General features: G+C 49.2%; 1 protein-coding gene across 4 annotated transcripts; it reads right to left on the bottom strand.

The window, feature by feature from the left end:
• Positions 1-35,446: 35,446 nt before the first annotated feature.
• On the bottom strand, positions 35,447-125,692 carry LOC138468420 (zinc finger protein 84-like). 4 transcript variants are annotated; one of them, XM_069608974.1, is made up of 4 exons: positions 125,587-125,692; positions 104,495-104,602; positions 66,427-66,548; positions 35,447-40,565 (listed from the first exon to the last, which is right to left on the bottom strand). In XM_069608974.1, exon 4 carries the CDS (start codon positions 39,968-39,970, stop codon positions 38,822-38,824), a length of 1,149 nt encoding a protein of 382 aa, XP_069465075.1. In that variant the 5' UTR covers positions 39,971-40,565; positions 66,427-66,548; positions 104,495-104,602; positions 125,587-125,692; the 3' UTR covers positions 35,447-38,821. The 4 variants fall into 4 exon arrangements, with proteins under 4 accessions (XP_069465075.1, XP_069465073.1, XP_069465074.1 ...); XM_069608972.1 differs by lacking the exon at positions 66,427-66,548; XM_069608973.1 differs by lacking the exons at positions 66,427-66,548; positions 125,587-125,692 and adding an exon at positions 109,662-110,172.
• Positions 125,693-144,179: the final 18,487 nt, after the last annotated feature.

Genomic DNA, 144,179 nt, shown 5'->3' with positions numbered 1-144,179 from the left:
CAGAAGTCCTCCATCCCATTCAGAACCTGGTTTACCATCCGTTGAAACGTAGCAGGTACATTCTTCAATCCAAAAGGCATTACCTTAAACTGGTATAAGCCAACTGGGGTAGAAAATGCAGTTTTCTCCTTGGCATGGTCTGTCAGGGCTATTTGCCAATAGCCTGACGTCAAGTCAAATGTGCTGAGGAACTTGTCTGCGCCAAGTTTGTCCACCAACTCATCTGTTCTTGGCAAAGGGTGGGCATCAGTCTTGGTGACTGCATTAAGAGCTCTATAATCCATGCAGAATCTAAGTTCTTTAGATCCGGCCTTTGGTTCTAACACAACTGGGCTAGACCATGGACTAGTAGAGGGCTCTATTACCCCGAGATCAAGCATCTTGCTGACCTCACCTTTGATGTGGGTTTGTATGTTTTCTGACATACGGTATCCTCTGCTTTTGACTGGCAGACAGTCACCAGTGAGTATGTCATGCTGGCCCCAAGGGGTCAAGCCTGGTGAAAGTGAGTACAGGGAGGCAAACCGATTCTACATGGATTTGCACTCTTCTTGTTGCTCAGGTGTCAGATTGGAGGAGAGATTTACTCCTTCAATTTGTTCGTCTAAAGGTAAGCCTCTGAGGAGATCCGGAAGAGCTTCACTCTCTTCTTCTTCCTCGGATGATGCTAGAAGCAACGCTCCTACATCAGGTCGTGAGACATACGCTTTGAGGCGGTTGGTGTGGAAGACGGTCGGAGCCTCCTTGGTATTGCCCAAGTCCACCAGATAGTTAACCTCTCCGAGTTTACCCACAACTCTGAAGGGTCCCATCCATTTATCTTGCAAGGCCCTCTGCCTTGTTGGGATCATAACGAGAACAAGCTGGTCTTGAGCGAACTCAACCATGTTAGCCTTTTGATCGTGCCAGTGCTTGACCAATGCTTGTCCACCTTTCAAGTTATCGCTTGCTTCCATCATCATGTGCGACATTCTCCTCCGGAGACCAGTCACTTAGTCAGTCACTCTGACTGGCTTGGGGGAAGGAGCCCTCTCCAACCCCTCCTTAATCATGGCCAATGGACCTCTGACGGGATGACCATAGAGAAGTTCGAAGGGAGAGTAACCTACTCCCTCCTGAGGGACTTCTCTATAAGCAAAGAGAAGGCATGGCAATAGAAGGTCCCACTTACGCTTAAGGGGTTCTTCTAAAGCACCTATCATGCTCTTCATGGTTCGGTTGAACCGTTCTACCAACCCATTGGTTTGGGGGTGGTAAGCTGTTGAGAACTTGTAAGTAACTCCACAGGTTTTCCACATGGCTTTCATGTAGTGGGACATAAGGTTTGACCCCCTGTCAGAGATTACTTCCTTAGGAAACCCGACCCTAGTAAAAATACCAAGGAGGGCCTTAGCCACAGCCGGAGCTGTAACAGTCCTCATAGGAATTGCCACAGGATACCTAGTAGCATGGTCTACTACAACAAGTATAAACCTGTTGCCTGAGGAGGTTGGAGGATCAAGGGGACCAACTATGTCAATCCCTACTCTCTCAAATGGGACTCCCACAACTGGGAGAGGCAGTAACGGTGCCACATTCTTGGAGCCAACCTTACCAGAGGTCTGGCAGGTGTGGCAGCTCCTGCAGTGTTTTTCTACTTCGGCCCCCATCTTTGGCCAATAGAAGTAGAGAGAGAGCCTTTCCTTAGTCTTCTTAAAACTCAAGTGACCAGCCAAAGGAATCTTGTGGGCTAAATGCAAGAACTGTGGTCTGTTCTCTTGGGGTACTACAAGTCGTTTGTAGTCTCCAGGTGCAGACTCGGTCGGTTCACTGTAGAAGAGGCCATCTTCCCAGTGCAACCTGTATTTCCCAGGCTCTTGCCCTTCAGCCTGAGCTTCTGCCTGGTGGCGAAGACCTTCCAGAGTTGGACATTCTCTCTGTCCCTTACTGAAGTCTGCCCTGCTGGGTCCACCTTCTGCCAGTAAAGACTGCAGCTCAGGATGGTCAACAGGATCCAGATCTCCAATGAGTTCCTGGCCTTCCATTAGCTCTTCCTCAGATTCTAATTCTACCACACAGGGTTGTACCTCCCTCTCAGTCTCAGCTGGAGGTGGAGTTACGGGTGTAACTTTGGACAACCGCGGGGAAGTCCGTGTTGGCTGCACTGGAATGCTGGCTGCTGGTTTCGGGATAGAAGTCTTAGGTTTCCCTTTCGCTTCTGATTTCTTGGAGACAGCGGCCGACAATTCCAGTGGAGCAGGAGTGATTTCTGTCTTCATCATCTCCTGGAGAGTACGGCGCAGGGTCCTCTCTCTTGCGGGTCTGGTTAGCTCCTGTAACCGTTTACTAGGAGGTCTGGGAGTATGCGATACAACTCCGAGAGTTTTCAAATCGTTACCCAACAGTACGCGTCCTGGTACCTCACTCTGTATGCTGACAGGTATCTTTACAGTCATGTCGTTACGCTGAATGAGAACTGGTAATTGGGGAAGCATCAGCACAGGCCCTCCAGCTAACTTGGTGAGGCGTTTGGGTGCCTTAGCAACATCCTCAGCCTGAAAAAACGATTTATCCACCACAGTTATGCTGGCCCCAGTGTCCCTAATGGCAGGAGTCTCCTGGCCATTCACCTGGACACTGTCCTTATAATACTCTTTAGTATTATCGGGGATAGAATTATAGACATCTAAATTCTGTTGTTCCCACAACCCCAGAGATACTAAAGAAACGCTGGCTGAGACTCCAATGGGTTCGTCAGCTAGCAGTAGAAAGTTTCCACTTGCCATTTGGACTTCCTCCTCTGGAGCGAAGGCTAAGGAGACAAGCTGGACCCCTGAAGGTTTACCCTTACATCTGGGATCTCCTTTCACGTGGTCAGTCGAGCCACAAACAAATCATTTACCGAACACTTTTTGGAATGGTGGCTTGTTCTGACCTCCTTCCGGTTTGGCACCAGAAGACACACTATTCTGCTGTGGTTTTCCCGGTGGCTTACCCTTCTGGTTTTGTTTGGGGCCCTCTTTGGAATTTGAGTTATTCGAATTCTCTTTTGAGTCTTTTTTAGGCTGTTTTCCCTCATCCTTTTTCTGAGTTGCCCCAGAATCCTTATGAGTAGCCCTGTTGGCAACCCATAAATCAGCAGCCTTAGCGAGCTTCGGGGAATCCAATTCCTTCGAATCAGCCAAGTGCTGTCTGAGCTCAGGAGAACAGGCATCATAAATAGACTCCAACATAAAAAGATTCCTCATACCCTCATAAGTGTTCACTTTGTAACCATTAATCCATCCCTCTAAGTTTTTCAACCCTTCACTCACCCAGGTAGCCCAAGGGGTACCATCATGCTTTTTGAGGGTTCTAAACCTCTTAAGATACTGGGAAGGGGTCTTCCCGAATCTAGCTATCAAAGCTAGTTCCACACTTTCCTAATCCGTCTTATCCGCCTCTCCCAATTCCATTAACACATCAGTCGCAACAGGAGGGAGCCTAGAGAACAACCAGGGAAGTAAATCATTCCCAGTGATGTCCTGGAGCCCATGATTGTACTCAAACAGTTTCAACTAATCCAACACATCCAATCTCGGTTCATACATACCCACTAATTCCTTCGGCATCCGGGGTCTTTTGGGACTGGAGCTCCTAGAGGAACCAGAGGAGAGAGAAGCATTTTCCATAGACAACTTTTTAATTTCTAACTCGTGATTAAGTTCTATTTCCCTGAGTCTTAACTCAGCTTGCTTCTGCTCAGCCTGGGCATTCATCCGTCTGAACTCGAGCTCTTGGTTTCGTTCAGATTGAGCCAAGAACAGTTTGTATTCTAATTCGAGCTTCATTTTTTCAAGTTCAAAATAAGCAGGGTTACTTGTGGGACCTGGTATGGGCCCCGTAGGTACAGCTGGTAAGGCAGGTAGAGGAGCAGGGGAGACAGGTTTGTTAGCCTCTCCGTCCTCGTCAGCCTCTTCATCGCTATCATCAGAATTACGATTTAGATCAACACCCTCACTGTTATCTACATTTGCTGGAGAAATTGGTTCCTCTGAACCAGTACCCAGACTTTGGTTCGCCAGCAATCTCTCTATTAGTTCTAACTTCTTGCCTCTTACAGGAAGATTCTCTTGCCTACAGAGAGCTCGCAAACTCTCAATATTTTCACCTGACAAGGACTCTTGACTGTAAGTTTCCATCGTAGACATGTTTTTGAAAGTTGCTTTTTAGTGCTAAGTTTTGTGGTAAGCACTCTAAACTGTATACTCTATACAAATCCCACCGCTGTACACCAGTGTTAGGCGGAAACCTGTGCAGTTCCCTCAGGGACCACTGCAAAAGATTTAGGACTACAGGTGTTTGGCAGTAAACCCACTTGGTAGCAGTCTGTACCACACAGATTCACTGTTGGTAGTTGTGGCTGAGCAGTCAGACTTCTCTCAAGAAGAGTTAAGCAGTATGTGGAGTATACAAGATAGGACAATTCTTCACAGTAAGACAAGCAAACACGCAACAAGGCTTCAGTGTAAAGATATTAAGGTATTTATTTATAACGCAACATCTATCAAAAACACTCTGGCACTATCACGGCAAACAAATCAATCACAATTACTCTACGAAAAAGAAACGATCATTCCCCCTAGCAATATTTCGACAAGTCTAGGTTTTACCGGAATCACTTATTTACAGACAGAGGTGTATGCCTCAACCTAGATGGCACTCTAATATTAGTTAGGACGGGAGAGAAAAATAGGCAGGTTACGAAATCAACACAGTTCAATACTTTGCGGGAAAAATGCAAGGCAAGAAGGCAAGAAGCACAATAGATCATAAAGTTCAGAGGCCAAGCCCACTCGGAGAGAGGCAAGGCGATATGCCCCAAAAGTCTCTAGTAGAAATGCGTTCGAGCCTTTGTAGCAAATTGTTATCGGCAGATTGAACTAGTTCAGAACAATACGTGAGGAAGCTTGGAGGCGACCCAACGGAAAGGAGAGGATTAAGAAACCTCACTCGAACCGATCGAAAGGGAAGCCAGGCGGACACAGTACCTTGTTGTGGAGGGCAGCTCCGGCGGGGGCAGTTGTTCCTGGTGGTGGATGCACATCGGGTCTTTGCCAAGAGTAGAGATGTTCTCGTCGTCGAAGAAAAGTGAAGTCCGGTGCACCACCAGGGAAGAGACCAGCCGCGGAGTGCTCCGTCACAAGGCACCACCTTTTGGTCGCGGTACAGGGGTAGTGGCTATCCGGTTGCCGGGGTGCTCTGCACGGGCAAATCGACCACTGCGTCCTGAGGCAAATAAAAAGCAAAGGGGACTGGCTGTTCCCACCAGTCAGGGGAAGAGACTCTCCGGCAGGGAGATCTCCTCCGTCGTCGGGAAGTGGTGAGTCGGTTCCGCAGGGCTCCACCGGAGGTGTTGTCGTGCAGGTCGGCTCAGCGTTACCCTCGTCGGATTCTTAGGTCCTGTGGCGACTTCAGAAGATCCAGTCCCAAAAGCCCTGCTTTTATGCAGAAAACCCCCATTCATTCAACAAAGCTGTCAATCAACACATGCTAAGTGGTGAGCGGGAAGGCTCACCACTTGGGCCAATCACTCCAGAGTGCGACCGGGGTTGGCAAAGCAACTCGGTCCAGAGTGCCTAAACCCCCTCCCACACCCCTGTGGTAACCCAGACAGAATGGCACCACTTTGGAGGGTCTCTGTACAGAGGCCCGCCAAAAGTGGAACAAAGGGCTCAACCTTTGGTTTAGGAGTCACAGAGACGAACACAGACGCCATTTTAAAAACCGAGTTCTGGCAGAAAATACCATCCGATAAACTTATTTAAGATAAGTAGACCGGTGGTACGTTAGAGATTAACGAGGAAAAGTATCAATCTCCCACAATGGGACGAATCCCATAGGGTTATGTCCGGGGTTGAACATAACAAGTAGTTTCCACTGCCACCAGCCAATACTCGACGAGGGGGGACGGGACAGTGCCCCCTCGAATAACATATCCAGGAGTAATCGTAATACCCCTACTAGTACATCCACAATAAGATGGATTGTATTCGTTCTGTTAGTAAATTTAGGTCTAGTAAAGCCAATCGTGATTTTACATGCCCGGGGAGACAGTAGTCAGTCCCCGGGTATGGAGTCTATGGTGGAGGTCCGCTAGGACGCCCCAGTGTTATGGTACGTAGGGTGCGGTGTAACACACATAGAAAAACATATGAGACCCTATGGAGTAAAAGACCCCATAGCCCATAGAACACATTGACCTTCAAAGGAATTACACACATTCATGTCCAAGAGTGGGAGGAAAAGAGTCTCACTCTTGGCAGGATGGAAAAAACAAACTCCATAGAAATCCAGCAAAGCTGCTGGGGGACTCACTAGGTTAGGAAATTCAGCCTAAACAGAGAATTCTCCCTAATAACCCTCCTCGCATGCCATCTCCTGTTTATCTACAGGCTGTGTGACCCTCCTCATCTGCCATCTCCTGTATATCTACAGGCTGTGTGACCCTCCTCACATGCCATCTCCTGTATATCTGTAGGCTGTGTGGCCCTCCTCACCTGCCATCTCCTGTATATCTGCAGACTGTGTGACCCTCCTCACATGTCATCTCCTGTATATCTGCAGGCTGTGTGACCCTCCTCACATGCCATCTCCTGTATATCTGCAGACTGTGTGACCCTCCTCACATGCCATCTCCTGTATATCTGCAGGCTGTGCAGCCCTGCTCACATGCCATCTCCTGTATATCTGCAGGCTGTGTGTCCCTCCTCACATGTCATCTCCTGTATATCTGCAGGCTGTGTGACCCTCCTCACATGCCATCTCCTGTATATCTGCAGACTGTGTGACCCTCCTCACATGCCATCTCCTGTATATCTGCAGGCTGTGCAGCCCTCCTCACATGCCATCTCCTGTATATCTGCAGGCTGTGTGACCCTCCTCATCTGCCATCTCCTGTATATCTACAGGCTGTGTGACCCTCCTCACATGCCATCTCCTGTATATCTGTAGGCTGTGTGGCCCTCCTCACCTGCCATCTCCTGTATATCTGCAGACTGTGTGACCCTCCTCACATGTCATCTCCTGTATATCTGCAGGCTGTGTGACCCTCCTCACATGCCATCTCCTGTATATCTGCAGACTGTGTGACCCTCCTCACATGCCATCTCCTGTATATCTGCAGGCTGTGCAGCCCTCCTCACATGCCATCTCCTGTATATCTGCAGGCTGTTTGTCCCTCCTCACATGCCATCTCCTGTATATCTGCAGGCTGTGTTACCCTCCTCACCTGCCATCTCCTGTATATCTGCAGGCTGTGTGACCCTTCTCACATGCCATCTCCTATATGTCAGCAGGCTGTGTGTCCCTCCTCACATGCCATCTCCTGTATATCTGCAGGCTGTGTGCCCCTCCTCACATGCCATCTCCTGTATATCTGCAGGCTGTGTTACCCTCCTCACCTGCCATCTCCTGTATATCTGCAGGCTGTGTGACCCTTCTCACATGTCATCTCCTGTATATCTGCAGGCTGTGTGACCCTCCTCACATGCCATCTCCTGTATATCTGCAGACTGTGTGACCCTCCTCACATGCCATCTCCTGTATATCTATAGGCTGTGTGACCCTTCTCACATGCCATCTTCTGTATATCTGCAGGCTGTGTGCCCTTCTCACATGCCATCTCTTGTATATTTGCAGGCTGTGTGTCCCTTCTCACTTGCCATCTCCTGTATATCTACAGACTGTGTGACCCTCCTCACATGCCATCTCCTGCATATCTACATTCTGTGTGACCTGCCATCTCCTGTATATCTATAGGCTATGTGACCCTCCTTGCATGCCATCTCCTGTATATCTGCAGGCTGTGTGACCCTCCTCACATGCCATCTCCTGTATATCTACAGGCTGTGTGACCCTCCTCACATGCCATCTCCTGTATATCTACAGGCTGTGTGACCCTCCTCACATGCCATCTCCTGTATATCTACAGGCTGTCTGACCCTCCTCACATGCCATCTCCTGTATATCTGAAGGCTGTGTGCCCCTCCTCATATGCCATCTCGTGTATATCTGAAGGTTGTGTGTCCCTCCTCACATGCCATCTCCTGTATATCTGCAGGCTGTGTTACCCTCCTCAGCTGCCATCTCCTGTATATCTGCAGTCTGTGTGTCCCTCCTCACATGCCGTCTCCTGTATATCTACAGGCTGTGTTACCCTCCTTACATGCCATCTCCTGTATATCTACAGGCTGTGTGACCCTCCTCATCTGCCATCTCCTGTATATCTACAGGCTGTGTATATCTACAGTCTGTGTGACCCTCCTCACATGCCATCTCCTGTATATCTGCAGGCTGTGTGCCACTCCTCACCTGCCATCCCCTGTATATCTGCAGGCTGTGTGACCCTCCTCACATGCCATCTCCGGTATATCTGCAGGCTGTGTGCCCCTCCTCACATGCCATCTCCTGTATATCTGCAGACTGTGTATACCTCCTCACATGCCATCTTCTGTATATCTACAGGCTGTGTGACCCTCCTCACATGACATCGCCTGTATATCTACAGGCTGCGTGACCCTCCTCACCTGCCATCTCCTGTATATCTGCAGGCTGTGTATATCTACAGGCTGTGTGACCATCCTCACATGCCATCTCCTGTATATCTGCAGGCTGTGTGCCCCTCCTCACCTGCCATCTCCTGTATATCTACAGGCTGTGTGACCCTCCTCACATGCCATCTCCTGTATATCTACAGGCTGTGTGACCATCCTCACATGCCATCTCCTGTATATCTGCGGGCTGTGTGCCCCTCGTCACCTGCCATCTCCTGTATATCTGCGGGCTGTGTGACCCTCCTCACATGCCATCTCCTGTATATCTGCGGGCTGTGTGACCCTCCTCACATGCCATCTCCTGTATATCTGCAGGCTGTGTGAGCCTCCTCACATGCCATCTCCTGTCTATCTGCAGGCTGTGTGACCCTCCTCACATGCCATTTCCTATATATCTACAGGCTGTGTGACCCTCCTCACATGCCATCTCCTGTATATCTACAGGCTGTGTGACCCTCCTCACATGCCATCTCCTGTATATCTACAGGCTGTGTGACCCTCCTCACCTGCCATCTCCTGTATATCTACAGGCTGTGTGACCCTCCTCACATGCCATCTCCTGTATATCTGCAGGCTGTGTGACCCTCCTCACATGCCATCTCCTGTATATCTACAGGCTGTGTGACCCTCCTCACATGCCATCTCCTGTATATCTACAGGCTGTGTGACCCTCCTCACCTGCCATCTCCTGTGGGCTGTGTGACCCTCATCATATGCCATCTCCTGTATATCTACAGGCTGTGTGACCCTCCTCACATGCCATCTCCTGTATATCTGCAGGCTGTGTGACCCTCCTCACATGCCATCTCCTGTATATCTACAGGCTGTGTGACCCTCCTCACATGCCATCTCCTGTATATCTACAGGCTGTGTGACCCTCCTCACATGCCATCTCCTGTATATCTACAGGCTATGTGACCCTTGTTAGGCAGAAACCTGTGCAGTTCCCTCTGGGACCACTGCAAAAGATTTAGGACTACAGGTGTTTGGCAGTAAACCCACTTGGTAGCAGTCTGTACCACACAGATTCACTGTTGGTAGCTGTGGCTGAGCAGTCAGACTCCTCTCAAGAAGAGTTAAGCAGTATGTGGAGTATACAAGATAGGACAATTCTTCACAGTAAGACAAGCAAACACGCAAAAAGGCTTCAGTGTAAAGATATTAAGGTATTTATTTATAATGCAACATCTATCAAAAACACTCTGGCACTATCACGGCAAACAAATCAATCACAATTACTCTACGAAGAAGAAACGATCAATCCTCCTAGCAATATTTCGACAAGTCTAGGTTTTACCGGCACCACTTATTTACAGACAGAGGTGTATGCCTCAACCTAGATGGCACTCTAATATTAGTTAGGACGGGAGAGAAAAATGGCAGGTTACGAAATCAACACAGTTCAATACTTTGCGGGAAAAATGCAAGGCAAGAAGGCACGAACCACAATAGATCATAAGTTCAGAGGCCAAGCCCACTCGGAGAGTGGAAAGGCGATATGTCCCAAAAGTCTCTAGTAGAAATGCATTCGAGCCTTTGTAGAAAATTGTTATCGGCAGATTGAACTAGTTCAGAACAATACGTGAGGAAGCTTGGAGGCGACCCAACGGAAAGGAGAGGATTAAGACACCTCACTCGAACCGATCGAAAGGGAAGCCAGGCGGACACAGTACCTTGTTGTGGAGGGCAGCTCCGGCGGGGGCAGTTGTTCCTGGTGGTGGATGCACATCGGGTCTTTGCCAAGAGTAGAGATGTTCTCGTCGTCGAAGAAAAGTGAAGTCCGGTGCACCACCAGGGAAGAGACCAGCCGCGGAGTGCTCCGTCACAAGGCACCACCTTTTGGTCGCGGTACAGGGGTAGTGGCTATCCGGTTGCCGGGGTGCTCTGCACGGGCAATTCGACAACTGCGTCCTGAGGTGAATAAAAAGCAAAGGGGACTGGTTGTTCCCACCAGTCAGGGGAAGAGACTCTCCGGCAGGGAGATCTCCTCTGTCGTCGGGAAGTGGTGAGTCGGTTCCGCAGGGCTCCACCGGAGGTGTCGTCCTGCAGGTCGGCTCAGCGTTACCCTCGTCGGATTCTTAGGTCCTGTGGCGACTTCTGAAGATCCAGTCCCAAAAGCCCTGCTTTTATGCAGAACACCCCCATTCATTCAGTCTAGCTGTCAATCAACACATGCTAAGTGGTGAGCGAGAAGGCTCACCACTTGGGCCAATCACTCCAGAGTGCGACCGGGGTTGGAAAGGCAACTCTGTCCAGGGTGTCTAAACCCCCTCCCACACCCCTGTGGTAACCCAGACAGAATGGCACCACTTTGGAGGGTCTCTGTACAGAGGCCCACCAAAAGTGGAACAAAGGGCTCAACCTTTGGTTTAGGAGTCACAGAGACGAACACAGACGCCATTTTAAAAACCGAGGTCTGGAAGAAAATACCATCCGATAAACTTATTTAAGATAAGTAGACCGGTGGTACGTTAGAGATTAACGAGGAAAAGTATCAATCTCCCACAATGGGACGAATCCCATAGGGTTATGTCCGGGGTCGAACATAACAAGTAGTTTCCACTGCCACCAGCCAAAACTCGACGAGGGGGGACGGGACAGTGCCCCCTCGAATAACAGGTCCAGGAGTAATCGAAATACCCCTACTAGTACGTCCACAATAAGATGGTTTGTACTAGTTCTGTTAGTAAATTTAGGTCCAGTAAAGCCAATGGTGACTTTACATGCCCGGGGAGACAGTAGTCAGTCCCCGGGTATGGAGTCTATGGTGGAGGTCCACTAGGACGCCCCAGTGTTATGGTACGTAGGGTGCGGTGTAACACACATAGAAAAACATATGAGACCCTGTGGAGTAAAAGACCCCATAGCCCATAGAACACATTGACCTTCAAAGGAATTACACACATTCATGTCCAAGAGTGGGAGGAAAAGAGTCTCAATCTTGGCAGGATGGAAAACACAAACTCCATAGAAATCCAGCAAAGCTGCTGGGGGACTCACTAGGTTAGGAAATTCAGCCTAAACAGAGAATTCTCCCTAACACTCGCCCCCCCCAGACTAAGGGACAGGAGGATTTAATCCACTCCTGGATGAATCTCATACCTCTAGTCGATGACATACATCCTAGAGAGACCATCAACATTTTGGTGGTGACATCCTGACCTGTGCTCAATGGTGAAATCAAACCCTTGCAGGCAGATCGACCATCTCAATAGTTTTGGGTTTTCCCCTTTCATTTGCATTAACCATCTCAAGGGTTGGTGGTCAGTCTGAATGACAAAAGTAGAACCATACAAGTATGGCCTAAACTTCTTCAGAGCCCACACGATAGCAAAGCACTCTCTTTCGATTGTTGCCCACCTTGTTTCAGGATCCTTCAGCTTGCGGCTGATGAAGCAAACGGGGTGCTCCCTACCTTTCCCATCCAGTTGACTGAGTACGGCACCTATCCCTACATTGGAAGCATCTGTCTGCACAATGAAGTGTTGGCGGTAATCAGGAGCTCTGAGTACTGGGGCTTGGCAAAGAGCCTTTTTCAGGTTTTCAAAAGCCTGATTGCACTCCTCGTTCCATCTAACCTTCTTAGGAAATTTGGGTGAGGAGATGACATTCAGTGGAGAAGCAATGGTCCCATAGTTCTCTATGAAATTCCTGTAGTACCCAGTGAGGCCTAGGAAGGCTCTCACTTGGGTTTGAGTAGTAGGTGTTGTCCAATTTTGCACAGCTTCAATCTTACTGAGCAAAGGCCTTATTTCTCCATCTCCTACCTCATGTCCAAGATAGACTACCTTACTCTGTCCAATTTGGCATTTACTCGCCTTTATGATCAGATTGGCTCGTCCAAGAGCCTACAAAACATCTCTTAGGTGGGTTATATGTTCTTCCCAGGAATTGCTGAACACTGCGATGTCATCCAAGTATGCCATGCAGAAGTCCTCCATCCCATTCAGAACCTGGTTTACCATCCGTTGAAACGTAGCAGGTACATTCTTCAATCCAAAAGGCATTACCTTAAACTGGTATAAGCCAACTGGGGTAGAAAATGCAGTTTTCTCCTTGGCATGGTCTGTCAGGGCTATTTGCCAATAGCCTGACGTCAAGTCAAATGTGCTGAGGAACTTGTCTGCGCCAAGTTTGTCCACCAACTCATCTGTTCTTGGCAAAGGGTGGGCATCAGTCTTGGTGACTGCATTAAGAGCTCTATAATCCATGCAGAATCTAAGTTCTTTAGATCCGGCCTTTGGTTCTAACACAACTGGGCTAGACCATGGACTAGTAGAGGGCTCTATTACCCCGAGATCAAGCATCTTGCTGACCTCACCTTTGATGTGGGTTTGTATGTTTTCTGACATACGGTATCCTCTGCTTTTGACTGGCAGACAGTCACCAGTGAGTATGTCATGCTGGCCCCAAGGGGTCAAGCCTGGTGAAAGTGAGTACAGGGAGGCAAACCGATTTTACATGGATTTGCACTCTTCTTGTTGCTCAGGTGTCAGATTGGAGGAGAGATTTACTCCTTCAATTTGTTCGTCTAAAGGTAAGCCTCTGAGGAGATCCGGAAGAGCTTCACTCTCTTCTTCTTCCTCGGATGATGCTAGAAGCAACGCTCCTACATCAGGTCGTGAGACATACGCTTTGAGGCGGTTGGTGTGGAAGACGGTCAGAGCCTCCTTGGTATTGCCCAAGTCCACCAGATAGTTAACCTCTCCGAGTTTACCCACAACTCTGAAGGGTCCCATCCATTTATCTTGCAAAGCCCTCTGCCTTGTTGGGATCATAACGAGAACGAGCTGGTCTTGAGCGAACTCAACCATGTTAGCCTTTTGATCGAGCCAGTGCTTGACCAATGCTTGTCCACCTTTCAAGTTATCGCTTGCTTCCGTCATCATGTGCGACATTCTCCTCCGGAGACCAGTCACTTAGTCAGTCACTCTGACTGGCTTGGGGGAAGGAGCACTCTCCAACCCCTCCTTAATCAGGGCCAATGGACCTCTGATGGGATGACCATAGAGAAGTTCGAAGGGAGAGTAACCTACTCCCTCCTGAGGGACTTCTCTATAAGCAAAGAGAAGGCATGGCAATAGAAGGTCCCACTTACGCTTAAGGGGTTCTTCTAAAGCACCTATCATGCTCTTCATGGTTCGGTTGAACCGTTCTACCAACCCATTGGTTTGGGGGTGGTAAGCTGTTGAGAACTTGTAAGTAACTCCACAGGTTTTCCACATGGCTTTCATGTAGTGGGACATAAGGTTTGACCCCCTGTCAGAGATTACTTCCTTAGGAAACCCGACCCTAGTAAAAATACCAAGGAGGGCCTTAGCCACAGCCGGAGCTGTAACAGTCCTCATAGGAATTGCCACAGGATACCTAGTAGAATGGTCTACTACAACAAGTATAAACCTGTTGCCTGAGGAGGTTGGAGGATCAAGGGGACCAACTATGTCAATCCCTACTCTCTCAAATGGGACTCCCACAACTGGGAGAGGCAGTAACGGTGCCACATTCTTGGAGCCAACCTTACCAGAGGTCTGGCAGGTGTGGCAGCTCCTGCAGTGTTTTTCTACTTCGGCCCCCATCTTTGGCCAATAGAAGTAGAGAGAGAGCCTTTCCTTAGTCTTCTTAAAACTCAAGTGACCAGCCAAAGGAATCTTGTGGGCTAAATGCAAGAACTGTGGTCTGTTCTCTTGGGGTACTACAAGTCGTTTGTAGTCTCCAGGTGCAGACTCGGTCGGTTCACTGTAGAAGAGGCCATCTTCCCAGTGCAACCTGTATTTCCCAGGCTCTTGCCCTTCAGCCTGAGCTTCTGCCTGGTGGCGAAGACCTTCCAGAGTTGGACATTCTCTCTGTCCCTTACTGAAGTCTGCCCTGCTGGGTCCACCTTCTGCCAGTAAAGACTGCAGCTCAGGATGGTCAACAGGATCCAGATCTCCAATGAGTTCCTGGCCTTCCATTAGCTCTTCCTCAGATTCTAATTCTACCACACAGGGTTGTACCTCCCTCTCAGTCTCAGCTGGAGGTGGAGTTACGGGTGTAACTTTGGACAACCGCGGGGAAGTCCGTGTTGGCTGCACTGGAATGCTGGCTGCTGGTTTCGGGATAGAAGTCGTAGGTTTCCCTTTCGCTTCTGATTTCTTGGAGACAGCGGCCGACAATTCCAGTGGAGCAGGAGTGATTTCTGTCTTCATCATCTCCTGGAGAGTACGGCGCAGGGTCCTCTCTCTTGCGGGTCTGGTTAGCTCCTGTAACCGTTTACTAGGAGGTCTGGGAGTATGCGATACAACTCCGAGAGTTTTCAAATCGTTACCCAACAGTACGCGTCCTGGTACCTCACTCTGTATGCTGACAGGTATCTTTACAGTCATGTCGTTACGCTGGATGAGAACTGGTAATTGGGGAAGCATCAGCACAGGCCCTCCAGCTAACTTGGTGAGGCGTTTGGGTGCCTTAGCAACATCCTCAGCCTGAAAAAACGATTTATCCACCACAGTTATGCTGGCCCCAGTGTCCCTAATGGCAGGAGTCTCCTGGCCATTCACCTGGACACTGTCCTTATAATACTCTTTAGTATTATCGGGGATAGAATTATAGACATCTAAATTCTGTTGTTCCCACAACCCCAGAGATACTAAAGAAACGCTGGCTGAGACTCCAATGGGTTCGTCAGCTAGCAGTAGAAAGTTTCCACTTGCCATTTGGACTTCCTCCTCTGGAGCGAAGGCTAAGGAGACAAGCTGGACCCCTGAAGGTTTACCCTTACATCTGGGATCTCCTTTCACGTGGTCAGTCGAGCCACAAACAAATCATTTACCGAACACTTTTTGGAATGGTGGCTTGTTCTGACCTCCTTCCGGTTTGGCACCAGAAGACACACTATTCTGCTGTGGTTTTCCCGGTGGCTTACCCTTCTGGTTTTGTTTGGGGCCCTCTTTGGAATTTGAGTTATTCGAATTCTCTTTTGAGTCTTTTTTAGGCTGTTTTCCCTCATCCTTTTTCTGAGTTGCCCCAGAATCCTTATGAGTAGCCCTGTTGGCAACCCATAAATCAGCAGCCTTAGCCAGCTTCGGGGAATCCAATTCCTTCGAATCAGCCAAGTGCTGTCTGAGCTCAGGAGAACAGGCATCATAAATAGACTCCAACATAAAAAGATTCCTCATACCCTCATAAGTGTTCACTTTGTAACCATTAATCCATCCCTCTAGGTTTTTCAACCCTTCACTCACCCAGGTAGCCCAAGGGGTACCATCATGCTTTTTGAGGGTTCTAAACCTCTTAAGATACTGGGAAGGGGTCTTTCCGAATCTAGCTATCAAAGCTAGTTCCACACTTTCCTAATCCGTCTTATCCGCCTCTCCCAATTCCATTAACACATCAGTCGCAACAGGAGGGAGCCTAGAGAACAACCAGGGAAGTAAATCATTCCCAGTGATGTCCTGGAGCCCATGATTGTACTCAAACAGTTTCAACCAATCCAACACATCCAATCTCGGTTCATACATACCCACTAATTCCTTCGGCATCCGGGGTCTTTTGGGACTGGAGCTCCTAGAGGAACCAGAGGAGAGAGAAGCATTTTCCATAGACAACTTTTTAATTTCTAACTCGTGATTAAGTTCTATTTCCCTGAGTCTTAACTCAGCTTGCTTCTGCTCAGCCTGGGCATTCATCCGTCTGAACTCGAGCTCTTGGTTTCGTTCAGATTGAGCCAAGAACAGTTTGTATTCTAATTCGAGCTTCATTTTTTCAAGTTCAAAATAAGCAGGGTTACTTGTGGGACCTGGTATGGGCCCCGTAGGTACAGCTGGTAAGGCAGGTAGAGGAGCAGGGGAGACAGGTTTGTTAGCCTCTCCGTCCTCGTCAGCCTCTTCATCGCTATCACCAGAATTACGATTTAGATCAACACCCTCACTGTTATCTACCCAGACTTTGGTTCGCCAGCAATCTCTCTATTAGTTCTAACTTCTTGCCTCTTACAGGAAGATTCTCTTGCCTACAGAGAGCTCGCAAACTCTCAATATTTTCACCTGACAAGGACTCTTGACTGTAAGTTTCCATCGTAGACATGTTTTTGAAAGTTGCTTTTTAGTGCTAAGTTTTGTGGTAAGTTATCCTAAAGTGTCGAAAAGCACTCTAAACTGTATACTCTATACAAATCCCACCGCTGTACACCAGTGTTAGGCGGAAACCTGTGCAGTTCCCTCAGGGACCACTGCAAAAGATTTAGGACTACAGGTGTTTGGCAGTAAACCCACTTGGTAGCAGTCTGTACCACACAGATTCACTGTTGGTAGTTGTGGCTGAGCAGTCAGACTTCTCTCAAGAAGAGTTAAGCAGTATGTGGAGTATACAAGATAGGACAATTCTTCACAGTAAGACAAGCAAACACGCAACAAGGCTTCAGTGTAAAGATATTAAGGTATTTATTTATAACGCAACATCTATCAAAAACACTCTGGCACTATCACGGCAAACAAATCAATCACAATTACTCTACGAAAAAGAAACGATCATTCCCCCTAGCAATATTTCGACAAGTCTAGGTTTTACCGGCACCACTTATTTACAGACAGAGGTGTATGCCTCAACCTAGATGGCACTCTAATATTAGTTAGGACGGGAGAGAAAAATAGGCAGGTTACGAAATCAACACAGTTCAATACTTTGCGGGAAAAATGCAAGGCAAGAAGGCAAGAAGCACAATAGATCATAAAGTTCAGAGGCCAAGCCCACTCGGAGAGAGGCAAGGCGATATGCCCCAAAAGTCTCTAGTAGAAATGCGTTCGAGCCTTTGTAGCAAATTGTTATCGGCAGATTGAACTAGTTCAGAACAATACGTGAGGAAGCTTGGAGGCGACCCAACGGAAAGGAGAGGATTAAGAAACCTCACTCGAACCGATCGAAAGGGAAGCCAGGCGGACACAGTACCTTGTTGTGGAGGGCAGCTCCGGCGGGGGCAGTTGTTCCTGGTGGTGGATGCACATCGGGTCTTTGCCAAGAGTAGAGATGTTCTCGTCGTCGAAGAAAAGTGAAGTCCGGTGCACCACCAGGGAAGAGACCAGCCGCGGAGTGCTCCGTCACAAGGCACCACCTTTTGGTCGCGGTACAGGGGTAGTGGCTATCCGGTTGCCGGGGTGCTCTGCACGGGCAAATCGACCACTGCGTCCTGAGGCGAATAAAAAGCAAAGGGGACTGGTTGTTCCCACCAGTCAGGGGAAGAGACTCTCCGGCAGGGAGATCTCCTCAGTCGTCGGGAAGTGGTGAGTCGGTTCCGCAGGGCTCCACCGGAGGTGTTGTCGTGCAGGTCGGCTCAGCGTTACCCTCGTCGGATTCTTAGGTCCTGTGGCGACTTCTGAAGATCCAGTCCCAAAAGCCCTGCTTTTATGCAGAAAACCCCCATTCATTCAGCAAAGCTGTCAATCAACACATGCTAAGTGGTGAGCGGGAAGGCTCACCACTTGGGCCAATCACTCCAGAGTGAGACCGGGGTTGGCAAAGCAACTCGGTCCAGAGTGCCTAAACCCCCTCCCACACCCCTGTGGTAACCCAGACAGAATGGCACCACTTTGGAGGGTCTCTGTACAGAGGCCCGCCAAAAGTGGAACAAAGGGCTCAACCTTTGGTTTAGGAGTCACAGAGACGAACACAGACGCCATTTTAAAAACCGAGTTCTGGCAGAAAATACCATCCGATAAACTTATTTAAGATAAGTAGACCGGTGGTACGTTAGAGATTAACGAGGAAAAGTATCAATCTCCCACAATGGGACGAATCCCATAGGGTTATGTCCGGGGTTGAACATAACAAGTAGTTTCCACTGCCACCAGCCAATACTCGACGAGGGGGGACGGGACAGTGCCCCCTCGAATAACATATCCAGGAGTAATCGAAATACCCCTACTAGTACATCCACAATAAGATGGATTGTATTCGTTCTGTTAGTAAATTTAGGTCTAGTAAAGCCAATCGTGATTTTACATGCCCGGGGAGACAGTAGTCAGTCCCCGGGTATGGAGTCTATGGTGGAGGTCCGCTAGGACGCCCCAGTGTTATGGTACGTAGGGTGCGGTGTAACACACATAGAAAAACATATGAGACCCTATGGAGTAAAAGACCCCATAGCCCATAGAACACATTGACCTTCAAAGGAATTACACACATTCATGTCCAAGAGTGGGAGGAAAAGAGTCTCACTCTTGGCAGGATGGAAAAAACAAACTCCATAGAAATCCAGCAAAGCTGCTGGGGGACTCACTAGGTTAGGAAATTCAGCCTAAACAGAGAATTCTCCCTAATAGCCCTCCTCGCATGCCATCTCCTGTTTATCTACAGGCTGTGTGACCCTCCTCATCTGCCATCTCCTGTATATCTACAGGCTGTGTGACCCTCCTCACATGCCATCTCCTGTATATCTGTAGGCTGTGTGGCCCTCCTCACCTGCCATCTCCTGTATATCTGCAGACTGTGTGACCCTCCTCACATGTCATCTCCTGTATATCTGCAGGCTGTGTGACCCTCCTCACATGCCATCTCCTGTATATCTGCGGACTGTGTGACCCTCCTCACATGCCATCTCCTGTATATCTGCAGGCTGTGCAGCCCTGCTCACATGCCATCTCCTGTATATCTGCAGGCTGTGTGTCCCTCCTCACATGTCATCTCCTGTATATCTGCAGGCTGTGTGACCCTCCTCACATGCCATCTCCTGTATATCTGCAGACTGTGTGACCCTCCTCACATGCCATCTCCTGTATATCTGCAGGCTGTGCAGCCCTCCTCACATGCCATCTCCTGTATATCTGCAGGCTGTGTGACCCTCCTCATCTGCCATCTCCTGTATATCTACAGGCTGTGTGACCCTCCTCACATGCCATCTCCTGTATATCTGTAGGCTGTGTGGCCCTCCTCACCTGCCATCTCCTGTATATCTGCAGACTGTGTGACCCTCCTCACATGTCATCTCCTGTATATCTGCAGGTTGTGTGACCCTCCTCACATGCCATCTCCTGTATATCTGCAGACTGTGTGACCCTCCTCACATGCCATCTCCTGTATATCTGCAGGTTGTGCAGCCCTCCTCACATGCCATCTCCTGTATATCTGCAGGCTGTGTGTCCCTCCTCACATGCCATCTCCTGTATATCTGCAGGCTGTGTTACCCTCCTCACCTGCCATCTCCTGTATATCTGCAGGCTGTGTGACCCTTCTCACATGCCATCTCCTATATGTCAGCAGGCTGTGTGTCCCTCCTCACATGCCATCTCCTGTATATCTGCAGGCTGTGTGCCCCTCCTCACATGCCATCTCCTGTATATCTGCAGGCTGTGTGCCCTTCTCACATGCCATCTCCTGTATATCTTCAGACTGTGTGTCCCTCCTCACATGCCATCTCCTGTATATCCACAGACTGTGTGACCCTCCTCACATGCCATCTCCTGTATATCTACATTCTGTGTGACCCTCCTCACCTGCCATCTCCTGTATATCTATAGGCTGTGTGACCCTTCTCACATGCCATCTTCTGTATATCTGCAGGCTGTGTGCCCTTCTCACATGCCATCTCTTGTATATTTGCAGGCTGTGTGTCCCTTCTCACTTGCCATCTCCTGTATATCTACAGACTGTGTGACCCTCCTCACATGCCATCTCCTGCATATCTACATTCTGTGTGACCTGCCATCTCCTGTATATCTATAGGCTATGTGACCCTCCTTGCATGCCATCTCCTGTATATCTGCAGGCTGTGTGACCCTCCTCACATGCCATCTCCTGTATATATACAGGCTGTGTGACCCTCCTCACATGCCATCTCCTGTATATCTACAGGCTGTGTGACCCTCCTCACATGCCATCTCCTGTATATCTACAGGCTGTGTGACCCTCCTCACATGCCATCTCCTGTATATCTGAAGGCTGTGTGCCCCTCCTCATATGCCATCTCGTGTATATCTGAAGGCTGTGTGTCCCTCCTCACATGCCATCTCCTGTATATCTGCAGGCTGTGTTACCCTCCTCAGCTGCCATCTCCTGTATATCTGCAGTCTGTGTGTCCCTCCTCACATGCCATCTCCTGTATATCTACAGGCTGTGTTACCCTCCTTACATGCCATCTCCTGTATATCTACAGGCTGTGTGACCCTCCTCATCTGCCATCTCCTGTATATCTACAGGCTGTGTATATCTACAGTCTGTGTGACCCTCCTCACATGCCATCTCCTGTATATCTGCAGGCTGTGTGCCACTCCTCACCTGCCATCCCCTGTATATCTGCAGGCTGTGTGACCCTCCTCACATGCCATCTCCTGTATATCTGCAGGCTGTGTGCCCCTCCTCACATGCCATCTCCTGTATATCTGCAGACTGTGTGTACCTCCTCACATGCCATCTTCTGTATATCTACAGGCTGTGTGACCCTCCTCACATGACATCGCCTGTATATCTACAGGCTGCGTGACCCTCCTCACCTGCCATCTCCTGTATATCTGCAGGCTGTGTATATCTACAGGCTGTGTGACCATCCTCACATGCCATCTCCTGTATATCTGCAGGCTGTGTGCCCCTCCTCACCTGCCATCTCCTGTATATCTACAGGCTGTGTGACCCTCCTCACATGCCATGTCCTGTATATCTACAGGCTGTGTGACCATCCTCACATGCCATCTCCTGTATATCTGCAGGCTGTGTGCCCCTCGTCACCTGCCATCTCCTGTATATCTGCGGGCTGTGTGACCCTCCTCACATGCCATCTCCTGTATATCTGCGGGCTGTGTGACCCTCCTCACATGCCATCTCCTGTATATCTGCAGGCTGTGTGAGCCTCCTCACATGCCATCGCCTGTCTATCTGCAGGCTGTGTGACCCTCCTCACATGCCATTTCCTATATATCTACAGGCTGTGTGACCCTCCTCACATGTCATCTCCTGTATATCTGCAGGCTGTGTGACCCTCCTCACATGCCATCTCCTGTATATCTGCAGGCTGTGTGACCCTCCTCACCTGCCATCTCCTGTATATCTGCAGGCTGTGTGCCCTTCTCACATGCCGTCTCCTGTATATCTGCAGTCTGTGTGACCCTCCTCACATGCCATCTCCTGTATATCTACAGGCTGCGTGACCCTCTTCACCTGCCATCTCCTGTATATCTACAGGCTGTGTATATCTACAAGCTGTGTGACCATCCTCACATGCCATCTCCTGTATACCTACAGGCTGTGTGACCATCCTCACATCCCATCTCCTGTATATCTGCAGGCTGCGTATATCTACAGGCAGTGTGACCATCCTCACATGCCATCTCCTGTATATCTACAGGCTGTGTGCCCCTCCTCACCTGCCATCTCCTGTATATCTACAGGCTGTGTGACCATCCTCACATGCCATCTCCTGTATATCTGCAGCCTGTGTGCCCCTCCTCACATGCCATCTCCTGTATATCTGCAGGCTGTGTGTCCCTCCTCACATGCCATCTCCTGTATACCTGCAGGCTGTGTGACCCTCCTCACATGCCATCTTCTGTATATCTGCTGGTTGTGTGACCCTCCTCACATGCCATCTCCTGTCTATCTGCAGGCTGTGTGACCCTCCTCACATGCCATATCCTATATATCTACAGGCTGTGTGACCCTCCTCACATGTCATCTCCTGTATATCTGCAGGCTGTGTAACCCTCCTCACATGCCATCTCCTGTATATCTGCAGGCTGTGTGACCCTCCTCACCTGCCATCTCCTGTATATCTGCAGGCTGTGTGTCCCTCCTCGCATGCCATCTCCTGTATAACTGCAGGCTGTGTGACACTCCTCACATGCCATCTCCTGTGTATCTCCAGGCTGTGTGACCCTCCTCACATGCCGTCTCCTTTGGGCTGTGTGACCCTCCTCACATGCCATCTCCTGTATATCTACAGGCTGTGTGACCCTCCTCACATGCCATCTCCTGTATATCTACAGGCTTTGTGACCCTCCTCATCTGCCATCTCCTGTATATCTGCAGGCTGTGTGACCCTCCTCACATGCCATCTCCTGTATATCTACAGGCTGTGTGACCCTCCTCACCTGAAATCTCCTGTATATCTACAGGCTATGTGACCCTCCTCACATGCCGTCTCCTGTGGGCTGTGTCACCCTCCTCACATGCCATCTCCTGTATATCTACAGGCTGTGTGACCCTCCTCATCTGCCATCTCCTGTATATCTAAAGGCTGTGTGACCCTCCTCACATGCCATCTCCTGTATATCTGCAGACTGTGTGACCCTCCTCACATGTCATCTCCTGTATATCTGCAGTCTGTGTGACCCTCCTCTCATGCCATCTCCTGTATATCTACAGGCTGTGTGACCCTCCTCACATGCCATCTTCCATATATCTGCAGACTGTCTGACCCTCCTCACATGCCATCTCCTGTATATCTGCAGGCTGTGTGCCCATCCTCACCTGCCATCTCCTGTATATCTGCAGGCTGTGTGACCCTCCTCACATGCCATCTCCTGTATATCTGCAGGCTGTGTGCCCCTCCTCACATGCCATCTCCTGTATATCTGCAGGCTGTGTCTCCCTCCTCACATGCCATCTCCTGTATATCTGCAGGCGGTGTGACCCTCCTCACATGCCATCTCCTGTATATCTGCAGATTGTGTGACCCTCCTCACATGCCATCTCATGTATATCTGCAGGCTGTGTGACCCTCCTCACATGCCATCTCCTGTATATCTGCAGGCTGTGTGACCCTCCTCACATGCCATATCCTGTATATCTGCAGGCTGTGCGGCCCACCTCACCTGCCATCTCCTGTATATCTGCAGGCTGTGTGACCCTCCTCACATGCCATCTCCTGTATATCTGCAGGCTGTGTGACCCTCCTCACATGCCATATCCTGTATATCTGCAGGCTGTGCGGCCCACCTCACCTGCCATCTCTTGTATATCTGCAGACTGTGTGCCCTTCTCACATGCCATCTCCCATATATATCTGCAGGCTGTGTGTCCCTCCTCACATGCCATCTCCTGTATATCTGCAGGCTGTGTGTCCCTCCTCACTTGCCATCTCCCGTATATATCTGCAGGCTGTGTGAGATGGGAGATGGCATGTGAGGATGGTCACACAGCCTGTACACTCTGGCACTATCACGGCAAACAAATCAATCACAATTACTCTACGAAAAAGAAACGATCATTCCCCCTAGCAATATTTCGACAAGTCTAGGTTTTACCGGCACCACTTATTTACAGACAGAGGTGTATGCCTCAACCTAGATGGCACTCTAATATTAGTTAGGACGGGAGAGAAAAATAGGCAGGTTACGAAATCAACACAGTTCAATACTTTGCGGGAAAAATGCAAGGCAAGAAGGCAAGAAGCACAATAGATCATAAAGTTCAGAGGCCAAGCCCACTCGGAGAGAGGCAAGGCGATATGCCCCAAAAGTCTCTAGTAGAAATGCGTTCGAGCCTTTGTAGCAAATTGTTATCGGCAGATTGAACTAGTTCAGAACAATACGTGAGGAAGCTTGGAGGCGACCCAACGGAAAGGAGAGGATTAAGAAACCTCACTCGAACCGATCGAAAGGGAAGCCAGGCGGACACAGTACCTTGTTGTGGAGGGCAGCTCCGGCGGGGGCAGTTGTTCCTGGTGGTGGATGCACATCGGGTCTTTGCCAAGAGTAGAGATGTTCTCGTCGTCGAAGAAAAGTGAAGTCCGGTGCACCACCAGGGAAGAGACCAGCCGCGGAGTGCTCCGTCACAAGGCACCACCTTTTGGTCGCGGTACAGGGGTAGTGGCTATCCGGTTGCCGGGGTGCTCTGCACGGGCAAATCGACCACTGCGTCCTGAGGCGAATAAAAAGCAAAGGGGACTGGTTGTTCCCACCAGTCAGGGGAAGAGACTCTCCGGCAGGGAGATCTCCTCAGTCGTCGGGAAGTGGTGAGTCGGTTCCGCAGGGCTCCACCGGAGGTGTTGTCGTGCAGGTCGGCTCAGCGTTACCCTCGTCGGATTCTTAGGTCCTGTGGCGACTTCTGAAGATCCAGTCCCAAAAGCCCTGCTTTTATGCAGAAAACCCCCATTCATTCAGCAAAGCTGTCAATCAACACATGCTAAGTGGTGAGCGGGAAGGCTCACCACTTGGGCCAATCACTCCAGAGTGAGACCGGGGTTGGCAAAGCAACTCGGTCCAGAGTGCCTAAACCCCCTCCCACACCCCTGTGGTAACCCAGACAGAATGGCACCACTTTGGAGGGTCTCTGTACAGAGGCCCGCCAAAAGTGGAACAAAGGGCTCAACCTTTGGTTTAGGAGTCACAGAGACGAACACAGACGCCATTTTAAAAACCGAGTTCTGGCAGAAAATACCATCCGATAAACTTATTTAAGATAAGTAGACCGGTGGTACGTTAGAGATTAACGAGGAAAAGTATCAATCTCCCACAATGGGACGAATCCCATAGGGTTATGTCCGGGGTTGAACATAACAAGTAGTTTCCACTGCCACCAGCCAATACTCGACGAGGGGGGACGGGACAGTGCCCCCTCGAATAACATATCCAGGAGTAATTGAAATACCCCTACTAGTACATCCACAATAACATGGATTGTATTCGTTCTGTTAGTAAATTTAGGTCTAGTAAAGCCAATCGTGATTTTACATGCCCGGGGAGACAGTAGTCAGTCCCCGGGTATGGAGTCTATGGTGGAGGTCCGCTAGGACGCCCCAGTGTTATGGTACGTAGGGTGCGGTGTAACACACATAGAAAAACATATGAGACCCTATGGAGTAAAAGACCCCATAGCCCATAGAACACATTGACCTTCAAAGGAATTACACACATTCATGTCCAAGAGTGGGAGGAAAAGAGTCTCACTCTTGGCAGGATGGAAAAAACAAACTCCATAGAAATCCAGCAAAGCTGCTGGGGGACTCACTAGGTTAGGAAATTCAGCCTAAACAGAGAATTCTCCCTAATAACCCTCCTCGCATGCCATCTCCTGTTTATCTACAGGCTGTGTGACCCTCCTCATCTGCCATCTCCTGTATATCTACAGGCTGTGTGACCCTCCTCACATGCCATCTCCTGTATATCTGTAGGCTGTGTGGCCCTCCTCACCTGCCATCTCCTGTATATCTGCAGACTGTGTGACCCTCCTCACATGTCATCTCCTGTATATCTGCAGGCTGTGTGACCCTCCTCACATGCCATCTCCTGTATATCTGCGGACTGTGTGACCCTCCTCACATGCCATCTCCTGTATATCTGCAGGCTGTGCAGCCCTGCTCACATGCCATCTCCTGTATATCTGCAGGCTGTGTGTCCCTCCTCACATGTCATCTCCTGTATATCTGCAGGCTGTGTGACCCTCCTCACATGCCATCTCCTGTATATCTGCAGACTGTGTGACCCTCGTCACATGCCATCTCCTGTATATCTGCAGGCTGTGCAGCCCTCCTCACATGCCATCTCCTGTATATCTGCAGGCTGTGTGACCCTCCTCATCTGCCATCTCCTGTATATCTACAGGCTGTGTGACCCTCCTCACATGCCATCTCCTGTATATCTGTAGGCTGTGTGGCCCTCCTCACCTGCCATCTCCTGTATATCTGCAGACTGTGTGACCCTCCTCACATGTCATCTCCTGTATATCTGCAGGTTGTGTGACCCTCCTCACATGCCATCTCCTGTATATCTGCAGACTGTGTGACCCTCCTCACATGCCATCTCCTGTATATCTGCAGGTTGTGCAGCCCTCCTCACTTGACATCTCCTGTATATCTACAGACTGTGTGACCCTCCTCACATGCCATCTCCTGTATATCTGCAGGCTGTGTGTCCCTCCTCACATGCCATCTCCTGTAAATCTGCAGGCTGTGTTACCCTCCTCACCTGCCATCTCCTGTATATCTGCAGGCTGTGTGACCCTTCTCACATGCCATCTCCTGTATATCTGCAGGCTGTGCGACCCTCCTCACATGCCATCTCCTGTATATTAGCAGGCTGTGTGTCCCTCCTCACATGCTGTCTCCTGTATATCTACAGGCTGTGTTACCCTCCTCACATGCCATCTCCTGTATATCTACAGGTTGTGTGACCCTCCTCACCTGCCATCTCCTGTATATCTACATGCTGTGTATATCTACAGGCTGTGTGACCCTCCTCACATGCCATCTCCTGTATATCTGCAGGCTGTGTGCCCCTCCTCACCTGCCATCTCCTGCATATCTGCAGGCTGTGTGACCCTCCTCACTTGCCATCTCCTGTATATCTGCAGGCTGTGTGCCCCTCCTCACATGCAATCTCCTGTATATCTGCAGACTGTGTGTCCCTCCTCACATGCCATCTCCTGTATATCTGCAGCTCTGTGACCCTCCTCACATGCCATCTCCTGTATATCTGTCGGCTGTGTGACCCTCCTCACATGCTATCTCCTGTATATCTGCAGGATGTGTGACCCTCCTCACATGCCATCTCCTGTATATCTGCAGGCTGTGTGTCCCTCCTCGCATGCCATCTCCTGTATAACTGCAGGCTGTGTGTCCATCCACGGATTCCATCTCCTGTATATCTGCAGGCTGTGTGACACTCCTCACATGCCATATCCTGTATATCTGCAGGCTGTGTGACCCTCCTCACATGCCATCTCCTGTATATCTACAGGCTGTGTGCCCCTCCTCACATGCCATCTCCTGTATATCTACAGGCTCTGTGACCCTCCGCACATGCCATCCCCTGTATATCTGCAGGCTATGTGACCCTCCTCACTTGCCATCTCCTGTATATCTGCAGGCTGTGTGCCCCTCCTCACATGCAATCTCCTGTATATCTGCAGACTGTGTGTCCCTCCTCACATGCCATCTCCTGTATATCTGTCGGCTGTGTGACCCTCCTCACATGCCATCTCCTGTATATCTGCAGGCTGTGTGACCCTCCTCACATGCCATCTCTTGTATATCTGCAGGCTGCGAGTCCCTCCTCGCATGCCATCTCCTGTATAACTGCAGGCTGTGTGAAACTCCTCACATGCCATTTCCTGTATATCTACAGGCTGTGTGAACCTCCTCACAAGCCATCTCCTGTATATCTACAGGCTCTGTGACCCTCCGCACATGCCATCCCCTGTATATCTGCAGGCTATGTGACCCTCCTCACATGCCATCTCCTGTATATCTGCAGGCTATGTGACCCTCCTCACATGCCATCTCCTGTATATCTGCAGACTGTGTGCCCTTCTCACATGCCATATCCCGTATATGTCTTCAGGCTGTGTGCCCCTCCTCACATGCCATCTCCCATATATATCTGCAGGCTGTGTGTCCCTCCTCACATGACATCTCCTGTATATATCTGCAGGCTGTGTGACCCTCCTCACATGTCATCTCCTGTATATCTACAGGCTGTGTGACCCTCCTCACATTCCATCTCCCGTATATATCTGCAGGCTGTGTGACCCTCCTCACATTCCATCTCCCGTATATATCTGCAGGCTGTGTGACCCTCCTCACATGTCATCTCCTGTATATCTACAGGCTGTGTGACCCTCCTCACATTCCATCTCCCGTATATATCTGCAGACTGCATGCCCTTCTCACATGCCATCTCCCGTATATATCTGCAGGCTGTGTGCCCCTCCTCACATGCCATCTCCTGTATATCTGCAGGCTGTGTGTCCCTCCTCACTTGCCATCTCCCGTATATATCTGCAGGCTGTGTGACCCTTCTCACATGCCATCTCCTGTATATCTGCAGTCTGTGTGACCCTCCTCACATGCCATCTCCTGTATATCTGCAGGCTGTGTGCCCATCCTCACCTGCCATCTCCCGTATATATCTGCAGGCTGTGTGACCCTTCTCACATGCCATCTCCTGTATATCTGCAGGCTGTGTGACCCTCCTCACATGCCATCTCATGTCTATCTGCAGGCTGTGTGATCCTCCTCACATGCCATCTCCTGTATATCTGCAGGCTGTGTGACCCTCCTCACATGGCATCTCCCGTATATATCTGCAGGCTGTGTGACCCTCCTCACATGCCATCTCCTGTATATCTACAGGCTGTGTGACCCTCCTCACATGCCATCTCCTGTATATCTACAGGCTGTGTGACCCTCCTCACATGCCATCTCCTGTATATCTGCAGGCTGTGTGACCCTCCTCACATGGCATCTCCCGTCTATCTGCAGGCTGTGTGACCCTCCTCACATGCCATCTCCTGTATATCTACAGGCTGTGTGACCCTCCTCACATGCCATCTCCTGTATATCTACAGGCTGTGTGACCCTCCTCACATGCCATCTCCTGTATATCTACAGGCTGTGTGACCCTCCTCACATGCCATCTCCTGTATATCTGCAGGCTGTGTGTCCCTCCTCACATGCCATCTCCTGTATACCTGCAGGCTGTGTGACCCTCCTCACATGCCATCTTCTGTATATCTGCTGGTTGTGTGACCCTCCTCACATGCCATCTCCTGTCTATCTGCAGGCTGTGTGACCCTCCTCACATGCCATATCCTATATATCTACAGGCTGTGTGACCCTCCTCACATGTCATCTCCTGTATATCTGCAGGCTGTGTAACCCTCCTCACATGCCATCTCCTGTATATCTGCAGGCTGTGTGACCCTCCTCACCTGCCATCTCCTGTATATCTGCAGGCTGTGTGTCCCTCCTCGCATGCCATCTCCTGTATAACTGCAGGCTGTGTGACACTCCTCACATGCCATCTCCTGTGTATCTCCAGGCTGTGTGACCCTCCTCACATGCCGTCTCCTTTGGGCTGTGTGACCCTCCTCACATGCCATCTCCTGTATATCTACAGGCTGTGTGACCCTCCTCACATGCCATCTCCTGTATATCTACAGGCTTTGTGACCCTCCTCATCTGCCATCTCCTGTATATCTGCAGGCTGTGTGACCCTCCTCACATGCCATCTCCTGTATATCTACAGGCTGTGTGACCCTCCTCACCTGAAATCTCCTGTATATCTACAGGCTATGTGACCCTCCTCACATGCCGTCTCCTGTGGGCTGTGTCACCCTCCTCACATGCCATCTCCTGTATATCTACAGGCTGTGTGACCCTCCTCATCTGCCATCTCCTGTATATCTAAAGGCTGTGTGACCCTCCTCACATGCCATCTCCTGTATATCTGCAGACTGTGTGACCCTCCTCACATGTCATCTCCTGTATATCTGCAGTCTGTTTGACCCTCCTCTCATGCCATCTCCTGTATATCTACAGGCTGTGTGACCCTCCTCACATGCCATCTTCCATATATCTGCAGACTGTCTGACCCTCCTCACATGCCATCTCCTGTATATCTGCAGGCTGTGTGCCCATCCTCACCTGCCATCTCCTGTATATCTGCAGGCTGTGTGACCCTCCTCACATGCCATCTCCTGTATATCTGCAGGCTGTGTGCCCCTCCTCACATGCCATCTCCTGTATATCTGCAGGCTGTGTGACCCTCCTCACATGCCATCTCCTGTATATCTACAGGCTGTGTGCCCCTCCTCACATGCCATCTCCTGTATATCTGCAGGCTGTGTGACCCTCCTCACATGCCATCTCCTGTATATCTGCAGGCTGTGTGCCCATCCTCACATGCCATCTCCTGTATATCTGCAGGCTGTGTGACCCTCCTCATATGCCATCTCCTGTATATCTGCAGGCTGTGTGCCCCTCCTCACATGCCATCTCCTGTATATCTGCAGGCTGTGTGTCCCTCCTCATATGCCATCTCCTGTATATCTGCAGGGTGTGTGACCCTCCTCACATGCCATCTCCTGTATATCTGCAGACTGTGTGACCCTCCTCACATGCCATCTCATGTCTATCTGCAGGCTGTGTGATCCTCCTCACATGCCATCTCCTGTATATCTGCAGGCTGTGTGACCCTCCTCACATGCCATCTCCCATATATATCTGCAGGCTGTGTGTCCCTCCTCACATGCCATCTCCTGTATATCTGCAGGCTGTGTGTCCCTCCTCACTTGCCATCTCCCATATATATCTGCAGGCTGTGTGAGCCTTCTCACATGCCACCTCCTGTATATCTGCAGTCTGTGTGACCCTCCTCACATGCCATCTCCTGTATATCTACAGGCTGTGTGACCCTCCTCACATACCATCTCCCGTATATATCTGCAGGCTGTGTGACCCTTCTCACATGCCATATCCTGTATATCTGCAGTCTGTGTGACCCTCCTCACATGCCATCTCCTTTATATCTACAGGCTGTGACCCTCCTCACATGCCATCTTCCGTATATCTGCTGACTGTGTGACCCTCCTCACATGCCAACTCCTGTATATCTTCAGGCTGTTTGTCCCTCCTCACATGCCATCTCCTGTATATCTGCAGGCTGTGTTACTCTCCTCACCTGCCATCTCCTGTATATCTGCAGGCTGTGCGCCCTTCTCACATGCCATCTCCTGTATATCTGCAGGCTGTGTGTCCCTCCTCACTTGACATCTCCTGTATATCTACAGACTGTGTGACCCTCCTCACATGCCATCTCCTGTATATCTGCAGGCTGTGTGTCCCTCCTCACATGCCATCTCCTGTAAATCTGCAGGCTGTGTTACCCTCCTCACCTGCCATCTCCTGTATATCTGCAGGCTGTGTGACCCTTCTCACATGCCATCTCCTGTATATCTGCAGGCTGTGCGACCCTCCTCACATGCCATCTCCTGTATATTAGCAGGCTGTGTGTCCCTCCTCACATGCTGTCTCCTGTATATCTACAGGCTGTGTTACCCTCCTCACATGCCATCTCCTGTATATCTACAGGTTGTGTGACCCTCCTCACCTGCCATCTCCTGTATATCTACATGCTGTGTATATCTACAGGCTGTGTGACCCTCCTCACACGCCATCTCCTGTATATCTGCAGGCTGTGTGCCCCTCCTCACCTGCCATCTCCTGCATATCTGCAGGCTGTGTGACCCTCCTCACTTGCCATCTCCTGTATATCTGCAGGCTGTGTGCCCCTCCTCACATGCAATCTCCTGTATATCTGCAGACTGTGTGTCCCTCCTCACATGCCATCTCCTGTATATCTGCAGGCTCTGTGACCCTCCTCACATGCCATCTCCTGTATATCTGTCGGCTGTGTGACCCTCCTCACATGCTATCTCCTGTATATCTGCAGGATGTGTGACCCTCCTCACATGCCATCTCCTGTATATCTGCAGGCTGTGTGTCCCTCCTCGCATGCCATCTCCTGTATAACTGCAGGCTGTGTGTCCATCCACGGATTCCATCTCCTGTATATCTGCAGGCTGTGTGACACTCCTCACATGCCATATCCTGTATATCTGCAGGCTGTGTGACCCTCCTCACATGCCATCTCCTGTATATCTACAGGCTGTGTGCCCCTCCTCACATGCCATCTCCTGTATATCTACAGGCTCTGTGACCCTCCGCACATGCCATCCCCTGTATATCTGCAGGCTATGTGACCCTCCTCACTTGCCATCTCCTGTATATCTGCAGGCTGTGTGCCCCTCCTCACATGCAATCTCCTGTATATCTGCAGACTGTGTGTCCCTCCTCACATGCCATCTCCTGTATATCTGCAGGCTGTGTGACCCTCCTCACATGCCATCTCCTGTATATCTGTCGGCTGTGTGACCCTCCTCACATGCCATCTCCTGTATATCTGCAGGCTGTGTGACCCTCCTCACATGCCATCTCTTGTATATCTGCAGGCTGCGAGTCCCTCCTCGCATGCCATCTCCTGTATAACTGCAGGCTGTGTGTCCATCCACGCATCCCATCTCCTGTATATCTGCAGGCTCTGTGACCCTCCTCACATGCCATATCCTGTATATCTGCAGGCTGTGTGAAACTCCTCACATGCCATTTCCTGTATATCTACAGGCTGTGTGAACCTCCTCACAAGCCATCTCCTGTATATCTACAGGCTCTGTGACCCTCCGCACATGCCATCCCCTGTATATCTGCAGGCTATGTGACCCTCCTCACATGCCATCTCCTGTATATCTGCAGGCTATGTGACCCTCCTCACATGCCATCTCCTGTATATCTGCAGACTGTGTGCCCTTCTCACATGCCATATCCCGTATATGTCTTCAGGCTGTGTGCCCCTCCTCACATGCCATCTCCATATATATCTGCAGGCTGTGTGTCCCTCCTCACATGACATCTCCTGTATATATCTGCAGGCTGTGTGACCCTCCTCACATGTCATCTCCTGTATATCTACAGGCTGTGTGACCCTCCTCACATTCCATCTCCCGTATATATCTGCAGGCTGTGTGACCCTCCTCACATTCCATCTCCCGTATATATCTGCAGGCTGTGTGCCCATCCTCACCTGCCATCTCCCGTGCTGGCACCCGGGAGCCGTCAGAGCATCAGCTTCCTGCCATTCCCCAGGTGGGCATGAGACGTGCTGGCACCCGGGAGCCGTCAGAGCATCAGCTTCCTGCCATCCCCCAGGTGGGCAGGAGACGTGCTGGCACACGGGAGCCGTCACAGCATCAGCTTCCTGCCATTCCCCAGGTGGACATGAGACGTGCTGGCACCCGGGAGCCGTCAGAGCATCAGCTTCCTGCCATCCCCCAGGTGGGCAGGAGACGTGCTGGCACACGGGAGCCGTCACAGCATCAGCTTCCTGCCATTCCCCAGGTGGGCAGGAGACGTGCTGGCACCCGGGAGCCGTCACAGCATCAGCTTCCTGCCATTCCCCCAGGTGGGCAGGAGACGTGCTGGCACCCGGGAGCTGTCATAGCATCAGCTTCTTGCCATCCCCCAGGTGGGCAGGAGACGTGCTGGCACCCGGGAGCCGTCATACCATCAGCTTCTTGCCATCCCCCAGGTGGGCAGGAGACGTGCTGGCACCCGGGAGCCGTCACAGCATCAGCTTCCTGCCATTCCACAGGTGGGCATGAGACGTGCTGGCACCCGAGAGCCCTCACAGCATCAGCTTCCTGGCATTCCCCCAGGTGGGCAGGAGACATGCTGGCCCCCGGGAGCCGTCACAGCATCAGCTTCCTGCCATTCCCCCAGGTGGGCAGGAGACGTGCTGGCACCTGTGATCCGTCACACCATCAGCTTCCTGGCATTCCCCAGGTGGGCAGGAGATGTGCTGGCACCCGGGATCCGTCACAGCATCAGCTTCCTGGCATTCCCCAGGTGGGCAGGAGATGTGCTGGCACCTGGCAGCCGTCACAGCATCAGCTTCCTGTCATTACCCCAGGTGGGCATGAGACGTGCTGGCACCCGGGAGCCGTCACAGCATCAACTTCCTGCCATTCCCCCAGGTGAGCAGGAGACGTGCTGGCACCCGGGAGCCGTCACAGCATCAGCTTCTTGGCATTCCCCAGGTGGGCAGGAGACGTGCTGGCACCCAGGAGCCGTCACAGCATCAGCTTCCTGTCATTCCCCAGGTGGGCAGGAGACGTGCTGGCAGCCGGGAGCCGTCACAGCATCAGCTTCTTGCCATTCCCCCAGGTGGGCAGGAGACGTGCTGGCACCGGGAGCCGTCACAGCATCAGCTTCCTGCCATTCCCCCAGGTGGGCAGGAGACGTGCTGGCACCCTTGAGCCGTCACAGCATCAGCTTCCTGCCATTCCCCAGGTTGGCAGGAGACGTGCTGGCACCCAGGAGCCATCACAGTATCAGCTTCCTGTCATTCCCCCAGGTGGGCAGGAGACGTGCTGGCACCCGGAGCCGTCACAGCATCAGCTTCCTGCCATTCCCTAGGTGAGCAGGAGACGTGCTGGCACCCAGGAGCCGTCACAGCATCAGCTTCCACACCCGGCAGCCGTCACAGCATCAGCTTCCTGCCATTCCCCAGGTGGGCAGGAGACATAGTCGCACATGGGAGCCGTCTCAGTATCAGCTTCCTGCCATTCCCCAGGTGGGCAGGAGATGTACTGGCACCTGGGAGCCGTCACAGCATCAGCTTCCTGCCATTCCCCAGGTTGGCAGGAGACGTGCTGGCACCCAGGAGCCGTCACAGTATCAGCTTCCTGTCATTCCCCCAGGTGGGCAGGAGACGTGCTGGCATCCGGGAGCCGTCACAGCATCAGCTTCCTGCCATTCCCCAGGTGGGCAGGAGACGTGCTGGCACCCGGGAGCCGTCACAGCATCAGCTTCCTGCCATTCCCCAGGTGGGCAGGAGACGTGCTGGCACCTGGGAGCCGTCACAGCATCAGCTTCCGCACCAAGGCAGCCGTCACAGCATCAGCTTCCTGCCATTCTCCAGGTGGGCAGGAGACGTGCTGGCACCCGGGAGCCGACACAGCATCAGCTTCCTGTCATTCCCCCAGGTGGGCAGGAGACGTACTCGCACACGGGAGACGTCTCAGTATCAGCTTCCTGCCATTCCCCAGGTGGGCAGGAGACGTGCTGGCACCCGGGAGCCGTCACATCATCAGCTTCTTCTGCATTTCCAGAGCACCCACTGATCCTAAGTGCCTGAACCATCCCAAATCGTACTGACCATGTCGCCCCCCGGCTCTTTTATCCCCCAGTCTTTAATAGAGATTTCCTGCCACACATCCAGCTTCTGAAAACTAGACATGGAGATAATTCTGGTCCCCATGTGCCATATCAGCCCTAGCAATGCATGGCACCCACACTATCCTCTAAATATGGGTTGACTGGATGCATGCTGTATGAAACATACATTGTCTGAATTCAATAAATATGCACTTAAAATGACTCCTGAAGTGGTCACAATTGTGTAACCTTGGGGGGAATTCAGAGAAATACAAATAGTACAATAATACATTTAGGAAAGTGGACAATCACATTCATTCAACATAAAACTGGAAAGAAGGTGGTCACAAACAAATGAATCTCCTGTTCCAGGAAGCAGTGTGCAGCAAAGCAAAACCAGAACAAAGTAGAACATACAACCGGAAGCGCTACTTAGGACATATTTTAATGTCAGCACACAGGGGCAAATTGGCTGAAGTTAAATATGCATTTAATCAGCAATTAATTCAGTTTATAAACCCAGGTGGGTGAGTTTTGAATCAGATATGTCAGCTTGTCCAAAATCAATTATATTTTGAAAACGTTCTTGTTTTCTATTCCTTCTTGGATTTCAGAGAGAACAGCTAGGCAACATTTTATTTTTAACCAGAAAGGCACCATTTCATTTTCAAATAGGCATGAGGTATATTACGCTACAGCCCAGTGGATATTTCTAGTCCATTTGCTCTTCCCTCTCTATTCAAAAGAGGTGACCTTTGACATCACCTGCCCTTCACACAAACCTATGTCTTATAATATAGTGCTTGAATAGCAGGCATGCCTACTTCCCAAAAAATAAAAATAATAATACGCTCATATACACATTCTCATAAAACCTTTTCAATATAACACTTAATTATAATTAATTAAAATATAATTTCAAATGTATCTATTATACAATATATTCTAAGTAATTGGTTGGTGGCGTTATATTGATGATGTGTTTATAATTTGGAAGGGCAGTGAAAGTGACTGGTTGTCTTTTGAGGATAGTATCAACAACAATACTGTGAATTTGAGATTTACTGAATGCCACAGCGCCACAGAGATAGTATATGTGGATGTTACCGTAAAGCTTGACAGTCTAGCTATTCATATATCTCTATATGAAAAACCCACAAACACAGGCCTTCCTTTGCATGCCACAAGTTGCCATCCGCCATCTTGCAAAAAAAATGTATCCCATATGGCGAATTTATTCATTTTCGGCGGAACTGCTCAGACATTCTTGAGTTTGACCGGTGTTGCAGTACGGCCACTGCTGGCTTTCTACGACAGGGCTATGGTAAAAAGACTATAGAAATGGCCTGCCTTAAAGCACGTGCTCCTTCAAGAGAAAAGCTCTTGCATGGGCCCACAAATAAGAAACACAGTAACCATGATGACCCCCCCGCCTGATTGTCACATTTAACAACGCTTCGCATGATATTCACAGGATTATTATGAGACATTGGCGCATTCTTATGCTTGACAAAGATCTTGGTCCAGTTTTGCCTAAACATCCTATATTGACTTACAAACGAGCACCGTCATTAAAGGACAGACTGGTCTCTAGCTACTTATCCCCTGTGGAGAAAAACTCCTCTATGACTAATTGGTTACCAGGTTTACTGAAAGGTGTTACTAAGTGCCAAAAATGCAAGGCCTGTCCACATGCTACTGTATGCAAATCATTTGTACATCCCATTACAGGCCTTGAATTTGAGATCAGGCATTTTATCAATTGTGATACTCCATTTGTTGTGTATGTCTTTTCATGTCCCTGCTTGAAATGGTGTGTTGGGTCCACTACATGTAAACTAAAGCTCAGAATTCTGCAGCATCTTAGAGCCATCACAAATTTTGACCCTATGTACCCGATGGCCAAACATTTCAGTCAGGAGCATGACAGTGACTCTCATTTACTCACGTTTCTTGCTGTGGCCCATGTCCCGACTCACCAGAGAGGAGGAGACCAAACCTTGAGATTGAGACAACTGGAAACTAGGCTCATTTTAGATTTTAACACTAAACATCCGAATGGTCATAATGTGGATGAGGAGTTACACATGTTTATGGGTATCTGATATCATTGTTTCTTGTTCCACTTTCTCTCTTCTTTATTCTGGCTATCTAACACCTTTTCTCCCAGGGTTCAATATGGTACACTGCCCTGGCCTGGAAAGGCATCTGTAATTTTAATATTTGTGTTGTTTCACAATAGATCCTTTTCTTTTTGGTTCTAGGGCTGCCCTGTCTCCTTTAACATTTGGGGAACGTCATTTTAAGATTCATGCAGGACATTTATTTAAATCTGTCTTGCACTCTCCCTTCAATCCCCCTTTTTTACCCTCTCTTCATTTTGTTATCACATGGGTCCTTGCTTATTAATATAACTTGTTTTTCTTAGGCATTTGCACTTTATTACTCAGACCTAAGTACTGTAGACTGAGGGTTATGTATTAACTGAATGCACCAGCACTTTAGCTTTTGACTACATGTATTATATATAGACAGGAAGATATCGGTTTACATATGCATTTGCACTTTTTTGCTAACTATATCTCTGACTGTATACTGCTGGTATGTGAATATATCTGCACTGGACGGCATATCTTCTTTGCATCTCTAGGCTTTGGCTTCTGATGTTTAAATGCATTTGCACTTTATGCTGAAGTTACTGACTGTAGAAAGAACGCCATCTTTGATAAATGCACTTGCACTCCATGGTGTCTCTGATATAGGTCTTATTTTCATGGTTGCAGTATTGACACTGTTGCATTTTCCTTTGGCATCAATATATTATATATTGTCAAGGCAACCATACCTACGTACTTGCACCAGCACTTTATGACTCTTATTATTGGATCTAATGTTTTCCACTTTGGTTGCATTTTATCTGTTTTAATTATAGACATGTTTTTTTTAAACTGCTTTTGTTAGCATTGTTGGTATATTGCAGGACCTAATGGATATGGGGGAAATGGTAAAGGGACTACAGTCTAATATCTATGGTGACTGTTTGCCTCGTCCCCCAAACGTGACCAAGCACTCAGGGAAGCGTGAAACACGTTGTTCAGGATTCCCCTTGGCGTCCTGTTTTGTTTATTGTGTGTTTTTGCCGTGATTGTGTTTACAATAAACTTGTTTCTTCAATCTGATTCAAGTTTTTTATTTTTGGGTTTGTGAAGTGCCTCATCTCGGAGTGCGTTTTTTTCCTCTGCTGTTTTCCAGGATAGATATATATATATATATATATATATATTCAGTAAAAAATCTTTGTTAAAGGGACGTTATGGTTCAAAGTAAAACCGGAAAACCCCTGAAATTGGGCAGTTATGGTAAGATAAGCAACCATAACTCGCGCCACCACCGTGCACTGCTAACACTAACACCCAGGACATCAAATATGGATTCTCATCTGTATATGTTCTCTGGATCCAACTACACAAATGGTTAAATGGCATTTAGTGTTAGGCGGCCTCTTGGTACTAAATTGGTAGAAAAGTGATCCAGTACATCCAATGAAGGGTTATAGTTACACAACTACTGAGTTGTAGCCATTTTCAAAATGTTGGTTCTCATTAATTTGCCTAAGACCCTTATGCAAACGTTTCCATAGAATGGGCACTGTAACACAAACGGTAAAATCTCCAATTAGAGTATTCCAGAAGGGATACATTTCAACCATCAGTGATTCAACCAATTGTCATCAGCTGCTATTAGTGCGCCAATATTCAAACCAATCGCAGAGGAGCTTTCCCCACCTGCATGCCCTCTCTCACGAAAGATGAAAAACATCCTGTGAGCAGAAGGGGTTCCCACATTCACTACAATGAGATGGTACCTCACTTGCATGTTGTGTCTGGTACCGAATAAGGTTACTGTTTTCATTGAAGCTTTTTCCACATTTAGGGCACTGATAAGGTTTCTCACCTATATGTGTTGTCTGGTGGCGAAGAAGATTTCCCTTCTGAATGAATCTTTTCCCACATGCAGTGCACTGGTAAGGTTTCCCACCTGAATGTATTAACTGATGCTTACTGAGACTTCCCTTCTGACGGAACCTTTTCCCACATTCAGTGCACTGGTAAGGTTTCACATCAGAATGTATTAACTGATGGTTAACAAGATTTCCCTGCTGACAGAACCTTTTCCCACATTCTGTGCACTCATACGGTTTCTCACCTGTATGTATTCTCTGGTGGCGAATAAACTGTCCCTTTTCAACAAACCCTTTCCCACATTCAGAACACTCATGATGTTTCTCACCTGTATGAGTTCTCTCGTGGGAAGTAAGGTGTCCCTTCTGAATAAACCCTTTGCCACATTCTGTGCAATGATGACGTTTCTCACCTGTATGCGTTAACAGATGGCTAATAAGACTAAGCCTCCTACTGAACCTTTTCTCACATTCAGTGCACTGGTAAGGTTTCACATCAGAATGTATCAACCGATGGTTAACAAGACTTCCCTTCTGACGGAACCTTTTCCCACATTCTGTGCACTCATACGGTTTCTCACCTGTATGTATTCTCTGGTGCTGAATACACTGTCCCTTTTCTACAAACCCTTTCCCACATTCAGAGCACTGATAAGGTTTCTCACCTGTATGTGTTCTCTGGTGAAGAGCAAGATGTCCCTTCTGGATAAACCCTTTCCCACATTCAGTGCACTCATGAGGCCTCTCACCTGTATGTGTAAACTGATGGTTAGTGAGATTTCCCATCTGACTGAAGCTTTTCCCACATTCAGTGCACTGATACGGTTTCTCCCCTGTATGTGTTCTCTGGTGGCAAATAAGCTCTCCCAGTTTAACAAACCCTTTCCCACATTCAGAGCACTGATGAGGCTTCCCTCCAGTATGCGTTCTCTGGTGGCAGATAAGCTGATCATGCCCAGGGTTGCAATGATTGGAATTTTCACCCATGCTTTCATATGGGCCATACGTGTCTTGAGGCGTTGGCACCCTTTTCCACTTTCTGTGCACTGGTAAGGTTTTTCTCACCAGTCTTAGTTACTAGGAGGTTCCAGTCCAGTGAATGTTTTTTTTTCCAAATTCAGAGTACATATGATCTTTATCAGGTGTAGGTCATTTCTGATCATCTTACTGAAGCTTTTAAAATGCTTGGATATGATTTGCTCATTTGTATTTTACAGATGTTTCACAAAATCCTTTAAACAAACTATTCTTTCATTCAGAATGTGTACACAATAACACTCACATGAGTTCTCGCAAGGAAAATAGAAAAAAAGTGTTTTCTTCTTGTACATCAACAATGTTGCTTTCAGTAGCTCAGAATGCTAGATATGTATTATTTTTCTGTGTTGCTGAATTGATGAAAACCAAGTATCCAATATGCCTCTCCTGCCCAGTTCCTGAACACATTCAATAGACAGTTGAGCCCAGACTTGCATCCTTCTAAGGTGTTGGGGAATTGCACATTCCATCAATAAAGCTTTGCACTGCATTAGTCCACAGATTTTAGACATCGTTGTAGCATTTCTTGGGCATCAGTCACCTACTGAAATAAAATGAGATGCACATTATTAGTTTAAGCGTGTTCACAGCCATAAGCGTCACATGTAATAGGCAGGCGGGTTCTCAGTAGTAGTGATTTGCATTTGTTACTTACCCATAGTAATTAGTATGAAGTGTCATCTATTGCAAAAAGGCTCCCTAAAAGGGGGCACAGTCGTGGTATGACAGTGATAACATATAATGAAATGTGATAGAGGTGATAGGCAGCAGGAATAGTGTGATTAATTTATATATAGAACCTTTTAATATTTAAGAGCATGAGAAAAAAAGAAATCAGACAAGCTGGATGAACAAACATGTGTAAGCGGATATCTAAATCACCAAGACCATGCATATACGTTCTACCATCTCCAGAAACCACTAAACTAGTTCACACACGGTACACAGTATATTTACAAACACTAAAGGCAGGTATTTCACACTAGGCCCATAATTTGTCATCAATTGTATTCATCATTTAGCCAGTCTATTAGGTCATCAGTGATGAATTCATTACCTTTGGGTAAATGTATATTGCCCAAACACAGATATATGGCCAGAAGCACTATAGAAGTAGCAAGGACTGATTTGGATTTCCAATTTGATGCCTGGTGAGTGATTTTCCATCTGTGCTCCCACTTTACAAAGTTTTGCTTTGTGGCATTTTCTTTGGGCAATGACTGCATTGTGACCTCCTTCCCTATCCCTCCTGTCAATCGAAGCAGCTCTAGTCTCTCTCCCTCTCCCCATTTCCCTCCCTCCCCCTCTCCCTCCCTCCTCTACCTTCTTCCCTCTCCCTATCTCTTTCCCTCCTTCCCTCCATCCCTCCCTCCATCTTCCTCCTTCTCTCTCCTTCTCTCTCTCTCTCTCACACTCCCTCCCTCCCTCTCTCCCTCCCTCCCTCCCTCCCTCCTCTGCTGACCTACCTGTCTGTTGCACTGACTGGTGGCCCGGCTACCCTCAGAGTATCACAAGGTACCAGGCTCCCCCATGATCAGTCGCCCTTGCACTGCCTCCGGGACTAGCGTGCACTTAGGGGCTGTAACTGTAGCCCTACAGTCCCCTGCCTCCTTGCCTTGAAATTACCCAGAGCCATGCTGCACTTACTCAGGGAAATGCTGCCCTGTTTGCACGTCCCCTTTCCCTCACCCTGGCACTTGCCTCCGTCTCGACCCCCCTGCACTTTGCGTCATCACACTTTCGTGATCTGAATGACACAAGGCCTAGTAAGATTGTTTGCTTTGTCCTCCCTCGGTCTACCTTTCCTTGTCTTGTTGCGCCTAGAAACACCCATGTACAGGCGCGTTATAAATGACATATTGCACCATAGCAAAGAAAAAGCACCAGTGTGTTCTCACAGTGAGTAAGGCACGGGCCCTACTGGCACTGCATTACTGCATTCAAACATAGACTCGAAACCCAGATAAACTCCAACCACTTCCCTCTCCTGCAAAAGCGACAGGTTCTTAAATCTTTTGCAATCTGAAGTCTGTGCCCCATTCTTTTCAACGTAGTTACCAAATTAGAATTTAGCCCAATGTAGATGGCTCTGTACATAAGGCAGGGGAATTTAATTAAATATTTAGCCAAAGATCCTAATTTCCGCAGGAATCTTATATATTCTGTGTTACGTACTTGTTAATTACAAGTTATATCTTTTTTTTTACCAAGGGTGCTCCCACAGATCATCTTTTAATGTCAGCTCTAAATAAATTTCCAAAATCAATACATCACGTTGTTGCTTAAAGCAAATACTGGGACCCCACCCCCTTTATAGATAATAAGAGGGTCATATTAAAGGGTTCCAGGAAAGGCTTGACCTATCTTAAAATAGATTTGGACTTTTCCCCCCAGTAATAAAACTTCCCAAGGGATTATTCCTAGTTCACAACATATCACAGCCAATGGGAAAGAGAAAGGGAGCATAAGTCAAAGTTTCCACATTTTCTAGTCATAGAGCGCCATCTACAGTCACATTTTATACTCGTAGAGCGTTATCTACAGTCAGATTTTTTTGTCGTAGAGCGCCATCTACAGTCACATTTTCTAGTCGTAGAGCGCCATCTACAGTCAGATTTTCTAGTCGTAGAGCGCCATCTACAGTCACATTTTCTAGTCGTAGAGCGCCATCTACAGTTTACATTAAGCCTTATTTCTAAGCCATATATAAGACATTCAGTTGCCATGGCGGAACCATAGAGAATCTACTATATTTTAATACAATTTATTGAATTCGATTGATAAGAGGAGACCATTTATATAATAAACATAAAAAGTGTTGTTTGCTACTTCCAAACTGGTATTGTTTAAGTTCCAATATTCCTTAATGCGTGTGAAATGTATAATCTTTGATTTATATTTATTATTATTCATATTAATCGCTGCAACGTTGTTCGACAGCTTTCAAACTTTTGTTCAGGCCAATAGGTGTTTTATCTAATACTTTGATATGTTTGGCATACGCAAAACAGTGCACTCCTAGATGGCCTAACTTAGGAGGGGAGACAGTATAAGTGTCTAGAGAGTCCTGAATATCAGATATGGATAGACTACAAAGGGCAGGAGCAAGAATGCAGCCTTTTCCCAGTCCTGCAATGGCTTCATTGTCCCTGCAGCATGCCCGTCATTGTTCAGCCTGGCCTGTAAATGCATATCTACATGTAACAGCATGATTGTTTTCTGTAATCCACCAGGAATCCCCAACAGGGATAATTTTAACCACAAAGAAAGACTTTCTAGCCACCTGGCCAACTGCTGCAGTCAAATCCAGACTTTCAGGGTTTAGGGCCGAGGAGTTTTGAAACATAGCCTGCATCTGACAAAAGATATATACAAAGCCATTGAGAGATGTGTCCATACCTAGTCCACATTTTTAAGGAGAATGTCATGTCCAGCGACAAAACCTCCCTTCCGAGTCTCTCCTGTGTGCTTCTGCACCAAAACCTCTCCCCAAAACATCCACTCACTGGGAACTCACAGGGCAGTGCTCTGGGATGAAAGCAGGGGGCTCAGGATGCCTCCCCCCCAAGTCCGATGTGCAGGCTCAAGGGCGATGAGCTAGATGCAATTCTTCCATTAGTACACTCCCCCATGGATTCCTGCAACTTCAACTTCCCAGAAGATTCATGAGCCTCTCCACCATACAACAGGGAGATCCACCACTTCAATCTTTGGCATAGCCATGTTGGCGGCAAGGCCACAGGACCCTCAGGAGCCTTCGACAATTCTTGGGATTACGTCACTTCTACCCAAGGGGGAGCCCTTCCCTATGTGGCTAGGGGGGTGAGGCCGCTAACCGATAGTTCCCCTAGGAGTGGTAAAAAGAAGGAGGACCTCACAGGGAGAGCCTCCCCTTATGGGAACAAGGACGCCCGTTCCTCGATGGAACTTCCTAACCGTTCTTCCCTTAAAACTATGAGACCTTTAAAATCTGTTGAGGTTCAGGCTGACAATACTACTGTGTGCTATTGTAAGTTTTCCTCTCTTCTTCCTGTAATATTAGACGCCTGTAATAAGAGCACTCAGTCTAAACAGGATTCGTACTATGAAGATATCGAGAAGAAGAACATGTGCAGTTATGCAGAACACTCACGTGAAAGATACTGGGATGAGGTGGCCCAAAGGATGCCTGAGGAACACATGGGGAAGTCCCAATCCCACAAGATAAAAAGCAAAGAAGGACTCAGTAAGGAGAACAACAGATGTGAAGCCTGGTCAGCCCGGTGATTCGAACCAGAAGAGAAGACGGGACATTTACAGAAGCTGGGAAAACAACAGATAAATCCCCCAGGCCAGAGCAAGAGCAAGCCGAAAGGAAAGCTGGAATCCAGGGGAAGGTGGTGTGACCTCGATGAGGTGGACAGAGGGGTGTAGGCATGGTATCACAAGTATCACACGGATACAATGAGTATAATTTGTAAAACCTTTATGGAAATTGTTGGGGTTGGATAAACTCCTATTTTGCCCTATAACTAAGATGGGAGTAGTGTCGACCATCAAATAATAAATAACACTGTCCTAGTGGAGTCTGTTAAATCGAAATGGCCTATGCTAACAAAACCTAATGCCTGCCATATCTCTTGTACAAAAAAGTGTAAAATGGAGAAATGTAAGCAAAAGGAAAAATCAGTGTTCAAATGTGGTTAAACCTCACAGAGTAAGGCTGTCCCTGTAGGCAGTATGACACACTCCGTTACTAAGTATTGCTATTTTCGCAGCTGTCTTTTGCTTCAAAGTTCATTCACGGGTCTGCCTATCCTCGCGTTACATTCACATGCGTGCAGCCTCCACTTGCAACAAAATGTAGCTACTCACCGGCTGTGTGCGTCTCTTCTTAGATGGAACAAGTTACTTACCTGTAATTGTTGTTCTCCAGCATGGGTCTGGCATGGATTCACATGCTCATGAATATTCCCCGTCGTCAGGCCGGGAATCCTCGGTATAGAAAAAAATTCAGTATCAGTTTCGTTTCTGATCTGTCTTTCTTAGTAGTAACCAATCACTGGTCTCTGGGTCATACTGCCCCCAGCCAATGACTGCCCTCTACCTAAGCCCCGCCTCTGGCAGCCATCTTCAGATTTGGTAGCACGTGAAGAGGCAGTATGACCAAGTGAAGAGCCGCAGAGGGGTAGGTGGGAGGGTTCGCATGTGAATCCATGCCAGACCCATGCTGGAGAACAACAGTTACAGGTAAGTATTCATGATTCACATGCTCATGAATAAAAGAATACATAGCAGTATACACATGCACAACCACGGGAGGTGGCAACAGGCTCAACATTAAGCAATACAACAACTGAACATTAAGCAACTCTTACTTCCTCACCAGGCTCACCTTAGGCGAACAGGTTGCGCAGAACTGCTTGGCCGACCCTGGACTCCTGCCTGGAGTCCCGATCGACGCAGTACAATCTTGTGAAGGTGTGCGTCGACCTCCACGTCGCAGCCCTGCAGATGTCCAGCAGGGGCACACCAGACAGGAACGCCGTGGTAGCAGCGATCGCTCTGGTCGAATGGGCTCTCGGACGGCCGGGCAGCTGTCGGTTTGCCAACCGGTGACAGTGCATGATGCAGCCGGAGAGCCATCTGGAAATGGAAGTCTTCGAGAGAGCCTTCCCTTGATTCACAGTCCCAAAGTTCACAAACAGTTGTGACGTCTTCTGAAAACTCTTTGTGCGGTCCACCTAGAACTTCAGCACTCTAGCTACATCCAGCGAGTGCAAAGTCCTCTCAGCCGGCGACGAAGGCGACGGGAAGAAAACTGGCAACACCAAGGGCTCGTTGAGGTGGAAGTTCGACGGCACCTTGGGCATGAAGGATGGGTGCGTCCTCAGCACCACCCTCGGGTCATGAAAAGTCAAGTATGGAGGCTTGCAAGATAGGGCCTGGATCTCTCCCACTCGTCGTGCGGAGGTGATGGCCACGAGGAAAGCTGTCTTCCATGACAGGAACTTCAAAGGCGCCGAATGCATAGGCTCGAATGGGGCCCCCATGAGCTTGTTCAGCACCACATTAAGCTCCCACGCCAGCGCAGGAGCCTTCACCGGCGGGAATGATCGGAATAGTCCCTTCATGAATTCTTTCACTAGGCGATGAGACCACAAGGATGCCCGTCCCGTCGTCCTGGTATATCGGGAGATTGCAGCCGGATGTATTTTGATGGAGGCGAGAGCCAGTCCAGCTTTGGCCAGTGACAGTTGGTACGGCAGTACTTGATGGGCTGTAATCCGCAGAGGGTTACCCTTCTGTGCACGGCACCAGACAGAGAACCTCTTCCATTTATGTCCGTAGCACTTGAGAGTTGAGGACGCCCTGGCCTTTGCAAGAACCTCTCTGCAGTCGGCCGGGATGTCGTACCCTCCAAACTCTAGTGCTGCAGGAGCCAGGCCTGCAAGTTCAGCGACTCCGGGTTGTGGTGAAGAATGGCGCCTCCTTCTCTGGAGAGAAGGTCTGTGTCTGTCAGCAGCTTGACTGGTGGGGACGTTGACAAGTCCAGAAGGTCCGGTAACCAGATCTGCCTCGGCCACGCCGGTGCAACGAGGATCATCCTGCACCGGGACCTCTTGAGCTGGTTGATGAGTCGGAGCAGCAACGGCAGCCGAGGGAACGCATAAAGAAATAGGCCGTCCCAGGGGAACGCCCATGCTCCTCGGCTAGGGGAACCTGCTGGCAAACCTCCGGCACTTGGAATTCGTCGCCGTCACGAAGAGATCGATTTGGCGTTCACCCCATCATCGGAAGAGTCGATCCACTTGATCCTGGCGTAGTTCCCACTCGTGGCACGAGCGCAGCTCCCTGCTGAGTGAGTCGGCGATCGTGTTTTTTATTCTTGCCAGATGAAGAGGCACCAGAAACATCCCTTGGGCGACGGCCCAATGCCACAGATCCTGGGCTTCCTTGGATAGGGCCGGGGACCTGGTTCCGCCCTGCTTCCGGATGTAGAACATCGTGGTGGTGTTGTCGGTGAAGATCCTCATCACCTTGCCCTTGAGGGACGGAAGAAAGGACCTGAGGGCCCAGAACACCGCGCGGAGCTCCAAGATGTTGATGTGGAGAGACTTCTCCTCTGGGAGCCAAAGGCCTCTTGTGTGAAGATCTCCGGAGTGTGCTCCCCAACCTTCCAGGGAGGCGTCCGTCGTCACCGTCACCTGGTGAGCTGAGGTCTGAAAGTCTGTGCCCGCCGACAGATGGGAGCGGGTACCCCACCACCGGATCGCCTGATGGAACATCTCGTTGAGAGGAATCCTGTCCTCGAAGCTGCCCGTCGACTGGATCCAGCGGGCGTCGAGGAACTCCTCTAAGGGTCTCATCTGAAGCCTGCAAAGGCGCACCAGATAAACGCAGGAGGACATCATCCCGAGGAGGGGCTTGATAGATCTTACCCTGGCCATGTCCGTGGCCAGCAGACGCTGCACCTTGCCCAGAATTGTCCTGGTCCTTTCCCCCGACGGCGAGGCCAGCCGCGCCACTGTGTCGAGCTTGGCTCCCAGAAACAGGGCGACTTGCGACGGAACCAGGTGGGATTTTGGAAAGTTGATGGAGAATCCCAGGTCCGTGAGCAGCTGACCGGTCTTCGCAGTGTGCTCCACGGCGAGCTCCCTTGTCCTTGCCCGGATGAGCCAGTCGTCCAGGTACGGGTAGACGTGGATCCCCTGTAGGCGCAGCCGCGCCGCCACCGGTGCGAGGCACTTGGTGAACACCCTGGGTGCTGACTTCAATCCGAACGGGAGGGCCTTGAAATGGTAGTGCCGCCCTTGGACCACGAACCTGAGGAACTTTCGGTGTCTTTTTAGAATGGGGATGTGGAAGTACGCATCCTCCAAGTCCAACGACGACAGGAAATCGCCCTCCTCCAGCTGTCCCAGCACGTGAAGGAGGGTGACCATCCGGAACTTCTGTGCCTTGATGTACTTGTTCAGTCGTCGTAGGTCCAGACTGGGGCGCCATCCTCCTGTCTTCTTTTTTACGAGGAAGTACCTTGAGTAAACTCCGGAGCCCCGAAGCCTCTTTGGGACGAGCTCGATGGCACCCTTCTTGAGCATCGCCCTTACTTCCAACAGTAGTTGAGGGACGTGATTTTCCTTCCTGGCCACGAGTGGAACGCGAGGGCACTTCTTCTGAAACTCGAGGGCGTGCCCTTGGGCCAGGGCGTCCAGCATCCAACGGTCGGTGGAGATGGACTCCCACACGCTGACGAACCTCGCCAGCCGGCCTCCCACCGGGGTGCTTCGGCGGGGGGCCCGACCCCACGGTCGGTTCAATCTTGTTTGGAGGCTGCCTTGCCTCCTTGACCTCCTTGTCGACGACGACGGGCACCACCTGACTTGACGCGTCCCCTGTAGGCTTCCTGGGACGAAGATCTTGCCGCTTGGCGGTAAGTGGAGGAGCCACTGCCGGATCCCTTGGAGGCACCTTGTCTGCCTCCGGAGCTCCGAAAGGACGGCCGTCGTTGTTGGAGCACTCCCAGTGCCCGGGCAGTCTCTGTGTCTGTCTTGATGGCCTGAAGGGACTCATCAACCGCCTTCCCAAACAGGTTGTTCCCGTTGAACGGCATGTCCAAAACCTTGGTTTGTACGTCCTGGCGGAAATCCATGGCCTTGAGCCATCCTCGTCGTCTCAAGCAAACGCCGTTGCCCAACTGACGGAAACCGGTGTCGGCGATGTCCGTTGCCACCGTGATGGCGTGGTCCGAAGCAATCTCCCCCTCCTGTAGGATTTCAAGGGCCTCAGCCCTTTTGGTGTCTGGAAGGAAGTCTAACAGAGGGGTGATTTTGAACCACAACTCCCTGTCGTAGCAGGCTACGATAGCCAGGGCGTTGGCTGCCTTGATAGTCGTCGCTGCGGATGAGATGATCTGACGTCCCATCGTGTCCAACTTCCTGCCCTGGCCGTCTGGCGGGGAAGTTGATGTCGAGGCCGATGCCCCCCCAGCTTTCTTCTTTGCCGCCGCCGAGACGACCGAATCCAGGGTAGGTTGTGCCCAAAAGCACAAGGGGGCAGCGTCGGGGACCCGGTACTTCTTCTCGTACCGGTCCCTCTTTGCCGGCGCCGTGGCAGGGTTCTTGAGGAGGGCGAGCCCCTCATCCAAGATGTCATCAAGAAGCGGTACGGCGAGGACCGTCTTAATTTTAGCCTTGCGCCGTTGGTAAAGGAACCCTTCTTTCTTCTTTTCTTCTGGGCAGAGCTGAAAAAGCTCGGATGCCCTGGAAATCATGGCATGAAAGGATCCAATCTCGTCAGGCGGGGACCCCCGAGCAGGGGGCGACTGGGGACACGTCCCGTTGTCGCCTCCGCCGTCATCTGTACCTGTCATAGCCGTGTCCGTGCCTGTATCATCCCCGTGGGTAGTAGACCGGGGGGAAGGCAGAGCAGGCCGCAGAGGTGGGAGAGGTGGCGTAGGATGCGTCCTCCTCCTCTTATGCGGTGGACTCTCCGAAGGTCCTGGCTCCGGTTCCCCCGTCGGGTCTGGCTCAGGTACCTCCGTCAGGGGAAGGGGCAACCTTGTCCTTATCTCCAAGCATAAGGACTGAATCGCTGACAAAATGGCCGCCGAGGTTCCTGCGGCGCCGGAAATGACGGGCGCGAGGGCTCTTGAGGAGCCTTGTCGGCGACACCGTCGCTCTCATCGTCACCCTCATCGGGATCCCTCCCGATGGGCTGGGCCTCTTCCACGACTTCGATGAGCTCTTCTTCAGAGGTCGTGTCTGTATCCATGATGGCCACCAGCCCCTCCCCCACCTTTTCCAAAGAGGACTTCGTGTGGGTCTTCTCAATGGACCTGAAAGACGACTCCCTCCGCGGTGGCAGGGAGACTCTGGGTCCTGAGGGCGCCTCCACTGGTGTAGCCTCCACAGGCTGAGCCAGGGCCGCAGCGACATCCTCAATCGAGGTCTTAGCAGGGTGAATTAAGGCCATCGTCACCTTCTGGACACCTGGGGCCTTCACCTTGGGGGGAGGGTCCGAGCCTCGCTCCCCCTCTGCCGGAATCTTCGAGATCGACCGGGGCCTCTCCAGAAGCTTCGCCGGGTTCTCAGGCTTCCTCTTTACCGAGCCAGAGCGTTGGCTCGTGGTTGATGGCGCCGGGGAGGATGCGCCCTGCCTGGCAGCCAAGGAGCCCAACCGTTCGGCGCTCCCGGTGCCCGCGGACTCGCAGTGCTTAGCCTTTTGTTGGGCCCCTGTCGCCCAGGCACCCTCACAGGACTTAGAAAGCCGCTCAGACTTCTTTTTCTTATTCTCGCCTGACGGGCTCTTCCCTTCCAGCAGTTGGCGAGACGGAAGTGGCGATCCTTCATGGTCCGCTCCGACATGTTCCCACAAAACGCACAGTCCTTCTCCTTGTGCGTCTTGTCCTCATAGAGACAGTAGAGGCATAATGAATGCTCGTCCTCCTTGAAAACATTCTGAAGCTGGCATCCAGGGCAGGTCCTGAACAGCTTCCCAGGCGTTGAGCTTCCTTTCTCCTGGGCCATGTCCGGGGTAGGCCTCGGAACTTCTGGAATCCTCCAAAAGCGTAACTCGACGAAATCTTCACCCTTGAGGGGCGTAGAAAACTCCGAAACGGATCCCCGTTGATCGGATGTAGAAACGGTGGAGCTTGAGGCTCTATTTAACCGAAAAATGAGAAAAATGTCCTGAAAAAGCATGAAAACGCAGCAAAAGCTTGAGAGCTACAGCACGAGGACTCCCAACACTTGAACGTGCGGTAGAATCTGAGGATGGCTGCCGGAGGCGGGGCTTAGGGAGAGGGCAGTCATTGGCTGGGGGCAGTATGACCCACAGACCAGTGACTGGTTACTACTAAGAAGGACAGATCAGAAACGAAACTGATACTGATTTTTTTCTATACCGAGGATTCCCGGCCTGACGACGGGGAATATTCATGAGCATGTGAATAAATGCCAGACCCCATGCTGGAGAAGTGCGATTCCCAATTCAGAAGTCAAGGTTAGTACCAGAGGCTTGGTCTCGCCTCCCCAACTCTGCCGTTCACCCGGCAGGGTCACTGGCGTCCTTGAAACATAATGCAATATTCACTTGTGGGATGTGGCCTTCTCCGCGTGACTTTCGCGGTCTATCAGAGGCAATGACCTTCAGTAGGGAACCCTTTGGGTTTTTGGACCACTGCTCTCATCCCTTGGTCCGTAGCTCTGCTCTAGTAGATGTGCCTTTGTTCCGGAAGTTCTTCTCGTACTCGTGTTCCACCTTGCTCAGAGTGTGTCTTTAGGAGTTGCCTTTTATTCGTGTGAGGAGAGCTAACTGGTATCAGGTGTATGCACTTAGAATTAAAGGCCTGACTTTGCCTGACCCGATTAGCGGGACATGCCCAGTACGATCTGTGAAAGTTAATGTTGTTACTCTCAGTCACCCTCTTCCTCAGCCCAGTGTTTGTGTAAAAGGGGCGGGGGGGGGATTTGGGACTCCAGAGCATAGGATGGGTTGGATAAACTCAATAGGGGGGAATGCTGCATATCACCATCAGCTGCCCCACCCCCACTTCCTGAAGACCCCTCACCCAGGTGATCCTCCCGCACTTGTCCACCCTAGGAACTGGATCCAAAATCGATGGCTGTGTCCTGGCCACCTAGATGACAAGTCCCTGAGGAGTAGCGGGGGAGTCACCCTTTGGTTTCTCACAGTGGTCCCACAACTACACCAGCACCACCTACCTGGAACGCCCGCAGAGACACAGTGGGACCGCAGAGAGAGAAGAGCAAAGCCGAACAATTGTGCACTGGAAAGGTAGGAGCTTCACAGCCCGGGAAGAACCAGTGATGTGCTCTGACCAAAGTAAAGGTAACAGTAGCTAGGGAAGACCCGGTAGGGGAGTGGGATGAATGAAGCAAGCCTCTGGAGTGATCTCCCTCATCTCAGTAATCTCATTGTGAGTAAGAACTATGGAGAAAGCCTCTGGAGTGATCTCCCTCGTGTCAGTAATCTCATTGAGAGTAAGAACTGTGAAGCAAGCCTCTGGAGTGATCTTCCTCGTCTCAGTAATCTCATTGAGAGTAAGAACTGTGAAGCAAGCCTCTGGAGTGATCTCCCTCATCTCAGTAATCTCATTGAGAGTAAGAACTGTGGAGAAAGCCTCTGGAGTGATCTCCCTCATCTCAGTAATCTCATTGAGAGTAAGAACTGTGGGTGGAGAAAGCCTCTGGAGTGATCTCCCTCATCTCCGTAATCTCATTGAGAGTAAGAACTGTGAAGCAAGCCTCTGGAGTGATATCCCTCGTCTCAGTAATCTCATTGAGAGTAAGAACTGTAGAGAAAGCCTCTGGAGTGATCTCCCTCAACTCAGTAATCTCATTGAGAGTAAGAACTGTGGAGAAAGCCTCTGGAGTGATCTCCCTCATTTCAGTAATCTCATTGAGAGTAAAAACTGTGAAGCAAGCCTCTCGAGTGATCTCCCTCATCTCAGTAATCTCATTAAGAGTAAGAACTGTGAAGCAAGCCTCTGGAGTGATCTCCCACGTCTCAGTAATCTCATTGAGAGTAAGAACTGTGAAGCAAGACTCTGGAGTGATCTCCCTCCTCTCAGTAATCTCATTGAGAGTAAGAACTGTGAAGCAAGCCTCTGGAGTGATCTCCATCATCTCAGTAATCTCATTGAGAGTAAGAACTGTGAAGCAAGCCTCAGGAGTGATCTCCCTCATCTCAGTAATCTCATTGAGAGAAAGAATTGTGGAGCAAGCCTCAGGAGTGATCTCCCTTGTCTCAGTAATCTCATTGAGAGTAAGAACTGTGGAGAAAGCCTCTGGAGTGATCTCCCTCGTCTTTGCAGTTGCACCGGGGATAAGAACAGTTGGAAAGGAAGCTTTGGGAGGAATCTCTTTCTTTTCAATAACTGTTCTAATAGACAACCAAAGTGGACAGAGTCTCGGGAGTCATGTCCCTCATCTCTGCAAGAGGAACAAGACGGTTAAACCAGAGATAATTCATTTGGACTTCCACCCTGACGGCCAACACCCCATTTATTCCTTTGTTTTGTAGGGACACCCCTTTAGAATTAGGGGAAGAGAGGCATTTTCTTCTTTCTTTAAATAATAATCATACTGAAATGGCACCTCTGTCTCCTCATTCAGGCATGTCAAAGGCCTGCTCACACTCAGTGTGGGTCAAGGATCCCTTCGATATTGGGATACATGTACAGTGTCCTAGCCAGACAAAAGGGGTCAGGTTGAGGAAAACCTATTAGCACGTATTAGTGTGGGAGCAGACTGAGGTTCATGCAGTAGATGGCACATGTGCTGTTTGTAGTTAGGTTTGACACATATTGGATGCTCACATATAGCAACCCAGAAAGAGCAACACATGTATTAATAGTGCTGGTTCTAGACAGAGCAGTGTCATAGGCCCTGTGTTTAGTTGGTGTTTTCAAAGTTATGGTCCGAAGTGAGGTGAGCGGGATGAGCTGAAATAAGTGGAGGATTGAGTCAGACAGGCACAGTGGTAGAAGCGAGGTCAGCGTGTTAACATGGTAGAAGTATCGACATCTTGGAAGCTAAGGCCTGGTACACTCTGGATAGAATAAAATGCAGGCCCTGATGTGAGCTGCGGCTCTGTATAGCTTAGTTCCAATGGCAAATCCCCTTTCCTGTTCCACAGAAGAGAAGTCGAAGTCAGAGGCACCCGCAGTGAACAGATAAACATCAGGTGCAGGGCCTGAATGTGGTGGGAACGGAATGTGAGCTGTGGGGAGAGCTGGTAGGGATGTGCCCTTTGGAGGACAAATTCATAAGAGCATGGCATATGGTTTTGTGATGCAAATGGGCAAGGCTCTGATTTAGCGCATGACTGCCCCCTCCATTGAGTGGCCATCCAATATTAATTACAAGTAGATACAAACAAATCACCCAAATTCAGACTAAGAGCGGTGCCCCAGTCACGTCATTACTGGGCATCTGGGGTTCGAAGGAGATAAGGGGGAGCCGTGTCTGGAACATTCCGTGATTTGGCATAGGAGGAGAAGAGGTGATGCCAATGAATGAAGTAAAAGGTAGGGAGGCAACTTGTGTGCACCGGTACGTCAGGTATAATGAGAAGGCCTATTGTCTTATCAAAGCAGAGTTGGCCTTGCCAGTTTACCCATGTCTTGTCTAGAACACAGGGGTGCACATCAAGTGGCAGTCTCGATTCATCCATGTGTCGATTAGTGTAACCCACCAATCTTGTACCTAAAGTTGATAGCAACGACATAGGAGAAAACGTGTTTAGGGGAATGTGGCCAATTGGTCCAGGCACTATAGTGGGAAATTAGCATGTTCTATAGGTGGTAGCTAATGAGGGTGGTGGGATGACATTGTAACCCATGTATGCTAAAATGCAGTCTTTCTGCTATATAACCTGCAATTCCTTGGGATGTGCTCTGTGTCAGTTCGGCTCTACAGGACCATGTAAGACCTTTTTGGATGGAATAAACCTTGTTTTCCATTGGAAAGAGGTGCATCAATTATTTAACCTGGTGGATTATTTTTATCGTTCTATTTTTGGGTTGCTATTCTCTTTACAAATTGGTGACCCCCAACGTGATCCCAAACTCTCCATGACATCAGGGGTGTCCAGCTGTGCATCCTGGGGTGCGGCACCCATCTGCAGCGACCCTGCGCACGACTTGGAGATTTGCAGGTGCCGTGTTGCCAGAAGGCCTGTCTGATCTTTGGAAAGGGGTGGTTCTCCCAGATTGTGCAGGCTGTTGACGGGATCTAGTATTGGAGGTGCTCGGGAGAACGCATAGTTGTAAGTGCACCATTGCAAGAGAATATAATGAGTGGGGAGGGCGTATGTGTTGAGTGAGTTGATGGTTAGTGTGCGGTCTGCAGAAGACCACATGGCAATATATAGTGGTTATTGTATATGGAAGTGGTCAGATGGATCTCTTACGCCGAGAGGAAAGGTGATGTCATGGTATATTAGTGAGGAAAAAAGAAGAGCGAGAGAGAGCGGAAAACGAGATCTCCACCAACTGCAGAGAAAAGGCAGCACTGCAAGTAAAATAGAGGTGAGGCTCTAAACCATTTGTAAATAAATGTGATTTTATTGTGTAGTACCCGTTATATGGCGGGCCTGGGATATCTTCGCCCAGCAGAATGGGGTGTAAGGAGGTAAATTCCCTCATCTCAAAGAGGAGACCAAGTAAAGGTCTAAACCATTTTGTATATAATAGCGGTAGTATTGATTTGTGATTTAAGGTGTTTTGGAGTTATTGTGGTGTGGATTGGTGGTGTTTGAGTTGTGTGAAGAGAAGTGTGTTGTGGTAAGTGTGTGGTGTGTGAGGCGACGAGAATGGGGAGGGGAGCGAGGAGTACAGGCAGTGTTGGGAGGGGGTGGGGAGATCACTGTCTAAGAAGCAAAAGATTATTATAATTGCATCTCTGACGTAACTATGAGTTCCCTTAACACACAAATACATGTGTACATCGCTTCCGCTGTACCAGGAGAAAATTATGAAATATCATTGGGATGGGTCGTTGCCACGAGAGGAGGGATGTATAAGCCGTGGCCTGAACAAGGAACGAATAATAAAGGTATTCTGGGCCACATGTAGACATTAATTTGGTGCAAAATATAAGGGGAGGAAGCTGAAGAATAGAAAGGGTATTATTGAGCTTTGGTGAATAGTTGAGGATTTGGAAGATTTCCCAAGGGTTTGCGTCACCCCTGAACTTAGTGTAGTCCCCAAGTCCAGCAACATGACCCCCTGCAGCCCCGCCACCACCACAAGGGTTTTATCCTATGGAAGCAGCTGCAGGTTACACTAGTCCCGAGTATGTGCCCCAGACAATCCCGTTACAGAGGGCCCCTGCAACTTAGGAAAACATCCCACAGCTCGCAGCAGCATATACGGCGTGCACCCCATTAGTAATGTAAACAGAGAACAGGGGATCAAGAGACTTAGAAACAGCATTGCGAAGGACAGAGGCAGAGCTTGCGCGAGTAAAGGAAGAAAGGGAGGATGGGCTAAGACCACCTATAAGCACTGATGAATGGAGAGTGGGTGACATTTTATTTAGGATCAATAGAACTGTGATTAGGGGGGTACATGTTGAAAAGAAGGATGAGGGATAGGGATGAGGGATACAATGATGACAAGTATGGAGAGGGATTCCCACAGGCGGGTAGCTTAATGAGTCAATCAGATCAGACATCGATGTAGGAGCAGCAGAGGAGGGGGAATGGAGCACATTTTCAGGAGAGTATGAGATACTGCATAGAGTGATACAGAGAGTTGATAGTTTGTGGGATTGAGATTGCAGTGAGGTTGCATGTCGGTGGTGAAGGGCAAGTGAGAGGCACTGCCTAAGCACTATTACATAAAGGTCCGGGCAGAGCACAGTATGTGCACTGGTCACACATAGATATAAATAATTTGATGAAGGCACTGCCATCGCTGACGGGTGAAGCAGACAAGTTGATATTTGCACTTGAAAAACAGACCGTAGGCATTACACTAGCAGTAGGTGACATGAAAAATGAGTTTGCCGCAATATTAGGAGACCCACCGGACAATGTTTGGAAAAGAGCAGGGTATCCAGGGATACGAATGGGTGATGACAACCATGATGGGGAGCATTTTAACGATTGTCGGGTTAAAGTATGGGCTTCCTTAAGAGCAGCAAATGCCGATACATGGCGCAGGCTACGAAAGAGGACAAAGACCCGGCACAATACATATCACACATCCAAGAGATGTGGAGGGTTGAGACAGGGGAACCATGGGATAATTCTATAACGATAAAGGAAAAAGTCTTCCTAGAACTAGAACGATAAAGAAAAGACTTCCAAAGCAGGTGCAAAAATATTTGGATACAGTGGTGGGGATCGAGGTTAAGGGATGGGCAGAGATCCAGGCAATTATAGGGCATCATTGCAGGTGAAGGCAGGAGAACGAAGTACTGGACAATGCGCAGAAGGCTGAAGCAAAGTTGGCAGAGAAGAAATTAGCGTAGTTGAGCATTGACTGGTAGAAATGAGAACGGTGGACCAGAGGTTACAAGGGCTATTCAGGCAACAGTGTGTGCCAGGGATGGTATCAGGGAGGATATCAAAGAGGGAGAGGGGGATTCATTGAAGGTAGAGGAGGATTTAGAGAGATGGGGCTGAGATTTGGTGGACCAGGTCCCTGTTGGTCATGTGGGAGAATGGGCCGTTTTGCACAAGAGTTTCGGAGCAGACAAGTGGCTGTGTATGATCCTCGCGTACATCCCCGTCAGTTATTGCTTACTCAGAAGAGGAACCCATGGTAGGTGTAGCCTGGTGGGTGTAAAGATTGACAACAAATCATTTGTTTTCATGATTGACACAAGTGCAACAAAATCATGCATAAAAGAAGGGTGCTTACCGTCATCATGAAGGGTAATGGACAGGCAACAGTTCTCTGGGCCAATAAATTCAGTTCTATTTACAGAAGACTTAACCATGAAGGTAGGTAACCAAGAGGTGTTAGCACCTTTATGGTTTTCAACTGCAACTCCAGTGAATTTGTTAGGTGGGGGTCCTAGCGATAACACGAGCATTGTACAGTGATGGTGCCATGAGAGGAATACCTTTGCACCCAGATTTATTTATGTATGGAGCAACCGTGTTGTTGAGTTGGGTGCCAGCTATTAGAAACAAGCGATGGAGAAGGCTGTCAGAATGTTTGTTTAGGCCAGCAGTGCCCCAAGATCATGAGCCGGGGACCATTGTTACAATAGATTTGGCGGGGTGTGGATCGCGGATTATAAATAGTGCTCATAGGGATTGAATAAGAGGGAGATGAGTGGCGCACAGCTTGTTGTATGGACCCTGCTCAACCATTTAGTGGGATGTTGGATGGACAGCTGTTTGAGGGTGCTGACAATGATGGTCCGATGATATCAGAGGTTTGTATCCCATGTCAAATAATGATCCAGCAAAGGAATGTCCCTTGTCCCAATCTGAATTCTAAATGCATGCCTGCACACTTACAGGATGGCTTGTTACAGTTTGCAAGCACTTTAGAGATGGACAACCCCCATGATGTAGGGCATAGGAACAGTACGCGGCAAGCTGAAGCAGGGCGCAGTGTTACCTAGAATGCAACAGTATCAATTTTCAAGGGAAGCAGATGAGGGAATATATGAGACAATTGTGGTGTTGTGGCAACACAACATTGTAGCACCCTCAGGGTCCCTGTTTAACACAGTGATATACCCTGTCAAAAAAGCAAAAGGGTCAAGTTGGAGGATGATACAGGACTTGCACCATTGAATATCATCGTTGAAGCCGAGTACCCAGTTGTACCAAACCCCACCACGATTCTTTGCAATATACCAACTGAGGCCACATATTTGACTCTTATTGATTTAAAAAAATGCATTCTTCTCCATCCCATTGCAACCCGATTCTCAATATCTTACTGTGTTTACCTATCGCAGACAAATGTTCCAACACACTAGACTTCCTCAGAGGTACTGCGAGCCCCCCCCAGTATTTTTAACAGAGTATTACACATGAATTTGGGCAATATACATGTACTGAGTATGGTCATTCGGTGTGTTGATGACATCCTAGCATGCAGCACAACAGAAGAATGATGTAGAACAGATTCCATTACACTGTTGACATTGGTCGCAGACTAAGGATGCTAAGCAGATAAGGACAAAATGCAGTACTGTCAGAAAGAGGTAGTGTACTTGGGACAAATTATATCATCTGAAGGGAAAAGAGTAACACTAGAAAGAGCAGACGCAATACAGAACACATCACAGCCCACTATAGTGAATGAAATGCAGCAGTTCTTGGGTTTGTGTCATTATTGTAGAGCATGAATTTGTGACTATTCCACTTAAACAAAACTTCTACTGCAGGGACTCAACGAGGCACAAAAAAAGATGGGTCACTTAAATGGACAGGAGAAATGATAACATGTTTCCAGAACTCAAAAATGCCACAGGCAACGAACCAGTATTGGCAAACCTTGACTACAAAAAGGAATTAAATTTGTTTTCACACTCCAATGGGCAAGTAATGGCTGCTGTGTTGGCCCAACAAACATCTCTAGGACACACACTCCAGGCATATTACAGTGGTACATTAGATTCCGTAATGCAGGGGCAATTCTCATGTGAACAAGCACTGGCTGCTGCAGCCTTTGCCGTTGAAAAATCAGCAACGATCACTATGGGGTGTTCAGTAACGCTATATGTAGAGCATACAGTGTTAGCAATTCCTGAGATGTAAATCCACTTCGTCCACTGTGAGAAACCTAAAGGTATCCTCACTCCTAAACCTCCTGGATCCTCTTTTGAGGTGGCCAGGGAGAGGCCAATGCTTTTTGATCCTGACCCTGCAGGCGAAGAGGCAAGGGAGGATCACCTGGGTAGAGGGTCCTTGGGGATTGGGAGTGGAGTGCCCACAGGCGAGACATGGTATCCACCCTTTCCCTGTTAAAAACCAACCTAACCCTCCCCCTGCCTTTATAGGCTACTGTAAAACCTCTCCCCTCATTTTCCCCACATTTAACCTACTACAGTACTGGGACGGGGAAGACGTGACTAGGAGTAGTGAACATCAGTAGGTATTTCACCACTCTAGTACTGAGACGATGAAGACTAGGAAAGAGTACCATTGGGGAAGTCAGGCAGTTCCATCAAATAGGCTGCATAGAGATAAGGCAATACAATGTACTGACCCACACCTGTATGCAGGAGTATAAATGGTGGGGCTGCACACCATGTAGGGAACGGAATGGGCTGGAGAGAAATATGTAGGAGAAACTAGAATTGGGAGCCATGTGAGTCCGGAGAAGGAGAGAGACACCCAGGCCGAGTGAGGGCCAAGAGAGGGTCTAACTGTTCAGCTGAGCTCTGGTTGCCGATAAACACAGCAGGAAGCTGTGCTCTGCCTGAAGCCCACAGCTGCGGCGGCAAGTGGGCGAGCGAGGGAAGCTCTTGCTGGCAGCCACGAGAGAGGCAAAGTACGTGGATCCAGGATGATCGAACAGAGGACCGGCAAAGCAGTTAAGAGTGGTCGCGCACAACCGGTGAGTGCAATCCAGGGAACAATCAGGCCGGGGCACCCGCTAATACTGACACATATTTGAGAATGCCGAACCGAATGAAACAAGTAATCTATGAATGCTGAGCAATCTGAAAGTAGAATTTAAAGTCAAACAAGTAATGAACACTAGGGAATGAGATGTTAAGCAAATATTGAAAACTGAACTGAATGAAAAAGCTGTTGGCAAAGCCATGGGCTGATGAAAGCTAAAAGGGAAAGGGCCTATTTGAAAGCGAACAAATGAAGTAAGAGCGCAAATGTGAAAGAGCGTGACAGAAAGGTGGGGGATAAAAAAGACTACCACAAAGTGAACTTTATAAATGAATACAGTGCGGCAAGGCTAAAGATGGGCATAGCACGTTTGACCCATTATGGCAAAGCCAAGAGGCTAACCAGGAGCAGCCAATAGAGTGTGGACCTGCACATGAAGCCCAGAGGCTGATAAGGAGAAGATAACTGAATGTGAATCTGTGAACACGGGCAAATACAGAGGAACCTGTGTGGGCTGAAGAGCCTACGGTTTCTGGTTGCGCGACCTGTGAAGGGTGGACTGTGTGGTCTGACAACTACACCTGCACCAGGGAACCCTTAATTGTGAAAGCCAAAGACATTGTGAAACAAACCAAGAAGGAACACTTTAAGTGAACTGTTAATGCAATCCAGAAGGAGTTTCAAATTGACCTCGAGTTGTGTTCAACATTGGAAGATTGAAATCAAGTATATATTGATACGTTGGAGTCTTGGGTAAGGGAACCCTGAGGCTTGATGAACTGCAGTGCTATCTTGAGAATGGAGCCCCCCAAGACCATTTTCTTTAGAACTGTGTTGTCTTGAACTTGGGGAAGGGAACCCCAAGGATTTGTGGAACTGTTTGAACTTGGTAAAGGTAATCTCGAGACATTTGTGGAACTTTGTTGAACTTGGGGAAGGATAGCTGAAAAGGAAGCTAGTCGCTGGAAGAAGCTCAGAACTTTGTTATGATCACTGTTTCTTGTATTGCTGACATCCCTACACATGGTTTAGCTTTAGTTGTGAGGGCAAGGGCAGGTTTTGGACACAGACAGACTTTTAAATTGCACTTTCTGACTCAGGCTTTCCTTAGTTTTATCCAGGAAGGGAAATCCTGCCTTAGAATAGGAAAGGTTAGGCCTTCAACCATCCTGACATTTGATTTAATAAACCATTTTAGTTTGAACTTTGAATCTGTGGTCTGTGTCTTGCTTCATGATGCCTTCACAACACACAAAGTGCTTCTGCATATGAAGTGATTTTGTCAAGCCCGTTGAGGTTGTTGTCCCTTCTTCCCTGGGGGAAGACCTTTCCCATGCTGCCAGGGCCAAGCCCTCTTCTAGTCCCCCCCTTCCCCATGCCTGGATAGGGCTAATATATATTGCTGTCAGGATAGCCAAATAGACTCACATGACAACACTGAGAAATCCAATAATGCAGAGTAGTATGTCAGCAGTCACACTAACCTACATAACAATACTGAAAAACAAAATAATTCAAAGTATTATACCTGTAACTTTGAGGTTGTTACTGTGATGAAGAAGAGGGCAGGAGTACAAGGATCACTCACATGAGACAGAGTGAGCAGTATAGTTTTCCAAGCCCAGTTACTGGATCTAACGAGTACATGAATCCGACGCACGAGTTCCAAATCAGCTCAGGTGAAAGCTCAGTTTCGTATAAATGCATAGAGGAGACGCGAAGAGGGAGAGCTGTTCCACGAAGAGGAATAGCGGGAGCCACACATGGGTGGAAGGTGAAGAGAAAGCGGGTCTGGGACTAAAAAGAAGGACAGAGTATGGGACCCTGAAAGAAACAAGAGGCAGTTGTATACTTGGCAAGAGAGTGAACCAAGTGGATAGAACACAAACGTGCAAGTCTGGGACTCACCCTCATAGGTGAAACCAAAGTTCAAAGCAAATAGGGTCTGGGACCATGAAACAAGAAAAGAGACACTACAAAAGAATTAACTTGCTTGGGAGGGAAGCGGACTAAGCTGTGCAAGTCTGGGACCTGCACCCACATGAGAAATTAAGGGCAAAAAGGGTTAAGAACCCTAAGACTAAAATGTGAATCCTAAGCTTGGTACCAGGGCGTGCCAGGCTAATAGGATGCAAGAACTGTGAGGTTAAGAAACAGTTCCTTTTGGATTTACTGCTACTTAAAATAAGGAGAAACCTAGGGGAAAGGAAGATCGCCCCAACTTTGAGATCCTACGCCTGGTACAGTCCTACCTGGAAAACAACTCTGTCTTAGGTAAAATGCAGTCCGGATTCCGCAAAGGTCACGGCACTGAAACCGCTCTACTAGATCTGAAGAACCAAATTACCCTAATTTTAGATAAAGGCAAGCCGGACCTTCTGCTCCTCCTAGACCTCTCGGCGGCATTTGATTTAGTGGATCATACCATCCTCACGAACCATCTCACTCAGGCCGTACATTTCTCCAAACAAGCCACAAATTGTTTCACCTCCTTCCTCGAAAGAAGAGTGATGAACGTGTTCTCCAATATAGCTAATGCAGAGCCTACCACCATCAGGTATGGAGTCCCTCAGGGCTCATGTACGGCTCCTACCCTCTATAATCTTTTTACCAAACCTCCCTTTGATAAACTGGACGCACTTGGGATCACATACACCAACTACGCTGACGATACTCAAGTACTCCTCCCGCTCACAGGACTCTACCATCAGGACGCAGCCATCCTCCAGAATATATACGCCACCATCCAAGCATGGATGGCCACAAACGGCCTATGTCTTAACGGAGATAAGACCGAAATTCTCATCCTTGTTCAAAAATCCACTCTCACGAACCTCAACCCACTTTACACCAACTTCTGCATAGACAATTGTGTCATCCCAGTTCTACCTTCTGATAAAACACTAGGAGTCCACATTGACGCCTCACTTTCCATGGACAAACAAATCAATTCCATTGTTTCTGCCTCTGCCCTGAGCACCAAGCTCATTAATTCCATAAAACCTTTCCTAACCAAAGATAATTGCCTTTCTATTGCCAGAGCCACCATTGGAGCCAAACTAGATTATTGTAATGCGCTATTGGCTGGCACCTCCAACTCCAATCTCAATAAACTCCAAACAACACAGAAAAATGCACTAAGAGCAGCTCTCAATATACCAAAAAAAGGGACCACATCGCGCAAGCCAGAAAGGCAGCACACTGGCTACCTGTCAAAGAGCGCATTACATTCAAAATACTTACCACCGCACACAAATGTATCAACCTGTCTGCACCCTCATACCTGTCTGATACGCTAGCCAGATCTCACTCCACCAGACCAACTAGGCAATGCCACACCAACCAACTTAGGGTCCCACGCATCAAACGAGCTAGAGCAGGTGGAATAAGTTTCCCTTACATTGCCCCTAAGCTATGGAACGCACTACCTAGCACGCTCAGAGCAGAAACCTCTCTCACTGCCTTCCGAAAAAAACTGAAAACCACCTTGTTTAACTAATTCCCCTTCCTTCATGTCGTTTATTCTCTCTTCCTCCTCTCCTCTCTTCTCTTCCTCTCCTGTAGCTACTACTCTTCTCTTGCAACTAAGTAATGACTTCAATGTATGTACGACAAGTCATTTTCATATCTGTACTCTTCTCTTGCAACTAAGTAATGACTTCAATGTATGTACAACAAGTCATTTTCATATCCGTAACAAGCGCCACGATGCCCCTTGGGCTGCCTGTGCGCTAAACAAATTTGAATAAATAAATAGGGGAGCATATCAGGCTGATATGATATAGGAGCTTAAGACAAGCAACAGTTCCTCGTCAGATATTCAGTAGTTTAAGATAAAAGAAGTCTAGGGTAAAAGAGTCCAACCCCAGCTTTTGGAAACGTGTATTTTGGAACATCATTTTTGCATCACTTTATTACCAGTGAGACTGGGAACTTTTCTGTTGTTGGAAAGCACAAGGAACACTTAAGAAACCATCCATGCACAGTTATTTGCTATTGTGTTAGGGACAGTGGTAGGTTTTTGGACACAACAGTGTCAGACTATTTAGCTTCAGACTTCCTGACAATTTCACTTGTTTTTTTTGAGTCAGGGAAACCCCTCCTAGCTTTAGGGATAAAGGTGCATTTTCCCAACCTTCTCATTATTCATAAAAGTCTACATACAAAATGATACTACCATTGTGTCCGAGCCTTACTTCTTCGCCCTTACGCCATCCATTTGCATTGTCCAACGCTGCACAGTGTACCCCAACGTGTTTATTGCAATACCAGTGAGGAAGGTGAGGAAGTGCAGGCTTGTGTCACTTATGAAGGCCCTGAAGCCGATTTAATACGAGAAAGGCAGAATGCACTTGAGGAAGGGGTAGTCATCTTCGTTGATGGATCATTGACAATTGATCAAGGGTCAGGCAGAGACACACGGGTGCAGCAGTGGTGCACCTTGTAAATGGGGAATATGAGGTTGTAGTTCAGAAATGATTACCAACACATTACTCACCTCAGGCAGAGGAACTGCTTTCATTAATAGAAGCATAAGAAGCATCCCCAGAGTGCTTAGTGACCATTTACTCAAATTCTGCTACATGACCACCACTGTACAGTCAGTGTTCTCGAGGTGGAAAAGAAGGGAATTTCAGAGGTCTGATGCCTCGCCTGTACAGCATGAGGCTTTACTAGAAAGACTGATTTATGCTTTGACCTTCCCAACACTAGTGGCAGTGGTTAAATGTGACACCCAGAATAGAGACCCAGCTTCCCTTGGCAATGATGCAGTAGAAAAGGCCACCAAAGAAGCATATTATCACGGGGATACGGATGTAACTACATTTCCTGAGGTGGCAAACGACAGGCACCACAGGACGCGAAAGACCTTGGGTCAAGCAGGGTTGCTCACAATCACTGGCCCTTATTAAAACACTGGCAGTAACCAATGGCGCTATTAGCACCATGGTTGCTGCCGGTATTTTAACGATTCTGCCATGGTGCAATGGGGAATTACCACTCCATTCCAAGGTTGGCGGGGCGGTAATTCCTCATGCACCATTGGCCCTTCCCCATTCCCATTTTTGCCCCATAGGGCTCAATGGGAATGGGGAAGGCGGTAATTACGGTACCGCAAGTTGCGGTACCATAATTACCTTCAAGGACCCTTTGCAGGTCCCTACTTTAACGGCTGGTCAAGACCAGCCGTTAAGGTCGGGAGCCGCAAAGGGACCTCGTAATTAGACGCTAAGGGGTTAACGGCACCACAGCCTTTTACGGCACCGTTAACCCCTTAGCGGCAGGGTCGTAATGAGGCCCACTGACTGATTTGATCTGGAGACTAAACGTTACTGGTAACGTAGTAATGCCATGGGAGTTGCTCATGGTTGCTTTTGAGTAGCTGCACTACCCGGCACATGTCTCCAAATAGCACATTGCTGCGGATATTCAGGAGGACTGGTTTGCCCACAACTTGCAGGAATTCATCAAAACATTTCTGGCAAATTGCACAACGTGTCATCTTCACCACACAGGTCAGATGCTCAGGAGGTTGACCAGCACATTGCCCCGTCCCACTGGGACATTCCCGGGAGCTTCATATGGACTACGTGGACATGGTTAACAGGTGCAGTAATTACTGTTACCTTATTGTTGTAGTATGCCCATTCTCACATTGGGTTGAGGCTTCTTCCTGCGCACACCCTGATGCGAAATCAACAGCCACATTCTTTGTACATGAGGTGTTTCCTAATTGGGGGGTGTGTGATGTCCCAAAATCAGATAATGGAACTCACTTTTTTAATAATCTGTTTAAGGAAATAGTGTCCCTATTGGGGATAAAGCACACACTGTGCTCAATTTATCACCCTAAGGGCAACAGAACTGTGGAGAAGATGAATGGATTTTTGAAGCATACATTGTCTAAAATATGTGTAATGTTAGGGAGGAACTGGGTGCAGTGTCTCCCTCTGGCTTTGTTTAGCTTGAGAACGCAGCCCAGTAAAGTTCACCATTTGTCCCTGCATGAGATAGTGAAGGGGAGAGAGATGCACATGCCTCTTACTCCTACACACACAGCATCAGATGCACACATGGCAGCAGGGGTTTTGAGGGAGGAATTTCAGAGGTACTTGCAGGAGTTAACCAGATGCAAAAAGGTTTTATCTCACTGCATTGCTCCTAGAAGAGAAGACACAATTGAAACATCAGGGACAGATGAACTGAACCTACCGCTGCATCAGCTGTATCCGGGGACCAGGTGTAGATAATTGTGTCTGCCGCTAGAATGAACAGAAGTTCAAAAGGCAAATTACGGTGTTCTTTGCCACTCCCCTTTGCTGTTTCGGTGAAGGGGTTGTGGTATTGGGTCCACTTACCCGATGTTCGGAAAGCACACGGCACAGTTCCAACTTCTTACGAGAAAAATCCTGTTGCTGACTAATATTGAAGTGCATCTTGCAGCATGTTTCTTTTTGATATTGCAGTTGATCACTCCCCCCTATGTGGAAATGTCGATTTTATCTGTTAATCAGTTCATAACAATATGACTTAAAGGAAAGCTTGCTACAAAACATAATCTGCTAGGGGCCAATCACAAACACCATTCAAAAGATTAGGCCTCCTTGCTTTAACACACAAAGCTAAAACATTAGGCCTCACGTTAGAGGTCCCTGGTTAAAACTGCACAATGCATAAAACTTGCTTACGCTTGCTGGAATTCAAGATGAACAGCATGATCTCTCACCGAGATATGCATGTTGAAAGTACATCAGCTCATGCCAGATGTGAGAACATTCTGCTGACATTAATGAGAATTTACAGTAAACCATTTTATTAATAAAACAAGACCGGCAGAAACGTCCCTTTTTCTGCTCATGTTCTAAAACCTTTGTACACAGTAAACGCTTGCGCTGCTCGCTTTCCTTCCTCATTTTACAAATAGCATTTGCTTTCAGTAACATGAGATGTGATATATTATGACAAACGACTGCCTTTTTACTCTCTGCATATACCGTTCTGACCCATTCTGGGAAATTACCACAGAAGTGACGGAGGGGTGATTGATCTGCCACGAGATGTCTAGGCACGTATAGTGTGGGAGTGATGTCTACTATCTAGCTATATAAACATGGTCATTCTGTTTTGAAAATTGTCAGCAACTGAGGAGCGCAATGACTTATGTTTTTTCTCCGTCATTGTAATCTTTCTTTGCTCACCCACTATAGTGTTATTCGTAATAAATGCTTGCAATTGTGAAAACCTCTGTGTCGGAATCTGTATGTATCTGATGTAAAAGCGTTTCTTCCATTTATATTTCAGACTGGCCGAACCACAAATATATCCATTGTAAATTCCCTTTTTTACAATTTGCCGACCCTGGTGGGACGACTTCGGTGACAGACAGATCCAGCTTGGATTTTTTCCAGCGGTTGACCAGTGCGGGATTGTCGGTTTGATCAATTCACCGTGGAGGCCTCTGCTGAGAAAGGAGCTCGTGCTCTAGCAGCCACAGGAAAACCTCAGACGACATCTGCAACTAACTGCTCAACAAGAGGATTATCCGTTTATGACCTAAGGTTTCCCCGTCTGAAAGGCTGTCTGAGGACAAGTGCAGCATTTGCTGAGAGGTTCCGACACAGATGTGCGTGTGTGCTGGCGTGTGTGCTGGCGAGATAGATGACATCTGAAATCCAGTGAGAATATTTCTAGCTTTTGAAATTACTATTTGAGAAATGAAAGTCGTGTAATTTTTCTTTTCGTTTTATTTATTCATTTATTTGTTTTGTTTGCATGTAGTATTATAACATGGGGAAATACTGCACTTAAGTGTGCCCTAGGGGTTATAATGCTTGTGATCACGAGTTAAGTACAGAAGTTACGCAAGGTAACAGATTAGCGAACAACGCTAGGCGCGCCGATAACAGGTAATTGAGTAATCATGGGAAATGCATGTACAAACGTGAATTGTTGCGCAAGTAAGCGCTTGAATAAACTAGAACAGCACGTACCGACACCACCAATGGGTAGTGCGGGTTGGGAATTGATGGTAAAAAAAGGGTTAGGCACAGTTTTGTTCTTACGAGAATGCCACAAATATACCTCCAAAGCCAGTGATCCTACCCTGTCTTTTCCGATTTGTGGCTCTTTTGATTTAGCCCGAATTGTGTATCTCAGGAAAGCACTACTGGCAGAGGGAGATAAAAAGATAAGACCTCTTCAGTGGGAAACTTATAAAATCTGGGAGGATTATGCCAGACAGAAATCTATGAGAGAAGCACGGCTTAAGGATAAAAAGCCACAATCAGAGAGGGATAAAGCAAAAGCCTATGAGCTCCATAAACTAAAGGAAGGATGGGAACAGGATAACAGAGAGTGTGCTCTAAGCACGGTAGGAGCATATGTATCCAAATCATGTACTGAGGCTTCTGCACCTATGAATCAGACAGATGAAGAGCCTGATCCCTTATTAGAATGCCTTCTCTCCACTAAGAGAGCTCCTCCGCCTCCTTACTCTCGCCCGGAAGGGAGTGGGTAGTCAAAGGAGACCCCTCCTCCACCAAGTACCTCTGGATACCAGACTAGAAGCATAACTACATCCCAGAAGGATGAAGCAAAATGTTTTGCAAATGCTTGGATAGCCAAAAGTACAGAAGGCATTAAAATAGCTAGGGATAATGCACCTCAAGTTGAACAGCCAGTGGCAAATGAAATTGTAAATTACTTATGCAACAAAGTATGGTCAGCCTATAAATTGATTAATAGGGATGAAGCATATGATCTTCCAGACCACTACAGGGAAATGGATGTGAATAGCCAACAAGGGATCCTTTCCATAGAAGACTGTTCAGATATTATAGTGACACTGCTTATGTGGCTTGAAAGAATTCCCATAAAAAAATCGGTAACGCACCAGAACCCTATGAGAGAAGTACCAGGCTTTGATAGCAGCAACCCCACACATCAGGTTCATGTGCCTTGGAATCGAATGGAATTATTCTCTTTTACCAAGGATTTTCCAGATATTAGACAGAATCCAGAGCAATGGTATAGTCAAACTAACCGAGTGCTAAAGAGTGGACCTCTCACAATAAATGATATTGATCAGTTGTTCTCATGTATATTACCCCCAGATATTTGAAGACAATGTAGAAAACAGGATAGGGAAGAACCTCCCATTAAATGGACTGATTTAGAGGATGAAAAAGTGACCAAATACAGGGATGGGCCGGGTTCTTTACACAAGACTATTCTTGCCTTGCCAGAATACATAATGAGAAGGATAGAACAGATAGTGCCCCGAAAGCAGATGAACTGGGATAAGTTAACTCATTGCAAACAGAATGAAGGAGAATCAGTTGAAAATTATTTTACCAGGAAAGAGCAGGCTTTTAGCTCTTTTAGCGGAATGGATTTAAGTACGACCGAAGGACAAAAGGGATTTTGCTAGCACTTTGTAGAAGGACTCCTTTCTTATCTTAAGAATGATATTCAAACGTATGAATCTACATGGCCAACCCAGAATGCTGCTCAAATATTGACCATGGCCAGATATTATGCAGATAGACAATAAAGAAAAGACTGAGAAAGATAGAAAGCTTAATAGTTTAAAAACTAGAGTATTAATGCAAAAAGCATTTCCAGCGAGAGGAAGGGGACAGATGCAGCCAGCAAGAGGTATGTTGAGAGGAAGACAGGGAGGAAGTGCACCCCCATCCAATGGAAGGAGTGGTATAGATGAAGGATGTCACTATTGTAAATCGAGTAATCATTGGATTAGGGAATGCCCTTTAAGACCAACGGGGAGAGGGAGATCAGTGGGACCTGGTTTTTCCAGAGGACAGATGAGACAAGGTAACAGTGAAGAGGTAAAAACTATCCAAGAGCAGCAGAATTATTTCGATCCTGGACAAGGCCAACAGTATTCAGCAAGAGATTACTATGAAGATGACACACATTCAGATGATTATGTAGAATAGGGATGCCCAAGAGAGGGAAAAGGGAGAGTGGAAATACAAGTGGACCCCGAAGGACCCTATGTTGAATTAGCACTTAAAAATACAAAGCCAGGAAAAGTGAAGTTCTTACTTGACACCGGGGGCTACCCATACATCCATCTCCCATAAATTGATACCTACTGCACCCCTCTCTGGGAAAGCAAATACATCAGTAGGGTTCTCAAATACCCCTATTCATAGCCCCATTTCAGAGCCTATCCAGTTCTCTTTAGGACCAATTTCATGTCTTGCTCCTGTTGTGCTTACTAACAAATGTGCTTTGAATCTATTGGGAATGGATCTGCTAAAGAAATTGCATGCTACAATTTACTGTACCCCTGGTGGTGTTTATCTCACTTGCATGTCTGATTACTTACAAAAAGGCTGTGCTTACAATGCTATTACCACAGAGGAACTTCCTGATGAATTACTAACTGTTGATGGGAGGGTATGGGCTAAAGGTAAAAATGATGTAGGGTGTCTCCAGATAGCACCTGTTCGCATTACATTAAAAGAAAATGTTCTTTACCCAAGAATACCCCAGTACAAAATAACACAACATGCACTAGAAGGAATCCGTCCAGTCATACAAGATTTGTTAGCTAAAGGCATTGTCAAACGAATTACAGGCAGCCCCTGTAACAGCCCTATACCTCCCATTCAGAAGAAGGTTAGCGAGAATGCAACACCTGAATGGCGATTAGTTATTGATTTGCGCCGTATTAACAAGATAGTACTACCTCAATTTCCAGTTGTACTAGACATGGTTTCTCTTTTTACCATGATCCCACCTGCTGCCCAGTATTTGACAGTAATAGACCTTAAGAACGCATTTTTTAGCGTTCCAATCCATGAGGATAGCCAGTATTTGTTTGCTTTTAATATTGAAGGAAGGTCACATACATTCTGTAGAGCTCCACAAGGTTATACAGAGAGTCCAAGTATTTACAGTCAAGCTTTAAAAGCACAGCTAGATTGTTTTTTACTTCTTGATGGCACAGCCCTCTTACAGTATGTAGATGATTTGCTTATAGCTGCTGACACCAAAGAACAATGCATAAACTGTGCAGTCCAATTATTGAATTTCTTAGCACCATTGGGTCACAAAGCTTCCCAGAGTAAGTTACAGTTTTGCCAAAAGCAAGTTACTTATTTGGGTCATCTCCTATCAAAGGGAGAAAGGAGATTACATCCACAGAGAATACAAGATGTATTCAATACAGTAGCTAAAACCACACAGCAAGAAGTGACAGGATTTTCGGGAATTACGTTGTTTTGCCGCCAATGGATTCCCAATTTTTCTCTCTTAGCAAAACCCTTACTTAATCTCACTACCAAAGAGACACCAAATCCAATGCCATGGTTACCAGAACACCAAGCAAGCTTTGATATGCTAAAACAGGCTTTATGCGACTCACCTGCTTTAGGGAACCCTAATTATGCTAAATGTTTTTCCTTTTTTGTGCATGAAAGGTCTGGATGTTCGTTATCTGTATTAACTCAACTCCATGGAGATAAAAAGAGGCCTTGTGCCTATTTTTCTTCAACCTTAGACACAGTGGCTAGGGGTTTACCTAGATGCCTAAGGGCAATTGCAGGTGCTGCACTTTCTGTGAAACAATCTGAAAGTATCGTGCAAGGACATCAACTGGTAGTGATGGTGCCTCATGCTATTGATATACTGATGAACAAAACACAAACTCAGCATATGAATAATGCTAGGCTGACCAGATATGAACTGATTTTACTTGCACCACACATAGCGATAAAAAGGTGTCATTCTCTGAACCCAGCCACAATGCTACCCCTCCCTTCTGATGACCTCACCGTATTGCATGACTGTATCCTAACAACAGAGGAGGAGACAAAGGGAAGGGTGGATTTAACTGATATACCTTTAAGTGAACCTGATGGAACCCTGTTTGTGGGTGGCTCGTGTTTTAAATTGTCATGCGGTAGCCAATTGTCAAATGTCCCTTATCCTTAGTTGAGCGATTACTGTTTGGAGCTTACTAAGAGGTTGTCTATTATTCATAAACAGGTGAAAAACATTTTGCCAAAGCCTCTTGAAGGATCCGGCCACTCCATACAGCCTAGGGACTGGATTTTTACCAAGAACTTTCAGCGATCATCCAGTCTACAACCACGGTGGAAGGGCCCAGTTCAGGTCCTGCTAGCCACCCAGACTGCTGTCAAGTGCGAAGGACATCGTAACTGGATACATGCCAGCCATGTGAAGTGGGCTCCTCCATTTCTGGCTGGGAATACGTCTACAGAGTTACCATGGGAAGAATCTGTGCCGCAAGTGACTGATAATTCCCAAAGACTACCTCCGTGCAACGTTTCCCCAGGTATCGTGCCTCCCAAAGACATCACAGGAGTGACAGAGGGACCACGATATAACCTCAGGCCACGAAAACTAAAGTAACTGTGCTGATTGACTCCTGCTTCTTTTCTTGAATTGACTTTGCTGCCTTCTCTCCGGATTGTCCAGGGCGGTGAATACCGGCATCTTTAACAAACTGTCTTTGGGGTGAGGCATTTGAACACTCCCGAAACTCCTATAACCCTTGTCTTGCCTCAGCCTGTTAGAGTATTTCCTTTAAGAAACTCTCTCATAATGCCAAACAGTATCTATGACACACCTACTCCTGAATCCAGACCTTGCTATCGCTCCAGACCAAAGGTTCTGTCATTTCTACTACTGCTGAGTGTTTTCCTATTCAGTTTATTTTTTTTCCTAGACAAAATGCTCAAAACCCCATATTTTGCTAAGCCTATACCTATATCTGTCCCTTCACCGGAAGAATTATATCATAAGGAACAAATAAGAGAGAATGCTTTTATCTCCCTGCTTCATCACACTCATGATATTGTGAAGAATTCTGATTGCTGGATCTGCTTGCAGCTACCTGCCTATGTGGGGGAAGGAATGCCCCTGCTACAGGTACCTTTACCTTTTCTGCCTTCCTGCTATGCGCTTTATTTAGTATTCCCACGTATTGAGATAGTGCTTGCCCTCAGACAATTGTCTTTAGGGTTTAGCACCAAGCGTGGTACTGCTCTGAATCACAAAAGCGCTTACTCTGATTTTGATAAGGATGTCCTTAAAAGGGGCCGATGTGATCTGGTAACTATGCCCAATGCTACTTTTCCTTTTTCATCTTATTTTTCACCCTTTCCTGATAATGAACTATATTCTCCTGATAAATTTCGTGTGAACTCCCCTGCCACAAACCCGATTGCATTCCTTAAATTAAGAAACCTAGATCTCCAAGGTAGTATCTGTATAGAAGCTTCTGGGGCCTATGATATGGGATATAGCCTAGATTGTAACATGACCTACCACATGTCTGACCTACATCCTTCTATGGATGCCCCTTTGTATGTGGGGGATTCTATTTACTTTATCTGTGGTAGTAATGCGCACACATGGCTTCCCAAGGGCTGGTCAGGATGTTGCCATCTAGGATTTGTATTACCTGCCATATCTGTTAAACGCAACAAAGATGTTCCACAACCTGTCATTAAGCCCCTACCACGCTCCAGAAGGGGTGTGGTGAACCAAGGATATACTGCAGCAGACATAGCCGGTGACTTTATGAAAGCTTTTATTCCCTGGTTTGGCCCCGCTATTATTTCCCGTGATATTAGGAGGTTAGCTAGACTCTTGGAGGCCACAATCTCTGAGACAGCAGATGCTTTAGAAAACACAACTATTGAAATGAAAGCTATTAGGCTAGTGGCCCTTCAGCCAGGATGGTGCTAGACATGATTTTGGCTGAGAGCGGTGGTACGTGCAAAATTATAGGGTATAGCTGCTGTTCCTATGGACCTGATGCTTCCACCTCTGTGCGTGAGTCCATAAAAGGCTCCGTGGGATTGGTTCCCAGGTTCACGTAGAAACTGGATCATGGGACATTTTACATTCCATTTGGGGTTTCTTTAGCCTATGGGGTTGGAAGATAGGAATGGTACTGCTTACAGGGATACTAATAATCCTGGGATGCTGCCTTTTCGTGGTGCCAGAGGAGTGGCACTGATGATGCAGGATGTCGCTATACAGGAACTGATGCAGATTGAGATTACTGAAATAGGCATAGGAAGACCTTCTTTGCCCCCTCGGCCTTCACCTTGCACCTCTTTACCTCTTGATCCCTTTTCTAGTGATGTCACTGAGTATGTTTCACAGACAGCTGTCCAGGATGAGGAGACATATGAGGTGGTTCTGTAACTTTAGTGTAGCAATATTGTTGAGCTGATTAACAAAAGGGCCATCTGTGGAAATGTCCATTTTATCTGTTAATCAGTTCATAACAATATGATTTAAAGGAGAACCTGCTACAAAACATAACCTGCTAAGGGCCAATCACAAACACCATTTAAAAGATTAGGCCTCCTTGCTTTAACACACAAAGCTAAAACATTAGGCCTCACGTTAGAGGTCCCTGCTTAAAACTGCACAATGCATAAACTTGCTCACGCTCGCTGGAATTCAAGATAAACAGCCTGACCTCTCACCGAGATATGCATGTTTAAAGTACATCAGCTCATCCCAGATGTGAGAAAATTCTGCTGACATTAATGAGAATTTACAGTAAAACCATTTTATTAATAAAACGAGACCGGCAAAAACTTCCCTTTTCTGCTCATGTTCTAAAACCTTTGTACACAGTAAACGTTTGCGCTGCTCGCTTTCCTTCCTCATTTTACAAATAGCATTTGCTTTCAGTAACATGAGATGTGATATATTATGACAAACGACTGCCTTTTTACTCTCTGCATATACCGTTCTGACCCATTCTGGGAAACTACCACAGAAGTGACGGAGGGGTGATTGATCTGCCACGAGATGTCTAGGCACGTATAGTGTGGGAGTGATGTCTAGTATCTAGCTATATAAACATGATCATTCTGTTTTGAAAATTGTCAGCAACTGCGGAGTGCAATGACTTATGTTTTTTCTCCGTCATTGTAATCTTTCTTTGCTCACCCACTATAGTGTTATTCGTAATAAATGGTTGCAATTGTGAAAACCTCTGTGTCGGAATCTGTATGTATCTGATGTAAAAGCGTTTATTCCATTTATATTTCAGACTGGCCGAACCACAAATATATCCAAATATATCCATTGTAAATTCCAAGGCCGGTACCACGGGCACGGGAACTTCCCTCGCTCCTGCTTATCGGCATAGGTTTGCCTTGTGTACCGTTGACATCTGCTGCAGGACACTTGTGCTTTTGTTTGCAGCCTTAGGCTCTCTTCCACGAAGGTTACGCAGCCCTGGGATGAAAAGGGCAAAGTCAATTCTCTCCTCGCCACCCTCTCGATTCCTGCTGCTTCCTTCTTTTGAACTGCTGCGGAGTAGTGGTCTCGTCGTGCTGTCTGCTGTACTTGCCTTTCTCGTACTGTGCTCTCTGGCTCCTGTCGGCCGTCAGGTGTGTGTAATTCTGATCAATTGCCTGACTTTGCCTGACCCTTGTATTGGGACATGTCAGGTAAACGTCTCTGGTATAAGTCTGTTGTCCGTTGAGTTCTGCGAAAGAGTTAGAGTTAGAAAAGGGGGGCCGTGGTTTGGAATGTCCTCCGTGAGAGGATGGGGAAAAGGTGTAAAAGGAAGGGGGATACCGCGCTTCACCCGTCGGTGTCCCACTCTCACTCTCATTCCCCGAGGACCCTGCATCCAGATGATCCACCCTCACTGGTCCACCCCCAGGAACTGGATGCAATAGCAATGGCCGTGTCCTGGCCACCTAGATGACAGATCCCCAGGGACTAGCTAGGGAGACACCTTCAGGTTTCTCACACCTTCAACATGGAATTATTGAGAAAGACTCTTAGGCCCTCATTACGAACCAGGCGTTGGACCATGGTGCTAATAGCACCATGGTCCATGCCGGTAACTTACCGACTCCGCCATGGTGGAATGGGGAATTACCGCCCCATTCCGAGGTTGGCGGGGCGGTAATTCCCCATGCCACCATGGCCCTTCCCCATTCCCATTTTTGCCCCATAGGGCTCAATGGGACTGGGGAAGGCGCTAATTACGGCACCGTAAATTACGGTGCCGTAATTAGCTCCTAGGTCCCTTTGCGGGTTGGTTTTTTTAATGCCTGCTAAAAGCAGGCATTAAAGTGCCACCCGCAAAGGGACCTCGTAATCAGGCGTTAAGGGTTTAACGGCGCCGCCAGCTTTTACGGCGCCGTTAACGCCTTAACGCCTGGGTTGTAATGAGGGCCTTAGTATTATGTCTCAGAAACCATCAATGGACTTCAATTCCCACAACCGCCTAAGTACTGAGACGAGGAGGATGAAGGAATTGATGCAGAGCAGCAGGAGGGTCAGACTTGATGAGTGTGCTAGTTGTTGGATGGAAACACCTGTGTGTGGGACCTTTAAAAAAGGTTAACCGTACTATGAGAGAAAGCTCAGGAGAAGACAGGACATCTCTATTGAAGAAGGACGGAGGGTGGAGGCACTAGACGGTGTGCAGAAGCTGAAAGCATGAGGCGGTGCACAGTAGCTGGAGGCGAGAGCCAGTGTGACAGAGCAAAGAAGCGTGTCAGCCAAGAAGGAAAGTGAGGTGGTGCGAACAAGGTGTGCCATGCCAAGGTGCGCAGATTTCTGGGTTCTGTCAGCCAAGAGAAGCGGTGTGGTCCTTACCGGGAGCCAAAGAGAAGCCGGCATGCAGGAGCGGAGCAGCGAGAGAAGCTGGAGAGACATCAGAGCCACCCAGAGTGGGAAGCAAGCGGCAAAGGTACGCTGCACAAGCGCAAGCAAATCCAAAGATGCTACACAGAACTGGTGAGTCAGCCCAAGCAGAGTGGGGACCCCGGGTGTTTCAGTGACTGCACCAAAGTTAATTTTAACATTTTGAAGTTAAGGAAAGTGAACAAATAAGAAGAATATTTGGGAATTGAAAAGGGCAGAGTGCCGGCCCGAATCCCAATAAGAAGTGAATGCAAATGTACTGGAAAGCTTAAAGGGGCTGTGAAACAAGTAGATATACCAAGAAAAGAAAGAGTAACTGTAAAATATAAGAAGACCTGGCTAGCATACACCAGGCATTTGAACGTACAGGAAGAGAAGTCCTGGCAGGAGAGTACACCAGGCAGATGCAAGTGCATACAGAGTCCTGGCAGGGCAGTATACCAGGTAAATTGCAAACCTACTAGGAGTGTCAAGTAGAAACAGTGATTGTTAAACCAGAAGGAAAGTGTGTTGAAAGAAGGAAATTTTGTTAAAGCAGAATTACAAGGTTGAACAGTTTTCGTCTAGCAGGATTGTTGTGGGCCAAGAAAAGACACAGAGCACTGTTAGCCCCAGAGAAATTTGTGACATCAGTAAAGAATCCAGGGGAGGGGGCACCCTGTCTAAGGTCTTAGAGAACATACGTTGGAGCTACTATATTTTTATTTAAGAGACCTTTTTGCAACTACCAGGTTAAAGATATTTGCCTTTTCACTTTATTATTTTGTTTTAATGTGAGGGTCAAGATAGAACGTTTGGACACGAGGACGGCTTTTGATTTAGGCTATCCTGACAAAGACAGATCCTTAGTTTTTAGTTAGGGAAACTCCTCTTTAGAATAGGGTCAGCGAGGCATTTTTCCAACCCATTTAAGTGGAATAAAAGTAACTAACCAAAAATATGACAAAGTTGTGACCAGCTTTTATTCCTGACTTCTAATAGTATGTTCTCCGATACCTCACGCGACAGGTGCCCAAGTTGTTTATACCTCAAGAAATGCTGCCTCTTATAGCCCAGTGTGTGGTACACTTGGCCCTGTGCAGAGTACTAAGGGCCTCTTCACAAGTTGGGCGGTATCCCGGCAGTAAATACGCCAGAATACTACACAGTGCAATTAATGTTACCACCCTACCCATGCCAACCATAATGACACCGCCGCAAACTCAAATAACACTCTCCCTACTGTGCAAAACCCCACACCACCCTGCACCAGCTCCTCCAACACTGCCCCCAACCATATCCCCTCATCTCCATCCCTTCATAACCCCTCCCTCAACTGTGCCATCATCAATGCATGCTCCCTCCCAGCACAAGCAGCAGACATACATGACATGATCACTACCCACAACCTGGACGTATGTGCCATTACTTAAACCTGGCTGCATGAAGCATCTGGCCCTGCCCTTGCTCTAGCACTCCCCAAAGGCTATACCATCCTTCACCAGGACCGCCCTCTCAACAAGGGAGGAGGGGTTGCACTCATAGCCAAAGACTCAATAGCCATTAGAAAGATTGACCATTCTAACAAATGCAACTACGATCTCCAATCACAAAATCACTTCCTCACATAACTGTACCATCACTATGCACATGGGCTACTGCCCACCTGGCCCACTAACCGACTTCCAGTCCATCATCACACACCTCGTATCAGATAACCTTAAAACCTCCTCCAAGGTTATTCTAGCAGGTGATTTCAAACTAGGGCTACATGACCCTAACAACAACCCAGCTAAAACCTAGCAAAAGCATTGCAAACACTAGGCTTCTCACACTCCATTTCTAAACCTACCCACAACAAGGGCCGCACTATAGATTGGATAGCTCACCACAAATGCCCACCAGTTGTCACAGCCAACTCTCCCCTACCATGGACAGACCACCACCTCATCCTCTTCGCCTTCTCTACAACTAAGTTCCAAAAAGCAACCGCCACACCTCTCCCAGCTACTTCCACCAGAAGCGCACGGCTCCTGGTTGCCTATCCGGCAGCGCATCCTGTTCAAAACGCTCGCCATCACGCATAAATGCATCCATCACACTGCACCTCCATACCTCTCTCACAGAGTCATCCTACCTCCTGCCACAAGACCCATAAGAACACCATATGCCAATCTACTGCCTGTTCCAAGAATCAACGTGTCAGAGGCGGTGGCGCGATCTTCCCCTTCATTGCCTCCAGGCACTGGAACTCCCAACCTCGGGCCATCAGAGTTGAACACTCTCGTCTCTCCTTCCACAAGGCAATCAAAAGTAGATTGTTTGCCTAAACTGCCCACCCAACTGTTAAGGCCCTACCCCACACTGATACTTGCTCAATGTATAACAAACATATCCTATTGACTTGGGTGTACTTAACCAAACAATTGTATCCGTTGCATGACTGCAACTCAACATGTAACCTTGCTACCCTATGTAACCAACAACGTAGCCATTCATGCATACTGTAACTTAGGTAAGGGCCAATGTAACCAAGCCTCTTACCTAAAGATTATGAATTTATGTTCTGCAACTAAGACATTTCCTTGTAACAGCGCCTCGATGTGCGTGGGCTGTGTGAGCGCTTTATAAATGCAAAGAAATAAACAAAATAAATAAATAAATGGTCCGGCCGTATTACCGCTGTATTACAGGTGACGATGGCGGTGTAAGTCTCCAGTTTTGTTTAGTTCTTAGGACTCGATGGGGCATTTTTAGTGCAATTATCATGGCAGTAATTGTGCAGCGGGAATTGGGCTGAAATGGGTGGACAGTCAGCACATTCACCTCCAGCTGAAAGCTGGAGGTGAATCCTCCAACTTTCTCCCAAACTCATGATTGGGTAGTACAGTAATGCGGCAGTAACAATATTACCGCCACATTTCTACTACACCACCCAACTTGTGATGAGGCCCAAAGTTGTTTCCAACGGCACACTGTCCAAGAGGTAATAATGGACACAGTTGATGCAGAATGTGCCAAGAAGAAAGAACAAGCCTGTTGTAACTTAGGACCATGACTGAAGATGGAAGGAGCATTGTTTTCCAACAATAGATGGGTGGCAGGGCAGAGACCCTTGCAGCAGTGGGCTTTGTGGGGTTTCCGGGAAGATGTAGTGGCACAAAGAAATCGAAAACTGTGGCAGAACATGGGTTAACTGTGTTCCAAAATTGACATGGATTAAGTTACGCAAAACACTAGCAAAAGTACAGATCCCAGGAGGGTATTCCTTTTGCTTCTGAGAAAATGGCTACGATATCTAAAGGAACAAACAGCCATTGTAATAAGACACTGTTCATCCATGACCTGATTGAAGGTACAGTGACATTGATGGATTTGTACCTGGTGTGTGGACAATACACATACCTACACCTGCCACCATCATAGAGGGGCATATGTTCATAGACCACACTGCTCTCAGCAGTTGACATCTGTCAGTTATAAATGTGCTGGTCCCAAAACCAACTAAACCCCCACCCAATACGCATGCCAGTCGTTCACTAAGACTTTGTCATCAAAGAAATCAAACTACCTGTCCAAAGACTGCTCCAATAAACTAAAGGTGATCCCGGATCAATACCAATTATTTACTAAAACTGAGATTTTCTTTACCTCCCTCCTAGTGCCAGGTATCCAGACTGCATTAAATGCTAAGTGGCTGCATACCACTAGGTGGGAGATACTTCAGATGGCGAACCAGACAGAGCAAGGTCTTAATTGGATACAGACTGATTTACGGGCAATCAGGTGTATGACCCTCCAGAACAGATACATTCTGGATTTGCTCACTGCTAAGGAAAGGGGGGCGTATGCAAGAAAATTGGTCTGTCTTGCTGCATGCTTCATCTTCTATGGCTCACCCATTTTCTGTGTACATTTTCTCCCCTTTTATTGTCTTTCTATGTTTTTCTTTGTGAGCGCCCTGAAGCCTATGGTTTAGTGGTGCTATAGGAAAGAGCAGATAGATAGATAGATAGATAAATGTATATCCCCCAAATGATGCGGGTAATGGGTCCTTGTCCAATGCAATAGGGGCCTTGCACAGTTTGGGGATTGGAATGGAGAAATAGAGGTGGTGTGAGCACCGACGATTGGTTTGATTCAATGTTCTCATAGGCTCCCTCTTGGTTAGAAATAGCCATAAAAATGCTGGTCTCATCATGTTTTTTTTCTCATGCTTTTTTGGTCGTGTCAGATGATACGGAGGTACTGCACGAAGATGTTGCCAAAGAGCGCCATGATGATGGTGTCACTAAGGGCGGGTAGAGCTCCTCCTCTCACAAAACACAAGTGCACCCCGACTGATAGATAGGATAGGGTTGTAAGACCAATGATGGTGAAAATAGAGCAGGCTCTGGAACCTCCAGGGATTTTGACCACACCCCTAACAGACCCAGAGAACTATGAGGAGTGCTGGGATGATGCAGAAGATGGAGGGCGTTGTTTTATGACTGGCACCTCGGAAGAGTATGCCAAAAGGGCGCTGGGGGAGTTTACATCATGTGTGTAGGGCATGGGTACCCAAGGATGATGATTATAAAAGGAAGGAGGCAGCAGGGATAGTTAATGGTGTATTAACTAAAGGGGGATGGGAGGGATATTGGGATGCACGTACAGCATCCCAGGCAGGCAAAAAGGTGAATGTTGAAGAAAACCTACGAGCACGTATTATCATGGGAGCAGCCTGAGGTTTGCACAGTAGAATGCACATGTATTGTATGTAGTTAGGTTTGACACACACTAGATAATAACATATAGCAACACAGAAAGACCAACAATTGTAGTAACGTTGTGTTTTCAGAGGTTATAGATAGGGCAGTATTATAGGACCTGTGTTTCGATGATGTATTCAAAGTTATGGCCCAAAGTGAGATGGTGAGTGGGAAGAGGTGAAATACGTGGAAGATGGGGTCAGACAGGTACTGTGGTAGTAGCGAGGCCAGCGTGTTAACATGGCAGAAGTATTGTTATATATCAAGTTAAAGCCTGGTACACTCTGGATAGAATAGAATGCAGGCTGGAGGTGCAGCTCTGTGTAGCTTAGATCACAAACAAATCCCCTTTCCCCAGGAGAGAAGCCGAGGTCAGAGGCACCCGCAGTGCACAGATAAATGCCAGCTGCAGGGACTGAATGTTGTAGGAATGGAATGTGATCTGCGGGGAGAGCTGGTAGGGATGCACCCTTTGAAGGACAAATTCATTGAGAGCAGTGCATGAGGTTTTCTGAAGCCAATGGGCAAGACAAAGCATTCCGCCCTCCCCAATGAGGGTTCATCCCATATTAATTATATAATAAATTGGCACAACACCATCACATGTAAGTGAACATACTTTATTTATCACACTCCCTTGATCAGCCTATAACTGACTACAGTTCCAAAGGTAACATTCCATCCCAATGTAGAGTTCTAAGATGTCACTACATCACACCTCCTTCCCTTCCAAACAATCAAAGGAGGAAGCGATCTTGAAATGGACCTATTGTGAGAAACCAGAGGGTGTCTCATGTGCTAGTCCCAGAGGATCTCTGTCTTAGGTGGCCAGGGCACGGCCATCACCTTTGGATCCAGACCCTGGGGGTGGCCCAGTGCGGGAAGATCACCTGTGTGAGGGGTCTTCGGGGAGTGGGTGTGAGACAGCAAATGGTGAGACGCGGTATTCCCCCCTTTTTTGTTAAGTCTACCCCATCCTATTTTGTAGGGTTTTCCAAAGTACCACCCCCCCCCCTTTTTATACAAATACTGGGCCGAGAGGCTGACAGAGGAACCAGACTAGCTCTCTAACATCGTACTGGACATGTCCCGTTTCTCGGGTCAGGCAAAGTCAGGCACTTTACACTAAGTGCATACACCTAATACCAGTTCGCTCTTCTCACACAAATAAATGGCAACACCTATACACACACTCTGAGCCTAGGCAGGACACGAGTATGTGCAGAACTTCTGGGACAAAGGCACACCCACTGGAGCAGAGCAACAGAGCAAGGGACGAGAGCAGTGCGCTGAAAACCCCAAGGGTTCCCTACTGGAGGTCGTTGCCTCTGACAGACAGTGAAATACACGTGGAGACAAACAGATTCCACAAGTGAAGATTCCATTGTGTTTTCAAGGATGCCAGCGACCCTCTTGGGTGAACGGTAGCATTAGGGAGGCGAGGACAAACCTGTGCAACTAACCTTGACTCGTGAATTGGAAATAGCAAAACAAGAAAGAAGCGCACACAGCCGGTGAGTTGGCAAGCAACCTGAGAGACCAGTGTGTGTAAAAGCAACATTATATTACAAGTAAAGGCTGCACGCATGTGGATGAGATGCAAAGAAAGGCAAACCTGTGAATGAACTTTGAAGTAAAAGGCAGCTGTGAGATCTGCGATACTAAGTAACGGTGTGGTCAGGCGAAAGGAAGTAGCCCATTCGAAAACCTCAGTGAAAGGTACATTAAAGAAAGCCACGCACATTCGAAAGGAGTCCGAGCCCGACTGAGGGAGACCCGAAGTACTACAAGCTTTGCTAAGGGAGCCCCCCGGTAAGTTTGTGTTGAACTGTGATTTGAGAGGTCTGAGACCAACAGAGGGCGGCCTACGTGAACTGTGTGCTGTAAGGTCTGAGCCTGCAGAGGGGGGTTTGGAACTGCTTAGTGTTAGATACCGAGCCAGAGCGTGTCATCCTGCCTACAAGGACAGCCTTACTCGATGAGGTTTAATGGGAGGAGGAGAGTTGGTTCAACTACCTTTATTATTTTTTAACACTGATTTTTCCTTTGCATACATTTCTCCTTTTTACACTTTTTGTACAAGAGATAGGGAAGACATTAGAATTTTGTTAGTAAAGGCCATCTTGACTTGACAGATTCCACTAGGACTGTTTTGTTTATCGTTTGATGGTCAAGACTACTCCCATCTTAGTTATAGGGCAAAATGGGAGTTTCTCCGACCCCAACATTTTCAATGAAGGTTTTATAAATTGTATCCATTGTGTCAGTGTCATACTTGTGATACCACGCCTTCCCTACACTATGAGCTAACAAACAAGTGTTAACTTGTGAAATAACAAACAGGTGATAACACCAGAGCAGAACGGCAAGCACATCGAGAAGCTTGTTAGGTCCATTGTGTCCAAGGAGCGTATCTTGAACTTTTTAGCCACCCGCTCGATATTCTACACTTCCCCTCCTTCCAGCTTCCAGCTGTACCGCATTCCCATAATCCTCAACACTGTTTTGACACAGGAGTATTTGTGATTGATTCTCCTGCTCCATCTGGGAAGCTTGATTTTGACTTCATCACCTCTCCTCACATTCACAAATTTAAATCCATGCTTCACATCATACCATTTCCTCGATTCTTCAGCTTTCATCCTTATCCTTTCATAGATTAGCTTGATATCTCTGTCCACAATTTTGGAATGTCCCATCCAACCTGGCACTAACTAGGTGTTGGGTTTGCGACTTTGCATGAACCCAAACGGAGTGACCCCACTAACGGGATGTGAGGTGCTCTTGTATTGAAACTCTCCACAGTCATTTTTGCCAGTCTCCACTCGCCTGAACCGACAAACCAATTCCATCCATTCTGTTAAAGCATTCAACACAACCATTACTATGTGGATGGTACAGGGCCGTTCTCGTATGTTTAATATCATTCTTCTCTACCCAACCTTAAAACTCTTTGGAAACAAACTGTGGACCACTGTCACTGATCGACACCGCCAGCCAATCTTCGCTCCAGAAAATACCCTCAAGAAACCTGATCACATTAATTGACGTGATATACTTAATTACTCCCTCTTCGGGCCATTTTGTAGGCAAGTCCATGACAATAACCACATAGGAGTCTTTGACATCTCAAAAATTCAACACCCCCAACAGATCCATGGTAATAGTATACCACGGCACCCTGGGCACCTGTGGTAAAACCATGAGGGGGATTTCTCGTTTCCAACACCTTATCACTGTTTTTACACTGTTCACACTCCTTAATCCTCAATTCAATAGACCTTTCAATTCCCTGCCACCAGAAATCCATCCTTATGAGAGTCTTGCTGTACAGCTGGAAGGAGGAGAAGTGGACACAACAGACCTAACCAGCTTCTCCATATGCTACCCTTGTTATTATCATGGAACACTAAGGGGTCAACATATCTATTTGCACAAGGAGGGGTCTATTGGAATCAATTGATGTGTTTCATATTGTTGCCCTACAAGAGTCCTGGTAAGTTGTCCCTTTAATTATAGATGGATGGAGATGCATAATTAAAAAGACAATCCAGGGTCCAAGTGGAAGGCCTAAAGAAGGTTTGGCATTGGGAGCCAAATATCCTTTACAACTAATCAAGGTTGAAACAAATTCAAATTATCTCCTGGCGGAGAAGACACGAATGCAAGGTGAGAAAGAAGGTGGCAGAGTTTGCCAAGAGATATTGATTATTACCATCTATGATCCCCCAACCAAAAGAGAGCATTATGAAATCATCAGAGAACTGGAAATCCTTCTCACCACCAATTTGGGAGTAGCAACCACTGTTGTATGTGGAGACTATAACGCTAGAATCCCCAGGGATTTAATGGCGGTAGAAACAGGATTAACATCATGTTCATCTCCACGCACCAATGGGAGATTGGAAATTGGTTGCAAACGAGGCGAGAGTTGGGCTAGGTTAATGCTAGGTCATTGGGCCTTACTATGGCAAATGGAAATTGGCCTTCTGATTCTCCACCATAATTTACTTGGTCTTCTGTCCTTAGTTCCAGCATTACATACTAGTTGGGTCATTACGAGGTTGGAGGTAGCCATGGCGCTATTAGCCCCATGGCTACCCCCATACCGCTTACCGGGTCCGGGATCCCTGAATGGGGAAATACCGGGTAATTCCAACCTTGGAGGACCTGGTATTTCCCCATTCAGAGAACCCATCCCCATTCCCATCCGAGCCCCCATAGAGCTCAATGGGAATGGGGACCATGCTAGCAACGGGACCTTTACCGGCACCATTAACCCCTTAGCGCCGCACTTGTACTGAGGCCCATGTCTTTTTCACTATAGTATCAACATTAGACGTATACATGTGTGTATCACAAAGAGAAGAAAGCAATCATCACCCACTTATCTGTGCTTTAAATTGGATGATGCCCCTATTCAAAAGGCGGGAGACGGGTGCGCTTGCTACTAATCTGCAGAATAATCGCATCATTTGGACCACTAATAATCTCCAAGTAGCAGCTGATATGGCAATATAGCCTATGACTAAATAAATGGCTAATCAAGGAATAGCGAGATATCAAAGCTGTGCGAGAACTATTAGCTCTAGTATTTGGGGAAATAAGAAAAGACTCCTTAATATCAGGGCTAATAGGTTATGAACTAACCATCGACACAGATTTGACATCACTCTTGGGGATAGAAAGAGACAACTTAGAGCGGAACTAAGGGGTTTAAAGTCAAGGGAATATGCTCAACTAGTACGCAAATATCGTAAGCAATATAGACAGTGGCTAAAATAGTATAAGCAAGATTTGGAATGCAAGAAGCGGCGTAAACTGGTATATTGACAATGACGTTAAGACCTTCCGGAGCATTATTAATGCGCATAAAGAAATATGCCCAGTGGTTTGTGATGTCCTAGAAGTGGATTGGATAAGGCACATTGAGGCTACTCTCGGCATCATTTCCACTCCCGCTGTCTGTAAGGAAGATGGCACTGAAGTGCGCTGGGAATACTGTCTTGAACAGTCAGACATTATTACAATCATAGGTATGTCTTACGTTAAATTATATTGATACGGCGCACTGTCACCACTCGAGTGGTCCCCTAGTGCTCTGGCAGTTTCTGAAAAGCAAGAGGGTAGGCAAAGTTAGTAGGAATGAGCGGGAGAAAGAGCAAGAGAGCTCTGATGTGCTGTAGGAAGCTTCAGTTCGGTAAACACCATTGACCGGGCTTAGGTGTGTTTTTCGGTGGGTAGCCTTCATGTGCTATTGTTCAAGGCTATGTTTGGTTTGTTTTGTTGTTGCGGTAAAACATCTAGAGAAACAGGCCCTGATGGTCATTGTAATCAGTTAATCAAAAACAATCTAGGGGTCTGGGCAGGAGCATTGCATGGTCTGTTCACTCAGCAAATCCCGACCACTTGGAAAGAAAGCATTGTGGGTCCCATCTACAAGAAATTACAGGCTATTGACAAAGCTCGATGCCCCTGCAAAAATGTTCTCTTAAGTTTTGCTTGGGGAATGAAACAACTGAATTCTGGAAAATAACATTCCAATGAATCAAATAAGGTTCAGGAGCGGCCCTGGCGCGGCTGACAAGGGGCTGTGTGAGAAACATAGGGGCATTCTCCCATGTGGACCCTGAGAATCCTCTAGTCAGGTGGCTGGGGGAGGGCCATCACTTTTGCAACCCAACCCTGGGGGTGGACGAGCGAGGGTGGATCATCTGAGCAGGGGAGCTTGGGGTTGCTGTCGGGGGGAGTGCCCCAGGTGAGACGCTAGTATTCCAAAGGGACAGCAGGCGAAGAGGAGGAAGTCCTGGAAGCCTTTGTAGGATATATGGACACCCTGGTGGCAAATCTAAGAGGGAGATGGAAACATCGTAACACAATAAAACCAGACAACGAGGAGGACCAGATAAGACACACACACAGTTCCCACTGTAACACCTATTTGGCTTCCCTGGGCTTAGACCAGAGGGAAAGCAAATCACCCCAGGTCTATAAACATGGAGCCAGGAGACACACCTCTTTTCCCGGTTCATTAGGAAGTTACCAGTCTATATAGCTTTGTTGATAACAGTGTGGCTTTTGACACTGTTGATTGGGGTTGGCTGTGGAAGAAGCTGATAGAATAGAGCCTTACATGGGGCCTACTTAGTATGATCATTGCTCTTCAGTATGAGAATGATGCATGCTGGGGGAATGAGTAAATGGAGCAATACTTTCTGTGGACTAAAGCGAGGCTGCCTCCTAGCTCCCACACAGTTCAACCTTCATCTAGCCGACTTGGGACAGGGGATTATGAATTATAGCTCTATACCGCCTAGGTTGGGCAGCACTGGTGTTCAGTGGCTTGCATACGCTGATGATTTGGCAAAGCTGGATTTAACTCCTAAGGGATTGCAGGCCCTCCTGGACCATTTACAAAAGTATGCAATGATTAACTCCCTAAAGATCAATACCAGTCAAACTAAAATCATGGTGTTTTCACCCAAAAACCACTCTGTGAAAGGCCGAGAGGTGCGTAACTGGACTTCAAATGGCAACCGCATTGAGATTGTCAACTCCTACAAATATCCAGGTGTGAAAGTCGATTCTAGGTCGGATGGCAAATTGAATTTACAATATGTCCAGGTTAGGACTGCACAGGTTACTGGTGCCATTAAATCTTTAGACAGGAGGCTATTCGATGTGAATCATCCTTAAGCTATATTATATTAAGATTGTTCCTATTATACTCTATGGGATAGAGTTTCGGGGGCCAAGGATGGTACCTAAACATGCAATGCTGGAACGATGTATCCTCCGTAGGTTCCTGCGACTAAGTAAGAACATTCCAGCTGAATATATACTCCTGGAATATGACATCATTAGTATCACAGCCAAAATCTATCTATGTAGACTTTGTATGTATGGGAGAATTATGAACGCTAGTACGGGCAGTTTGCGATGGTCACTTAGGGATGCATTGATTAGTAACGGTGCATTCATGACAACTAGCAATATACACTGTTTATTCGAGCATGCAACGCAGTGGACTAATGGGTCTACTGGTAACAACTTGTCTGTCTCATATAGTGGGCTCAAGAATAAGATGCAAAATGTTCTTGCAGGATGTGACGGAGGACAAAATCTAGTCGATCCAGCGAGTGAAGCTAGTGCTGAATCATATGTCGCATATTACCTAAGGAGTGTGGGTGTTCCCTCGTATGTCAAACACCTTTTGGGGAACCATGTAATATGGACAAATATTAGAATCAAAATAATGGGCCTCATTCCGAGTATGGCGCTAAGGGATAGCGGCCACCGCTAACGAGAGCGGTGGCGGTAATCCCTTACCGCCATACTCCGAGTTCCCTTAGCGCCATGGTGCTTTTAACACCTGCTTTTAGCAGGCGTTAAATACCATGGCGCTAAGGGACCTTGATGTTAATTACGCCACCGTAATTTACGGTGGCGTAATTGACGCCTTCCCCACTCCCATTATGCCCTATGGGGCAGGAATGGGAATGGGGAAGGGTAAATGGGGATTGGGGAATTACCGCCCCGCCAACCTTGGAATGGGGCGGTAATTCCGCCAACCACCAAGGCGCTGCCGGTCCGGGTACGGCGTCAACCAAGGCGTTAATAGCGCCATTGGTTAGCGCCGTACTCGGAATGAGGCCCAATGTGTGCTTTGGCCTATGAAATATTGGGAGAACGCATTGGAATAGCAGAGGGTCAATTGTGTGGTGACAATACTATTGAGACTGTCAAACACTTGCTGGTGGACTGCATTGCGCTAAAAGAAATGAAGTGCAGATATATACAGGCGTGGGGTGTATGTGGACAGAACAATGGGAATGGCATTTGGGAAATGTACATGTCTGGCAGTAGTGATATCTACTTAACGAAATTATGGATTTTTATTACGCAGCCAAGGAGCTGAATTCTTCCGGGTCAAGATCAACCGCTACGAACCAGGAAGAGACCTAAGATCAAGCGACTACCTCCAAATCGAAAACCATACAAAAATAGGCATTCTTGCATCTAATTGCTAATCTATGGAACATAATACCAAAAGGAAATAAGATTGACAGAAGGATACCTCACCTTCAGAAAACTACTGAAAACATGGCTTTTCAACTCGCCATCACCAACACCAAATGGACACTGCTAATGGGGACCAAAGAAATACCATTAAAACACACAACCCACACATCCACCCCAAAACTAACTGCTGCAACAAACACCCACAAACACCCAATCTACTGGACGCTGCCCACCCGAACAAAATAGCCCAATGCACATAACCCTAACTCACCATGGGCCTCATTACGACCCTGGCGCTAAGGGATTACCGGTACCGGTAAGGGTACTGGTACTGGTAATCCATTACCGCCTGATTACGAGGTCCCTTTGCGGGTACCTACCTTAACGCCTGGTTTTCCCAGGCGTAAGAAAGTAACCCACAAAGGGACTTTCGAGGTAATTACGGTACCGCAGTTTGCGGTACCGTAATTACCGCCTTCCCCATTCCCATTGAGCCCTATGGGGCAAAACTTGGACTGGGGAAGGGCCAATGGTGAATGGGGAATTACGGCCCCGCCAACCTTGGAATGGGGCGGTAATTCCGCCATTCACCATGGCGGATTCCGGCATTAACCATGGTGCAAATAGCGCCATGGTTAACGTCTGGGTCGTAATGAGGCCCCATATAAGGAAGACCTGTACTAGACGCTAGTTCCTCCTGTTTTCTACAACTACCAACAGAAATGCACAACCTCTATCCTACTCACTTTCTCTTCACTAACCAACCCAATTCACTTTCTTCCAGAGCCATGTGAGCGCCTGGAGACTATGCCAATGGTAACGGTGCACAGTATAGGACAACATAACTTAAGAAGTCAGTCCATTCTATTATAAATGTCACTCCCAGTTCTATGTGAATCTTAAACTGTATAAACTGTAATTTCCCTCACCCCGCCCCCAGGGAGTAGTCTCAGGTATCTTAATGCATAACCACAACATATTTAACAGGGCAAACGAGTCATAGTTGACGTCAGGGTTATTGAAGTCTCTCTGAACGTAAAAGTAAAAAGGGAGTTTCTCCTATTAGCTGCAAGTTTTTCCATGCCAAGCTTGTTCCAGACTTTGTCGAGCCACGAGGCCAAGCATGCAGTACCCTAACCCGCCCCCACATACATTTGCAGCCACACTTGATGGAAACAATTTGATGACTTCTCCTTCGATGGAACCTCCCTATCCTGTCACACCCACTTTCTTGTCTCCACAGGAAGCTATCCATATATAGCTCTGGGTGGGGAGATGCTTTGTCTTAAACAAAAACAAAGAAGGTGAGTGCTGTGCTCCTCGATACTCCACTGCCCTCTAAATTGTGATTTGTATATTTTTTCCACCCCCCAGTCTCCTCTGTGCTCGCATCTCCCTCCTTTTCCGCTCCGTGCATAGCTTCCTGATTTCCCTCCACCTCCCACCTCCCAGCCCACCCACGTCCCTGATTGGTAGAAATAACCGTGTTGAATAGGTCTAGCAACCTGTGTTAGCCCTCGCTCGCCACTTTTACCAAATGCAAAGAAGTTTAGTGTTGTGCTCCTCGATACTCCACTGCCCCCTAAATTGTGATTTGTATATTTTTTCCGGCCCCCAGTCCCCTCTGTGCTCGCATCTCCCTCCTTTTCCGCTCCGTGCATAGCTTCCTGATTTCTCTCTACCTCCCAGCCCGCCCACCGTCCCAGATTGGCTCTCCAGCCAGGTATTAAAAGACCTCTCCAGGGCAGCCCTCTGCCCGTGCAGCCCGTGCGGTTTAGGGCCCAAGGCAAAGGGCGACTCCAACAGAGGTGGCTCCATGTCGTGTCTGCAGATGTCAGCAGGGGAAGCCAGCTGCCAGCCGTCAACCAGCAACGACTAACAAAGTAGGTGTGGCTGAGGCAGGGGTAGAGCAATTACTGTACCGTGGAAGCTCTGCCATTTCAGAAAACAATCCAAACGCTGTGAATGCTGGCCTGCGCCACACTTTGAGAAACTGTTCATGCTGACTTTTATCAAACCCTCTATCCCTGCGTTGATTCACACCTAGAGGTACCTACTGTGACAGTACTGTAACTAATTACCTACCTGGATTGCCCAGATCCGCCTGTAGAAAGCACCCCGTGAGACATTACTGTGTTCTATGTTGCCTGTGATGATGTGCCTCATTCTGCCTGTCCCACACACCTAGAAATTGCTCCTGTTTGCCAGATTCTCATCTAGAAGTCACCCCGAGATATTGCTGTGCTTCATTCTCGCTGAGACATTACTGTGTTTTAATCTGCCTGGGATATTACTGCGTTCTATACTGTGTCACATCTAGATGGTACCCCCGAGATATTACTGTGTTTCAGTCTCCCAGAGATATTACTGTGTCTTATTCTGCCTGAGACATTAGTGTGTTCTATTCTGCCTGTCCCACATACGTAGAAATTGCTCCAGTTGACCAGATTCACATCTAGAAGGTACCCCCTGAGATATTACTGGTTCGTTCTCCCTGAGACATTACTGTGTCTCTCTGCCTGAGATATTACTGTGACATATTCTGACTGAGACATTGCTGTGTTTTATTCTGCCTGCCCCACACACCTAGAAATTGCCTGAGCCAGTACTGTGTTTTATTTTGCCTGCCCCACACACCTAGAAATTACCTGAGATATAACTGTGTTTTATACTGTGTCACATATAGAAGATACCCCTGGATATACTACTGTGTTTCTCTCTGCCTGAGATATTACTGTGTCTTATTCTGACTGAGACATTTCTGTGTTCTATTCTACCTGCCCCATACACCTAAACATTGCTCCCATTGAACAGATTCTCACATAGAAGGTACCCCCGGAGATATTACTGTTTCATTCTCCCCGAGATATTACTGTGTCTCTCTGCCCAACATATTACTGCGTCTTATACTGTGTCATACCTAGAAGGTAAACCCTGAGATATTACTGTTTCATTCTCCCCGAGATATTACTGTGTCTCTCTGCCCAACATATTACTGTGTCTTATACTGGGTCATATCTAGAAGGTAAACCCTGAGATATTACTGTGTTTCTCTCTGCCGGAGAGATTACTGTGTCTTATTCTGACTGAGAAATTACTGTGTTTTATTCCACCCCCCTCATCAATCACCCCTCGCGGCCCATCGCACGTGCTCTAGCACCCACTTTTGTGACCCCCCTCTTTTTCCCCCCTCCTGATCACAATCCAAGACACCTCTCCTTGTATACAACCTGATGCCACCCTGCCTTCCCTCCTACCGCCACCCTGCGTCCAACTCTAAAATCAGAGGGGCACTCTGGCATGCCAAACACCTCCCCCCTCAAATGCCTATTCCCCATCCCCTTCCTACCCTAACTCTTCAACTACCACCCTCCCTCTGACACCTATTGAGAACACCTGGATACCCCTTGCCCAGAAACCACGCCCCCTATCGAACTCCCAAGCCAGGGGAACCCCCTCGCCCTCCAAAGAGCGTGAATCCACCCACTATCCCACGGTCCCCCCTGCACCCTCCAAGGAACACCACCCACTCCCCACTACCGCCCTGTTCCACCCCCTTAGCCCACTGGAGAACACACCACCCTCTCGCCCACCCTCCCCTGCCACCTTCACCACCCTTTACCCCTTCTCGACCCCCGCCAACAAACCTCCCCCTTCATATCCCTTCCCCTTTCTGAAAGCAGCACGTCTCGCCCCCGCTAGAACGGTAGCCTCATCTTCCTCCGTACCCCTCCACCCCACACTTTCTCACACCCCTATAGCACCAAAACCCACAAAATGCAGAAAACATGACTGGTCCACTTCCTCGACTCTCTACTCCTCACCAATTCTGCCTCAACCCATCCTCTCCCTCCCCTACCCACTCACACTCCCCTCGCCCAGTTTCCACGCTGTCTCTCTTGACTTCTCTCCCTGTACTCCAGAACCCCCATCACCTTCCAGACTAACTCCAAAATCTAGCTGCCCAAACCCCCTCATTCCTACTGATCCTCTCACCACTCTCTCACCCCTCCCTCGGCCCCCCCCACACCACTCGCATATCCACCTCCACCCACCTACTCTCCACAGCCCCCATCGACATATCCCATTCTCCCGCCTCTCAAATTCCACAGGCACCCTTCCCCCCAACTCACCTCAACTTGTCTCAGCGACCCTGAATATTCCACCCCCACCAACCTTCCCTCCAAGCTCCCTCATTCCTCATGCTCCGACTGCGTTGTCCTCCACTAAGACCTCACCTCCTCACAAAGTCAACTCTATCCTTTTTAATGCCCGCTCCGTAGCAAGAAACAGACACAGCATCTTTGACCCCCTGTCCTCTGACAAGCCTGACCTCATCTTCATCACTGAAACCTGGTTCTCCGACGACTTTGCCCCTATTACCCAAATCATACTAAGAATATACAAATCAGGCACCAACACCCACCCCGACCGGGAAGCCTGTCTTTGAGATATTGATCGATGGATGACAATAAACCACCTCCTCTTAAACCCAACTAAAACTGAAATCATGCTGTGCAGCAACATTGCCCTTCTATCCCATCCGCTCCCATGGCCCACGTCCCTCGGCCCACCTGCTCTCCCACCCCGACACAGTAAAAACCTACGCTGCACTATGGACTCAGGCCTAACCCTCTCCCGTCAGATCAACAACATGTTAAAATGCTGTCACTACCACCTCAAACTTCCCAGATGCATCTTTCCTTACCTCTCCTTCCTGAACAGACTTGCCACAGTTATGTCTATTGTGATGTCGAGACTTGACTATGCCAACTCCCTATACCTAGGAGCCCGAGCATACCAACTCAGCAAACTCCAAAGTGCCCAAAACGCTGCCGCAAAACTGCTCCTTGCCCTGGGTCAAAGAGACCACATCTCACCTGCTCTCCGAACCCTCCACTGGCTCCCGGTTGGACGAAGAACCACTTTCAAGACCTTATGCATCACTCACCGAGATGTGCACAAGTCTGGCCCATTATACCTACAAGAGAAGTTAAAACCTTACCTCCCATCTTGCACCCTAAGATCAAGCACTGCCCTCCTTCTTGTAATTCCAGCTGCTACTTGCCAAGATTGGCGGGTCCACCTTTTCAACCTTGGCCCCAACTCTGTGGAACTTGCTTCCCCCTCATATTTGTCACACCTAAGATTAAATGACGTTCCGCAAAGCTCTAAAGACATGGCTCTTTCCATAATAGCAACCACAATCATTCACTAGCGACTAACCTAGCATGCGACAACTAATTGCCCCAACGTGATCGCGAGTAATGTCACTAATGAATACGCCTAGTGACTCGCTACAAACGACCCACGCCAGATATCCGGAATAACAATCTCCTTAGATTCTAACTCCACCAAACACTCCCTCCGCATACCGTTGTGCATACTCTCAGCTCTACACCATCACAAAATTAGAGTGTAGCTATACCCCTCGATCAATTTGCCGTAGCTGCTCACATACAAAAACTACCCCATCAACAACTCATCACTCTAATAAAACGCAGCTGTAACCCATGACAAACCATCCTAGCTGCCCACTTAAGCGTCCTTCAGGCCTAACGCAGCCAGAACCAGTCTGGATGTCCACCCGCCAGACTGCACACACTCAACTGATGTCAAAAGCACCACACCTAACGCTAGGATGCAGCTACCATCAGGCAATTACATCAGCTGCACACATAACTAGTGCACCCATGCACCCTACTACACCTTCCTCTCTCTACTGACCTGGACTACGGTCCCCGAGGGCGTTCAACCTACCAGCGCTTTGAGGTCATACCAATGATATATAGAGCGCTATATAAATGCCAAATAACATAACATAACATAGTCTATATTAAAGATGATTAACTTCTCAATTTCTATTGGATGTGCATACTTTGTATGTTTCTAATGACATGGACAGTATTTAAAGTTGACTATATGTCATACTGTATAATAAAGTTTTAACAGGACGTTAATGGATGGAATTCATTTGTCGGTTCAGGTGGGTGGAAACTGGCAAAAAGAATTACTGTGGTGAGTTTTTCAATACAGGAGCACCCCACATCCCGTTTGTGGGGTCACTCCGTTTGAGTTTATTCAACGTTGCAAACCCAAAACCTTATTAGTGCCAGGTTGGATGGGACATTCCAGAATGGTGGACAGAGATATCAAGCTGATCCATGAAAGGATGAGGATGAAAGGTGGAGAATCGAGGAGATGGTATGATGTGAAGCATGGATGTAAAGGATGAGGATGAAAGGTGCAGAATCGAGGAGATGGTAAGATGTGAAGCATGGATGTAAAGGATGAGGATGAAAGCTGGAGAATCGAGGAGATGGTATGATGTGAAGTATGGATGTAAAGGATGAGGATGAAAGGTGGAGAATCGAGGAGATAGTATGATGTGAAGCATGGATGTAAAGGATGAGGATGAAAGGTGGAGAATCGAGGAGATGGTATGATGTGAAGCATGGATGTAAAGGATGAGGATGAAAGGTGGAGAATCGAGGAGATGGTATGATGTGAAGCATGGATGTAAAGGATGAGGATGAAAGGTAGAGAATCGAGGAGATGGTAGGATGTGAAGCATGGATGTAAAGGATGAGGATGAAAGGTGGAGAATAAAGGAGATGGTAGGATGTAAAGCATGGATGTAAAGGATGAGGATGAAAGGTGGAGAATCGAGGAGATGGTATGATGTGAAGCATGGATGTAAAGGATGAGGATGAAAGGTGCAGAATCGAGGAGATGGTAAGATGTGAAGCATGGATGTAAAGGATGAGGATGAAAGCTGGAGAATCGAGGAGATGGTATGATGTGAAGCATGGATGTAAAGGATGAGGATGAAAGGTGGAGAATCGAGGAGATGGTAGGATGTGAAGCATGGATGTAAAGGATGAGGATGAAAGGTGGAGAATCGAGGAGATGGTGTGATGTGAAGCATGGATGTAAAGGATGAGGATGAAAGGAGGAGAATCGAGGAGATGGTATGATGTGAAGCATGGATGTAAAGGATGAGGATGAAAGGTGGAGAATCAAGGAGAGAGTATGATGTGAAACATGGATGTAAAGGATGAGGATGAAAGGTGGAGAATCGAGGCGATGGTATGATGTGAAGCATGGATGTAAAGGATGAGGATGAAAGGTGGAGAATCGAGGAGATGGTATGATGTGAAGCATGGATGTAAAGGATGATGATGAAAGGGGGAGAATCAAGGAGATGTTATGATATGAAGCATGGATTAAAAGGATGAGGATGAAAGGTCGAGAATCGAGGAGATGGTATGATGTGAAGCATGGATGTGAAGGATGAGGATGAAAGGGGGAGAATCAAGGAGATGTTATGATATGAAGTATGGATGTAAAGGATGAGGATGAAAGGTGGAGAATCGAGGCGATGGTATGATGTGAAGCATGGATGTAAAGGATGAGGATAAAAGGTGGAGAATCGAGGAGATGGTATGATGTGAAGCATGGATGTAAAGGATGAGGATGAAAGGGGGAGAATCAAGGAGATGTTATGATGTGAAGCATGGATGTAAAGGATGAGGATGAAAGGTGGAGAATCGAGGAGATGGTATGATGTGAAGCATGGATGTAAAGGATGAGGATGAAAGGTGGAGAATCGAGGAGATGGTATGATGTGAAGTATGGATGTAAAGGATGAGGATGAAAGGGGGAGAATCAAGGAGATGTTATGATGTAAAGGATGAGGGTGAAAGGGGGAGAATCAAGGAGATGTTATGATGTGAAGCATGGATGTAAAGGATGAGGATGAAAGGGGGAGAATCAAGGAGATGTTATGATGTGAAGCATGGATGTAAATTGGTGAATGTGAGGAGAGATGATGAAGTCAAAATCAAGCTTCCCGGATGGAGCAAGAAAACAGAGCCCAAATATTCTGGTGTCAAAAAAGTGTGGAGGATTATGGGAATGCGGCACAGCTGGAAGGAGGAGACGTGTGGAATAAGGAGCGGGTGGCTATAAAGTTCATGATACGCTTCTTGGACACAACGGACCTAACAAGCTTCTCGATGGGCTTGCCGTTCTGCTCTGGTGTTATCACCTGTTTCTTAGCTCATAGGTACATCTCAAGATTGCTTCCTCCTTTGGTTGTTTGGAAGGGAAGGAGGTGCGTTATGTAGTGTACATCGCTGGAAGCATTGCACTCCGTTTCAGACTCAAGAGTGGTGCCCCAGTCACGTCATTATTGGACACGTGGGATTCGAAGGAGATGCGGGGGGAGATGTGTCTAGAACGTTCCGTGATTTGGGATAGGAGGAGCAGTGGTGATGCCAATAAATTAAGCACTAGGTCCGGGAGGCAACTTGTATGCGCTGTGTAGTCCGGTATAATGAGAAGGCCTATTGTCTCATCAAACAAAGTTGGCCTCGCCAGTTTTCCCTGGCAGTGTCTGGAATGGAGGGGTGCACACCACATGGCAGTCTCGATTCATCCACGTGTCCATTAGTGTAACCCACCAATCCTGTGCCTGAAGTCAATGGTGACGTTGTAGGGAAATGGGTTTAGATAGTGTGTGGCCAATCGGTCCAGGGACTATAGGGGGGCATTAGCATGTTCTACAGGTGGCAGCCAAAGAGGATGGAGGGATGACATTGTAACCCCTCTATGCTAATATGCAGTCTTTCAGCTATACAACCTGTAATTCCTTGGGGATTGACAAGCTCTGTGTCAGTTCAGTTCTACGGGACCGTCTGAAACCTTTTTGCATGTAACAAACCTTTGATCCCCTGCAACGAGGTGTAGTGATTATTTGGCGTGGTGGATTATTTTTAATCGTTCAGATTTTAGGTTGGTATTTTCTTTACAGTTAAGAACACATTTCTGTCAACGGGGAGCGCTCTTATGCCCTCCAGCGTGCCCATTCTTCTCGCCTAGTTCTGTCCCCTTGAGGTGCGGTCTCTCTTTTAGAGCAAAGGTGGTCTCCTTTCATCTGTCACAGGAGATTATATTCCCTCTCCCCACCCAGACGGTTTATCAGAGGTTGCGTGTGTGAGCATGGCTAAAATGGGTGCGATGCAGGTTCTCCTTACCTATGTCAAAACCATGGCACCTTTCAAACGTGGGGCTACCGGGAGGGATTGGACAATCTCTGCTCTGGCCATCAGCCAATGGATGAAGGAGACGGTCATGTTGAACTATGCTCTGGAAGAGTAGCCATGCCCACCCCAGGATACTGGGTCTACCTACCAGGGGCATAGCTGCTGCCTGGGCAGAAGCTCAGGTGAGGCTCTATTCAGGAGGTCTGTTGGGTAGACACCTGACTTTTGTACATCAATATCGCCTGGCCAGGAGTATCAGGGATTTACCTGCGCAGTCCTGCAAGTGGTTTTTCACCATGTTGCAGGCAGAATTGATTAACGCTTCATACGGTGAGCAGTACCTCTGTGTCTGCAATGTTCTTTTGGTCGAATCAAATCTGTTATTGGGTGTACTGCATGTGCAAGTAGTGGGTTAAGAAAGAGGGACGTGGAGGGCATTCCCCAATAATTTACGAGTTATCTTCATTCCTCCTTCTCAAGTTCTTTCTCATCCCAGTTCTTATGCCTGCCTTTCAACCCTGAGCCTGGCTTGTTTCGAAGTCTTGAGTAGTGAAATAGGTTTATGGGTAAGGGCCCTCCATTTATAGGAAGGAGAGTACCTGTCATCCTCGGCCGACATGTTATGCACTGTTCGCCTCTAAGCGAGACCTGTTTTCTCATCAAGTGATCTCCGCTTGATTTAGTTAATCTTTTCTGTCTGGATCGGCATAAGGAGACATTCATTGCACCTCTCCAATCTTTCCTTGGTTTGGCTTTATATGGAAACCACACTGCCCATGCTCCAGCCAAACACATGGTGACGACCAATAAGCAGACTGGTGCCTCATCCGATGGAGCCAAACTCAGGAGTTTGGAAGGCCGAGGGGAACATTTGAGTGAGGGCTAACCACTGCCATTACCATTACTTTGCCCTGCACCACTGGACACAGATGCCTTGGCAATTTTAGTCTCTATTTAACTAACTGGTGGGTCCTCTGCTATTGACCATCAATTTCCTGTGCTTTAAGGGAGTGCTCTTTCCTTTCCCTTTTCCACTAGGTCTACCTCAAACTGGCCCTTCTTTACGCTTCCTTAATTCTTGGCGTTTCATCTTATGTATTGAAAGGCTTATCAGCATCATACGGTGTATGGACTGGAGGGACCTCACTCTGGTGTACTAAGAGTTGCCGCCTCCTTCACGGTCACAGGCTCCTTTTCAAAGTCTTCGGCCGCTGATATCTGTCTTGCCATACATTCCTCCCTCTGGTTCGTGCTGCTTGGGCAAACACTTGCACTCTGCTTCTGTGCACACCTTGTGCAGGTTCGAGGTTCTCCTCTGATGTGGGCTGAGCAACACAGCAGCAGAGGCGTTTTGCACGTTGTGTGCCTCTCTCCCCAGTGCAAAGTTTCACGATAGAGCTGAACCACAGAGCTGGTCACCGGTCAGTAGACCGGGTTATATTGTAACTCGCACGTGCTTATCTAGGGCAACTGCATTTTACCTATTGAAACCTGAGCCAATCAGTGGTAATGCAAATTGCATAGCCTAACTTGTGCAAAATGCAACACAGTTAATGCTGTGTTATGACATAGTTCAAAGGTCGCCAACCTGTCATAAAAGTCCCTTTAATGCTAGCCAGCATAGTCAATGGTCCCATGAGGGATCATGGGAGATGTACGCCTAGACATCTGGAGGGGGACAGATTAGTGAACACTGGCATATGTGCTTAAGATTCTAAAATCGTATTTGGCTGTGTCTGTTATCATTGCCCGCACCCTCTTCATCTCCCATTGTTTCTTCCCTATCTGGTCTGTGTCTCTCTGTTTGCATGCTCCCCCCACCCCCCAGCCTACCTCCTCTCATGCACCACAACTGCACTACCTGGTTAAGTGTACCAAACTCTGTGCCCTACACTATGGCGCTTTCTATCTCCCCCATCTTCTCTAACTGTTTCTCCAATTCCTATCCTTCATCTCTCACTAAGTCTAGCAGGATAAAACTCAAGAAGGACATACTGGCCCCCAACCTAAGCCTTCCGATCGCTGACACCTACGTCAGTGTTTCCGCCAGAGAGACTCTCACCGACATCCTCTTTGTCATTCCTTCTCCCGACCTATGGACTCTCCATATGGCCGCTCTGCTCTCTCCTTACTCTTTTTCACGCATTCATGTTGGCACCCACTGGGAGGCCCTTCTTGCCTCCTCTTCCACCTCCAGGGCCATCAGAAAGGTCTGTCGAAATGGCACCATCCTAGTACAAGGGCCTCAACCCAACCTCTTACTTTTGGAAAGGCTCTTTCCTCGCCTTATTAACTTTCCTCGTTCCTCTTCACTGGCTTCCTTGCCACCTGCCTCTACAGCCGCCCAGGCTCCCTTGGCAACTATGCCCACCCTGGCTACTTTGCCTCCTACCAACCTCACTACCTCTCTCAAAACTCACCCCATGTCGCTCTCAACTGGACAGGCTCCCTTGCCTTCTCCCACTACCTGAACAACCTTGTCAACCTCTTCCACCCTGCTGCCCTGGCCACCCACTGCCACTGCATGTGGTGCTCCCCGGCTTCCTCTGCTTCCTCCTAACTCTATCTCTCAGGCACCCTTGCCGCTTACGGGGGGGACCTCAGTCCCCTGCATCCCCACACGCAAGTTCATCAAAAGTGAGAACCTGCTCCACACTAAACTGTCGCTCTGCTGTCAAGCACTCCTCTGACATCTGCCACCTCCTGAAACTCCTGGACCTTGATGTTCTTGCTCTTACTGAGACCTGGTTTAAGGGCAGCTCTGTTACGAGTTTTGACACACTCCTCCCTAAAGGTTACAAGACAAGATTCTTTCTGTGCCCAGACCCAATAGGCCAGGAGGTGGAGTAGCCTTGATCTTTCTTGAGTGGATCCCTGTCGCCACCATTCCCACTCAGGTCTACTCCTCCTTTGAATGCCTGGTCTGCAGGCTCTCTCTCTCCCCGGTCGTCTCTCTTACTCTGGCCACCTTCTATCGCCGCCTGGTCAGTCCACTCTCATTCTCTCGGAATGGGCTGACCTGGCCTCTTCTCTCCTTTCTGTCTCCTCCCAACTACTCCTTCTGGGGTATCTTAACATTCATCTTGACTCTCCGTACTCTTCAGGACCTTTCTGCAACGTATGTGACTCTCTTTCTCTCTCCATTCTACCCTCTGGTCCAATGCACACTGCTGGCCACCCCTGAATGCTCTCATCGCCCTCTCTCTATCCCTCTCACTACTTCATGGACCCATCATTCACTTCTATCCTCTTATTTGAAGATTTCTTCTCCTTTGGCAATAGCACATCCTACGCCACCTCCCGCTTTCAAGATCATTGGACCCAAGAAGAGTGTCAGTGGCTGCCTTTGCCTCCACCTACTCCCCTCCTTCTACTCCTGCGGCTGACTCCCAACATGATACAGCCCTTTTTAACTTTCCACATTCCATCTCCGACACTATTGACATCCTGACCCCTGTCGTGAGAGTCCGGCTGAAGCTTGCCAAAAAGTGCAACTCTTGGTACGGCTCCGATCTGGCTGCCCTTAAACGCAAGTGCAGGGCAGCGGAATGGAAATGGGGATCTTCAGGTGCACCCTCTGACAAACTGGCCTGCCGCCTTCTTCATAGGCAATATAGACTCTGCATCCGCCCCAAGAAAAGAGTCTACATTGAAGCCTGCATCTCTGTGGCATCTAACAACACAGCCAAACTTTTCAAAGTCTGCAATGAACTGGCCACCCCTACCGCAGCTGCATCCTCTACTACACCTACCCAGGCCTACTGCTCAGTCCTGGCCGCACATTTCACCATCAAAACACATGACATCCCGTCCTCTCTCCCCTCTGCTCCCTCCCTTGCGCCAACATCTCTTGGCACCCCTCGGCCGGCACCATCCCTCCCCCTCTTCTCTCCTCCCTCTCCCCTGTCACACCTGATGAGGTTTCTAGACAAGTCCGATTTATGAAAGCCTCTTTCAAACGGGTGTGCCGCTGCCCCTCCAAAGCCATCAAGGACAATATTGACACTCTCGCTCCAGCCTTGGCCAACCTTGGCAACCTCTCTTTCGCCACTGGGGGTTTTCCCCTCTCCTATCAAGCACTCTCTTGTGCACCCTGTGCTCAAAAAACCTTCAGCGACCCGTCCATTCCGGCAAACTATCGCCCGATCGCCATCACCCCTTTCCTGGGAAACACCTGGAAAAGCTGGCTATCATTCAACTTACTCTGCATACTGAATCTGTTGGTTGTCTCCATGACCATCAGTCTGGCTTTAGAGCATCCAGAGGCACGGAAACTGCTCTTAAACCCATGAAGACCTGGTCTCAAACCTTAGCTCTAACTCTCCCTCTGTCCTTATTCTTCTCAGCCTCTCTTCTACTTTCGATATGGTAAACCACAACATCCTGATCACCCGTCTCCATGATACCCTGGCCATCACAAATCAGGCCCTGACATGGCTCACCTCCTTTCTCTCTGACCGGCCCTCCCAGGTGGAACTCAGGCCCTTTCTCTCCTCTACCACTCTCTCTACTTGTGGTGTCCTCCAGGGATCTAATCTTTCCCCCTGGTTCTTCAATATCTACATGGCCCCCTTGGCCCACAGGATCTCTACCTTTACCTCTAACTTTTAGTGTTATGCGGATGACACGCAGCTCTCTTTCAGGCTACCCTCAGCCTCCACCTCGCTCATCCCTTATTGTCTATCCGCAATTCCGGCTTGGTGTGCTGCTAACAATCTCTGCCTGAATGCCAGTAAGACAGAGATCATCCTCATTGGAACCCCTGCTCCCGCTTTCCCACTTTCTCACTGGCCTGCCTCCCTTGGCCCTGCGCCCTCACCTACCAATGAGGCAAAAAATCTTGGGGTCATCTTCAACTCCTCTCACCTTCTCTTCTCACATCTCTGACAGCTCCAAAAGGGCCAACTACCAACTGCACCTCCTCAGAGGTATTCTACCTTTTCTCACTGCTCATCCTCCTCCAACTCTCTGCGGGTGAGCCACGTTCACAAACAGAGATTTGGGGGTAGATCTTTATCCTCTGCAGGTGCCTCCCTCTGGAATAGCCTCCCTGCCTCTCTCTGTCTTGACCTAGAGCACCTTAAGTTCTGAAAACTCCTCAAGACCTTCCTTTTCTCTTCCTCCTTCTCTCTCCCTCTCCCTTACTAACCTCCTTTCTTTCCTCTCCACCCCCCCCCCCCAACTCTGTTCAGTATTTGCTGACTGGTTGTCTGTTCGCCTCCACAGCCTACAAGCCCCACGCCTCCCCACCAGTCTTTTTTGCACTTGCATCCGGGCCGTTGCACTTTGTTCAGCATTACTGCACCTTCAGCTTACACTCAAACTCTCTGCACTTAACCCAGGGCCTTTACGGACCGGACTCGTTTTGTCCCCCTTGTACCCGTGCACCACCGTCTGTATGTATGCATTACCTAAATGTACTAGGACCAGTTAGATGTCTGTCCTGCCCCCCGCACCGTCTCTCGCCACCCTCCCGAGCTTGGTCGTAACTTAACACTTCATGCACTTGCATTACTGCACTAGGAGAAATGTCGTCAGGCCTAGTATTCTAGTTCTCTCTATTGATCATTCGTAATCTTCAAGCCCTAAGGATGATTACTGTATTCCTTTCCCGCCTTGAAGCACTTTGAAGCACTTCACCTGTGTATAAGCGCTGTATAAGTAAACAATAAATTAATAAGCAAAGACTACAAATAAAGGGTTATACATATTGAACTTTGCCTTTCCATACGTTGGCCATTGATAACAGTTTAAGTATTTTTCACTACATGTTGAATTGTGTTTGTTTCAAACTAAAGTTAGATACTTAAATGTCATTATTTACAGTACAATCTTCCACTGCAAAAACTTTAGTTGTGCAATGTTAAGTACATGGAAACCAGTAATTACTCAAATCAATGAAGCACATTACAAAAAGATTACAGTAGAGTCTGGCTTACTTGTAGGACTTGACAATGTTCACATCCTAGTGAGGACATCTGCACACTTCTAGTCCTTCAGATCTCTCCGAAGCAGTCATAAACTGGCATGTAGAGCTAGACGTGTCACTGCACAAAGAACCACATATCACACGTTAGCGGTTTGTTAGCCGACATCTTGAGTTTCCTCCTTGCAACTGTGCTGAACATACAGCGTTGGCATTGAGGGCGATTGTACAGCTCCTCCGAATGGTTAATAGCGAGAAGGAAAAGAAAGAGGGAATATGTACATACATGACCGTTTGTCCCCTTCCAGTTGACAGATCTTAGATCAGTCCTGCTTTTTCTTTGCATTTTTGGAATATGTAGGCCCAAATTTCACTGTTATAAACCAAATATCATAAATCCACAAATGGAAAGAAAATGCACATGTGAAGAAAGATCCACTGAATGGAATGGGGCATGTATGAAGGGTGGGGTGGAGAGGGGATGGGGGAGCATTAGCATTACAGATGAACGGGAAGTTGCATCCTTAGACCTGGGCATGAGACCGGAGTAGATGCGGAAGGCAAGGGAGCCATAGCTAAGGAGAAGGAGCAGGCCAGCTACTGAGCATCAGTGGGGGAGGGGCAGCACGGGGAGCAGTGCTAAGTGTGAACTCTGTTCTGGCAATAGCCTTTTTGGCAGTGCTAGTATTTGCTCATCTCCATGCTTCAGTGGGCACTCTACTCACCAAGTCCCTATGCATGTCCCATGCCACACGGGAGATGCTTTTCTGGCATGGGTCACGTTGGCATGCCTGAGTCACCACGTCCCTATCCTAGATTTCTCTCCTGCACTCAATACTGTTTATCACTGCATACTGATCAGCAGGCTTCCCAGCGACAAGAGCAGCGCATCCATTGGTAGCTAGAACAGAGGCCTATCATTGCATCCTGATTATGTTTATGTTTATTAGGTTTATATAGCGCTTTAATCCAAAGCGCTTTACAATATAACAACAAGGTACAATAATGAAAGAAGCATATTTACAATCATGAAACAAACTAGTGAAACAATATGTAGAACCATTTCCTTAGATGGAGAAGGTGAGGGAAGGGTGTGGAGAAGGAAAAGGGGTAGTCAAAGAAAAGGGGAACAATAATTCAGTTGTCTGATTCAAATTCAAGTGGGTGTGAGAAGGAAGGGGAAGGTATGAAGGGGATAGCAGGGGGCAGGGGAGATGGGGAGGAGAGATGGTAGAAGTCAAGGGGGGAGTGGAGAAGAAGGGCTTTCAAGGAGGTGTGGAAGGAGGTGTAGGTGGGGATGGAGTGGATAGAGATAAGGAGTTCTAGTGTAGGGGTGCCAAGAGCTGAAAGGAACTGAAGCATGAAGAGGCACATGGGGATGGGGGTACAGTGTGTAAGAAGAGGTCAGCAGAGCGGAGAGAACGGGAGGGAGTGTAAAATGAGAGGAGCGAAGAGAGATAGGTGGCAGCCAGGTCATGAAGAGATTTGAAAACCAGACAGAGGAATTGAAATTTAAGTTGGGAGAGCCAGGGAAGCCAGCCAAGGTGAGAAAGCGAAGAGGAAATAGAGTTGTGAGGACCGAGGAGACAGAGAATACGGATAGAGGAGTGGTAGATGGATTTGAGGGGGGTCAGATAAAAAGCAGGGAGTCCAAAGAGGAGAGGAGATTACGAGTTTAGAAGCGTAGAAGGTGAGGGAGGATCGGATCTTACAAATCTTAAAGAGATTGTGACGACAGGCACGAGAGGTGAGAGAAATATGGTGGGAGAAGGAAAGGGAGGAGTCTAAGTAGAGACCAAGATTGCGAGTATAGGTGGCGATGGGGAGGTTAGAAGGGGGAAAGTGGATAAAAGAAGAGGGGGTAGGGGAAAGTGTGTTAGAAGGAAAGAAAAGGACTTGCATCTTGTCAGTGTTGAGGGAGAGAAAATGGGATGATATCTAGTTTTTGATAGCCGTAAGGCAGGATGATAAGGTGTGATGTAGATCGGCAGTGAAAGAAGAGAAGGAGAGAACAAGTTGGGTGTCATCAGCGTAGAAGTGGTGAGAAATGCCAAAAGAAGAGATAACGGGGGCGAGAAGGGAGGTATAAAGAGAGAAAAGAAAAGGGCTGAGTACAGAGCCATGGGGGACACCGTAGTCAAAGGGGAAGTTGGAGGAGGTGCGGTCGCCCCAGGAGACAGCAAAGGAACTATTGGAGAGGTAAGAGGAGAGCCAGGTGAGGACACAGCCTTTGAAGCCAAAGGAGGAAAGAGTACTAAGCAGTAAGGGGTGATCGACAGTATCAAAGGCAGCAGACAGGTCAAGGAGGATGAGGATATAGGATTGCTTAGCGTAGCGAGCAGTAAGGAGGGAATTGAGGACGTAAGAGAGAGCTGTCTCGGTGGAGTGTTTAGGGCGGAATCCAGATTGAGAGGGAGGAAGGAGAGAGTGAGTGGATACAAAAGCTGAGAGTTGAGAGTAAGCTAGGCGCTCAAGAAGCTTAGAGAGGAAGGGGAGAAGCGAGATTGGACGAAAGTTAGTAGCAAGAAGAGGGTTAGCAGAAGGTTTCTTCAAGATGGGAATGATAGTGCTGTGTTTGAATGCTGAAGGAAAGGTGGCGGAGAGGCAGATGTTGTAAGAAAGTAGTTAGGTAGGGAATGAGGAGGGGGTAGATTTTAGGAATAAGGGAGGTGGGAAGGGGATCAGAGGGGGCAGCAGTAGGGTGAATTTTGGACAGAAGAAGGGAGACACAAGATGGAGTGATGGGAGAGAAGTTAGACATGCAAGCAGAGGTAGGTGAGGAGGAGGGAGGAGGGGAATAGGAGGGGGAGAGGAGAATATTTTGACGTAGGGATAGAATTTTGGATGAGAAAAAGTTGGCAAAGTCAGAGGGAGGGAGAGAAGAGTTGGCAGAGGGATCAGGAGTAGGAGGGGAGAAGAGGCGAGAGAGGATTTGGAAAATTCGGCGGGGGTGAGCGGCATGTGAGTGGAGAAGGTTAGAGTAGTAGGAGTGTTTGGCTGATTTGAGGCAAGAGTCGTAGAGAGAGTGATTTGTGAAATAGGAGGATTGGTTAGTCAGAGAAGGGGATTTGAGCCAACGTCGTTCGAGGCGATGGAGGAGACGACGCATAGACAGAAGGTGAGGGGAAAGCCAGGGTTGGGAAGGTTTGTGAGAACAGTGAAAGGAAGTTAGAGGGTAGAGTTGATCGAGACTGGTGGAGACAGAGGAAGACAGTGAGGAGAGGGCGTCATTGGCCGAGAGAGAAGAGAATTCAGAGAGAGGGGAAGGGAAGAAGAGCAGGAGTTGAAGAAGAGGGAAGGGTTAAAGTTGCGGAGGTCACGACGAGAGAAGGAAGGAGGGAGAGGGGGTGGACAAAGAAGGGGGAGTAAGGGAGAAGAAGAGTAAGGCATGGTCAGAGAGATAGTTGGGAAGAGAAGAAACAGGTGAGGAGGAGAAGGTTGAGATAAAGATGGGATCAAGAGTGGAGCCAGAGGAGTGGGTTAGAGGAGTAGTGAGGGGAGAGAGGAGATAGGAGTCTAGTATGGAGAGGACAGGGGAAGATTGAGAGGAGTTGGAGAGGGGAAGGTTGAAATCACCAAGAACTGAGAGAGGGGTGGGGGAGGGGGCGATGAGAGAGGAGGTGATCCATGTCCTCATAAAAGGAAGAGAGGGGGCCAGGAGGACTGTAAATAATTAGAAGCAGATTGTGTGAGGGTAGGTGAAGGATTTGAAAAGATATTCGAAGGAAGAGATGGTAGGGAAAGATAGGGTGGGGGTAGAGGAAAGAAATTTAGGGTGGTAGATGAGACCAATGCCGCTGCCGTGACTCGAGGGGCGAGAAACATGAGAGAAGGAGGAAGAGGGGGTGGTGAGAAAAGCAGAAACAGTGGAATTTATTGGGGGGGTCCAAGTTTCCGTGATGCAAAGGAAATGAAGGTTGAGTCGGAAGAACATGTCAAGTGCCGCAGCGGTCTTATTGCAGATGGATCTGGCATTCCATATTGCAATGTTAATGATACTGGAGGGTTTCACAGCATGGGAGTAATGAGGTTGGGACGAAGAGGGAGAGTGTGAGGGGGAAAGGGTTGACAGGGGAGGGGGTAAGTCGTGGGGCTTGACATGAGTAAGAGAGGAAGGAAGAGGAGGAGGGAGAAGAAGGGGGCTAGGGGAGAGGAGGGGGATCGAGGAGGGGAGACACAGAGCGCATGACAAGAAGGGGAAATGAGTATGGGCAGGTAGCCTCAGCAGTAGAGCGTCCACAGGCAGTGTAGTGTGCATAGCAGGTTCCGGAGAGGGATGGTGAGGCTAAAAGGCCAGGGATGGATGAGGCCCTGAAGAGGAGGGATAGGTAACCTCAGCAGTGTCATGGATGTGGCCCTGAAGAGTAGGGGTAGGTAGCCTCAGCAGCAGAGCGTCCACAGACAGTCCAATGAGCACAGATGGTTCTGGGCAGGGTGAGGAGAGTATGAGGCTAATAGGATGGGATGGATGAGTCTCTGAAGAGGAGCAGTAAGTAGCCTCAGCAGCAGAGCGTCCATAAACAGTTAAGTGAGTGCAGCCAGTTCTGGGCGGTAAGGATGAGGTCCAGAAGAACTGTTCTGGTGGGCCCAGGTTACTGCAGGCAGCCCAGTGGTGGGAGACAGATTGCGATGGAAGATCAGGAGTAGAGTGGACGCGGACACAGCTACAGCAGCTACCGGTCTTGAGGTGTTGTCACAGAACTAAAGTGCAGCAGGTTCCCGGGCAGGAAGGATGAGGCCCAGAAGAGGAGGAGTGAGCTCAGCAAGGAGGAGGGCCCGGGTTACTGCAGGCAGCCCAATGGAGGAAGACAGATTGCAATGGAATATAGAAGTAGAGTGGGCGCGGACACTGCGCCAGCAGCACCTGTCTTGATGTGGTGTCTCAGAGCTTGAGGACGCCGGACCCAGCTGAACAGGGGGTGGGGCAGACCCGCTTCAGCACTGAGCAGAGGGCCGTGCCACTCCGCACGAGTGGGCCCACGCAGTACAGGCAGGGACAGGCCAAAGCAAGGTGATGCAGGCAAGCGGAGGGAAAACCCAGAGGCCAGGCGGTTAGGGGCAGCCTCAGCAGGCGGCGCAGCAGGGAGCCTCATGGGATCAAAGATCCGAAAGTGCAGCAATCAGTTGCAGTAGGGCACCGTAGGGGAGGTTCCGTAGTGTCAAGGGAAAAAGGCTCCTACCTCAGTGCGACCGCGGCAGCCGAACGCATTCCACCCTGCACCTGTACTCGAGCTGCCTCAAGGGAGTTAGTGTCCTGGTAGAGCGACAATCCGTGGCAGCCGGGCACTGCAGGGAAGGCTCTGCAGTGTGGAGGGTATAGGCTCCGCCCTTGGTACAGCCACAGCAGATAAACACCACTTCAGCCTGTGTCAGCAACAAGCAGCCTCCTGGGGATCGAAGACGAATGGTGTAGAGATCCGCAGTAGCGTGGCAAGGCAGGGGAGGCGTCGCAGAGGGCACAAGGTTCTACCCTCGTTCCAGCCGCTGCAGCTGTAATGCCTCTCCAATTCTGCTCCAGCACAAAGAAGTCACCCTTGGTGCGGCCACAGGAGCCGTAACGCCGCTCCAGACGTCAGGAGCACAGACCAGGCAGATCGCTGTGCAGGGCCTGTCGGTGATCAGGCTGGAGTTGAAATTGCTGTTATAGCGACAAGGTGGGAGGTGCGAGGTAGGCAGGCAGCCAACGTTGTTAAAGGCAGGAGGCGACGGGAAGTCCTGGCAGTGCGGAGAGCCGTTTGGGGTTGTGAGCTATGAAGCTCCCGCTCGCAGTAGAGAGCGGGAAGAGGCCATCGGCTGAGGAAGTGGTGGAGGCCAAGGAGATGAGATAAGGTAGAAGGAGAAATCGATTCAGGATAATATCTGAACCGTAGGTGCTCCCAGGCTAGTGAATCAGGATCAGAGAAACAGAGCTAAGAAAATTGTAATAAATACTGGAATCACAAGGTTTGAATCAGCCTGAAGTGAGGAGACGACGGATCAGGCAGCCGAGCTTCTTGATTAGCAGGCTTCCCAGCGCTGAGAGCTGCGCCCCCATTGGTGGATAGAACAGAGGCCTATCATTGCATCCTGTTTAGCAGGCTTCCCAGCGCCGAGAGCCGCGCCCCCATTGGTGGCCTATCACTGCACCCTGATTAGCAGGCTTCCCAGCGCTGAGAGCCGCGCCCCCATTGGTGGCCTATCACTGCACCCTGATTAGCAGGCTTCCCAGCGCTGAGAGCCGCGCCCCCATTGGTGGCCTATCACTGCACCCTGATTAGCAGGCTTCCCAGCGCTGAGAGCTGCGCCCCCATTGGTGGATAGAACAGAGGCCTATCACTGCACCCTGATTAGCAGGCTTCCCAGCGCTGAGAGCTGCGCCCCCATTGGTGGATAGAACAGAGGCCTATCATTGCATCCTGTTTAGCAGGCTTCCCAGCGCTGAGAGCTGCGCCCCCATTGGTGGATAGAACAGAGGCCTATCATTGCATCCTGTTTAGCAGGCTTCCCAGCGCTGAGAGCCACGCCCCCATTGGTGGATAGAACAGAGGCCTATCACTGCATCCTGATTAGCAGGCTTCCCAGCGCTGAGAGCTGCGCCCCCATTGGTGGATAGAACAGAGGCCTATCATTGCATCCTGTTTAGCAGGCTTCCCAGCGCTGAGAGCTGCGCCCCCATTGGTGGATAGAACAGAGGCCTATCACTGCACCCTGATTAGCAGGCTTCCCAGCGCTGAGAGCTGCGCCCCCATTGGTGGATAGAACAGAGGCCTATCACGGCATCCTGATTAGCAGGCTTCCCAGCGCTGAGAGCTGCGCCCCCATTGGTGGATAGAACAGAGGCCTATCACTGCACCCTGATTAGCAGGCTTCCCAGCGCTGAGAGCTGCGCCCCCATTGGTGGATAGAACAGAGGCCTATCACGGCATCCTGATTAGCAGGCTTCCCAGCGCTGAGAGCTGCGCCCCCATTGGTGGATAGAACAGAGGCCTATCACTGCACCCTGATTAGCAGGCTTCCCAGCGCTGAGAGCTGCGCCCCCATTGGTGGATAGAACAGAGGCCTATCACGGCATCCTGATTAGCAGGCTTCCCAGCGCTGAGAGCTGCGCCCCCATTGGTGGATAGAACAGAGGCCTATCACTGCATCCTGATTAGCAGGCTTCCCAGCGCTGAGAGCTGCGCCCCCATTGGTGGATAGAACAGAGGCCTATCACGGCATCCTGATTAGCAGGCTTCCCAGCGCCGAGAGCCGTGCCCCCATTGGTGGCCTATCACTGCACCCTGAGTAGCAGGCTTCCTAGCGCCGAGAGCCGCGCTCCCATTGGTGGCCTATCACTGCACCCTGATTAGCAGGCTTCCCAGCGCTGAGAGCTGCGCCCCCATTGGTGGATAGAACAGAGGCCTATCACTGCATCCTGATTAGCAGGCTTCCCAGCGCTGAGAGCTGCGCCCCCATTGGTGGATAGAACAGAGGCCTATCACGGCATCCTGATTAGCAGGCTTCCCAGCGCTGAGAGCTGCGCCCCCATTGGTGGCCTATCACTGCACCCTGATTAGCAGGCTTCCTAGCGCCGAGAGCTGCGCCCCCATTGGTGGATAGAACAGAGGCCTATCATTGCATCCTGTTTAGCAGGCTTCCCAGCGCTGAGAGCTGCGCCCCCATTGGTGGATAGAACAGAGGCCTATCATTGCATCCTGTTTAGCAGGCTTCCCAGCGCTGAGAGCTGCGCCCCCATTGGTGGATAGAACAGAGGCCTATCACGGCATCCTGATTAGCAGGCTTCCCAGCGCTGAGAGCTGCGCCCCCATTGGTGGATAGAACAGAGGCCTATCACGGCATCCTGATTAGCAGGCTTCCCAGCGCTGAGAGCCGCGCCCCCATTGGTGGCCTATCACTGCACCCTGATTAGCAGGCTTCCCAGCGCTGAGAGCTGCGCCCCCATTGGTGGATAGAACAGAGGCCTATCACGGCATCCTGATTAGCAGGCTTCCCAGCGCTGAGAGCTGCGCCCCCATTGGTGGATAGAACAGAGGCCTATCACGGCATCCTGATTAGCAGGCTTCCCAGCGCTGAGAGCCGCGCCCCCATTGGTGGATAGAACAGAGGCCTATCACGGCATCCTGATTAGCAGGCTTCCCAGCGCTGAGAGCTGCGCCCCCATTGGTGGATAGAACAGAGGCCTATCACTGCATCCTGATTAGCAGGCTTCCCAGCGCTGAGAGCCGCGCCCCCATTGGTGGATAGAACAGAGGCCTATCACGGCATCCTGATTAGCAGGCTTCCCAGCGCTGAGAGCCGCGCCCCCATTGGTGGCCTATCACTGCACCCTGATTAGCAGGCTTCCCAGCGCTGAGAGCCGCGCCCCCATTGGTGGCCTATCACTGCACCCTGATTAGCAGGCTTCCCAGCGCTGAGAGCTGCGCCCCCATTGGTGGATAGAACAGAGGCCTATCACTGCACCCTGATTAGCAGGCTTCCCAGCGACGAGAGCCGCGCCCCCATTGGTGGATAGAATAGAGGCCTATCACTGCACCCTGATTAGCAGGCTTCTCAGCGACGAGAGCCGCGCCCCCATTGGTGGATAGAACAGAGGCCTATCATTGCATCCTGTTTAGCAGGCTTCCCAGCGCTGAGAGTCGCGCCCCCATTGGTGGATAGAACAGAGGCCTATCATTGCAACCTGTTTAGCAGGCTTCCCAGCGCTGAGAGTCGCGCCCCCATTGGTGGATAGAACAGAGGCCTATCATTGCATCCTGTTTAGCAGGCTTCCCAGCGCTGAGAGCCGCGCCCCCATTGGTGGATAGAACAGAGGCCTATCATTGCATCCTGATTAGCAGGCTTCCTAGCGCCGAGAGCCGCGCCCCCATTGGTGGCCTATCACTGCACCCTGATTAGCAGGCTTCCTAGCGCCGAGAGCCGCGCCCCCATTGGTGGCCTATCACTGCACCCTGATTAGCAGGCTTCCTAGCGCCGAGAGCCGCGCGCCCATTGGTGGATAGAACAGAGGCCTATCACTGCACCCTGATTAGCAGGCTTCCCAGCGACGAGAGCCGCGCCCCCATTGGTGGATAGAACAGAGGCCTATCACGGCATCCTGATTAGCAGGCTTCCCAGCGCTGAGAGCCGCGCCCCCATTGGTGGCCTATCACTGCACCCTGATTAGCAGGCTTCCCAGCGCTGAGAGCCGCGCCCCCATTGGTGGCCTATCACTGCACCCTGATTAGCAGGCTTCCCAGCGCTGAGAGCTGCGCCCCCATTGGTGGATAGAACAGAGGCCTATCACTGCATCCTGATTAGCAGGCTTCCCAGCGCTGAGAGCCGCGCCCCCATTGGTGGATAGAACAGAGGCCTATCACGGCATCCTGATTAGCAGGCTTCCCAGCGCTGAGAGCCGCGCCCCCATTGGTGGCCTATCACTGCACCCTGATTAGCAGGCTTCCCAGCGCTGAGAGCCGCGCCCCCATTGGTGGCCTATCACTGCACCCTGATTAGCAGGCTTCCCAGCGCTGAGAGCTGCGCCCCCATTGGTGGATAGAACAGAGGCCTATCACTGCACCCTGATTAGCAGGCTTCCCAGCGACGAGAGCCGCGCCCCCATTGGTGGATAGAACAGAGGCCTATCACTGCACCCTGATTAGCAGGCTTCTCAGCGACGAGAGCCGCGCCCCCATTGGTGGATAGAACAGAGGCCTATCATTGCATCCTGTTTAGCAGGCTTCCCAGCGCTGAGAGTCGCGCCCCCATTGGTGGATAGAACAGAGGCCTATCATTGCATCCTGTTTAGCAGGCTTCCCAGCGCTGAGAGCCGCGCCCCCATTGGTGGATAGAACAGAGGCCTATCATTGCATCCTGATTAGCAGGCTTCCTAGCGCCGAGAGCCGCGCCCCCATTGGTGGCCTATCACTGCACCCTGATTAGCAGGCTTCCTAGCGCCGAGAGCCGCGCCCCCATTGGTGGATAGAACAGAGGCCTATCATTGCATCCTGTTTAGCAGGCTTCCCAGCGCTGAGAGCCACGCCCCCATTGGTGGATAGAACAGAGGCCTATCACTGCATCCTGATTAGCAGGCTTCCCAGCGCTGAGAGCTGCGCCCCCATTGGTGGATAGAACAGAGGCCTATCATTGCATCCTGTTTAGCAGGCTTCCCAGCGCTGAGAGTCGCGCCCCCATTGGTGGATAGAACAGAGGCCTATCACTGCACCCTGATTAGCAGGCTTCCCAGCGCTGAGAGCTGCGCCCCCATTGGTGGCCTATCACTGCACCCTGATTAGCAGGCTTCCTAGCGCCGAGAGCCGCGCCCCCATTGGTGGCCTATCACTGCACCCTGATTAGCAGGCTTCCTAGCGCCGAGAGCCGCGCCCCCATTGGTGGATAGAACAGAGGCCTATCACTGCACCCTGATTAGCAGGCTTCCCAGCGACGAGAGCCGCGCCCCCATTGGTGGATAGAACAGAGGCCTATCACGGCATCCTGATTAGCAGGCTTCCCAGCGCTGAGAGCCGTGCCCCCATTGGTGGCCTATCACTGCACCCTGATTAGCAGGCTTCCCAGCGCTGAGAGCCGCGCCCCCATTGGTGGCCTATCACTGCACCCTGATTAGCAGGCTTCCCAGCACTGAGAGCTGCGCCCCCATTGGTGGATAGAACAGAGGCCTATCACTGCATCCTGATTAGCAGGCTTCCCAGCGCTGAGAGCCGCGCCCCCATTGGTGGATAGAACAGAGGCCTATCACGGCATCCTGATTAGCAGGCTTCCCAGCGCTGAGAGCCGCGCCCCCATTGGTGGCCTATCACTGCACCCTGATTAGCAGGCTTCCCAGCGCTGAGAGCCGCGCCCCCATTGGTGGCCTATCACTGCACCCTGATTAGCAGGCTTCCCAGCGCTGAGAGCTGCGCCCCCATTGGTGGATAGAACAGAGGCCTATCACTGCACCCTGATTAGCAGGCTTCCCAGTGACGAGAGCCGCGCCCCCATTGGTGGATAGAACAGAGGCCTATCACTGCACCCTGATTAGCAGGCTTCTCAGCGACGAGAGCCGCGCCCCCATTGGTGGATAGAACAGAGGCCTATCATTGCATCCTGTTTAGCAGGCTTCCCAGCGCTGAGAGTCGCGCCCCCATTGGTGGATAGAACAGAGGCCTATCATTGCATCCTGTTTAGCAGGCTTCCCAGCGCTGAGAGCCGCGCCCCCATTGGTGGATAGAACAGAGGCCTATCATTGCATCCTGATTAGCAGGCTTCCTAGCGCCGAGAGCCGCGCCCCCATTGGTAGCCTATCACTGCACCCTGATTAGCAGGCTTCCTAGCGCCGAGAGCCGCGCCCCCATTGGTGGCCTATCACTGCACCCTGATTAGCAGGCTTCCTAGCGCCGAGAGCCGCGCCCCCATTGGTGGATAGAACAGAGGCCTATCACTGCACCCTAATTAGCAGGCTTCCCAGCGACGAGAGCCGCGCCCCCATTGGTGAATAGAACAGAGGCCTATCATTGCATCCTGTTTAGCAGGCTTCCCAGCGCTGAGAGCCGCGCCCCCATTGGTGGATAGAACAGAGGCCTATCATTGCATCCTGATTAGCAGGCTTCCTAGCGCCGAGAGCCGCGCCCCCATTGGTAGCCTATCACTGCACCCTGATTAGCAGGCTTCCTAGCGCCGAGAGCCGCGCCCCCATTGGTGGCCTATCACTGCACCCTGATTAGCAGGCTTCCTAGCGCCGAGAGCCGCGCCCCCATTGGTGGATAGAACAGAGGCCTATCACTGCACCCTAATTAGCAGGCTTCCCAGCGACGAGAGCCGCGCCCCCATTGGTGAATAGAACAGAGGCCTATCATTGCATCCTGTTTCCCAGCGCTGAGAGCCGCGCCCCCATTGGTGGATAGAACAGAGGCCTATCATTGCATCCTGTTTAGCAGGCTTCCCAGCGCGAGAGCCGCGCCCCCATTGGTGGCCTATCACTGCACCCTGATTAGCAGGCTTCCTAGCGCCGAGAGCCGCGCCCCCATTGGTGGCCTATCACTGCACCCTGATTAGCAGGCTTCCTAGCGCCGAGAGCCGCGCCCCCATTGGTGGATAGAACAGAGGCCTATCATTGCATCCTGATTAGCAGGCTTCCTAGCGCCGAGAGCCGCGCCCCCATTGGTGGCCTATCACTGCACCCTGATTAGCAGGCTTCCTAGTGCCGAGAGCCGCGCCCCCATTGGTGGCCTATCACTGCACCCTGATTAGCAGGCTTCCCAGTGCTGAGAGCCGCGCCCCCATTGGTGGCCTATCACTGCACCCTGATTAGCAGGCTTCCCAGCGCTGAGAGCTGCGCCCCCATTGGTGGATAGAACAGAGGCCTATCACTGCACCCTGATTAGCAGGCTTCCCAGCGACGAGAGCCGCGCCCCCATTGGTGGATAGAACAGAGGCCTATCACTGCACCCTGATTAGCAGGCTTCTCAGCGACGAGAGCCGCGCCCCCATTGGTGGATAGAACAGAGGCCTATCATTGCATCCTGTTTAGCAGGCTTCCCAGCGCTGAGAGTCGCGCCCCCATTGGTGGATAGAACAGAGGCCTATCATTGCATCCTGTTTAGCAGGCTTCCCAGCGCTGAGAGCCGCGCCCCCATTGGTGGATAGAACAGAGGCCTATCATTGCATCCTGATTAGCAGGCTTCCTAGCGCCGAGAGCCGCGCCCCCATTGGTGGCCTATCACTGCACCCTGATTAGCAGGCTTCCTAGCGCCGAGAGCCGCGCCCCCATTGGTGGCCTATCACTGCACCCTGATTAGCAGGCTTCCTAGCGCCGAGAGCCGCGCCCCCATTGGTGGATAGAACAGAGGCCTATCACTGCACCCTAATTAGCAGGCTTCCCAGCGACGAGAGCCGCGCCCCCATTGGTGGATAGAACAGAGGCCTATCATTGCATCCTGTTTCCCAGCGCTGAGAGCCGCGCCCCCATTGGTGGATAGAACAGAGGCCTATCATTGCATCCTGTTTAGCAGGCTTCCCAGCGCGAGAGCCGCGCCCCCATTGGTGGCCTATCACTGCACCCTGATTAGCAGGCTTCCTAGCGCCGAGAGCCGCGCCCCCATTGGTGGCCTATCACTGCACCCTGATTAGCAGGCTTCCTAGCGCCGAGAGCCGCGCCCCCATTGGTGGATAGAACAGAGGCCTATCATTGCATCCTGATTAGCAGGCTTCCTAGCGCCGAGAGCCGCGCCCCCATTGGTGGCCTATCACTGCACGCTGATTAGCAGGCTTCCTAGCGCCGAGAGCCGCGCCCCCATTGGTGGCCTATCACTGCACGCTGATTAGCAGGCTTCCTAGCGCCGAGAGCCGCGCCCCCATTGGTGGCCTATCACTGCACCCTGATTAGCAGGCTTCCTAGCGCCGAGAGCCGCGTCCCCATTGGTGGCCTATCACTGCACCCTGATTAGCAGGCTTCCTAGCGCCGAGAGCCGCGCCCCCATTGGTGGCCTATCACTGCACCCTGATTAGCAGGCTTCCTAGCGCCGAGAGCCGCGCCCCCATTGGTGGCCTATCACGGTATCCTGATTAGCAGGCTTCCCAGCACCGAGAGCCGCACCCCAATTTGTGAATAGAACAGAGGCCAGGAAAGTCGTTTTACTTTTTAGCGATTGATAATCTGGATTGTCCTTCTAACAGTGAGTAATTGTTGTGCTGTGACCCTCCCCTTTTTTGCCCTTTTAATGTTATTTGTCCCGCCCATGTGTATTGCCTTTTTAAGATAATAAAAAGAGCCCCTGCAGGCACGTGCAACAGAACGGCTGCAGACTCCCAAAGAGGAATGACTGAGTCCGTGTCTCATTTAGGCCTGCACCCCCACACTGTGTGAGCATGGGCCTGCAGGCCTTGTTGCCATGGTGCCCTCTTGCCAGTAAGGTGGCCAGGCTCTGCGTGTGCTGGGAAAGGTCCTCCCTGCCCCCATCTAAGACCAGGTGTCCCCGGCGACCCTCTGAGGCACTGGGCCTCCCTGGTGCTGGTGTCCCATAGAACCCACAGGGGGGCAGCTTGAGGCCAATGGTGGGCCCCCATAACAAGTGGGTTTGCCTGTCTTGGCTGCTCGCTTTCTCGTATAACTGACTTTATTATAATTTTACAATGTACCACACTCAAGTAAAAAAGGGGTGTGAGAGAGGGAGCGAGAAAGAAAAGGCGAGAAAATAAATAGTATTCCTGACAACAAAATACATTGGGGTGTTAAAATATCTAGTTTCCTTCCAAGCGGGTGGTAGCAAGGCCAGACTGTCCCGGTCCAATTCTAAAACTCTTAATGCTGCAGTAGTTCCTGAGAACTTAAGGCATAAGGACAATCCCTCGCCCTCCCCCCAGGATACGCCATGCAGAGCTCCATCTGTGCTGGCACGGGAGCATGCCCTGCTGGCAGCCAGACCTGCGGGGCACGAGGCACGACGGCTTGATGCAGATCTCGTCGCTGGCATTGATGGCATTCCCCTGTGGGGTACAGAGATCACCTTCACTTTTAACCCTTCACGGCCCTGATACTCGTGCCTGGCACAAGTACAGCAGACCTCACTTTCTATAAACCCACCCATCATGCTCTAAATTCCCTTGTAGAACTGTCCCCCTTCCATAGCTTACAACACAACGCATCACCCAGAGGGCAATGCCACTTAGCCAAGTGTGCAGCTGTTGTCTATTACAGACAACTCCTGTTGCCGAGGTCGCGGCACATGAAAGGACGCACACACGGAGGTGTAACATAAACCTCTTTATTCTTCCTTCCCTTCTAGTAACTGGCGCCCAACGCGCCTTTCCCACAAACCCCACTTCCCCGCTCCCACGTCACGCTGGCGCTCCGCCTCCCCAACGGAGGGGGCCGAGTGCCCTTAACCCATGGAGTGCTGGGTAACACTACCCCCGAACATTATATCCTAACATCAACTTAACATTCCTCAACAAGTCTTATCGGTTTCTTGATCACTCGTCGGGGCCTCTCATCTTGAGCTGTCGCCTCTAGGACAAGTGGATTGTTCACTCCCTGTCTCGTCCCTCCCGGATCCCCGACCGGAGGGGTCCACAGGTCATCTCTCTGCATGCGAGGTTCTGGGGAGACAGACCTCCTCGGCTCTTCCGAGCCTTCTCTCTTGAGATAGTGTCTAAATTGTTGACAGTTCCTGGTGACGGCTCTATCTTGATCTTCAGCCGTCACCATAGTACCTTTTACTGCGACTACCCTCATGGGACTTGGGGCAAATCGTGGATCTGTCTTCCTGGTTATCGGTTGTTGCACAAGGACGTCGTCTCCTACCTGGAAGTCTTTTGTTTCAGCGTGGCGCCTCGCATCAGTGTCACGTCTCGCCTTCTCCTTCGCTTCAGCATCACGTTGGAGAGTGTCAGTGTCAAGCGGTTCTTCACTTGACGGGATGCGTGGGATGCGGGTTCGCACCTCGTAGCGAAACATTAGTTCAGCAGGAGTCTTGTTCGTAACTTCATGCGGGGTATTCCTGTAAGCTCTCAGGAGGCGGCACAGTGCTTGATGCGGGTGGACTGCCTCCACCTTGGCTCTTTGTATCGCTTTCTTGATGGAGGCCATGAAGCGTTCCGCCATCCCATTCGCTTGCGGGTGTCAAGGGGTTATCTTCATGTGCTTGAAACCCAAATGCATCGCTAGTTCTCCAAACACGTGCCCGCAGAATGGTGGTCCATTGTCAGACTTGATGGTTTTGGGAACCCCCCACTCGCTGAATACTTCCTCTAGCACCTCTGCCACCTGGGGAAACGCTGTGGTGGAGACCGATTTGACTATGGGGAACCTTGAATGTTCATCTATTAGCAGCAAAAGGTAGTCACCGGTTTCGGTCGGTCCGTAGAAGTCCACAGCCACTCGTTCCCAGGGCCGATCTGGTATCTGTGTGTGTTGCAGCGGGGGTGGACGTTCCATTGAGGCGGTGCACTGGCACGCATGGCAGTTTTTCACCCATTCATCGACCGCCACATCTAGGAAGGGAAACCAGACGTAGCATCTCAACTGTTTCTTGGTGTTCTCCGCCCCTCGGTGACCTTCGTGTGCCGTTTGGACCACCTCGTTTCGTAGTGTGGCGGGGATAACAATCCTGCAGCCTCGTAGAAGAATGTTGTTGCCCTTCACAGCCAGTTCACCCTGCACTCTGGCCAGTCTCGCAATTTCCTGTTTGTTGACGCCCGGGTGGGCTAGCATAGCCCTGTGGTGGTCCTTCCATTTGCTGGTTAGAGTCAAACTGATTGCAAGGGCTGTCGTCGGGTCAGCGGCAGATGCGGCGGCCACCCTTTCGAGGGACAACGCTGGTGGTAGCGAACGATCTGCTATATATTGCACATAGGCCACATCTCCTTTCCGCGTCAGCGGGGGCCCCACAGGGTGTCGCGACAGATAATCGGCTGGGTTCAGCTCACCTCCGGGGCGATGGATGATGTCGTAGTTGTACTCTTGAAGCCGGATGCCCCACCGCTCAATCCTTGGTGGCATCTTGGTGTGCGGGTTCCCGAACAGGGATAGGAGTGCCTGGTGGTCGGTAATCAGCGTGAACTTCTTCCCGATGAGGAAATTGTGGAAGTGTTCACATGCCCATACTGCGGCTAAACTCTCCTTCTCGGCCTGCGAATAAGCCAGCTCCGGCGTGGATAGCGCTCTGCTCGCGTAAGCGACCACATGTCTCGGGTTGATGTCCGCCCCACTGGTTTGAGCTAGTATGGCCCCAAGGCCGACTGGGCTTGCGTCCACCACTACCTCGGTGTGCCACGCGGGGTTAAAGTAGGCCAGTCGGTGGGCCTCCGTGAGGGCCTGCTTGATGGCAGTGAATGCCTGCTGGCATGCGGGAGTCCACTCGAACACCGCCTCCTTCTGCAGGAGCCTCCTCAACGGGTCGGTGAGGGAGGCAAAGTGGGGGATGTATCTCGCACAGTACCCCGCCATGCCAAGGAAAGAGCGGACGTCCGCAACCTGCAGCGGTTCACCAAGGCCAGTGATTGTGGCAACTTTGTCGGGATCCGGCATCATCCCTTCCCTGGAGAAGATGTGGCCGAAGAATTTAAGTTTTGTCCTGCTGAATCTGCACTTGGAGATGTTGAGCGTGAGACCAGCAGCTTGAAGGGCTTCACACGTGGCGTGCAGCGCTGTGTCGTGGGACTCCTTGGAGGCGCCGAACACAAGTATGTCGTCGCTGTAATTCAGAGCACCCTTAACGGGTCTGATAATTTGACGTATGGCTTCCTGAAAGATCTCCGCAGCAGACGAGATACCGAAATTCAGTCTGCGGTACCGGAATAGGCCATCATGTGTCGCAAATGTTGTGATGACTCGAGAGTCAGGGTGAAGCTCCAGCTGATGATAGCCCTGCACCAGGTCGAGCTTGGAAAACATCTGGGCGTTGTTCAACTGCACAATCATGTCTTCTATGCATGGACCCGGGTGTCTCTCCCGCTGGATAGCCGTGTTGGCCACCCTCATGTCCACACATAGACGGATTTTCCCACCTTCTTTCGGTACGACCACCAGGGGGGAAACCCATGGGGTTGGGCCCGTTGCTGGCTCAATAATGCTGTCGGAGAGTAATTGCTGGAGAGCCTCGGACACTGCCTCTTGGAGGTGAAACCCGACCCGTCTGGGGTGTTGCGGCACTGGGCGTACCAGCGGGTCGATGTGTAGCTTGATGGGAGGGGCTCTGAGTTTTCCCAATCCAGTACACAGCTTTGGGAATCTTTCCATTATGTAGTCTTGTGTGATTAGGTTCTGGTTTCGAACGCATGCTATTGTGCTAATTGAGTCCTTCGGCTTGCTTGAGGTTGCGTTAATGGTATCACCTGCTTTCACGTGTATCTCGATCAGACCCAGGCGGGATGCTGTATGGTAGCTGATAAGGCATCTACTCCTGGTGAGCGAGCGAATGACGTGGATGTGGTGTCCACCTGTCGTCCATTCAGGAGAAACCGTTGAGCGAATTGTCCCACCGTCTGCAGAGGGGTAGCAGCGCCCCACTGGAAGATTCTTGAATGTGACGGGGTAAGCTGTGGTGGGTCTGACATCCTGCCGTAGTCCTGCTCGCCCATGATGTTCACGGTGGCGCCAGAGTCGATCATGAACTGGAATTGGTAATTTCCCATCTTGATCGGGATTTTTGGGGCTTCGCGCGCCTCTTCGTTGTCAAGAATGAGATTGACGAACTCGTCCTGGTCATATGGATCATGCGGCGCATTGTAGGCTGCCTCTTGATCTTCGTGATAGAATGCCTCCGGCCTTTGTTCCATGGGGGGGTTTTCGTATTCATCCATGAACTGTCTGGGCTGGTCCACCTGGTCTGGTTGCACGTAGTATCCCTGCATTTGGTATTCATCGATTGCTCTGACATATCGTCTCTGGTTTTGCCCTTGTTGGTACTGCCTCGGTTGATTGTATTGTGAAGGTGGCGGCCGAAACGGCGTTCTGGCGGGTGCTTGTGGACGCATCAGGGGAAATGGTATGCCCTCCCTGCATACAGAGTGGAAATGCCCCTCTCTTCCGCAGTTCGTGCACCGTTGGGATAATGCTGGGCACGACCCGGAGTGTGGGAAGGACATCCCGCACCGATAGCACTGTCTTTGCTGGCGCGGGGTTGGTGCCCCTGGTGCTCTATATTGTTGTGGTCCTCTGTCGCCTTGTCGAGGCGGCTGTATGGCGCCTATGAGTTCATTGGTGTCTTGTTTGGGGTTATTTGTGTTGCTCATGGATGAGGCTTGTGCATCCACTCTCTCGTGTATGCGAGCGAGTTCGCTCACTTCGGGGATGGTGAGAGGCTTTTTCAAAAGTTGTTTCTTGAGTGCAGGAGAGAGACAACCTTCTATCACTCTCAGCCGTATTGCTTCTTCTAGGGAGAAAGCGTCGAACTGGCAGTTGGCACCTTTCACTCTTAGGCGCGTTATGAACTCATCAACAGTCTCGTGTGGCAGCTGGGTGCATTTGTTGAACAGATATCTCTCATAGTCTCGGTTGACTTCGATGATGAGTAGCTTGTCCAGGGCCTTAATCAGGTTGGGGAAGGTGCCTTGTTCTGCCATCGGGATTGTTTTTACTACAGTCTTGATTTCGCCCCCCACGAGGTTGAGAAAGATGTCCCTTATGTTGGGGGAGTCACCATCGCCGGACCCCCGCACAAAATGGTGGAAATCTTCCATCCAGTCAGTCCACCTGGGACCTTTTGTCGCTTGAGGCGTCATGGTGAATGGCGGGGGCAGCCTCAGCTGTATTGATTTCGCTGCGCGCACAGGCTGCGGGGACCCAGGATTGGATCCCTGGACACTCATGTCGTCAGGAGATGAGACCTCTGGGATCTTCAGGCGGTGTGTGGTTCTGGGGACACGGGCGTGTATCAGCGCACTCACCCAAACGTGCGGCGGCAGGTCCGGCTATGGGCCTTTAACGGTGAGAGGTGGCTCACAGACGTCGCTGGCGTGGTCCGTGGCAAAGGGCTGGAGCAGCCGCAGGCATGCGTGAGCAGTGGGGGCCGCCTGGCGTGGAGGATGCGGTACACACGCGTTAGTTGAAGTAAATGCGAAAAAAAAAAATTTTTTTTTTTTTTTTTTCAGCCGCGGCCTTGTATGCGGAGGAGGAGGAGGAAGCGCGGCGGGTCCGCGGCCGCCCACGCGCGAGCACTGGCGGGTAGCTGCACCTAGCGCCACGGAAGGAGGAGCAGGAGGAGGAGGCTCCGCGTGGTTCCCTGCACGCGAGCCGGGACGCGGCGGACTGCCGCTGGAGGACTCCGGTGTGCGAGGAACAGCCTCGTCGCCAATGTTGCCGAGGTCGCGGCACATGAAAGGACGCACACACGGAGGTGTAACATAAACCTCTTTATTCTTCCTTCCCTTCTAGTAACTGGCGCCCAACGCGCCTTTCCCACAAACCCCACTTCCCCGCTCCCACGTCACGCTGGCGCTCCGCCTCCCCAACGGAGGGGGCCGAGTGCCCTTAACCCATGGAATGCTGGGTAACACTAGCAGACCTCACTTTCTATAAACCCACCCATCATGCTCTAAATTCCCTGGTAGAACTGCCCCCCTTCCATAGCACCCAGAGGGCAATGCCACTTAGCCAAGTGTGCAGCTGTTGTCTATTACAGACAACTCCCTCCTCACCAAAGCCTTGCCATGAACCCCTTGTTCCCAGGTGATGAGAAAGACATCCCCCGCCCCCGTCAGCAAAGCGGGGCGATCCTGCATCTAGGAGCATTATGCGGGCCGTGCCAGTAGGGCTCATTCCTTTGGGTCCAGCCGAACACACGGGCAACGACCTAAAGAAGGCCGAGAGGGTGGCAGTATAACATAACATGACAGGGCCATATGTAGGGTGCACCTCACCCCGAGTGGGCCCTCCTGTTGCTAGTCAGATAGATGCATGTCCATTGTTAGGGAGCTCAGTGGTCGTCATGTGCCAGGCGTGTGAGGGAGCAGGGCGGGATTCTGATGCATTCGCCCACTGTGCCACAGGACAGGCCCTGAAGCTGGGCCTCACGGGACATGGGGCCGCTTCCAGGCGCGGGGGGGGGGGGCAGGAAGGGGAGGGAGGGGGAGAGGGGAAGGGGGGAGGGGGGGAGGGGAGGGAGGGGAAGAGGGGAAGGGGGGAGGGGGGGAGGGGAGGGAGGGCAGGGAGGGGAGGAGGGGAGGAGGGGGAGGGGGAGGGGGAGGAGGGGAAGCAGGGGAGGGAGGGGAGGGCAGGGAGGAGGGGAGGAGGGGGAGGGAGGGGGGAGGGGAGGGAGGGGAAGGGGGGAGGGGAGGGAGGGGAGGGCAGGGAGGAGGGGGAGAGGGAGAGGGGGAGGGGAGGGAGGGAAGCAAGTGGACACCTGTGCAGACAGGTGTAAACTGCAGCAGTCACCTGCCCCCTCCAGCCGGGGCTTCACACAGCAATGGCGCGTCCAGGTCTGGGGAAGCAAACATCATCACATGATTAATGGACGGCCTTTCGTGTGATGACTCGTGCATTAATAATAAAACATAATAAGCACGATCTAAATGAAACGCCTCGCGCACTTGCGAGGCATGAAGAGAAGATATGCACTGGAGTCTAACCCACCCCCCACCTCACAACACACGGGAGCAGGAATGAACTCCAGCACTGCTTTCTCACAGGATTGTGCAATTATGCCCATCACTCACCAGCATCTCTGCTTATTAGTGTGTGCCCTGTTTTCCACTGGGAAAGTAGCTTTAGATGTGAAGAATCAGCAGGGAGGACAGTCTGGCTGTCCTCCGGAATGTCAAAACCTGCCGAACAGACATGCGTAGTACCGAGACACTGATCACCAGAGGCCGACGTCAGAACCTGCCGAACAGACATGCGCAGTACCGAGACACTGATCACCAGAGGCCGGCGTCAGAACCTGCCGAACAGACATGCGCAGTACCGAGACACTGATCACCAGAGGCCGGCGCCAGAACCTGCCGAACAGACATGCGCAGTACCGAGACACTGATCACCAGAGGCCGCCGTCAGAACCTGCCGAACAATCATGCGCAGTACCGAGACACCGATCATCAGAGGCCGACGTCAAAACCTGCCGAACAGACATGCGCAGTGGTGGGATAAAAAGATCACCGGAAGCTATCGTCAAAACCTGCCGAACAGACATGCGCAGTACCGAGGCACTGATCACCAGAGGCCGGCGTCAGAACCAATGCAAAGACAAGAATATAATCAAAAAGAGCATGCGCAGAAAGACACCGATCTTCCAAGATGGTAACTGTTACTTTGCACATCTGGGGACAGATTGAGAATCACGCAGTCCGTATTAAAGATGTGCTCTTTATTAAGATCGGATGCCAAGTTCTCAATGGGGAGCAGGTGCAAGTGGATCTAGGTCAGCTGGCCTAAGCCCCGCCCACCTGGTGCCTTCCTTCACCATCACTGTCTTGTGGCCAATGCTGGATTTGACTTTTATGGACTTCATTCATTCACAGTGCGTCACTCTTTCTCAACTCTCATTCTGGACTTCCTTTGCATCTTGTACTCATGGTGGCCCTGAATCATGCTGTTCCCATCTTCATCTTGTATCCTGGCTTTCAACATTATGTGTTACTTCTGACTTCTGCAATTGTATTCGCTCTCCACTCTTGCTTCTCCACTCTTTTTGACTGCTTACTCTCTGTTCTCTCCTCCTTTCCCTTCTCCCTTTTCCCATCTCCTCCCCTTACTTTCTTCTATGCACTTACTCTATCAGAATTGTCCCTGGACCTAATATGATAGCAACCTCGTCTGTTTCCTCCACCCTCCGATTACTGTTTTTTTAACCCCCACCACCCCTCCAGCACTTTCTGAAATGTCGTCAGGCCTAGTATGATAGTCGCCTGTTTTGTTCCTCCCCTCCATTTCTGCACCCCTCTCCCTCACCTTTTGTTTTTCTCCGGCTCTACCAGAAATGTCATCAGGCCTAGTACAGTAGTCGCCTGTCTGTTTCCATTTCCTTCCCACTCTCCCCCTCTCTTCCTTATCTATGTCTTAGCTCTTGCACTATCTGAAATGTCGTCAGGCCGAGTATGATAGTTAATTTCACATCCTTACTATTCATGGCCTGTAAGAATGTCATTGTATTTTCCCTTGTTCCCTCCCTTGCCTTGAAGCGCTTTGACACACATTGTGTATAGGCGCTATATAAATAAACGATCATATCATATCAATACAGCAGTAATAAATGCAGGTAGTAAATATTAGGGCAGGGAAAGACATCCACCGGTCTGGTTCAAAGCAGAGAGTCAGCCCCAACTGAATAAAAAGGAACGTTCTCTAAACACAGTAGTAAACATTCTAGATGAACATTCTACATGGAATGAAACTCACCTGCACGTAATGAATACAAGAGCCAACACATCTTCCCCCTTTAACATTTAGAAAGTAATCTGTAATCATGCAATTAGATAGTTACTGAATATAATAGAGATATAATTCACCCAATCAATGACTTAAATTACCCTTCCAAAACAAATTCATACTCCATAAAATATAAACCTTACCATGACCAAATGAACCGTGGCAGGCCAATACCACACAAACGTACACATCGGGAACCAGCCCCCAATATAGTCCAAAACAAAACCAGCAACATACTCACAGTCCACCAACCTAGAATGGAATCCTAAAAAATATTCCAAACGGAAATAGTGTAGAACCATTCCAACACCATCATATAGGTTGTAACACTCACTAGTCAAGAACAAATTGAATATAGAACAGTTATGTCACCCAGAACAAAAATATCATTCTTTACATACTGTACTGAGGGTGTAAATGTTACACACTTGTGGTGCAACTTCATAACACCACTTTCACCAAGACAAAAGAAATGATTCATATCTTTAATCTCACAATAAAATCGCAGCGCCCAGTTTTCATGTTAAAAACTTAAACACACATACCTTACATATCAACAACCCTCAGACCTTTCTCACAACATGCACCATCAAGACTAATTTAGCATGAATAAGCAAAATAAATAAGAAGCAATACAACACAAATGCATTATTCATACCTGCAGGGTCCGTTAAAGGGAAAATTGTGGAAGGAAAAGGTTGTTAGTAATTTAAAACTGTGAGAATGATGTTATGTCATTTTGATAAATTGACAGTCCCCATTGAAAAACGTTGTCACCAAAAAAAATACCCTGCTAAAAAACACCATTAACTTAGGAATGAAACAAACCAGCTGAAACCCAGTTCACCAACTCAACCGTGACTCTAAGCCACAATTGAAAACAGACTCCCATAGAGTCCCGTGAAAAACAGTGCTGAAGTACTACCCTAGAACCTCAACTGCAAGTACCCCGAATATATATATCCACAACAAAAGGGTACAACTTAACCATGAGGTCATGGAACGAAAAAACCCATATTGTTCCATACTCAATGCTGTTCCTAAATAAATCAGCAAACAATCAAAACCTCTTTGTAAATGGCTGAACTGACATAGGTCAATTCAAAACTTACTCAAAACTCCTAATGCCCAACCAACATCAGAACCAAAACATTATACCATTGCTTCATGTTGAAGATGCCAAACGCACTACTGCAAACGTCATAACAACATTCATAATGTGCAAAACACCATACTAATTGTGCTTCAGCATGAGGAATCAAATTAAATTAGACACACAACACGAATTCATGCAGAAAACAGGCAGAGCACGAATGAATATGCTGCAAAAGAATAATGGTTAGATGCAGAACAAAAAATACAATTTTAAAAACAATTCTTTTTTTACTGTCACCCGAGTGTCAAAACGGCAATACTTCAGCGACAACATTCTATGAGGTGCATCACTAAAATACATTTCTTCTCAACGGTTCTCTAAAATAGCCAAAATGGCCATCAAGCCAAGCTAACTCAGAATAGTTGCTGTCCTCATTAAAGACAGGGCACTTTTGTGCATTCCCCGACACATCGTCATCAACACGAGGAGGAAGTTCTCAAAAGTTCCCAAAAATGTCATCAAACCAAACCCACACAGATGGATCGCTGTCCAGCCGCCTCCATGCTGGCTCTTCAACTCTTACAGAATCACAATCCTGTTCGCACCACTTTGATGCAGTACATACACGATTATAGTCACTTACTGGATCGTTGTTTTCTTCATTCGATTCCTTTGGCAAACTCAGCATTGTTTCCTCAGGTATAAAATATTGTAGTAGTTCTTGCTGGAAGCCCCTTCACCCGGCAAATCCGGAAACAAAACATGAACTTCGTTAAGTTAATTCCTCATTGTGGATCTGGGCCCGCTCCTTGATGAGCTCTCCGTCACTCCCCCTTTGGAATTGCTGTTAGTTCTAATGCAAGGCCAATGAGGCAGTGCATTTTCGTCGGGCCAACCGTCACTCTCGTCAGATGAAAGAGTTAATCCTGTTTTCAGTGACGTCACCACATCGCTACCAGCGATCGGCAGCTGTGGGGATCCCATTGCACACGAACAGACCCCCAGCACCCACAAGATATGAAAGGCAATTTCTCACCCTTGTCTGTCGGATTACAGACCAACATCCGCTCTCTCCGCTTGTATAATTCTCACTGCCAGTTGAGGTACACAACTTCACAATTTCCATTTCTGTCACCTCTATTTGTCCTGTGTGCCGAACTCTTCTCCCAACAGCACTGTCACACACCATGCAGCCCATTTTCCGGCAGTTATGGGCTCCATCCACCCCCTCCGGAGCGGAGTCATTAACTGGCGGAAGGGGTGGGTAACAGACCCGGTGGATGTCTTCCCGTGGCGCCAGCCTTTTCCCCCGAACGCCGTTTACCTCACGCAGCATTTTTTTTTTGTCTTCATAAGCGGTGCTGCAACTGCCTAGCTGCTCCTCATTACTTCTCCGTACACGATGACACCTGGCACTTCCTATTTCTTCCAAGTAGAGATGGGATGCTCTATGTTGGGGCTGTGTTGCGACCCCGGGCGCTGTCTGCAAGCCCCGGACCCAAAGGACTCACACGCCACACGTCCTCTTGGTTCGGGCTTCCCGGTCGCACTGACACGGCTGGGAACTCCCCGTTTATTTATGCTGCATGCGGCGGCGTGTAACGTCACGCCGCTGCGTGTGCACCCCGTCTTCGGGCAGCGCCACACTCCTCCATTTTTCGGAGGACAATAACAAACACTTTAAAATTACACACTGCAAACCAAATCACAATACCCCTATAACATCTCGAATACCCAGTTCCAAAACGCCCCTTTATTAACATCCACCCGGGTCCCCTTACTTAACAGTTCTCATCGTCAGGATGATCACACAAATGTCCCAACACGTAGTCGCTGAGGTGAGCGGGTTTCCCTCGCCCAGCCCTCTGGGGGTACCTCCCACTCACCTCCGGCACGGGTGATCTGTCAATAGGACTCAGGCAGGCAGGGTGTTTCTCCCTCGTCCTCAGGGACCACCCCTATGTCCGGATCAGGGGGCGGATCAGTTCTTGGATCCCCTATCTTCTTGAAGAAGCTCACATTTCGAGTTACCGCAGACCGTCCGTCCGATGCAGTCACCATGGATCCCTTGACTGCAACGACGTCCAGCGGCTCCGGCTCATACGGTAGGGAGAGCTTTGCATGGGGGTGTCTATTCCGAATGAGGGCTTCATCACCCGGCTCCAGCCGCTGCGGGCAAAGCCCTCTCCGGATGTTCTCATGCTCGATCCTTGTTCGCCGGTCTGTCTCGACCTGTTGGTTGTCAATCACCACTGGTTGTTTCTCTCCCACCTCCGGTAACAGCCCCCGAGGGCACCGCTTGAATAACACCTCTGCCAGGGCCACTCCGGTGGATGCATGCGGTGTGGTGCGGTACACCCTCAGTAACTGATAAAGGGCTCTCTGGAGTGATTACCCCTGGCCCTGGGTGATTCTGAAGGTCTTGTTTAGAGTCCTCATCAGCCATTCAGCTTCGCCATTTGCCCTTGGCCAGAGGGGTGTGATCTTCCTGTGTAGCACCCCGCAGCTCTCCATCTGCTCCGAGAACCGCTCACTCTGGAATGGCACCCCGTTGTCCGAGCATAGCGCGTGGGGGAAACCATGGGCCACAAACATCTTTTCCACAGCCACCACCACGTGCTCAAACGCCACCGACTCCACGAATTCCACTTCGGGGTACCTTGAGTATTCGTCGACCAGCACCAGGAAGTGGGTGCCCATCGTGGTGGAGCCAAAATCCGCATGAACGACATCCCAAGGTCGCGTCCCCTGAGGCATCGCTTCCTTGACAGGCTCACGTTGCAGGGGAGACACTGCCTGACACCAGACACAGGCTGCCACAAAATCGTCCACCTTCCGTTCCAGTTCCGGGAACCACACTTTCAGCATTAAGCGGGCCTTGGTCTTGGCGGCGCCCTGGTGACCACGGTGGGCAAGGGTGATCACGTCCCTCACCTTAGACTGGGGCACGACAATGCGATCTCCCCTGAGCAGAAGGCCGGATGCTGAAAAAGATAGCTCCTCCCCGACCTTCCACAGCTGCTCAAGTCCGGTTTTGGCCTCCTGAGTGCGCCCTGCCAGGGCCTCCAGCACCGACTTCCAGGAGCTCTGTTGCATGGAGTGCCGTAGGATTTTGAAACACTCATCGTCCGCTGCAGCTACCTCGAGCTCCTCTAGGGGCATGGCATTCGGCGTGGCCGCCTCCACCACCACACGGACATTTTCCTTGGCCTCCTCCGCACAAGTGTCATGGTCTTCCACTCCAGGCTCACCCGGGTGTCTAGAGAGATAGTCTGCCGCGTTGTTCGCCCCCGGATGGTACACCAGGGTGACACCGTACTCCAGGAGAGCGAGCATCCACCGCTCAATCCTTGGCGGCGGCTTGGATGACGACCCCACCAGGATGGGAAGCAGCGGCTTGTGATCCGTCACCACCGTCAACGGGCGTCCGAGGACGTAGAGCCGGAAGTGTCTGCAGCCCCAGAGCACGGCCAACGCCTCGCGCTCAATCTGCGAATACCGTTGCTCCGCCTCCGACAACGCCCATCGACAATGATCTCCGATGGTAATGCAGGATAAAAAAAAATGGTGTCATCTGCTGCCAGGGCACCCCTGATGTCGTCAAATGCCTCTTGTTGAAGCGGGCCCCAGTTCCAGGTGGTATCTTTCCTTGTCGGTGCTCTGAGCGGTTCCGACCTGGAGGCAAGATTCTGGATGAACCGTCCACAGTACGTAACCATGCCCAGAAAGCTCTGCACATCAGACACGGATTCCGGAGGCTGTGCCCTTTTAATGTCCTGGACCTTCTTGGGATCAGGTGACACCCCCCCTTCCTTAAACACAAAGCCAAAGAATTCTATCGATGGTCGCAGAAATTCACGTTTCTCCTTGTGGAGGGTGAGGCCCAGGGACTGCAGCCTCTCAAACATTTTCGCCAGCCGCCTCAGGTGGTACACCTCCGTTCTGGCAAACACCAGGATATCATCATTGATATTTAAGACACCTTCCAGATCTGCTAGGGCGCCCCGGATTATGTTTTGGAAAACCTCAGCCGCCGAAGACACACCAAATCTTAGTCTCTTGTAACGGTATTGCCCTCGATGTGTAGTGAAGGTGGTGATGTACCTCGACTCGGGGTGGAGGACAACCTGGTGGTAGCCCGCTCGGAGGTCCAGCTTTGAAAAGAAGCGAGCGCCCTGTACCTCAGCAATGATGTCGTCAATCGTCGGGGTGAGGTGTCTCTCTCTCTTGATTGCTTTGTTCGGCAGCCTCAAGTCGACACATATTCTGACAGCATCTGGTTGTTTGGGCTTCCATGCTACTACAATTGGGGACACCCAGGGAGTCGGACCCTCCACCTTCTCTATCATGTTGAGATTTACCAAGTTGTCCAGCTCCTCGTCGACGTGTTCACGAAGATAAAAGGGTACCCTGTGAATTTTCAGGGCGATGGGCTGCACAGATTCATCAATATGCAGCCTCACTGGGTCACCAGCCATCTGCCCAATCCCTTTGAACAGTGCGGCATACTTCTCAAGCAAGTCATTGATGTCTTCAAGATAGACGGAGTATGCAAAACTGACGATGCCGAGGGCCTCCGCCGCTGCACAACTCAGCAAAGTATTGGTGCTCACCGGTACCACGTAGAATCGTGCAGTGATTTGGGAGCCATCGTGCTCCACCTTCGCCACAAACACACCGTCCAGTGGGATAAGGTCGAGACCACCAAAAGCAAAAATGCAGGCTTTGGGTGTGGCCAACTTGGGAGGCCGGTCCATAGCGTCATAGTGTCCCCGGGCCATCACATTGATGGACGCCCCCGTGTCCACCGGGACCGGAGACTGATTTACCTCCACCACGCACCTTGGCTGTCTCCTGTCCTTTCCCTTCCGGACCCCCAAACTGGAGACAAAGAAAATGTTCTCTTCCTCCTCTTCGTCTGCTTCTTCCACCTGGGCATCCTCCTCACTCTGGTCCAACTGAGCGACGTTGGGCGGTCGACCCTGGCGAAGGAAACCGGACCGGGCCGGGCCTTGCGGCACCAGCACAGGCATGGCCGCCTTGCACACCCTCGAGAAGTGATCTGGCAGCCCACACCTTCCACAAGTCTTTCCGGCCGCGGGGCATTCCGTTGGGTGGGGCACGTCATACCCACACTTTTGGCCGGCTTCCCCTGCCCTCCCGGCTCTATCCCGGGGTCCGCCGCTAGGTCTTCTGGTGCCCCTGCCACCGCGCCACATCGCACACACCTCCTCAGTCCTGATGGAGCGCGACCCAGCCTCCATTCTAGCTGCCCTCGCCTCATGGCACCTCCCCAGTTCAAGGATGCGTGGAAGCGTGATTCCGGGCTCCCTTAATACTTGGCGCCTAAGCTTGCCTGAGGAACACGCCTGGATGAGCATAGTCCTGATCATATCTTCTGCATCGCCCCAAGCACAGGCCAGCGACAGGCGCCTCAGGCGCCCATAGAAGGTGTCCAAAGTCTCATCCTCTTTCTATTTGGCGGACAGCATCACCAAGCGTTCGTAGTCCGCGTTGGCAAGAGGCAGAAAATGAGCTTGAAGGGCGGTCTTCGCCTGACCGTAGGATACATCCCCTGGCGGAAGCGATTTAAAAATCTCCTGAACTGAGGGCCCCGCCGAGTATAACATGGTGGCCAGCCTGCTGTCATCATCAACCCCTTGAGCGGCCCGAAAGTACATGTCCAGGCGGTCCACCCACCTCTTCCATCTGGGCCCCAAGCTAGAAGGTGGGCCCGAGACATCAAACTCTGGGATGGGCTGCAGGGCCGTGTGTGCACGTGCCTGGGCCATGGCAGGAAGAATTAGCTGGGCAACAGGTGCTACCGCTGGCTGCACCGGAGGCAAAGGGCCTGGAGTCCCTGCTGGAGCAAGTGGAGGATGCTGCACCGCTGCTGGTTGTGCACCGTCCTGATCCTCAGTATCACTCATGAGTTCGAGCGCACAGGCACCCCCAGCGTGGAAAGTGGGGGCCGCAACTCAAACTCTGAGCCACATCCAGGCAAAGGAAAGTTCACCATGGAAGCGAAGATGACCAGAGTACACTGTCCCCCTCCACAGGCAACCCTTAACAGCCTATATCCAGCCACCAGACCTGATGATTCCAGGATGCAAACTGAAGAAAAATCACTGCAACACACCTCCGTGATGATGAAGAGGATGAAAAAGCAGTAGGGCCCCCCGTCTGATGATGAAGAGGATGAAAAGAAGGCCCCAGCCTTCAGCTGTTCCAGAAATTGAGTCTGGAAAGAATTATGGGCTATGCAGGCCCAGCCATTGTAGCCCTCCTCCTTGCTTGCACTCGACATAGGAGACCCAAGAAATGAAGAAATCACAAATTGGTCATATATATATATATGCAGGTATAGCTGCCTGCTGACAGGATGTCCAAAAATTAGGTCTGGATGCTCTTCACTGCTCGAACCGGAGCTCAGTGAAGTTCCACGGCCTGATAGGTAAAATGGCCGCCAGCCGCGTGGGTGACGTACTGCCTACGGCCCGAAACAAAGTCTTAGCACGACTTTGTTTCAGTAAAAAAAATTACAGGAATATTCACCGCCGGGCCCAGGCATCGTGTCCCCCACTCGTCGCCACTGTTGGGGGTGTGTTGCGACCCCCGGCGCTGTCCGCAAGCCCCGGACCCAAAGGACTCATATGCCACACGTCCTCTTGGTTCGGGCTTCCCGGTCGCTCTGACGCGGCCGGGAACGCCCCGTTTATTTATGCTACACGCGGCGGTGTGCAACGTCATGCCGCCGCGTGCGCGCCCTGTCATCGGGCAGCGCCACACTCTACTTAATCCCATCCTCGTCGCCAATGTTACTTGGGACAAATTGAGAATCACACGGTCCGTATTAAAGATGTGCTCTTTATTAAGATCGGATGCCAAGTTCTCAATACAGCAGTAATAAATGCAGGTAGTAAATATTAGGGCAGGGAAAGACATCCACCGGTCTGGTTCAAAGCAGAGAGTCAGCCCCAACTGAATAAAAAGGAACGTTCTCTAAACACAGTAGTAAACATTCTAGATGAACATTCTACATGGAATGAAACTCACCTGCACGTAATGAATACAAGACCCAACAGTAACCAGCAAGGACAAGACATGTGCAGAGAAGAGACACTTCTCACCCGGGGAAGTTCAGACAAGAGACCCTAAAGGCCATCCTATGGGAACCACACTAATACAGTGATGCTGTGCTCTGACTAAGCACAAAACACGTATCGCAAAGATGAAGAGAATCATTTATTGCAGATATATGATAGATATTATTTACAGAAACAGGGATAAAACCTGGTTTTATTTGTCCATATTTTTGACTACAGTTTCCTATATGGTCTAGTTTCTTTTGAAACCTTATTTTGTGACAGTAGTCTGCCACTTTTTCTACAATCTCACGTAGAATTAGCATTTTCTGTTGATTTTAAATTTTGGAAGTTTGTGTTCTTAAGGTCCCCAAGAGAGCGCCTTCTCATGTTTTCATACTTGGTGTTGTGTCCCAACTTCGGGGCCCGTCTCATTCATTCACCTCAATGAATAAACGTCGACACCTTGTCAGTTGTAATGATGGTCTGCTTTCATCATGTATGTCTCAATCTCATAGACTCTCGTCATATCCCCTTTCTGGTGTCACATGATCCAGATGATATAATCTTTCATCCCCCCCCCCAAAATAACAGTGTCATACCCCATTTCTTTTATCCACCTTCTCGGTCGTTTTATAATCCGGCAAGGTCGACCATTCGTTCTTGGATGCAGGGGCTCTCCTCTCTGCTCATCTCCTGAATCGTTCCTCTCCGTTTCAGACTCCTTCATCTCCCGCATATCCTAACTCCTCTTGTACAATGTCCTCAGGCTCACTCCAGTCCTGGCTGGGATACCGGGCAACTTTATTAGCCTTAGCGCCCACCTGTCCGACGGTATTACCACCAGATCACGGGTTTGGCGGCAACCGTAAGTCCCCATTTCCCATTGGGTCCAATGGGGAAGTTCTGGTGCAAATTACTGTGAGCATTCTTCCAGCATGTTTACCACCATCTCTGAGCTAGGTGTAAACACGCCAGACTCGAGATTGGGCAGACCCTTAAATGCAGCGGTAACAGTTACCGCCACATTTAAGGGCTACCGCCTAACTCATGATCAGGCCCTCTGTCATCTTCCTGCAGCCTTTGCAGTATCTTCTTAAAGAACAATGCACTCTGTGTCACGTGTTTGTCAGCCTTTTCCGCTGTGATCATGGATCCATTCCGGCTGGTTATGACCAGAGGTCGAGGGTCAAATGGCGTTACTCCCTTATAGGAGGCAATCTGCTTCACGATGACTATGTCGCCAAGCTGTAGGTGCGATTCTTGTGCTCTGCGTTTGCCGTCTGCGTATTCTTTCATTTCATTTTTCGCCTCTCCATCCTTTCTCCTTATCTCGCCGTCACTTACGATGGGTTCGCTGTTGTGTGGGTCTTGGGGCATTCTCGTCCATACTGGGTGCCCAAACATTTGCTCGGCAGGCCCCTCTGGAGTCATGCAGCGTGTTGCGGTAGTCCACAAGAGTTGCCATATCGTCTGCTCAATGGACCTGTGCATAATGTTGGATATTCTGATGGCCCTTTTTATGTTGAACACAAACCATTTGACTGTCCCTTTCGCCTGTGGCTACAACGGGGTGACCTTCCTGTGGGGAAAGCCTATGTACAGTGCAAAGTCATGAAAATAATCGCTTGTGAATGGATGACGACATTCAGAATGCCAAAAGACGAGAATATTCAATCTAGTGCTGGAATCACTGCCGTGGCTGTGGTGGACTGCAGGATCTCGATCTCGGGGTATCTGGAATATTTATCTGGGACCACAAGTGTGTAGTCTTCCGACCTGAGCGGGCCAAAGAAGTCAATGGCCACTTCCTCCCATATACGTTCCAGAAGTGGCTTCATCTGTAAGGGCTCAGGGGGGTAATTGTGGTTGTAGGCTGAGACATGTATGGCATGCAAGTGGGAGTTCTTCATAGGGCTGTCCATTCCAGGGAACCACACCTTCCTCCTAAGCAGCCTCTTGGTTGACACTATACCTCGGTGACCTTTGTGCACTATGTCTACCACCCTCTGATACGGGGGGGGCAGGCAACACGATTCTGTCACCATTTAGAATAAGATTGGATGGAGAGACAGACAGCTCCTGTTTTCTGTGTGCAAGTATTTGGAACAGTTTGACGTCCACTGCTGGGCTGTGTGTTCCACTGATTTCCATCTGCCACTTTGGATGCAGGCTCTCACCAGCTCTAGGGTTGCATCATCTGCTGTGTGGCGTGATGTACTATGTAATTGCCCTGTCACTAGATGATGGTGTGCCTGATGGGGTAGTGGGACACAAAGTCAGCCAGGTTTTCTTCTTTACCTGGTTTGTGCACGATGTTAAAGCTATATTCTTGTAGGCAATAACCTCAGCGGGGCGATGCAGGGTGGCATTTGGGCTCTGGGCTTTCCGTATATTTTGACAAGGGCCTGATGATTCGTAATAACTGTGAATGGTTTGCCATACAGGAACAAGTGGAAGTTCTTACATGCCCACACGACAGCGAGGCTGTCCTTTTCTGCCTATATCATTGCTCGGCATTGGTGAGGCTCTTGCTGTCATATGACATGATTCTCCTTGGGGCATTGTTGCTTCGCGGTGTGTAGTGCCAGAATAGCTCCCAGGTTTGCAGTGCTTTCGTCCATGGTCACGTCAGTGTGCAAGTTGGGATCAGAGTATGACATGCATACTGCTGCAGCAATGTCCTTCCTGATTTTGTCAAAAGCTTTTCGTGGTCAGGTTCAATGCCCTTTTCCGAGAATATGTGGCCAAAGAACTTCTGCATGGCCTTGTTGAATGACAAATGTCAAACAATGATCATGGGCCTCATTCCGAGGTTGGAGGTAAGGTACAAACCATGCCTGTAATGATTTACCGGCATGGATTTCCGCTCCATGCCATTCCGACCCTTCAGACCGTAAATTACGGCACCGTAAACAACAATGCCGTAATTTACGGTCTTGGGTCGCGCGCGCACACCACCATGGCGTAATCAACGGCATGGCGTAAACCGGAGCTAATCGCAAGTAAGGAGCACACGTAAATAACGGTCTCCTTAAGGCCGTAAAGTACCTTACCAGCATGGAGTACATACAGGCATCTCAGAGAAGGAGTTAAGAACACTGAGCAGTGGTTTCCACAGCCACAGGTGCACGCAATCAGCACAGGTGTAGCCAATGGAGTCTGGCACAGCACAAAATGAGCATACCCACACACCACACCCTCTCCCACACCAAGATGATACCAATAGTAGTGGCACAACTGGAGCTGGAGGCCTTGCCTGCAAGGCAGTAACAACAACAACCACAGCCCCAACCACAGAGGACACACAGGAGGAGACGGAGGGTGAGACAGGCCCAGCATGCACCACCAGTGCATCCACCATTACCACGCCGGCACTGAAGGTAGTGACTGTGCTCCACTTCCTTGCCACAGGCACCTACCGGCACACAGTGGGGCACATGCATGGTATATCACAACCCTTATTTACCCGGATACTGAACCAAGTGCTGGATGCCCTCCTCAAGCACACAAGGGACTACATATACCTACCACGGACTCCCCAGGATGCAAATGTTGCCTTCCATGCACTGTGAGACATCAAATGACACCTGCGCAATGATCAATGTCCACTCCGTTTTACATTATGAACAACCAGTGTATTGAATAATTGTCATGAAACGTGTACAACAAAACCTCCACCACCCTCCCCCTCCCCCCAACTCCCAAACACACCCTCACTCCCCTCCCCCTCACCCACAACAACCCCAGAATAGTGCCATAAGGCCAACATAGGCCACATGTGTGTGCCAGCATGTTCAAGGCGTGCCCCCAGAGCCAGGGGGATCCATGTTGGGCCGGCGCAATGTACGCAATGAGCGTCGGAGCGGGCTGGTCTGGGTGGAGGAGCACTGTGACGGTGTGTCCTCCCGCTGGGGCTGTCGTGTGGGAGGTGCAGCCTCCAGGGCATCCACGATGCGTCCCAGGACCGCACACAACCTATTGCTGCTGTCAGTGACCGCCTGACGCATCTGCCTTAGCTCATCCACCCACTCCAGCCTGGCCTGGCGGGTGTCCAACATGAACACATTGATGAGGTCCGTCAGCTGATGTGCACGTGGTTCATCAATGTATGTAGGTACATTCCTGGCGGGTCTTGGGCCTACCTGTCCTGGCATGGCCTCAACTGGTGGAATAGGTCCAGGATCTGCCAGAGCACTACGGCCAGGTGTTTCCTGCTCCACAGAGTCACTGCTTGATGGCAGGGGGACATTGGTGGGCTCCGGGTTGTGGACTGTGGGGTAAAAGTCCTCCTCAGTGGCACCACAGATCGATAAGGGGCTGTCCACATTCTCCTCGGTGGCCGTAGCTGCCAACTCCCCAGCAATGCTTGATTCTGCCGACCTTGGGGTGTCTAATGTGGCAGGTGCCGAGGCAGGGAGGGATTGTGGTGGTACATCCTCCACTGGCGTTTGTGGTGCCTGGGTTGTTTTCTTATTCCGTGCTGGAATGCTCCGGGACCGGCCTCTGCACGTGGAGGTGGATGGACGGGTCGTCTGGGTATCCCCGCTGTCATGATCGGTGCCTGTGGGGGTAGAGGAGAGGGACAACATGAGTGATTGTATGATGCGCTAATTGCATAGATCGCTGCATTCACTTTTCTGTAATTTGGGGTTTGTGGCCCTCTGGGCGTTGCAACAGTACTAGTACATATTAATGTGAATTGAATGTACGCATGTGTACGCATGTGTCGGAGTGACTCATCCTGCCATAGTAATGTCTAGCCTGGCTCATACACTGCCGAACCTGATGCACAATGTGCATGATGGAATGTGCAAGTTACTGCACTATGGCTGATGTGTGTTATGTACTTGCACTTGGCCCTTGATTGCGTTGCAGTTGACTCTGCATTAGTTGGATGGGGGGTGGCTACATGACAAGGTGCCTTTTATGGCCCTTGGGGGAGTCTACATCATGCAATTGCCATTGGCAGTGTTGACTTGGGACACTCACCTCCATCGGCAGACGACGTTGCCCCGCAGTCCATTTCACCGATGCCCTCTATGCATTCCGTGCCAATCATTGCGGCGCATGTCTCCTCCCATGGCTCCAGTCGCACAGGGGAACTTGGGCCCCCTCCAGTCTGCATGGCCTGACTCCTGTTGGCAGTGAGGAGTCCCCGCACCCGCAAGTCATCCCACCGCTTGCGGCAGTCCTTGGGGGTGCGAGGGGTGGAGCCTACAGCGCTCACCCTTTGGGCGGTTTCTGCCCAGATGTTCTTTTTGCGGATAGTGGACTCCCTCCGCATGTCGGGGCTGAACACCACGTCAGCGTGTTCTGCCAGGTAGTCCACCATGACCTGGAGCTCATCAGGTCAGAATCGCTTCTTGCGGAGCCGGTCCACAGACTTCTTAGGTGCTTTGGGCATAGTTCCTGGGTTCCTAATGCTTTCCCCAACTACGGATTGCTCCCAAGGGTGCTGCCTGATGAGGATGGCAATGGATTGTGTTTTTAAAGATGGCCGCCGCGCTCCTTCCCGTTCCTGTGCGATGACGTAATTTCCAGTTCCGTTGTTTTGCGGTGACCGTAATTTACAGAATCCGTAAATTACGGTCCCCGTTATTTACTGTCGCTGCTGCTTCCATGGCGGTGTTGTAATGTACGTGTCGCAGCAGGCCGGTAGGGGTTTTTCGGGGGGTTTTGCGGCATGCCGCTAGGTACTTTTTTCCGGCATGGCGAAAAGCGCGTGTCCGCGAGGTCGGAATGGGACGCAATTAGCGGTCTGTCACCTTGCCGGAGTCGTACTTTCCGCCATGCCGGAAACGACCGGTACTTACCTCCAACCTCGGAATGAGGCCCCATGTCTAGCGGAACTAAACTCAAATGAATACATTAGCATTTAACAGACTTCAATGGAACAGTAAAAAGAAAGGCACAATCAGATCCAAACAGACAAAGCATGTTCATAAAAATTCTCAAATTTTATTATTATTCGCAAATAAGTAAACATGTATTAAATCTATATTAGACCATAACGCATATTGGGTCTTTACAAAAAGAATAAAGTGCATCTAGATTAAAGTGCTAATATCGCCTTTATGTAGACCGCCTAAGAGGTCCACACCACGCACGCGGAGTTGGGAGGCTGGAAACTCCAAACGGGTGAAGGGGATCACACGAAAGGGGGCCAGTACTCGCAAGTTCGTCCGCGAGGAAACTTTCACAAATATGCATGAAATACATTCAATCAATTATTTATTTATTTATTTATTTGTTAGGTTTTATACAAACCTTTACAAAATAGTTCATCAAGATAGTTCAGAAGAATAAAGTTACATTTTGGAATACAATAAAACAACATTTCATACTTTTTTTTTCAAACATAAATCAGACAAACATTTCAAACACACTAGAATAGATAACAGAGCAATTCAAGATTACAAAGAACGTGTAGTCAGATATATGCTTCAGAGTTTCTTCTGTCCCTTCTGACTTACAATATCTACACCACTCCCATGCACCCCCATGCACCCCCATGCACCCCCATGCACCCCCATTCCGGATTCTGGAGATTCCACCTTTTTAGAATGTCATTTGTTTTCAAAATATCAAAACGAAACCTCATGAAAGAGTTTCTAAAATTATGTGAAGGATATTTCACTAGATAATTCTCCAGAACGGGGTAAAATTTCCAGAATGAGTGAAGCTGATTAAGAGTTTTAGATTGTTGTACCATATCCAGAGTCATTTGCCAATCGTTACTTTGAAGTATAAGTTTCACATTTTCTTTGGGGTTTACTTACCAACATCTCCAGACTTACTCCTGCATTCAACAATGTGTCTTCAATTACAGTTTTTAAATTCACGCAGTAAGAGTTAGATTGATCTTTTGCTGCAATTGAGAATAGCGATGAGCGGTCATTTATCATACATTTCTCCACAACAACATTTTTCTCCATACAATAATCGATTGTAAAGATTGCAGACCGAATTCATATCTAATTGCAGGAATAGGAACACCCTTAGGAATAAAGAACAGCACACCTTTCCACATATCTCTTTCCAATTTTTTTATAAAATCTGAACCTTCAAGCTCATAAAATTCTAAGCCATATGTTAGTTTAGGAATACCAGAAATGGTATAGAAGCGTTTCAAAGGTGTGGCCGTAAATCTTCCATATTTGGCATCAATTTTCGACACCTGTCGCTTTATTATTTCTGCTTTAACTTCGAGGTGTCTTTTGATTATTGCCATCGTACTGTTTGCTATAAAATGATATCCTAAATATTTCAGGACAGTTTGACTTTTTAAACATTTTCCCTCACAGCACCAAGTTAAGTAAGAATGTTTTTTATTTGATTTTCCCATTCTTATAATGATTGTTTTAGCAGCATTGATTTTTAGATGTAGGCCAGCAGTAAATATCACAAAAGCATTAATCAATTTTTGTAAGCCTATTTTTGTGCGATCCAATAATAAAAAATCATCGGCGTATGCTATCCATTCTATTGGAGTTTCACCTAGTTTAGGTGGCACCAAACCCTTACCCTCCATTGCCTGTGCGGCCTTAGAGACATATAAATTGAATAGAATGGCCGCAAGCTTCCAGCCTTGTCTTAGACCGTTAGAAATAGAAATTTCAGACGAGAGTCGCCCAGCTGAATTAAGCCTTACCTTAATCTTGGTATCAGAGTATAAATCGATAATCATCTCTAATAAATGTCTGGGAATCGCAAGATCTGTTAGAATTGACCATAAGGTATGTCTGTCGACAAGATCGAATGCTTTGGAGAGGTCCATTGAGGCCACGAAAATCACATAGCCCAAGTTCTTGACTGTTTTAGATTGCAGACTTTTTAAAATAAGGCTTCCACAGTCAGTCCCTACATTCTTTCTGAAACCTATTTGTTTAACATGTATTATGTTGTTATTGGTAACCCAAACATCCAGTTCTTCCAGAATAATGGACGTGAAGATTTTGTATTCAGGATCAGAGATCGCGATTGGTCTATAACTTTCAGGTGCAGATCTGGGCCCATGTTTAAAAATTGGAATTAGAATTGCCAGTCTCCACGAATTTGGTATAAGGTTAGTTGAAAGAATATTTTTAAACAGCACATGTAAAATGTCGCCCCATAACTGCGGATTTGTTTTTAAGATTTGGTTAGATAAGTTACTGGGACCTGGAGCCGCAGATTTTTTAGATTTAATCATAATATTAGTAATGTTATTAGGGGAAATATCCAATATCCATCTGGCTTTTTTTTATACGGTGGTGTTTGACGTTATCAGTGTCATCACCATACATTTTTACAAAGTGCGTTTTCCAAATACGTTCACTGATCGAAGTCAACAATATCTCTTTTTGTGAAATCTGTGTCCCATTAATCATCTGCCAGAAAGTAGAGCTATCTTTACCTTTAATTATTGCAAGCATATTTTCCCTATCAATTTGGTCTCTAGCTACTCTATTAGCAATTAGCCAATTCTTGTATTGCTGTTTGATACTTCTTAATTTCCTCTCTCTTTCAACTCCCATTTTTGTTTTTATTTAGAATGCCTTGAATGTCTCTTCTTAACTGTTTTTTACATTTTAAAATATTGATGTTAAAAGAATGTGTATGTTTAGAGGAATTCTTCATCAGTTTCTTGTCACCACATGCAGAAATTGTCACTTCACTAATGTAATTAGAGAAGGAAGCAGGTGCAAAGTGATATTGACAT

Source organism: Ambystoma mexicanum, chromosome 4q (assembly GCF_040938575.1).
Source record: "Ambystoma mexicanum isolate Mex_15411 chromosome 4q, UKY_AmexF1_1, whole genome shotgun sequence".
Lineage (NCBI taxonomy): Eukaryota > Metazoa > Chordata > Amphibia > Caudata > Ambystomatidae > Ambystoma > Ambystoma mexicanum.
The sequence above is the reverse complement of the archived record's forward strand: the minus strand, read 5'-3'. Positions and strand labels throughout refer to the sequence as shown.

Coding starts and splice junctions, on each gene's coding strand:
- LOC138468420 (XM_069608974.1), bottom strand. CDS start 39,970: ATGGGTGAAAATTCCAATCATTGCAACCCTGGGCATGATCAGCTTATC.